Below are 143,560 nucleotides of genomic sequence, written 5' to 3' on the forward strand. Positions count from 1 at the left end.
AAGGTCTCACTAGAGTTCATGCTGATCTTGAATTCATGGCGATTCTTTTGCTCAACCTCCTGGGTGAAGGGAGAATAGGTATGAACCACTATTGGCTCACGTAGCTTTCTTTTCTATGCATGCCTTGTGGCTTCTGGGCCAGGCAGTGGTGGCACATGCCTTTAATCCAAGCACATGGGAGGCAGAGGCAGGCGGATTTCTGAGTTCAAGGCCAGCCTGGTCTACAGAGTGAGTTCCAGGACAGCCAGGGCTACACAGAGAAACCCTGTCTCAAACAAACAAACAAACAAACAAACAACAACAAAAAAGATACTTTTGTAGACTATCAGCAGCCCAGAAGGTGGGAGATACAGGGCGCAGGAGAAAAACATGAGAGTTTCAATATGTTGCTTAGTTTACTTTATGCTGACATTTCTTTTCTGAGTCACCAACCCAGACACACACTACAGCAATCATCACCAGGTTAAGAAGTATAGTGTGCTGACTAATATTTTGTCAACGTGACACAAACTAGAGTCAACTGGGACAAGAAGACCTCAACTGAGTAATTAACCTACATTGGGTTAGCCTGTGGGCATACTAATGGGGGACATTTTTGGATTGATGATTGACCTTTGATTGATGAGGGCTCCGTCCTCGGTGGGTGGGACCTCTCTGGGTGGATGGCCTTTGGTTATTTAAGAAAGCTAGCCCTACTCAAGCCTTGGAAAGCGAGTCAGTGGGCAGCGTTCCTCTATGGCTCTGCTTCAGTTCTTGCCTGCGGGCTCCTGCCTGAATTTCCACCCCGACTTTCCACACTGGGGCGATGATGTGGAAGCATAATCAAGCAAATCCTTTCCTCCTCAAGTGGCTTTTTGTTATTTCTAAGATTTATTTATTTATTTTATGCATATGAATACCCACCATTACTCTCTTCCGACACACCAGAAGAGGACACCGGACCCCATTACAGATGGTTGTGAGCTATCATGTGGTTGCTGGGAATTGAACTTAGGACTTCTGGAAGAGCAATCAGTGCTCTTAACCTCTAAGTCATCTCTCCAGCCCCTCAAGTTGCTTTTGATTAGTGTTTTATCCCAGCAACAGAGACACAAAACAAGACACGTGGGCAGAACTAGGGCTCTCTGACCTGAATACACTCAGATTTTTTTTCTACTCATTGTAGAGAAACTCTAATTAAGGTTGAAGTCTACCATTGATCAGATAGCCTCTGGGTTCAGAGAGTAATGGAAGACTCCCTTCATTAGTGGGGCTTCTTTTTCTCTGACTTTGGGGAAATCTAGGCCCTCACACATGTCTCTACCTGATTAAATTTCAGGATCAATTGCCTTTTTCCTGATAAGAACATGTTCAGCTAGGACCTGAGATTCCTGAAATACTTCCCCATGCTAATGAGACATTTTGGTACCCTAAGCCTTCAGCCAATGACCTTTGCCCATCCTGGATGTTCTTATCCTGAGTCCCCCCAAAACTTTATAAGCCTTGAATCACCCTATATAAAGTTGATCAGTCCCCTTTTATCTGGTTCCAATGTGGTTATTCCGAATCTGTATTCACAGGGCTTCTGAGCACCCCTCCCAATCATCTCTTCTCCCTTCCCCCTAGTGAACCTTATTGGCCAGTGATCCACAAGGGCAGGGAGACCTAGAACTCATATCACTTCTTTCTTTGCTATAGAAACTTGGAATTTCACAGTCCACAAAAGATGGAGACAAAAAGGAAGAGGCACTGAAGAGAACAACCAGCAGGAATCCAGAGACAACAGTGAGAAATGAGTGTTAAGGAGAAACCAACATCTTTAAAACATCTAAAAAATGTTCAAAAGCAAAGGTTTAGATTTAGTCAACAAGAAAAAGAGACTAAAATGTCACATTTGCCTGCTGTCTTCATACACCTGCACCCCACCCCCATCTGTCTCCCTTTCCCCAAGCCTTTTTGATACAGAACATTTCAGCTGTGTATAAGGACAGCCATCTTACAAAGCCACAAGCATTGTGGTGTCTATTTGGCTTAGGAGGATGGTATGTTATTATTATTATTATTATTATTTTGATTCCTCTAATTAAATAGGAAGTTACTTCTAATGCCTTATTGCTGTGGAGTGATGTTGCCCATCTTCTAGGGGCTGCCTGAGATAATATTCTAGGATCAGAATTTGAATTCAGCTCCTACTGCTATCCTCACAATGGCGGTAGCTCATGTCCTGGACTTCCTAGGACCACTTTGTGTTCTTGTTTATGTATATACTTTATTTTCTATGGCCTTTAAAAAACCTGTACCTTACTGCTAATATTTGCTGGTTTTCTTAGCTTTCCCTCTTCTGTTGTATATGAATGTAGCTGATAGTCATGTAAATGCTGGTTTGTTAAGCTTGACAGTGAAGAAAGCTTAGTTCATTCTTCTTTATTACAGAGTTGCCTCCTACTCAAGTGTATCTTACACGAAGGCACTGTGATTCTTGCAAATACTGCTATTCTTCTGTTATTTCTTTTCTGACATACCCTTCCCTTCCTCCTTCCTCCCTTCTTCCTTCTTTCCTTCTTCCCTTCCTTCTTCCCTTCTTCCTTCCTCCCTTCCTCCTTCCCTTCTTCCTTCTCCTTTTTTTCCTCCTTCCCTCCCTTTCTCCCTCCCTCCTTCCCTTCCTTATATATAAGAAACCCCTCTCTCCCCTCATCTAGTTAGCTCACAAGGGAACCACCTAAGGTAGCTTTGTCCAGTGATGGCCTTTCTTTTAGAGACATGCTTTTGTAATTCCCTAGCTTTGATGTTTGTGTTTCCTATTTTGCTCCCATTCCTTGCTGCTGGAGCTGATCTTCCTCAGAGGCTCTCACCCTCGTAACTTTATTTCCCAGAGGCAAGTACGTGCTCTCTACCTGGCTGTATTATGAAACACCCGGGTTTGCCTGACCCACCCCTCCTCAGCTGCACCACCCAGGACATTTAAAAGATGCAGTGGGCCTGGCTGGAGGTTAGTAGAGCTGTGCTGGCTCCACGTGAACTTCAGCCAACATGGAAGTCCCAAGGCCAGGCTCTAGAGCTTTATCTCCGAACCTCCTTGAGGTAAGTTTTCACTGGATTTCTTTTTTTCTGCTGGTTTTTGTGATGCCACTTTTGTGGCCTTTACTTTTTTTATGCTTGCCACATAAGTCTGGGGTGTTTCAGTGTAGGGTTGCCCAAATGAGGGTAAGCAGCAGCAGGCTCACTTTTGTTTGTAAAACCTACTTTATACTGTACGCCTTGATGAAAATACTTCCTAGGAATTACCTTTACTTCTTGGTTGGCCAAAAAAATGAACAGGGAGCTTGAAGGCAAGTGAAGATGAAATAACATGCTTAATTCGTGACATACATGCACCTTCCTTATGTCTTATATGCCTTACAGCCAATCTTTCTAACACAGTTTGAGTCTCATGAGTGATATCAGCTATTATTTAATACATTGTCAACATGTATTCAATTGGCAATTGGAAGACAGACAGATCTCAAATAGAACGTAGCTCCGTGAGCTCTGGGTGTTTGTATATTTGTTTCTCTGCTGTGTTCCTCGATCTGGGATCTGCTCATAGAGATACAGGTGACCTATCACTCAGTTCATTGATGACTGGCTGATTGAACAAACAATGCAAAACCAAACCAAACCAAACCCCCAAATGTTTTGAAGTGATTAGTGTATTTGTGGCAGGAGTTGTTTGACAAACTTACATACTTTGTGAGTTGCCATGAAGTCCATTCTTCCTAACAGAGCTCTGGGAAACCTGAGTCAGAGAGTTACATCGTTGTGTGCACAGACTGGGCAGCTATTTTATGTCCTAAATATTTTTTCTTAAAGGAGGCACGTGGTTTATTCACATTTGTTCTCTTTGTCTCTTGGTTATAAGGTAAGAAAAGGACTCTGGCGTATAAAGACTATGAGTCTATTTCATTGATTAGCTTTTCCTATGTGAATTACAGGCTATGTTTTAGGAATATCTGGGGAGCAGGTATGCAGTCACTGAACCCCAGAGCTCAGCCTGGAGGTTGTTAGTACGTCAGGCCCTCGGGTGGGTGGGTAGGCTTGTTCCTACAACTTACAGGAAGTGCCAATCACAGTTTCACTTGAGTTCCATTTCTTTAAATTTTATATTTGTTATTCTTTTCTTTATTTTCACCCGTTTGGGCTAGCAGTAAAAATAGGGTGTTGAAGATGAAGAGCTGAGATCCTGGTGGAAGACTCAGCCTTCATCTCCCTCTTCTTCCATATCTGCTTAGCTTGGAGCACACACTTCCTCTGTTGTTCCTCCAGCAATAAAACTCAAGTAGACACCAAATGCAGACTTGGCAGAGGACTCTCCCCAGGAGGGAGCATAACCTTCCTTGGATGGTGTCAGGAGCCTCGGTCGCAGTGATGTGAGCAGTTGTGCTGTGTCTGCAGGAGGAAGACCAGAAGTTCTGTGTGAGGCTTTTAGCCAGTATATACTGGGCTATAAAATGCATGTTACTCAGCCCTAATACTTTTATGTTGTAGCTGAAGTGTTGTGGGATTTCATTTTATAAGAACTTAACTTCAACACATAAATTTTTCTCAGGTCAACTAGACTTGGACCTTTTCCCCCCTCTTGTAACTCATTCAGAGTTCATTCCAGGTGATCTTTTCTAAAACTAGTCAATTAGAGAAGGCACTCTGGAACAGAGGGAAAACGCACACAATTGCACGTAAGGATCCAGCTCTAACTGGCTTTTTATCTGGAATAAGCCAAAATCCTCAGCTTCATTTTGTTGCTTAAGTGAAGGAATCTCTCGGCATGAACTGTGACACAGTATTCGAGATCTCAGGCTCTGTTTGGGTGGGAGACTATAGGCCTGCCATTCCCACTTTATGAATAATAGAAAACTAAGTATTTGAATGAACCCTACTATCTATCCAGTAAGTGTTAGATAAATCTGAGTATAATTTAATTTAATCTAGCCAAACCACTTAGTTTCTAGAGGAGTGACTTCAGTCATATAACTTGGCATATTGTTACTGTCATCCATGATCTTGGTCATGTTTCAGTGGTAGTGAGAGGCATAGGAGTCATATGTTTCCAGAACATGTTCTCTCTCTCTCTCTCTCTCTCTCTCTCTCTCTCTCTCTCTCTCTGTCTGGCATTCCCTATTGTAATAGCCCTGTATATCTTGTGGCAGAATTGGTAGTTGTCATACTTAGACACGTGTTGGTTGCATTTGGGGTTCAACACAGACAGCAGCCCTTAAAGAAAAAGAGGGTGCTCACAATTTCTCCTTACGACTTTGCTTTTCAAGTCATGACAGTTGTTCAATTAGTGAAGGAAGTTGAGTGGGGGAGGTCTCTTTAAGCAACCAAAACAAGGAGGGCTAGTCCACCCTCCACATGGGAGTCTGATGGACAAGTGAACTACCCTAGGTGTCTGCTCTGCAAACAGCCTGCTTAGGAAGGGAGTTGCCCCAGCAGAAGCCTTGTGTTTCTTCCCAGTGGCTGGGCTCCCTCTGACTCCACTCTTCCTGTGAACACTAGGTAGTTCTTCAGTCCTAGTCTTTCCCACACTGGTTAGCAGTATGGGTTTAGAGGTGGACAGAACTGACTTTGTACCGATTACTAATGTATCATTACTTAACCTCCCCCATCCTTAGTCACCGTTCTGGTAAGATGGGAAGGAACCCACAGAATTGTGGGAATTCAATGACACAAACTATGCAAAGTTCTCAGGTAAGTGCTTACCATATAGTGTGAGTTCAACCCACAGTGGCAATTGTCACCTCTTCCTTCTTCCCTCAACCCATTTCCTTCTAGCAGGTTCACCCTCCTACAGTCTGGCTCTGCTGCTCAGCTCTGCCTCATCTCCAAAGAGGAATCATGCAAATGTGGTGAAAAGCCATTTTCCTGTTTGTAAGACAGGAATAATCGTACTACCTTAGAAGGTTATGGGGTTCATGTCATTTAACACCAGCGGCTCATTTTAATTAAAAACCTTAGTCAATATGAGTACTTGGTAAATGAATGGAAACTCACACGTGTTTTCCAGGTTTATGAATGAATGGTCCTGGTATTTGTTTCCCGTCTTTGCTTTTCATCTGGCAGTTTCTGCCGCAGGACAGTTTGGTAGGTGGTGCAGACAGTTTTTAGTAGTAGGTGGACCTAGGTAGAAGCTCTGTGGAGACCAGTGTTGTCAGAAGGGAAACTGGCTGGTTGTACTTTCTGAGAGTCCTGGCGCACAAGTGGGGATTCATTCTTGTATTTTATCCCAACTAAGAAGCACTCTCAATGTTTCACAATAATATAGTATTCAGGGTTAAGATACATTTCCATTCTACTCAAGGCAAAAGAATTCCCCATGGCTCTCCATAAACCCTGCTCATCATTCCTCTTGTTGCTTTATAGCGGTAGCTCACCTTCCTCCTCTGGACAGTCTCTGAAGCCGAGTCTATTGCTACCCTCACCCCCTTTTACAGATGAGGAGGCGAAGCATCAGGAGGTTAGATGATTTCCACAGACACAATAAATGGTAGATCCACTAAAAAGGGATTTGAAACGTAGCCCCAAAGTCCATCCCTTTGACCTTTGTTCTAAACATGAACATAGGAAATACAGGCCATTGGGGCTACCTTCTAAATAAATTTAATCACCCTTTGCTAAAAAGGAATGAAATCTGAGCAAATTTGATTTAGTATTTGCAGAGAGTTAACTTTACAAGGACCCACACTCCTGCTCAAATGTGTCCCCCTTCCTGATACTTTGGCTTGCCTCAGCAGTAAAACTGGGAACCTCTCACACACTGGATTCAGCTCACTTACTGCTGAGTTCAGGGTTGGTCAGAGCTATGTGAGGGATGCTGCTGTGGCTGAGCTATGTGAGGGATGCTACTGTGGCAGGGGGTGCGACAGAGACTCTGAGTCTCCACCCCCTCTTTAACACGCATGGTCTTGTTTTTATTTACTCACCTGCCAGGATTTTAAACAGGATTTACATCTAAGAAGTCTCTGCCTTTACAAAAATTTTCAGAATTTCCTTCCTAGATCTTTCAGAATCTCTGACCTAGAGAAGGGATGGACAAGAACTTCTGGGGTAACTCTTATTAAACACAATTCCTGGTCAGCTCTTGGTGTGAGATTGGCAGCATGCTACAAGAAAACTTAGTCTTCCAGTCAGTACCCAGCACGGGAGTCACACATTTATGAACCACCAGCGTTACAGAGAACATCAATATGGAACAATGCCTGGGAAAGCATGGATTGAAGTACTAGTCACCAGGGTGCCTGATGGCGCGCTCTGTGAAGTTTATAAGGTTATGTGCTAAAATAAAAAGGATTGTGTACATTCATAAGCCCTTGTTTTTATATTTTCACTTTTGTCAAGAGTGCACAGTTCAGATTTTTTTGTCCACGAGTGATATATAGTCTGTTACATGTGATTTCAGTGAAATTTTGAGGTATCTTGACTTTTCTATTAAGGAACAACGGTCTTGCTTTGGACAGCAATGCCTGTTCAGGTGACCCTGCTATGTGCAGATCTCCTGTAGTCAGTCTACTTCACCTCCAATGCAAATACATGCCAACACTGATTTCACAGAGTGACAGAGATTCTGCGGGGCCAAACCTCAGTCACACTCCATCATCTGCTAGGCTCATCTGTGTGTTTCCTTGTATCTTCTGGATTGACAGACTTGGGGCCATTTTGCAAGACTCCTCGTCTGTATCATTTAACCAGCATTGATATTTCGTTCCTTATTCTCCAAACCCCAAGTCGTATCTCACCACCTTGGTCTTCCACCAGCCTGGTCGGCTTAGTCAGAATTTATCTGAATCCCTTTTGGTAATTTTCCATCAACTGACCCTCACTCCACTCCCTCCCCCTCAGCTGCACTGTGCATGTTGAACCCACTCAGTCTCTGTCCTCCAGTGTCACGTATCTATGGTAACGGCTTTGAAAGTATTTTCCTATTCATATTTAACAAATTATTCTTTGGGACTGGGGAGAGAACACAGAAGTTAGGCTCACTGGCCACTTTCCCAGAGGACTTGGGTTCAATACCCCACACCCACCTACAAGGCAGCTCACAACTGTCTAAAACCTCATTCCTATGAGACCTGACATCTTCTTCTGACCTCTGTGAACACTGTGCCCAGGGGGTACACGGACATATGTGCAGGCAAATCACATAACATTAAAATAAAACGGAAAAGCACCGACCACTCTGCACATGTGACGGTCAGAGGTCAGGGAATCTCTCCTTCCACCAGGGATGTTCTGGGGACTGAACTGAGTTTTTCAAGCTGGACAAGCAGGAGGGTTTTTTTTTTGTTTGTTCTGTTTTTTTTTTTTTTTTTTTTTTGGGGCTAAGCCATCTTGCCAGGTGTAAAATTACATTTCAATATGTATCTAGTACCAATGAGATCATTTTTTTTTTTAAACAGGGGATAATGGCAAAGCAGGTGGCATGCAATGTATGGGAAGGGTGCTGCTGGCATTTACTTCTAAGAATGCTGCCCCCCTCTCCTGAAACCAGCTTGTGAAAGTCTAGCTCTTAGATTAGACTTTTGGAAGGAGTGGGTCAAGAGAGATGAAGATGGATGGATTCAAGTGGCACTGGTTTAAATTTCTTCTCCTTGTTTCATCAAATCGGTGCTAATTGGCTTCATTTAATTCACTCAACAAATATATCCAGTCTTCTGTTAGGTACCCAGCATTGTTCTTTGTTTTGTGAAATATAAAAAACAGCACCCGTGGTGCTGCCAGCAAGACTGGCTGACCTGGCCTGTTCCCAGCCTGGCAGACTCTCTGACCCGGAGCTCTGAAATCTCTCTACCCAGCTCAATAAGTTCCCATGGCAGGTCGTTGCCATGCCAGCTCCATGCTTCCAAATTCCCGTGGTTAGTTGAGGTGCAATTCTCGAAAACCCACACTTTGCCGCTGAACTGCCTGGTTTTGTGTGTCAACTTGACACAAGCTGGAGTTATCACAGAGAAAGGAGCTTCAATTGAGGAAATGCCTCCATGAGATCCAGCTGTGGGGCATTTTCTCAATTAGTGATCAAGGGGTGGAGGATGGGGGGATTGTGGGTGGTGTCATCCCTGGGCTGGTGGTCTTGGATTCTATAAGGAAACAAGTTGAGCAAGCCAATGGAAGCAAGCCAATAAGAAACATCCCTCCATGGCCTCTGCATCAGCTCCTATTTCCTGACCTGCTTGAGATCCAGTCCTGACTTCCTTTGGTGATGAACAGCAGTGTGGAAATGTAAGCTGAATGTAAACTCATTTCCTCCCCAACTTGCTTCTTGGTCATGATGTTTATGCAGGAATAGAAATCCTGACTAAGACAGCCATCTTACCTTTCTCTCTGGAACCCAGTTGAGTCACCCAAGTGAAGGAAAACACCACACAAACTTAGTTTAGAATCAACAGGCAACACAATCGCTGGGGGAAGCAATTAGAATGCTAGTTTGTAAGCCGTTCTAAGTTATAGTCTCTGGTAGTGGATCCCAACAGATCAGCCACCTGAACTGGCGGCCTCTGCCACCTACATTTTGGCCTCCATGCTTCTCTCTCCCATCCACAAAAGAAGTATCTTTCTCCTGCTTTCCCTCTTCCTCTCTCTGACCTGGAAGTCCTACCTACTCGCCCAGTGATTGGTTCCTTGAAATCTTTATTCATTAGGTGAAGGTTCACATGAAGTCACCGGAGTCCCAGGCAGCCCCTCTTAGGGAAGCAGAATTAGCATCAAAATACAAATAGCACTAGGGCTACCCACAATAGTTCTTTGTTTGTTTGTTTGTTTGTTTGTTTGTTTTAAGACACAGTCTTATTATTTAGCTAGCCAAGGCTGGTCTTGAACTCACTGTGTGACTCACTGAGTCATATGGTGACTGTTTATCACCATACTGAGTTTATGGCTTTTGAGGCAAGATCTTGTTATACATACATGATGGCTTCCATCTCTTTATTTCCCTGCCTCTGTCTCCAGAGTACTGGGATTGCAGGCATGCCCTGTTCTGCTTTGCAACCAGAAATTCTCTTTTGATTCCAGACAAGTTTTCACTCTATAGTCTAGGTGGGACTTTGGAGACATGGTGGTCTGACTGCCAAGCACTCTTTTCCGGCTAAAACCAGAGACACCCTGGTGTCTCCAGGGTGGAAGCTAATCAGGCAGTGCCACGGGTCAGCTCAGCAGGGAAGACCTCCCTGAGGAGTTAGGATTTTAGCGGTAATGAGCAAACAGTAGGTGTCAGGATTACTGGAGCAACAAGAAAGCCAGTTTATCTGGACAGAGCCACAAGAACGAAGACTAAACAGTGTCTTAGAGACTCTTTAAGTATCTGCAAGTTCGGTTTTTATTTTACAAGTGTATGGCATGCTTGTGTGTACACTTGTGGAGGTCAGAGGTAGAAGTCAAGTCAGGTGTTGTCCTTGATGTCATTCCGGTTCATTTTACTGAGGCCTAAGCTCTCACTTGAACCCAGAGCTTGCCAATTTGCAGATTCAGCTAACTAACTAGCCAGCTAGTTCACCATAAACTCTGCTTCCTGAGTGCTGCCATTACAGGTAGGCCCTCTGGTGTTCATATGTGCTGGGGACCAGAACTCACTCCTCCCACTTGGGGAGCAAGTACTTTACTCATGAAGCCATCTCTCCATCTTTAAGACTTGGTATTTTAAATATTGTATAGATTTGATCAAAAGTCTGAAACATTCTAGATTTTTTTTATTGGCTCCTGTGTTAAGGATAGAATTAAGGGAAGGAAAAAAATAAAGTTGTTAGCTAGAAGGTTGGATTTTTATTTTATAGAAACCTTATTTTCTATTTTGGAATACACATGCCATTGTGAGCGACTAATATATATAGAGATTTGTCATGATCAAATTTTCCTGTTAATAATGATTTATCATTGTAATACACATGGTGGTCCATGCAGGAAATAATTTTTTCAACATTTAAACAGATTTGTCACTTTTCTACCAATAGAAAATATTTATTAGACTCCTGTTTGCTTTTCTATTCCCAAATCTGGTCCTACTTTTAAAATAAAAAACTTCCTTGATATTTAATTACCCCAGAAGAAAGTGATATGCCACAAAGAGATCAAATCTATAGAAAGAGATCAACAACCCGTAGGGGTTGTCTGTCTGCTGAGAGAATAGCCTCTCCTTGAGTGTCAACTTAGGTTCACAAAAGTTCAACCTGGAAGAGCATTGGATGAGAAACAAGCAAGCAAGCAAGCAAGCAAGCAAGCAAACAAACAACAGCAATGCCCCCATAGTTTCCTTTCTCTCATAAATATGAAACCCAACTTCCAAACTGGTCCCACTCCCCAGGACAATCTTAAATGTCACCGCACTGCTGGTATTTGCCTAAGATGACTCTGAAGACAGCACACTGTGACCACACTGAATGCATCTTTTTTCTGTAACTGGTGGCTGGGATAGTGGAGGGTATTTCTTCAGAAGCTGGCGAGCAGACTGTTGCTATGCATACCGTTGGTAAGAGACTTGGTGTATTTTTAGGCTTGCAGAGAGCCTTACAGAAAGAACCCTTTCACAAATACATCCCAACTCAGGATGTGATAATGCTGAAGAGGTCCTACTGATGGGAGCTTGGGGCACCCGCCCTTCACCTCCCAGAGGTCCAATCATTGCCCGTGCTGAGGAAAGCAGGGATTCCCTGGCTCACTTTGTTCATAGCCTGCGGCTGTGAGAAGGAAAACAGCCAAGGAATGGTCTAGTGAATTATCAAATCACTCTATCCCTGGCTTCAGGGAAACTGAATCCTGGTGCCATTTTTTCACTTTTTGACCATGGATTTGGGTATGACTTTACTCCTGTTGCATATACAGAAGGATGCTGAGTCTTTTATCCTTCCCTTCTGCTCCCAAAGTTCTTTAATGGTTATTTTTACTCTACAGTTATCCAGGCTTGTCTGTTGAGCACAAATGCAATGCTCAAAGTTTGGAGGAACATCTCTGTAAGATCTAGGAAAGATTCTTTTCCGGTCTTCTTAATTATGTTTCTGAGATACCAAAAATACCTCAAACTTTTGCCCAAGCTGGCTTTACAGTCAGTGTTGCTGGCATAGACTTTTCCTAAGTTCTCCATAGCTTTTTGTGTGGCCCCTTACCCTGTGGCCTTGTAGAATTCCATTGCTCACATCATTCCTTAAAACTCTCTGTGGGGCCCTTTATCCTTCTGAGGGAACTCTGGACATCCTTCTCCCAGATCCCTTCCTTCCTCCACCTGTAGTCATATACAACAGATTTGTAAATAAAGTGATGCTTTTTGGTCTTGTTGAACCAGAAAATACTATAGCATTCCACCATTAGCGTAGTTGCTTGATTAAACACATCTACAGTGAACTTTGAAAGAATGGCTTAGAAGGAATCACAGGGCTTAGCTGTCTCCCTTTGCTTATCAGTGTGGACTGTGCTTGGAAGCCCCATTTATAGAGTAAGTGATGGTAGAGTGTGCATGCTGGAGAGCCCCAGTCTCTCCACAGTCCTTCAACCCTCACCCGTCTGTTTTCCTGGAAGGCAACAGAAGCATTGCAGGTCCCAGAATTTCCGGGTTTGCAAGACCAAGATTGCCAGCTGGTCCATTTTGTATCTTTTCCTGACCCTTGGGAGGCAGGGTCCAGGTGTGGATTGTGGGTTGAAGAGGGTGGGGGTACAGGGAAAGGCATGTGGGAATGTGGGGGTGGGGTCATCTAATCTCCGTTTTCATAAACTTAAGGATTTATTTACCTCCCTCTAGCCTATGCAGAGGATGGCGAGGCAGACTCTGGGAGTCATAGGCGCAGCAGAGCTTAGCCACAGTGTCATGAGACTAGGTTTGAGCGATTAGCTTCGGGAAAGGATTGAAAAGGCCTATGCTAAGTGCTGTTTCCTTCCGTGACAATGTTAAACACTTCAGGACATTCAGCCCGAAATGGAGACTTGCAAGCATGTTTCCCTTCCCCATGACTGGCGGGAAAGCACTCCCTCACGGGGGTGGCGTAGGGGTGCTGGTGTGTGTGTGCTCTTGTCTTTCTCACTTTTTTGGTCCATATGAAAGGCCCAGGTAGAGTTCCTTGCCTGTCTGTTTTTTTGTTTTTGTTTCTTTTTTTCTGAGAACAAGCTGAACTGTTTGCCCACCTTGGGAGTGGGGTGTGGGAGATGGGGGTGGATGGGGGGGGGGGATTCTGAGATAGGCAGGTGAGAAAAGGGAAGATTGCTTCCCTCGCCTGGCCCATAAGACAAAGTAGGGCAGACAGAACGTAACCACGGAGGCTTTCTGTAGGACTCCTAACAGCGTGGCTCAGATTTAAAGACAAAGCCATACATCAAACAGTTGAGGAAGAGGAAGGGATCCTTCATGATTTGAAGTCAGAGACCAGATTTTTGGCCATCAAAATAGACCTTAGCCACTAGGGAGGCAGCGGCTACACCCGTGGGGTGTAGTAGAAAGTTTGAATTTTCCAAACCTTTCTGCCTTTTTTTCTTTATCTTTCTGTTTACCTTTCTTACTTTGTTTATTTTCTTATTATTTTTTTTAAAGTGCCTGAAATGTACTTGGAAACTTAACTGCTGAGGACACAAATTTGAAGCCTGAGCTGGAGCTCACAGCCTAGAGGAGCATTTACATGGCGTGTGTGTGTGTGTGTGTGTGTCTATGTGTGTCTGTGTGTCTCTCTGTGTGTATATATGTGTATGTGTGTGTGTGTGTGTGTGTGTCTCTGTGTGTCTGTGTGTCTGTGTGTGTGTCTCTCTGGGTGTGTATGTGTGTATCTGTGTGTGTGTGTCTGTGTGTATGCTTGTGTGTGTCTGAGTGTGAGTGTGTGTCTGTATATGTCTGTGTATATGTGTCTGTGTGTATGTGTGTGTCTGTGTGTATGCTTATGTGTGTCTGTGTGTGAGTGTGTCTGTGTATGTCTGTGTATATGTGTCTGTGTGTATATGTGTGTCTGTGTGTATGCTTGTGTGTGTCTGAGTGTGAGTGTGTATCTGTGTATGTCTGTGTATATGTGTCTGTGTGTATGTGTGTGTATGCTTGTGTGTGTCTGTGTGTGAGTGTGTGTCTGTGTATGTCTGTGTATATGTGTCTGTGTGTATATGTTTGTGTGTCTGTGTGTATGCTTGTGTGTGTCTGTGTGTGAGTGTGTGTCTGTGTATGTCTGTGTATATGTGTCTGTGTGTATGTGTGTATCTGTGTGTGTGTGTCTGTGTGTATGCTTGTGTGTGTCTGTGTGTGAGTGTGTGTCTGTGTGTGTCTGTGTATGTTTGTGTGTATGTGTGTGTATGTTTGTGTGTGTCTGTGTGTGTGTGCTGTTATGATCTGAGGAGACTTAGGTAACTAGCCTTCAGTTTTATATTCTGTGACTGTGGGTAACACTAGCTTCTCCAGGGGTGGCATCAAATGTACAGGGAACTAAATGAGGAACCACTTACCATTTGCTTCCACAGAGAGCTACTGGAGGGTGAAAGCTTTGAGTCTATGCTGGTCTCCCATCTTGTAGTCGTTTGAACCTCATCTTAGAACCCAGCCATCTTTCTTCATTCTATGAAGGCTTGGACGCCAGGCTCTAGGTTCACACTCTGTCCAGAGATCATTATTTCCAGCACAATCTACACCTGGTAAGGCTCTTTTCCCAGATCATGAATTCTCAAAGCCCTTCTAGACCCCCCCCCCTTTGCTTCCAACCTTGACCACCTTCTCCCAGCTAACTCTCCCACTGACTTGTGTGTTGGAGTGATATTTTTGTATACCGTGTGAAGATGTGTCTCTGTCCTTCCTTCGCCCGCCTAAGGCATCTTCTGATTGGCTAATAAAAAGCCTATGGCCTATTGCAAAAGGCAGGACAGTAAAGTGGGACTTTCGGGCAGAAAGACAACTCTGGAAAAGAGTCAGGTATGGCAAATTCCCCACCCAGACTTGGAGGAAGTTGGATGTATGAAACCGAGGACTGGTAACTAACCAGCCACGTGGCACATATAGCATAGAATAAATGGGTTAATATAAGCTCAGGGCTCATAGGGGAGCAAGCCTAGCTTAAGGCCTAGGTATTTACTCATAAATATAAACCTCTGTATCATTACTCAGGAACAAGAGCGAGCATAAAAACGCCGGGCGGGTTACACTCGTGCTTTTCACCCCGTGACTTCTTCGATATCTTCTGTGTCAGCCCACGCCAACCCCTCCTCTCCACACCAGCTTCACTACCTGCCTCATCCTCTGCTGCCTTCTTAACAGAAGAACAGTTTCCTCTTCCCTTCCCTCGGCTATTCCCAGCTATAGCAGAATCCACCCCACTTCTTGTTTCTGACTTTTAGCCCCTTTTGTTGATCTGTTGCAGCCGAAGGAAGCCACTCAACCATGTCTGTTTTTAAAATATTTCTTTTTGTTGAAATTATAATCACATCGCTCCCTTCCCTTCCCTCTCTCTAGCCTTTCTTCTGTACCTTCTCTCTCTCTCTCTCTCTCTCTCTCTCTCTCTCTCTCTCAAGTTCATAGCTTCTTTGTCTTTAGTTGTTATATACATGCAGTCCTAAGTATGTAAACACAACCTGCTTGGTCTACTGTTGCTTGTATGTATGATCTCAGAGCTCACCTCAGTTCCCTGTTTCCAGCCTTACAACCTATCTGTTGTGTGTAGCTTTGTTACCCCATCTAAGCTCCAGGACCGGGCTGTGTTACCATCCCCCACCCAGCTTCCCTTGAATCCACCGATAAGACACAGATACACAGCTGTTCAATTTTAACTTGCCTTTTGATCCAATTATTGGGCGCTACTATCTCCCTCTTAGAAAAAGCATGCCCTTATGAATATTCTTATCTCTGCACCTCCCACCTGCCCTAAACTTTAGTTGCTAAGTTACATCTAGTCCCTGCTAAATGCCCCTGACCACCTGCTATAGGAATGGCCTGTATGTTTCTAGATCTCACATGGCTGGTCAACTTATCTCCATCAGAAGCATGGCCAACTCATCTCTCCTCTCTTCCCTTGCATTTGTCCCTTGCTTCCAGGGACCTGGAAGTCCTTTATGTCTCTCCGCTTGCCTACAGAGACTCAGAAGTCCCCCTTATCCCTTCCAGCAATTGGCCCATCGCTTCTTTACTAACAGAGCAAGAACCAATTGGGGAACAGGACCTTAGCATCAGAACCACCTCCATACCTATCCCTCAACACTGTCTAGATAAGCTTGCTTTCTCTCTGTCTCTGTCTCTCCCTCCTCCCTCCCCCTCCTCCTTCTCCTCCTCCTCCTTCTTCCTCTCTCTCTCTCTCTCTCTCTCTCTCTCTCTCTCTCTCTCTCTCTGTCTCTCTCTGTGCTATGCTTCCAATGCAGGGCCTTGCTCACATCAGTCCAGGTCTCTGACACCGAACTAAAACCCTTCGTCAAGGCCTTCATCATTGTTTTGACAGTTTTCCTTTCTTTGTCTTCTGAAGCGCTGCTCTGGCGTGGAGATATAGCCAGGCTCTGTGCTTTCTTCCCAGCACCGTCATCCCTAACTCACCAGCCCCATTCAAAATCTCTCATGTTTCTTTCCTAGCTGCCAGGGGTCCCAGAAGAAAATGCATGCTTCCTCTTTTCCAAGACTCGGCCTGCATGCTTGATCATCGCTGTTGCTTTCTCTTCACATTCTCTTGAACTCGGACAGACCAATCAGGTCTTCCCTCCCTGTTCATTGGCTCATTCCTTGCATTTGAAGTACTGCCCGATGACACACTAGGCCTGGGCTTCTTTGCCATTGTCCTTAACCATTGCACAACTGCAACCAACCACTTTCTGTGGCTCCCCTTCTCGATGGATTTTTACAGAGGCCTACCCATTCTCCTGGTTTCTTGTTGTTACCAACCTTGACAATATGGTGCTCGGCACAAAGTGCCCCCACCAACTTGACATACACGGGCTCATCACATTTGGATGCAAATGCACAGAGATGGGCGTGGTGCTTGTCTAAGGCTTTGGCAGTTTTGCATATGCCTTGTGCTAGGCCATTGTGGATAAGGGCGGTCTTCAGCACCTCTTATAGAGCAGTGTTGACATCCATTACACCCACAGCAGCTATGCCTTCCTTGGCCATGGTGGTGAATATTGGTGGTGCTGAAATTTGAACGCCCGAACCTCTTCCTCTGCTCAACAGGGACTGGGGACAGCTGCTCTTCCTTATTAACCTTCAGTCTCCCGTCTGTTAATCTTAGGAAGCTTAGCTCCTGTGCCTTCTCCCTGTGTGCTGTCTGGTTGTTTTCTTCACATCACTATGATAGTTTTACATCGTTATCATTATTGTTATTATTATTTTACTTTCTGCCATTACATTCTTGTTTATCATTTAAGCTCACACTAAAGTTGGATTTCTAACCAGACTCTCTTGAGGTCATTAGGGCTCATCTTTCATGACCTTCCCTTTGCCTTTGACATTGCCCACTGTTCTTGTGAAATTTTATTGTCTTCTGATAATCTCTCCTAGCTGCCCTCATGAGTCTTTGGGTGCTCTGACTCAGTTCCCATTAACATACTGTCAAACAGCGTTGGCGGGGTACCCCAAATGTCCATCTAGCTCAGCCATTTTCATTTCCCACACCCTCTCTTTAGCTGATTAAACCCATGCCATGATTTTACCTTGGATGGACAGATTAATATATTGATAATTCTTCAGCCTGGCTACGGAGTCAGGCTCTGTTAGACAATAGCTTCATGGGCAGAGTGTAGTCGTGTGGGCTTACGTGTACATCTAAACTGTGATGGGCCCACTTCTGCCCTTCCTTGGTTTTAATGTTAGAAGTCAATTATTCCCAGGGAGAAAGAAACCAACATTTCTATGGAATTCTCTCTCTTTTATTATGAGTATTAAGTGATCATCAAAAGTTACCTGTTAGCAATACAAGTACTTTCTTGTCTTGGGTTTTCCCACAAGTTCTGATGGCCAAATAACTAAAATCAGTAGGTCAGAGCCACCGTAAGTGCCAGGCTCAACACAAGTTAAAAAACTAGAGATGAAGAGTCACAGGCAGCAGAAGACCTGGGCCTTGACAGATTTCCTTCATGTCTATGGAATGGGGGAGGGGGGCTGGGGGGGGCTGGGGAGGGACCTCTCTAGATTCTTTTATGTGTGTTTCTGAAATCCTTGGAATATAACTTTGCAGGTGAAATTCGAAGCTGTCTGATCAAAGTGTCTAACCTCATCTGTTTTGTTTTAAACTTGGGGCTGGAGGAGGCAAAACAAAACCAAGAAAAACAATGAATATGCCCCGGAAATCAAATCCAACAGCGTACGTTTCTGGTCAGCAGGGGGCGCACTGTTCCTTTACTCTGGGAAGATTTTTTTCACCTAGGCAACAAGTCTTCTTTAATAATGACTACATCCTAGCAACAGGAGGAAAAAATAATGAAAAAAAAATCAATACATTTTCTCCCTCGTGGTTGCTATTTTTTAAAATAGCTATTTTTGCCAGTATAATTGAGGCGTGTTGCCATAGGACGGGATCCTTGGTTGTCTTTTTGTTGTTTCTCTGTTCTGTCCAGTCTCTTTCTGATTGGGGGTGGCAGGGGGTGGCTTGGGTGGTGGGATGGAAGGCTGTGAGGGTGTTAAAAGCTGTAATGGGGGCTGGGGCTGTGGCACAGGTCAGCATCTCCTGACATAGAAACAAAGACTCTGATTTTCGTTAAAATGGTCAAATCAGCCAGACTGGGTTGCTGTCTGTGACGACCTTTTGTTTGAGTGAATTGATTCAAGGAGACAGAAATGGGAACATGATGTTCTCAGAGGCGGCTGGAAGGATCCTGTCTAGAAGGCCGTGGGTAGCAGCGGATTGAGAACGGGAGAAAAGGGGCCCTCTCTTACCTGGATGCTACTTTGATTTTGAAGAAAACATTATACTCTGTATAATACTTTATGCATTCCGTATTTTTATAAAGAGGAAGAGATGCAATGGATTTGAAAATCAAGCCAGTATATTTCTACATAGCAGTTCATACAAGAGACCTAGCTTGGCTCATTAATATCTGGGCATGTTGGCAGTGCATATGTGTACCATGTGTTCATGCACAGCTATGTACATTTGTTTATATCTACTTAGCAAACATATATGCATATATGTAGACCCAAACCAATAATACAGAGGCACCAAAATGAAGAGAATTCTTTTTCAAAGGATTATACTTTCAGAATAATTGCTCCACTCTCTTACAGAGAACAATAATAGCTCACAGGCAGAAATATTAAAGATTAAAAAAAATTCTTTACTTCCTAGAATTCTTATTTGATTCAGAGAAATTTATGCCGTTTATTTCACAAGCACGTTTTCATCAAGAAAGAATTAGAAATTATGCCTCCAGTAAATCTTTTAATATACAGCCATTCTTATTCAATAATGTGTGTGATTGGATACCCTGTCAGGAATCTTCCCCTCACCCCACTGTGAAAATATTGTATGAACATTTTAAGAGAAAAGGAAATCTAGTTTAGCACTAAGAAACCCTACATCTTCTTCACCAAAGCCCTGAAATGGCTGACTTTTTTCCATAGTAATTTGTTTTGTTTTTCTAAAAGATAGTAGGGGTGTGTTAATTTGAAATTGACAGCAACAGTGTCATTGTCATCATCATGAACAACAACATCATCAACAACAAGAGCATCAACAGCAACACAGCAACGATGGATTTAAAGGGCACGGAGTGGGATTAGATCTTGCCTGTTAATGCAGAGATTCACAAGGCGCTAGTGAGGTCAAGCAGCAAATTCCCCTGTGGCTCGACCGTTACGCATTCCTGTTGTCAGAGATACATCACTAATTAATCCTACATAACCTTCCATCTCACAAACTGTTGCCCTTCAGATCAGAGGCACTAAAACAGTCTCCATCAAGCTCCCTGGCCTATTTCTACTTCCATATGATCTTTGGAAAATCCCTGCAGAAGGCTTATGCTTAGTTTACCTGTTTCAGGAAACCTGTTTTCAGACTAGACCCAAACTGGCATTCATTGAAAATCCTGGAGACCGGGGCTCAGCAATGGAATCCTGGCTCCCTCCTTGCCAGTCATGAGCACTGAGGCAACCCCTTGCCCTTCTCAGCCTTTATCCACTCACAGCAGAGAAGAGTCTGCTCCCTGACTTCCATCTTGTCATGACATGATCTCCTAAGTACGAAGTGCTCAGTGTAGAGCAAGACTCTCAGCACTGTAAATACTTCAGGACACGGAGCACTTTACCTTCCTGGTCACGGTAGCTCCACATGTGAAACAGCAAAGAGGAGGCAGAATTGAGGGCTAGAGGTGATTGTGAAGATGGAGGAAGGAAGAAAATGAAAAGTCCTCATGTCCCCAAAGTTACATTGTTGGATGTATTGGGTTTTCCCTCCAGACAAGATGCTACACACATCCCTGTGTGTCCTTGTACACAGTCTTGTACAAAGTCTCACGTGAGTGAGAACTACATCAGAAGTACAAATATGGTGGCCATCGGAGCAATCGATAGTGGATTAGATTGATTGCCGACAGTATCTCTAGTAAGATGAGAGTCAGGGCAGAACACTGAGCAAAACAGCTCGAGTTCAGATGGAAGAAAGGAAAACTTGGAAGATGGTGATAGGAGAGAGGAGGGAGGCAAACATTACACACATACATACACACATACACATAATACATACATCCCACACACACATCCCACACATACATACATGCCACACACACCACACATATACACATACACATACAAACACATATATGACATAACACATACACACGACATATAACAAACACACAGTTTTGTGGCCTCATCAGTTAAGGGTACTTGATGTTTTTGTAGAGGCCCTGGATCCAGTTCTCAGCGCCCACACAGCTCACAACCAACTGTAACAAACTTCAGTTCCAGAGGATCCCACTTATGCATGTGGTACACAGACATATGAACAGGCACACACACACACACACACACACACACACACACACACACACACACACATACGCGCACGCGCGCACGCGCTTGTACCTATACACATACACAAGGGACCATCTTTAAAACAACACACAAAAATACATGTATATGTGCATAACTTATGTGTGACTCATGCTTGTACATCAGAAAGAACATAAAAAAAATCCCCAATTATCTTTGGATGAGATTTTCAATATTGCAACCTGAAATAAATTTCATATTTTAAGTAGCGATGATATTAAAAGCCAGAATAATGCAACCTAAACTTGCCAACCTAACATTTTTATTTTGGAAAGTAATTTCTCTAAGATGCTTTATGTAGTACTTTGCCCTTCTTAAACAGAATGTTCTGAGCACAAGTTGACCTTTTCTTCATAGCTCACTTTAGACATCCATCATCTTGCTGTGTGATAGTCCAGCCGTGCCCTCAGGAGTGTCTGGGGTGCACACGCAGGGCTGCAGGCCAAAGCTAAATGGCTCCAGACAGCAGCACTTAAGAGCTTTGTGTTTCCACCTGTCATTCCCCTGCCTCTGTTAGTGTGTCCCGACTGCTTCGTTCTTTGTGTTTCCACCTGTCATTCCCCTGCCTCTGTCAGTGTGCCCCGACTTCTTCGTTTTGTGTATACCTGTGGAACGAGTGATGCCAACCACCCCCAAGGTACAAAGACTCAGGAACAGCCAGTCCTGTTTGGTGGGTTCTCCCACCCCCAGGTATGACCCAAAAGTGACCCAAAAGAACTCAGGCACTTCCTGCCCACCTGGACCAGGAAGGGACTGAAATTTAGTTACAAGCCTGACTTCCTGGACATGGGGAAAACCCAGCGAGTCATACAGCATGGACCAGCCTGTCCCTGGTTCCCAGACCTCCTCCTCCTCCTCAAAGACGCGTAAAGCTGAGTCACCAGGAAGCTCTGATTAAGTCCTGATCTACAGATGGTCCTGAGCTCTGGGCACTGCTCTCCGTGACTCACCAAGTTCACTGCTTCGCTCCTGTTGCTTTTCTGTCTTTTGAGTGGGATTAATTTTGTCCCTACCCAAATTGGCTATTTCCCGAGCTACTTTTCCTGGTCTCCAGGAACCAGCTATCCTAGAGACAGAGTATGCCATAGTTAGAATTTGTTGTTTATTTCCCACACATGAAGGTACTACTTCCCTGGGCTGCAGAGCCGCCTGCTCACATGGTCGTGGGCACTCCCAAGGGCAGAGGCAGGGCCAGGTGTAACATGTGTCCAACAGCCAGGGCTGCAGGCCAGCAACCATGAAAACAGCAGGGCTGGTTTGACTTTGTACCCAGAGTCCCAGCTTATGCTCTGAGGTCTTGCACAGACAGGATAGACCTGGTTCTCAAGGATTCAGGATTCTCAACACCAGAAAATGATGGCTTTGGCTTTGGAAGACACGGTGAGAATGTACTCTGTCTGAGCACAGCCCCCCAACCCTCTTAATGTATCTGTCAGAAGTCCAGGTGCACAGAGTTGTGTGCCAGGCACCGAAATACAGATTGAATCACCTTTTCAGAAACAAGTGGGCTGCGTTCACAGACATCAGCAGGAGCCTCCAGTGGCTTCTTCAGCAATCAGTTGCCACTAAATTACCAACAGCAGATGCTGCAATACAATCTTTATATAGAAAGTCCTTACTCACTAAGTGTGTAATGGTTGTTAAGTCATCAATAATGAGATCCCAGAGGCTGTGAGAGTCGAAACAGCTTCCTGTCTCTCCCTCCCTGGACCAATGCTCTCTCTTGGGTTTTACCAAGTAAGCTTTGTAGGGGCAGCTGTCTTGGATGGTAGGTACACACTCAGGTAAGGGAGTAAGAAATAAAGTAAGTAAAAAAAAACTTGCTACATTTAATTTAAAAGGTGATGCTATCCTTTGTATAAATACACTGAAATGTATAGTAAAATTCATGATAGGATGTGTATAAGTGTATTAACATCAACTTTTCAGATGAAAGAAGCAGTAGGTTTTAAAGTAACTAAGTGTTTAGAGGTATGATTTATAGACAGCCAAGTCTTAACATTTGAGAATATAGTTTAATAAATTTTCTAAACGTATATGTGTTTGTAACCACTACCAAATAAAGGGCCAAATATTTGCATATCTACCAAAACTTGCTTCACGTCTCCTTTAGCCTGTCACATTTCCCTTAGCCTGTCACATTTCCCGTAACCCCTGCTGACTACTGATTTGCTTTTTCATGTTACTTTGAATTTTCCCCGTTGCTTAGATGAAATTATGATCTTCTATAGTGAGGATTTCCTAAAGAAATAAATGACCATATGTTTGTTTTCTTGTTGTTGTTGTTTTGTTTTGTTTTAATGTAAAGCTATGTTAGAAACACAGGTGAGGGGACTGGAGAGATTGCTCAGAAGTTCAAAGCCCATGCTGTTCTTCAGGAGGCCTTCGGGTCAGTTCCCAGTGCTCACGTTAGGCCACTCACAGCTAGCTGATATTCTAGCTCCAGGGGATCTGATGCCCTCCTCTGGCCTCTGAGGGAACCTTTATGAACATGTGCACATAAGCACACACTCACACATCTGCATGCACACACACACACACACACACACACACACACACACACGCCAAAATAAAAATGAGTCTTCAAAAATACAGATGGGCTTTTTATTTTCTTGATTTGCTCTGACTCTCAACCCTGTCCGTCCCAAACACATACTCCAGCCATGTGGCTGACCAGCCTTGACCCTTAGACCAGCCTTGTCTCCGAAGGTCAAAGCTCCCACCTTCTTCATGAGTCAGTGGCCTCTAAAGATTATCCTAACCATCTTGCAAACTGAAAATGGAGACATAGATCAACTTTTAGATTGTATATAAACACACCATTAGGGTATTGGTGCCAATTTAAGATAAGTATTGAGTCACTCCTCTTCCTTCGAGTCTGTCTCAAACACCTTCTCATCCTACAGCCAACAGTTGGGCAGAATGAAAGCTTCAGCAGAAACCCAAATGCATCGAAGCGTTTGCCTTCTGCGGAGAGTTCTGTAGCACAGGATAGGAAGAGAACGTTGCCGAATGAGATAGGGTCTTCAAGTTAGCTCAGGATGCTGGAGACTCAGCACATCAGGAGCTTCCCTACCTGCAAAGGTTAAGATGATCCGAGGCTTGGTAGTGGGTACACAAAGTCCTTCTAGCCGAGCCAAAACAAACTGTCAGATATTTGTTGAATATCACCTGCCTACCTAACATCTAAGATACAAAGTCCGTCTTTGTACTCAAACCCTGTGTGTGCCTGAGATGGTGTAGCTTAGCAACCCCAGTCAGAACACACACTCTGATCCAGCAAACGTTTCCCACTGAAGAGAAGGATTTCATACGCTCTGAGTACCTGTTTCCAGACGTTACGTGTATTGTTTTTCCTTAATTGTCTTCATTTTGTGAACAAGAAGTCAAGTCCTTGAGGAGTCAAGTAAAGCCCATGTAGGTAGGCACTGGCAAACCTGGAACTGAAGGCTCCCATGCTGTCATGGTGTCATGCCTGTTTGCTCTGCAAATAATTGCAGCCTTGTCCTTTAGTCAGTCGGGTGTTAATGCCATGGTAGGACTGTGGGGCTGAAGGCATTTGAAAAGAGTTTTTTATGAATGTTTGTAAGATTTAACAAAATCTTCTATACTTGTTTCTTCCAGCGTGAGATAAAGTAGAACTGGCTGAGTTTTCTTTACTTGTTATTGAGAAATCACCATCAGTATGGAAAGGGGGAGGGGTCAAATTGTATGTCCAACGCCTCCCTGCTATTTAAGGCAATCTGTTAGATGGATGTTTGTAAGATTGGCTCCCTGAACCTCTGCATTAATATGATTAATTAGTACACTTCGTAGTGATGGTTTTCCTGGCAGTTGAAAATGGAAGACAGAGGGAAGATATTGAATGCTAAGCCCTGAACTATTTTACTTAATTACTTCATCCCTTTTATGAACATGCTTGCTTTTCCATTTGGAAACCAGCACAGAAAGGTTAAGTAATTTGTTCAAGGTCACACAGCTAGTAATTGCTCCAGGTCATCGGAGTGGCATTTGGCAACAAGCTTGGGTGATCCCAAAACTGTCATCTAGTGCTCCGGATGTCTCCCGAATCCATCTGGGCTCTCGAGGGTTGCACTTTTAATGGATTCAAGTAACACGAATATATTTAACACTTTGTTCAAAGAGCTTGGAAAAAAATATGGACAATCCTGAATAGCAACAAAATCAAGTAGTATTAGAAATAAATGGGCCATATGGAAAGGTCTGTGTAGAAAGAGGTGAAAACTGGAGCCAGTTAACAAGGTAGGGGAAGGAGTGGTCAGAGATGGTCCATCGTGTTCTCTCTCCATGGCTGCCTAGGAAGGGGAGGCATGCTGCTGCTTTGATGGGCATTTGGCAGAGTCACAGAACATGGGTCAGTGCTACAGAAAGATGAGGTGATTTCATCACTTGGCTGGAGTGTGGCTTCTAAAAACATTTCTAAAGAGAAGTGACAGGAAGGGTGGGAGGAAGAGAGGAAGGGATAGGATCTTAAAGTGTGTGTGTGTGTGGTGTGTGTGTGTGTGTGTGTGTGTGTGTGTGTGTGTGTGTGTGGTGTGTGTGTGTGTGTGTGTGTGTATGTGTGTGTGTGTGTGTGTGTGTGTGTGTGTGTGTGTGTTGCAGTGCTGGGGATTGAATTCAGGGCCTTTTACATGCAAACACTCCACCACTGAGCTACATGTCCAGCCTCTTCTTATGTTTTACTTTGAGAAGAAGTCTCAGTAAGCTGCTAAGGCTGGCCTAGAACCCATACTGTATTCCAGTGGGGCCTTCAACTCATCATCTTCCTGCTGCTGCCCACAGAGCAGCTGACATTCTAAGCCTGATTCACTAAAAGGCCTGGCTACCCCTACATTGAAAATGATTAATTAGGAATAAGTGTATTCACATAAGTGCTGACAGGTTAGACAAGAAATCATTTCCACAGAGGCCCAGTCTGCCTACATCAGGGATTTCCAATGGCCCATGTAGAACACAATTCTAATAAGGTCTCATCATGTGGGTCAAGGAGCTGCGTGTGCAGCACACAGGACATCTTTTCTGCCCAAGTGTGCTTGGTCAGCGCCTTTCGGGCACTCCTGGCAAAGCAATCTAAATGAGAGCGCATGTTACTCCTAGACAGAAGCCTGAAGGTGCTTTGCAGGTGCTTGAAGGTTCAATGAGTTTTATGGCATATAAGCAACTATTTCTTAGATACTTGCCATAGCTTGGGCTGTTAGCATGGAATGTGGTTATTTTTAATTTGGAAGTAAAATATGGATACTTTTATTTAAATGCCTTGCATGTTGAGCCTGTCTTCCTCCATTGCTTTTGGTTTGGGGCCAGGACATCATGTCAGGATTGCCTTTTAGAGTCCTTTAAAATGGAATAAAGTAGAAAAGAACGACTGCTCCCTACCTGGAGGGACTTGGCCATTCACAGTCACTTCCATAAGTCATAGCTTTGTCATGGTGTTTATTTGTCATCTCACTGCATGGTTGAAGACACAGAGGTGAAAGTGAAGGTTAAAATGGAAACTAGATGGGTGGCAGCCAGTCTTCTGAGACAGATGTCAAACCTGTTGAAAGAGACAGAAAAGATCACCATAGAATGATTAAGGATAGACTCACCAAGAAGTTACAATAATTGCTAATGTAGCTGGTACTGGGGCATTCAGCCTTATGATGCAAACATTAAGTATCACCTAGAGAGAGGCCTCAGTACACTAACACCCCATTTCAATAATCAGGCCATTGTCAAAAATTCATTTTAATATTGAAGACATTAATGATAAGGAATGGCCAGCATGCACATCTGGAGGGAAATATTTAGACAACTGGAAACGCTAGTGCATGGCTTGGGGGTTGGTTAAATGGTTAAATGTGCTGTGTTTCGAATATAGGAAGAAGAGCAGTAGATGCTGTGTTGTGACTCAGTGGGAGACATGGGTAGAATAACAGGGGGACCAGCCAGAGACAGACCTAGAGTTCATAGCCATCATAAGAGAGTTGCACGTTGTTTGGAGTACACATAGTTCAGCCTCCCATGTCTTCAGCTAGTCTCTAGGCAACACATTGAACACACGCATGCCCCACCCCATCAGCCTTTTACACAGTAGACGATCCCTAACTCGTCCATAAGAGACTATTTGGAAACAAACATTTTCAGCTCTTCCAATTGCTCTTTCTATCATCCTAGGAGCTGGCTCTTCTTCTTCTTCTTCTTCTTCTTCTTCTTCTTCTTCTTCTTCTTCTTCTTCTTCTTCTTCTTCTTCTTTTCTTTATTAGGTATTTTCCTCGTTTACATTTCCAATGCTATCCCAAAAGTCCCCCATACCCACCCCCCAATCCCCTACCCACCCACTCCCCCTTTTTGGCCCTGGCATTCCCCTGTACTGGGACATATAAAGTTTGCAAGTCCAAAGGGCCTCTCTTTCCAGTGATGGCCTACTAGGCCATCTTTTGATAAATATGCAGCTAGAGACAAGAGCTCCGGGGTACTGGTTAGTTCATATTGTTTTCCACATATAGGGTTGCAGTTCCCTTTAGGAGCTGGCTCTTCTTAGTAATTTCCCCATACCTTTTCTGTGTTTTCTATAGCTCTTATAAAACTACACTTCCACCACCAACATAGAAGAAGTAGGACACTCCCCTAGGATGCCTTCTTCCTTCTCCATTCTTTACTCCAGCCTCTCACCTTGTTTAGTCCTGCTGAGGTCTCTGCAGGAGCCACTAGATAATTTTCTGTGCTGTGCTGCTGCATCACATGTCTCTTCGCCCCGTGTCTCTCTGGTGACCACTGTGTTCTATTGTGATTTAGAGAAAAATATTGCATCTACCCTTAACATATTTAGTTTTATTCGATTTAACCCATTACGACATGGGATCCCGTGGGAAGCCAATCTCATTATCTTTTCTGGATCTTCTGTTCCTTGTACTCGTTTGCCAGGGCAACAAAAGTATTTTCAAATGCTCACCTGAAATCATTGTGACAAGTCTCCACTATTGTGACAAATACTTGAGAAAACTGTCTTGTTCTGGCTCACAGTTTTGGGGAATTCAGGTAAGTGATTGATTGGTCTCATTGGGTTTAATACTGTGGCCACTCATATCTTGGTAGCCACATATTTCGGAGCAAAATTATTCACTTTGTGGTCAGGAGGCAAGAGTGGCAGGGAGGGAGGAAGGGAGGGATGGGAGAGAGAGAGAGAGAGAGAGAGAGAGAGAGAGAGAGAGAGAGAGAGAGAGATGCTTATCCATGTTCTCTTTCAGAACATGACTATAATGACGTAAATACTTCTAGGCCCCATTTCTTAGAAGTTCCTCCCAGGACTCTTGCTCTGAGGACCACACCTTCAACACATGAGCATTTGAGGGACACTTAAAATTCAAAGTGTAGTAGTTTGTTAAAATTTATTTATTTATTTATTTATTTGGTTTGGCAAAGGACACTGTCAATAGGACAAAACAGGAACTAACCGATTGGAAAAAGATCTTTACCAATCTCACATCTGATAGAGGGCTAATATCCAATATATACAAAGAACTTGACAAGTTAGACTCCAGAGAACCAAATAACCCTATTAAAAGATGAGGAACAGAGCTAATCAGAGAATTCTCAACTGAGGAAACTCAAATGGCAGGGAAGCACCTAAAGAAATGTGCAACATCCTTAGTCATCAGGGGAATGCAAATCAAAACAACCCTGAAATTTCACCTCACACCAGTCAGAATAGCTAAGATAAAAAATTCAGGTGACAGCAGATGCTGGCAAGGATGTGGAGAAAGAGGAACACTCCTCCATTGTTGGTGGGATTGCAAGCTTGTACAACCACTCTGGAAATCAGTTTGGTGGTTCCTCAGAAAACTGGACATAGAACTACCTGAGGACCCAGCTATACAACTCCTGGGCATATACTCAGAAGATGCTCCAACATGTAATAAGGACACATGCTCCACTCTGTTCATAGCAGCCTTATTTATAATAGCCAGAAGCTGGAAAGAACCCAGATGTCCCTCAACAGAAGAATGAATACAGAAAATGTGGGTACATTTACACAATGGAGTACTTCTCAGTTATTAAAAAATTCATGAAATTCACAGGCAAATGGATGGGACTTGAAAATATCATCCTGAGTGAGGTAACTCAGTCACAAAAGAACACACATAGTATGTACTCACTGATAAGTGGATATTAGCCCAAAAGTTCAGGATACCCATGACTCAATTCACAGTCCATATGAAGCCTAAGAAGAAGGAAGACCAAAACATGGCTGCTTCATTGCTTCTTAGAAGGGTGAACAAAATACTTACAGGAAGAAATATGGAGACTAAGTGTGGAGCAGAGACTGAAGAAAAGGCCATCCAGAGACTGCTCCACCTGGGGATCTATTCCATATACAGCTACCAAACCCAGATGTTATTGTGGATGCTGGGAAGTGCTTGCTGATGGAAGCCTGATATGGCTGTCTCCAGAGAGGCTCTGCCAGAGCCTGACAAATACAGAGGCAGATGCTTGCAGCCAACCATTGGACTGAGCATGGGGGTCCCTGATGGAGGAGTTGGAGAAGGGACTGAAGGAGTTGAGGAGGTTTGCAGCCCCATGGAGGGAGCAACATTGTCAACAGGACAGATCCCTGGAGCTCCCAGGGACTGGACCACCAACCAAAGAATACACATGGAGGGACCCATGGTGCTGGCCACATATGTATGTGGCAGAGGATGGCCTTGTTGGACATCAGTGGGAGGAGAGGCCCTTGGGCCTGTGGGTGTTCGACGCCCTGATGTAGGGGAATGCCAGGGTGGGAAGATGAGAGTGGGTGAGTGGGTGGGGGAGCACCCTCATAGAGACATAGGGAGGGGGAATGGAATAAGGGGTCCCCAAAGGGGAGACCGGGAAAGGGGAAAACATTTGAGAAAAAAAAGTTTTTTGAAAACACAGAGGGCAAAGTAAAGTATGAGAGCAAAGCAGAGGCCATTTTTCTTTTCTCTGCATGTTAGAGTTCCTGAGACAGAAAATATCAAGTGGATTAAACTGGAAAAGTGTTCGGAGTCTCTTCCAGTTGACAGAAGCCCACTTTTGCTACCCTCTGAAATGTGCGTGGGTTAACTGGGCTGTGCTCTTGGTCACCCAGTGCTATCATGCTGATCATGTTAATACCAAGAAAGGTATTTTGATTGCTGCAATCCAAGGATACTATGCCTTTGACAAATTTATAACGCACAGTCTTAAAACTTGTCATGAATGGAAATGAGGTATCCAGAGACATCTAGTTCAGGATTTGGACTCAGAGGTAAAGTACTTACCTAGCCCGCATGAGTCTCTGGGTTCCATCCTCATCACCTCTGAGCTGTCTAATTCACAGGCAAGCTGGTTCATGCTGTAGGCTCTCTAGATGATAGTTTTCCCCACTTATGATCCTGTTCTTGAGATCACTGAAGATTCAGGTTGTGAAATGCACTTGAGACATAACTTCTAGCCAGCTTTAAAAATTAGGATGCTCTTTTTTTATCTTCTGTGCCTCCTCAAAGGTCATTGCACTTTAAGAAGTCCTTGCTTTTATTTATTGACCTGGGAATGTAATTTAATTTTAGGCAGCTTGTTGTCTTGAAGTTGCTTTATAGAAATCTTGACTGAATTATTCCTGATCATTTTTTTACATCTTAACCCAAATATTAGCACTAGAAAGAAAGGAGACAAGGATTTTTTTATATTAAGATTTCATAAATTACTGTTAGTTTCTGATAAGAATACAAAGTACTTTTAGATATTGATTTTTGTCATATTTATGCATGCATGTGTACATTATATACATATATATTACATACATACATACATACATACATACATACATGTGTGTGTGTTTGTGTGTGTGTGTGTGAGGGTGCATTCCTGCTACAGCACCCATGTGGGAGTCAGAGGACAACCTCTGGCATCCTTTTACCTTGTTTAAGGCAGTTTCCCTTGTTGACAGCAGTGCTCTATACCTCAGGCTAGTTAGATTCTACCTCTGCCTCCCATCCCATCCTCTCACCCTGGGGAGTACAGATATGCACGGCTCTGTCCAGCTTTTACATGAGCAACTGGGATACAAACTTAGGTTGTCAGGCCCATGCAAGAAGTGCTTTTACCTGCTGAACCATCTTCCAGCCCCATCAAGTAATATTTGTAACCACAGCACTTTTTTTAAATGACTGCTTTCAGGTCACTCAAGGCTTAAGCGAGCTTGTGAAATGGAAGCTGTGTCGCTGCACTGCTGTCTCTCCCTAGCGGAGAACTCACACAGTCACCAGCTCATCTTAACATCTTGAACCCTTTGAGCACCTTCTTCCACTGAGCCATATGTTCTTTTATGGCTCCATCTCAGATCTCATGAATTTGGAGTCTACTCAACCTCTGTTACCCCCCACTCCCACCTTGGGGTGGGGTACTCCCTCTTTGGGGTATCCAGGTACCATTTAGCTCCTGGGCTGGATGGGAGGGAGCTGGAGAGGTGGGTTAGGCAGGATCCAGAATCTCAGGGTTAGGCATGAGTGCTAACCTGACCACCAGGCTATGTGATTTCCTCGAGGGTGGCAGAGGCAGGACAGGCAGACCCAGAGCAGGAAGAAAGCAGCCCTACTACTCCTGCAGGTCATGGGAGGAGCTTTTCAAGGTTTGGACATGCTCTGACCTCACTCTTGCTCCAGACCAGCCCTTCTGGTCTCCCAGTCTTCTAACCCCACAATCATTCAGATACCCTTGTGGCTGAGGATACCATTATTCTTGTTTAACTAAGAGTCTTTGTTTTCATGAGTCAGATTCAGAGCTGGGATTTCCTCTAGCGAGTAAGTCCATCTGTTCCTTGGGAGTTGGTTGGTTGTTGATTGAATTGTCAGCGTATTAATCCAAAAGTCAATCAAGAATTCTTTCAGCGGGGTAACAACAGTTTTAACAAATGTCTGCATATCTGAAGTCCTAACATAAACTCTTCATTTTATCTCACCCCACAAATTTCTTTCCACTGCTTTTTGTGAAAACTTATTTTTCCACCCCATGCTATAGTCTCAAGCTTATGTCCTCTTTAATCCACACTCCATGTTGCTGTGTAAAGCATGAGTGACAGGGACTTGAGGAGTGTGTACTCCGTGTCTCAATTGGTATTTCTGTTGAAAAGGTTTGTTACCAAACCCACTCTGTCACTGCTGTGTCTGCATATAGACAGATGGTGTCTGCATGAAGAAGGCAAGGTCTCCCGTTGTGCTGGCTAGTTTTATGTCAGCTTGCACAAGCTGGAGTCCCAGGAGAGGAGGATGCCTCAGTTGTGAGAATGCTTTCATAAGGTTGGGCTATGGCAAGCCTATAGAATAGAATAGAATATCTTCTTAATTAGTGATTGATACGGGAGGGTCTAGTCCACTGTAGGTGGGGCTACTCCAAGGCTGGTGGTCCTGCTGCTATATATTAAAAAAAATCAGGCTGAGCAAGCCAGTAAGCAGCACCCCTCAATGGCCTCTGACACAGCTCCTGCTTTCAGGTTCCTGCTTTGACTGAGTTCCTGTCCTGATTTATGTCAGTGACAGACTATGATGCAGAACTGTAAGCCTAAAAACCCTGTCTTCCCAACTTGCTCTTTGGTCATCCCATTTCATCAGGGCAATATTACCTTCAATTAGGATAGACCTACTCAAGTTGCCCTAAGCTAAAAGGATCATTTAGTGAAAAAAAAATATAGGGGAATGTCACAGACCATATATAACCAAAGGAACTCAGGTGATGCCTGAGTGGGGGGGCTGAGCATTTGCACAGTGCCCCTGGGCTTCTTGTCTCCACTGTCTGTCAAACTCCAAAGTTCAGCATTCTTTACGTTAGTGAAACACAACCATCTAAAGCCCTCAAGTTAGTTTGGTACGATTACTTTAAATTTATCCCCAAAGTGATCTCTTTAGCTTGGTCTATGGTTGATTGCCTCTGGCATCTCAAGCCTGTGCTTGGTCCATTCATCCGGATTCACAGAGGAAAAGTTGACTTGAGACTAACAGACAATGGATGATAGCTTTCCTGCGGGAGTGCGAAGGTACAGCCCATCTTAGAACCTTAATGATTAGCATACCATCTGTCTCTAATTTCCTCACAGTCATTTCTCAGCTTTTGCCTTTTAATTTTTTAAGATTCCCTCAAAACTTAGGCATAGATTTTTATTACAATATTTTATGTTTAATTTGTAAAACTGAGTTTTATTTTATGTGTAGGGTGTTTTGCCCACAGGCATGACCACGTAGCATGTGTGTAGCTGGGGTCCTTGAAGTCCGGAAGAGGGTATTGGATCCTTTAAAGCTAGAATTGCAGATTGTTGTAAGCTGCTATGTGGGTGCTGAGAAGTGAACCCAGACCTTCTGCAAGAGCAGCTAATGTTGTTAATACCTGGGTGATATTTCTAGCCCTTTATTTTTGCTTTGTTTCTGTGTGTGTGTGTGTGTGTGTGTGTGTGTGTGTGTGTGTGTATGTGTGTGTGTACCAACCTTTGGGAGTGGGCGTCTCCTTCCACTGTTGGTTCTGGGAACTGAGCTCATGTTGCTAAGGTTATTAGACAGGCGCTTTTACCTGACGAATCAACACAGGTCCTCAATCCAATATTTAAACCATGGTTTAGGACTTAAGTGCAATCCACTATTATGCCCTATACTTTCCCCTTTCTACCGAAAAGAAGTGAGTGAAGACATTCTTGGTACCTCTGAAGTCTCTCAGATGCCTTCTAATGATGTGATTTCTCGAAGGCGCCTCTCAGATCTTCCTGAAGGACACGCTTGAGAAACAGTATGACTTGCTCCTTGTATAGCTTTGTGGCTGCGTTTAAACTCCACCAACACAAAGGAACACAGACAGAATCCCTCCTTCCAGTCTTTGGACCAATCGGCTTGCTACTTTTCTCCCTTTCTTTCCTTTCTTATGGGAGGTTAGCTATTTCCATCACTCTTTCCTCAGAAGCCATGTCATTGGCCCTGAGGGTGGGTGAGCAGGAGAGCAGGAGAGAGCTTTGTCACTCAGGAAACAAGGCCATGCACCTCACATGGGCAGCGCAATCAAGCTGGCTGTGGTGGCATGAGCACAGTAGAGTGAGTCCCAAGGGCATGAGAGCAGGAGCAATGCCCCTGCCCTTTGAGCAAAGTTGGAGAGCTGGTCCTGGTGGCCCAGGTGCAGGAAAGCTGGCAGGCTGACCAACTCAGCTTCCACCCAAGTCCAGATCCAGGGCTTGACTTGGTCCCTCTTAACATCTACCCCATCTATGAACTGCTGGAGTGTGTGAAGGGGCAGGCCCTGCAGATCCAAAGCTGCAGGATCTCCATGACACAGAGCAACAACAGGATGTCAGAGAAGAGTCCCAGTGAAGATCCAGTATTGATCGTGTAGCAGAAGCCAGAGGCCTCAATCCAGACCAAAGTCTCATTGCAATGAACATTTGCAAGTATAGCTGTTTGGGCAAGAGGCTGTACTGTGTAACACATCATGACACAGTGTAGCTTCTATGGCAAGGTGGTTTTTGTTTGTCTTTTTCTTTTCTTTACTTTTTCGGGGGAGGTTGCAAGGGTGGAGGGTGGGTATGAAAGGATGGGGAGACAAGTGGGATTGGGGTGCATGATGCGAAATTCATGAAGAATCAATAAGATGTTTTAAATAAAAGAAGGAGGAGGAGGAGGAGAAGCAGCAGCAGCAGCAGCAGCCACCATGTCCTTCTGGTGTGTGTCTGCAGTGGGCCAGTACCTTCCTTTTCTTCTCCTGCTTCTACATTCTTGTTTCTGTATAATCTGACTTTATTCTTTCTTTCTTTCTTTCTTTCTTTCTTTCTTTCTTTCTTTCTTTCTTTCTTTCTTTCTTTCTTTTTGTGAGTAAGGGATGTATTGTTCTCTAGACTGAAGTGATCTGTTGGGAGACAGTTAAACCTAGTGTATAATTTTAGCTCAATAGAATCCCTCTATTTGAGCTTTCCTTACACTTGGTTGTCCTTCCTTGTATCACTGGATCAGTTTTGACCCTCTCCACCTGGAATCATCACCGCCTTCCCATTAACAATCCCATTTCACGGGGATTATTATACTAGGGTGTTTTCTGTGAGACCAAAACATTGCTCTCCAGCTTTTCGTGTACCCAAGTAGGCAGACAGCATCCTAAATACCTGCCTCTTGTACTTGATTTTAACACGAAATCAACTCTTCACAGCCTGTCATTGGGCCATTAGACCCTACCATCTTTGGTTTATGTTGAGATCTCAAGATAGTTATGATCCTATATTTATTCACTTCCTTTACTGTCTTCTGGAAATTCAGTTAAGGGCACAGCTTCAGAGGCCAAATAGACCTCTATTATACTAGGCAAGTGTTTGGAGTTCTCTAAGCCTCCGTTGACTTGGCAGTAAAATGGGGACCAGGACACTTATCACTAAAAAGAACTGATATGAAGATTAAATAAGAGAGCGGTTGGTGAGTGTGGATTGCACGCTTCACAGTCACTAAGCCCAGGGCCCACTCCCTGTCTGATGACTTTTGCTTGACTCTTAAGCTTTTGAACTCGGAACCCACATCCCATAGTCTATTAAGCAAACAAGTCTTGTGATTTCTTGACTCATATCATGCTTAGATATGATCTCCCTGTTGTAGATTAAAATTGAAAATAAACTGCAAGAGAACTCAAGTAAGCAGTTCGAGCATATATTAGCAGCAAGGAGCACCTGCAAAGGTGACAAGACTAAACTATAAACCAGCGGGGGAGGGCTTCATGGGGAATATGCCCATATGGCCAAAGAGTATGAAAGAGGGGGGAGGGGGAGGAGGGCACCTTTATTTTCTTCAAACAGGACAGTCAGGGTTGCTTTGTGAGAGATGAAACTTAATCCACAAGACAGACCACTGAAGGTAATTAAACTGGAGGAAAATATTGTATTCTGTCCCCTGGTGCTATTACTTACATATCATGATTTTGATTTCTAATTCCATACATGCAGATGACTCCTATTTCTCTTGATTTGAACATAGGAAGGTAAATGTGGGCTCACAGTGCTTTTATTGGACGCTACGTTGTGCTCACTCAGAAGCCTTGAAATTATGGAGAACAGATCCAAGGCGAGATGTTCCAGTGCCAGTGTTTTCAAGGACAGAGGGTGTGGCCTTTCACCGAGTTTACTTACAGAACCCATAACGGAGATATAATTTATGAAATGCCTGGTAAATGTAGTGATTCTTTGTACAGATGAATCCTCCACCTCTTAAGGCTTGGTGTAGGCTTCGATTTAGGTCTCCAATGCAGGTCCAGCGATTTGCGGAGCCCTTTATGGAAACACACCATTTGGAATGGTCTTGGCGAGAACTGAAGTAAGACTTGGAAGTTACCCCAATGGACTTGATGTTGTAGACATGGTAAGGCAGGGAACAGTTTGAAGGAAGCTCTTGTTTCTTTTTCTGCCAGGTTTGTGCTAACAAATGTGTCTTCAACTTTTGAGCTATCCATCCTGTAAAGATGTCTAGGGATCAGGAAGAGAGAAAAAGTGAAAGAGGTCATGCAGATTGATCAAGGAAAAGTCCCTAGGGAGTAGAAAGCTCCAATCACTCTGGCTCTATGCACTTGGCAATAGTAACAACACGACCACATTAGAACATAGTGGATGGGAAAACATTTCCTAAAGCAATATTCAAACAAAAGTTATTATTGTCATATTGTAAAGATGGTGGATGTCTTCTCTCCCACACAAAGAAAACAGTATATGTTTTAGCCATGAAAAGACTTCTGAAAATAATAAGGGGAAGAGAATTAGAGGCAATTTCAAGGGTATTTGTGAGCCATACAATTATGATTGGGTTTTCTTGAAGTCAGTGTGTGTGTGTGTGTGTGTGTGTGTGTGTGTGTGTGTGTGTGTGTGAGGGTTTAGCAAAATATTAGTTGAGAGTCAAGGGAAACTAATTTATGGTCATAAATGTCAATTGAGAGTTACCGTCTAGGATGAACTTGGAAGGGTGGATTCCAGAGGAGGTGGGAAAGATCAGATGTTCACAACTGTGGTAAAAACACCAGTGTGGACTTTGGTGGAGAGGACGCGGTAAATGTGAAAGCTATGAAAGACCTGAAACTGGATGGATTTGGTGCTTTGTGGAAGGATGGAGAATGGAGTCTGGAATGCCATGGAGACTGTGCAGAATGTGAAGGAAAGAGTAGGTACCTGGGGGGTGATGGGGAGACCAATTTGGCACATTGCATCTGGTGTAAGCCCATTCATTGCTGAGAACCTCTGTTAGTGTGGACATCTGGGTGGAGATCCAGCCTTGGAAATAATCCAAGGGTACATGAAACTCAGAGCAGTATAAGAAGGGCAGAAAAGCACAGAGCAATCTCATCTCCTAAGGAGAGAGCTCTGGTACAATAAACCAGAGAGGAGACCAAGAGGCTCCCAAAATCAGTGGAGGAGAACGTTCTAGGAAGGGAAAGTTTTCATCAGCACGATGGCCCACAGTGCTCTTTTCTGCAGTGTTAGTTCCTGTATCTCTAGTGTCTGACACCGGCTGTAGATAGTCAGTAAATTCCCTGTACTGTATACTGAAGAAAAGCAAAAAGCATGGCTGACCACAAGTTTATGTAAGACAAGCATTCATGCCTGAAGAGGCTGTTTATCGGCAGAACCAACACTCAGAGTGAAGAGACTCAAGCCACTGAAAGCTCTGATATTGTTTCAAAAGAAATTGGGGTGGAAAAAGGAAAACCAAGAGATGTCAGCTTAGAGTTAAGGGATGGTTTTCAAATAAGCTTGCGAGCTGCAAGGGAAGAGCCTGTAAGGGGAGGTGGCTTGAAAGAGAAAGCAGATCCAGTAGCAAAGCTATCGAGGTATTCTGATGCCAGAACCGGCTAGAGAGCTGGTGTGTGCATGGTAGCTGTCAGGATGTACAAACCCAGTACAAAAGCATAAAGAAAGTGAGGGGTGGAACGCTGACGTGATTGCTCCCTTGTGATCTCTGTTCTCACTATGAGAGAGAGAGAGAGAGAGAGAGAGAGAGAGAGAGAGAGAGAGAGAGAGAGAGAGAGAGGTGTTATGTAAGGGGCTTGAGAATGGGGAAGGATTAAGAAAGCTGTCTAGCAGATGTCAGAAATAGCTGTGGCTTCATGGCCAGCAAAATCTGAAACTGAGCTTCAGTTTGAAGCATGTGTAGGAAATGCGCTGTGGTAGAACTGGCAACTGCTGCCATTCCCATGAACAGGGAGATGCATACGTTGGTGCCAGAACTGTTTCTTCCTTTTTCTCCCTTTAGCTTCCTCTCTTTCCCACGTCTCTATCCCGCATAACCAGAGTGTCTTCTCCAAGCAACCCACAGATTCCTACTGACATCCTCTTTTGTGATAGCCATTCATACCATCAGTATAAAAACTTGATTTTGCAAAATGGACGAAGTTTAGACCCTGGGCTGAGTGCAGTTCAGCGAGGTACCGGACAGGGATCTTTAAGGAACTGGAGTTGGCACACATCCGGGGCATGTAGATAAGTTTCCAGTGAAAGGTGCTTGGAATGAAGCAGCTGTAGATGTTTGGTTGTAAGACCAAGAGCTGAAAATCTAAATCAGGAGAGAATAACGAAGAGTTAAGAACTTAAGCACAAATTGAAATGCTTCCTGATATTATGGACTTTTGTGTGGATTAAATGTCTCTTTTTAAAGCAACAGCCTTGTGGTCAAAGTAATTGGAAATATATATATATATATATATATATATATATATATATATATATATATATATATATATATATTTACAGGCACACACACACATATATACATACGTGTATATATATATGTGTGTGTGTGTATATATATATATATAATAGTATATGTAATCTTTTCAGGGGAGGGAGTGTATAATGCTTGTGTATGTATGTATGTATATATGATGTGTGTGTTCATGTGCCTACCGTGTGTAGAGATCAGAGGACAACCTCAGGTGTCAGTCCTTGTCTTCTGCTTTACTTAAGGCATGCATGGCCTTCCTGCTGTTTGCCACTGCTTACCTGAGGCTAGCTGACCCAGGAGCTTCTGTCTCTGCCTCTCTTCTTGCAGTGGGATCGTTGGGATTCCTGATGCAATGCTGCTGTTTGACTTTATGTGGAGTTGGGGGATTTGAACTTAGGTCCTGGCAAACAGTTTATCCAAGCCTTCTCCCCAGGCTGAGTTTTATGTTTTCCACACAATAACATTATTAGGTGAATTCTGTTGCTACCGACAGGCTCATTTTTGACATGAATTAGCTGAGACTCTGTGCCACAGAACTGTGATGATAAAACTTGTAGATGCTGAAGTTAAAGTGGATTATTAGATAGCCCTGCCTTGAAGGCTCTTGTTCTCTTTCCTATACAGACATGTGTAAGAGGAGAGAACTTGTTTTCCAGTTATTCAGCTTGACGAACAACAAACTCATTGTAGATCTCACCCCTGTGAGATCACTCTAATTAGGGAATAAACTCCACCAGTTAAATGAGGGATTCGACAGCTTTTCTTGGTTGTCAGCTTGCCTACATCTGGAGTTAAACACTGTGAGGGACTCTTAAGTCATTTGGGGTGGGAGCACCTCCCTTTAATTGAAATCTTTTGAGGTGGGAAGATCTACCTTCAATCTGGGCCACCACACCTTCTGCAGGCATCATATATAAAGGACATGAAAGAAGGAAGCTTTTCCTCGTTGCCTGCATGCCTTCTGCATTCCTGATGTCAAGTTCAATGCTTCACTGAAATTAGAGCTTACTTCTTTGGAATCAGGAGCATACGGTAGACCAGTTGAGACATCCAACATCATGGCCTGAATAACTATTGGATTCTTGAACTTTCAATTGGTAGACTGCCATTGTTGTAAGCCATTCTAATAAATCATATGTGTGTGTTTAAAAATTATATATATTATAAATCATATATAAATATATTTACATTTTATAAATAATATATGTTTATATATGAATTTTCCATGTATAAATATAAAAATCACACACACACACACACACACACACACACACACACACACATTTCTATTAGTTCTATTCCTCTAGAGAACCAGCTAATACAAGGACTTAAGATGAAAATTGGGTGAGAAACATTTTCTAAGCTTCTTATACCTGGAGGTTAAAACTCTACGTCTTGTCTTACTTATACACCATAGTTTGCCAAATATAAGAATTTTGGTCTATTTGAGTGTGAGATTTTAGAAGTTTTTATAGTGCTGAGGTGAGATGTTGGTGGTATGGATGCAGCATTTTGTCTGAAGAAATTAAAAAAAAAAAAAAAAACCCAAAACCCTAACATTGAACTTACATTTTAAAATAATGGTTTGTCTCTTAGCCCCCTAACACCACCACCCCAAACACGGTTTCTAGTTCCTCATGAGCAGTACAGAGATCTCTGGTCAGTAGTCTTGTGTTTCTGAAGGGATCTGATGGAAAGCCAACACCCAAGTTTGTCACTGTCCCCAGGACTGCCCCTTTCATTTTTTTGTTAGTCACCTGGCCCTGAATTAATTTGAAAATATCACTCTGGTCAAGTTCAACAATGTCCTTTACAGACTGGGAACTAGGGCTGGGCGAGGGCTCCTGCCCAAGGTTTCACCACAGCACACATTGTATAAGAGCATCTACGAAGACTTCCAGATGAAGGGGCACACTTGACGGCTGTGTCCCACTCTACGCATGCGCACACGCTACAGCTGCTCATAAGCTCCTCCCTATTGTCGATTTGCCCTTCCCTGTCTGCGCTGCCTCTGCTCACATGCTCCCGGCGTACCTATTTCCTCAAACTGGCTGTATCCGAAAGTGATGCAGATGCCGGTTTGTCCATATCGCCTCCCCGAGGTTGGGTACTCATAGCCATGAACTGGGGGAAACTTGGGAACAGAGTGTATCAGCCAGAACCCCTGCGTTCTGTTCCATACCAGCAGACCTACCAGAGAAAAATATTTGATTTAGATTTAAAAACAAAAACAAAAACGATCTCTTTTTAAAATACAGTTCAAAGCTGTAATACCGAAGCCTACTTACATGTTAGGCTAATGCTTTCTTAGGCCCTTGAGAATTATTATGCTTGTTTTTCAAGGATTTCAATAACAACTCAGTTATTATTGTGAAGAGCTAAGAGAAATTCTATGTCCAAACTAGTTTGGCAAATTCGCTAAATTGGAATTTGATCTTGTGAAACATACCGTGAGCATGCGGTCACCTGGGTAGCTTCAGCTAGAGTCTTCAGTGCTAAGTTAGTGTCACAGGACGGCAAAAGCCAGTTAAATGAGGCAAGATCGAACAAGGGAGGATGCTGGCGGCGCTTTGTTTTAAGGGACAGCAGCTCATTTCATTGGAGAAGGGTAACCCAATTTCTACAGATGTGATTTAAAAGAGACAAAGGGGGGAAAATACCAGGTAGGCACGCAAAAGCATTCTTGGTGAGCATTTTTTTTTTTTAAATCTCTGGAGACTACTAAAATGAAAGCCACGGAGGAAGCAAGTAGATTTTCACCACCTTTGTCCAGCACGTTCTGTGTTTATCAGTGTATGGCGGGTTAGGAGACTTTCTTGTTCATATATGAACAAGCCAGCAAACCTATTCAAATGCCAGTTGACTGTTGCCTTTTAGAGTCACCATGAACAATACGTGTGTTGGAAACTGTGGGAGGGTCTGTCTCCTAACAGGTCTCATGACCTCGCTGTCACCACCTCTTGGGTGTCAGGGACCTGTGGACCAAATCCTTGCTGTAACTAACAGGTTGGAGGAGGAAGGATGAGAGGCACTTGGAGTGAGGGTAGAAAATATTGCCTGGGTAAATGCCCCTGGGCTCCATGTTAGCAAGGCTACCATACGGGCAGCAGTGAGATCAACAGCTTTCAATGCTGACAATGTTTGACAGGCATTACACATGACTTACGTTTGGGGAGGTGTAAGGAGTAGACTGAGTCTCATACTGTAGCCCAGGCTAGCCTCATACTCATGGCAGTGCCCCAGCCTCAGCCTCTGCAGTACTGGAATTATTGGTGTTTGTGACCATGCCTGGTTATACACTGTATTTTTAATCAGATATTGCAAATTGGCTGCCCTAGGGCCTAATGCACCTCGATGATATATTAGGTTTGCCGTGTATTGCTAAACATGAATTTATTCACTGACAAATGTTAAATTCCAGAGTATTTTCTAAAAAGCACTACTTTTCAGTATCTCCTGAAAAATTGCATCCATACAATTCATGGTGCTGGATGCCCTTGTTAGACATTCGATGTTACCTGTTAGTTCAGCTCATGTCACATGCTGACCTTATGTGGCTTCCTTTGAAGGTATTTGGGTTTCAAGCTTCCTGGAGAATACTTATTGTCATAGAAGTTATTTGTAAGGTATTAAGTTGGAAGCATTGGAAAATACAATAGTTTTATAATCTACTGAGTATTAGCATTATAGATTTTTGTTTAGCTACATTTTTACATTTTCTATAACACATATACTTATGTATAGTTTGCAAATGAAAAATAACAAATATTGCTATGTTAAGAATTACTGTATGAAGTAATAATTTGTGACCAAGTATATATTGGATGACTATAAAGAAAAACTTTAAATCTCTCTCTCTCTCTGTGTGTGTGTGTGTGTGTGTCTGTGTGTGTGTGTGTGAGTGTGTGTGTGTGTGTGTATGTGTATATATGTATAGCTGATATTTGAACAGGCCGTACTTGGGTGCTTGCTTTAAAGACCACTTTTTTAAACATTAAAAAATAAATTAGGATTTCTGAAAAGGGCATTGACATGTCAAGTCATATAATTATTTTGTAGTGTGTTATATAAAACTCATATCTCAGTAAATGAGAATAAGCCATAAAAACAAAAACTGTCTTTTTAATATGAAATTGAGGATATTAAAGAAGAAAGGTTTAAGAAAATGTTGATTCCCAATAGGAAAGAGAACCCAAGAGCTGTCCATGTACCTTTGGCATGTCCATACTGTCTGCTGTAATTCACAGATCCAGGGACACCATCGTTGTATATTAGATAGGCTGTGTCATTCTGCAAGAATACATAAGGGTTATAATGGCACAGATCTTCCATTTTCCATGACTTTCACTATTTCTATCAACTGCAGCCTGCAGTGCAGAGCTTTCTAATATACACAGGAACATGAATTCTGTGACATGCAAGATGGAGGGGGAGAAGAAATCCATTTTCAACCATGACAGTTTTATGTGTATGTGTGTATATGCATATTTGTGGTGTCTGCGTGTGTGTGTGTGCATGTGTGTGTGTGTGTGATCTAGAGAACAACCCGGGGTATTTTGGCTGCAGAGAACTAGCTAAATGGAGTCGGCTGACTTGCCAGCCAACCTCAGGGATCCACTTGACCCTTCCTCAGCTCGGGGACTACAGGCATGGGCCACATCTCCTGGGCCTCAAATTCAGCAACTCTTTCCTGAATGGCAAGTGCTTTCCTGAGCAAGCTATCACCTCAGCTCCTGAACCTGTGACAGGAGCCCAAGTGACAGACAGAAGCCCAAGTGACAGACAGGAGCCCACGTGACTGACAGGAGCGCACGTGATCTGTGTGTGAGGCTGAGCTCTGTTTTCCTTGGTTGTTTTGGAAGCAGGTTTCTGATGAAGCAACCAGGGTATGATAAAGCGTGCTCAATTATTTGCTCAGGAAATGAAGTTGGAATAAGCACCAAAGGCTACACCTGGGTTTTTTCCACTGATGTCACAGGCGCAGTGCAGAAGCGGCCTGTCTGGATTTCATTTTCTCTGCCTGTGTTCTGCCTCTCTGCCTTCCCATAGCTTTGATTTAGTGAGGACTCCTTATTGCCTGCTCCCTTCCTCTCTCCTGTGAGAGAGAGCAGGTTTTTTCCTCCAAACCATCAGCGCCACATCACCTTCTGACAGTGATATTTTCCTACTCAGAAACAGTGGTGAAATGTAATGTGTGATATTAGCTTTCTGCTGGTAAGATTCTCCAAACACATTGTTTAATCTCTAAGTCAGAGAAAAGCTATTATTTTTTATAGTGTCTCTTTGTAATTTGGGGGAGCTTTTATTTGTTTTGGGAAGGGAGTTCCCATTCCCTCCATGATGCGGTGACTTTTATTGAAACCAATGATGTTGATATTGAAAAAAAATCTCAGTGACATAATAAAAGAGGCAAGGGCAGTGCATTTCTGAAACAAACAAACAAACAAAGCAAAATAAGCAGACCCTTGAAGGTAATTATTTGAGGTAATCTAAAAAAAAAAAACACTTAAAAATCATAGCAGGGTTTTGGCATTCCTAGGAAAAAAAGCAGTTTTATTACGCCCCCCCCCCTTTTTACAAAAACAGTCAGGTATAGATAATATATTCTTCTTCTGAGAATTCTGACAGTTACCCTGTGCTGACATCGACTGTGGTAACAAGGCCGTGTGTATGCCTTTTGGGTGCCTCGTGGTAGGATGACCTGGTGAGGAGATTTAGTCTTACAATAGATGACATCTATTATTACAACCGTGAGTGTAGCAGACAGCTATGGCAGAGATGGTACTGATAAATAGAGTTGGCAGGATAGACTGGTGGCCTATAGCTGTAAGTAGATCATGAGTTCAAGACTAGCTGACTAGACTAGGCTCATAGAATGTGTGTGTCTCTGGGGGTGCATTTGACTGACTGTGAGCGGATGAAGGTCGGAAGCTGATGTGGGGGTGTGGTCTTCCACTGCGGGCCCCATCTTAGTTGAAATATGTTCTCCCATTGAACCTGGAGTTCACTGGTACAGCCAAGCCGGCTGCCATTAAGACGCAGAGATCTGTTTTTCTCAACTCCACAGTGCTGTTGTCGCAGGAATGGCACCCCACATTTGGCTTTGGGGTCCTTATGCTTGCCCAGCAAGCACTTGACACACTGAGTCACCCCCTGGGACCCAGAGATATCCCTTGAACCCGTATGTCAACCACTATCTTGATTATTGGATGTTGGATTATTCTTTGACCTTAGTCTAGCAGGAGCTATAGTAAGGCAAGGGTAAGCCACTGCAAAGTAATTTGATTATTAAGGAGTATAGAGGGTCCTTATTTGCAAAGGTAAAAGAATAAAAACAATTCAAGTGTAACCAGGCTGTTGGACTCAGTCACCTTGACATTTGTGATGCAAAAATTAGTAAGTTGGTCTGATCTTACATCCCACTATCATTAGATGATCAATACCAGGTCAAAGGTGAGAGACCTCTGTCACCGTCACTGAGGGCAGATGGTTCTCTCATCCAGTCACACCACCGAGTGTACGCTCACGTAGTCACGTCTACCCGCTGTTTACTCTGTTGCTTTCTTCTTTTGAGCCAATCAGGCATGGAAAACAGCCCCTTTCCTGACCTTCTCCTTCCGAGAACCAAGTGCCCAGAGCACCCTGGGTGCCTGGGTTTCACCCAGACAGCTGATGCTTTTACACTGTCATTAGGCAGCCTCTAAAGCTCCTCTTTATTTCTCTCACACTCTTTAATTCCTTGATTCCTTTAGTTTTAGGGTGAAGGTGGGCAAGATTTTAGTCTGTAACCCAGACAGATTCACACAGATCCCAGGCAGGCCTTGAACTCACAGTCATCCCCCTGCTTTAATCACAGGGTTAGGATTATAGGTGTGAATCACACCTGACCCTTGCACCATCTTTGTTTTGCTAGGTTATACCTTTTCTATCACAGGCCCTGGGCTGCCTTTGCATGTCCCAGGTCATCCCTGGGATCTGCCAATCTGAGAATCAATTTCACATCTCTTCCAACTAAAGTGGCCTGGCAATGTTATTTTTTTTTTTTTTTTCTCTTCTCTGCTCCAGGAGTCCCAGCCACAGAGACGAGAACAATGCAAGGGTTTATTTTCTCAGTAATGGCTTCTGTTCCAGGTTGCCATCACCGACCTTGGAAACAGAAGCGGCTCAATCAGTTTTCATTTTACATAATAGCCTGGTTATTCAAAAACGGGGTTGTTGTCGAGACTAAATCACGTTGAAAAACACCTGAAACAGTGCTTTGCACATCCCTTGTATTCAAACAGCCTACAGAGTCATTTTAACGTGGAACTTTGCTTCAAGCTTGCTTTTAATGGCAGGTGGGTAAAATAAATGTCTCTGCACACAGTGACAGCTCCCGGGTGAATATTCAGGTAGATTTGTGCACTAGCAATGGAAGCTAAAGCAGTCTTGTGCTGAGCATTACAGTATTTAACAGGCAAAACCCCAGCAATGAATCTAGCATCTTATAGAAATAGTATAGTATAGGAAGAGTCATTTTAAATATGTCCATCACTGTCAGGGAATGCATTCATGGGGTGAAACTGTGTGCCAAATATGGCTTGGTTTTACTGTTTGGGAAGCAGTCACTGTAAAACAGGCAGATCCCAGAATATTGCAGGGCTGGTCACCCTGAGGCAGGTCTTCATTCAGTTCATTACCTAACATCTAGGTAACGGGCTTTGTCATCCCTTGGGTGAGCCAGGTTTGGTCCCCTCAAGCTAAGGCCTGAGCTGTCTGCCTACACTTCTGAAAATAGTTAATTAAAAGGAAAACCCAGAGGAACTTTTGCTTGACTCATCAACACCATGATTCAAACAATCTATAACTTAAGACATAATGCTTGCAGACCTGTATTGCCCGGCAACAGGAGAGGGCTCTTAACCTCATTTCTCTTAGACGCATGAGTGCTGAGTGAGTTGGCAGAGGTCTGACAGCCTGAAAACTTCCAAACTGGGGAAGTTCACAACTTCCCCAGTGTTGCCGTAGCACGTGGGGCCAAATTGTGAGAAACTGTTTTGTTTTGTTTTAACCAAAGGTAGTTAGCGCGTCAAGGACTTCTAGTTCCTGAACCTTCATGGTTTTCTCTGTGTCATCATCTATTCTGGGATAAAAGATGGAAGCCATCTTGGCCAAGTGTACTAGCTAGCCCAGTTCTGGTCTCTGCACACCCTTTTTGTAAAAAGAGTTGCCTTGCTGGGCTGCTTTTACTTGGTTCATGTGTTCCTGTGCACAGCACAGGGGTTATTCTTTGTTTTAATAAAGTGAGCCAACGATTTGACATTGGTGTGGCTTATGATGATGTGTTTCTTAAAGCCTTGGTCAGGTTGATTAAGTGGTCCTAGCCTAGTTCTGAGCGAGCTTATCGCAAGTTTCTGGGGTTAGGTAAGATTATGTATATGTATATGTATATGTATATGTATATGTATATGTATATGTATATGTATATGTATATGTATATGTATATGTACACATACACCAAACATCCTTTTTTGATCTATGGTCTCCACAAATGGTTGACTGTCACCTACCGTGGAATTATGTGTGTCATACAGATGCTGTAAGGTCCTCCCCAGAGCACTCCTGGTGCTGTTAATCAGGTAGAGGCTCTTGTTCCAGGTTTGTCTTGTGGAGTCCAGGTACAGGTACTGCAGCCCCGCCTCTTCACTTGCCTTGCTAGTCCTTTTGGGTAACTTATAAAAGATAAACCTAACAGAGCAAAAAGTTATGATCTGTTATCATTTATTGACCGCTCTTCTGACGACACTTTCTGTTAAACACTTATATATCCGTTGGTGTTTCACGGGAGGCCTGTAAGGAAAGGGAAGGCTCGAGGCTTCTGCCTATCCCTCCATCTCTTCTTTTTGCCTTTCTCTAGTGAGGACAAGCTTGGTATGGGTGGCATATATTCTACAACATCAGCTGGCCTAGGGGCTGGAGCCCATGAGATGAAAGCCCATGTGTCCTGGGAGTGATTCTCTCTGTTGTCCCCATCACCCCAGTGGCCACAGGGAAGAGAAGGTCACAGGCTAGGTTAGCATTGGGGAACTTTGGATTCTCTCCTTCCACAGTGCTTGGCCTGGTCTCTTTGGGTCTACTCAGGTGGGTATGAGATCTGGGCGTGGGCTTAGGCAGAGGTGGAGGCATTCTTGAGGCTTGGTCCTCAGCAACATTCTTCAGTTGTTTCCCAGAATGCTCTGGACTAAGGACTTGCTCCGTAAGTCTTTGAAGCAGGTCTTTTCTCTCTGCATCTATTGTTTTCTACTTGTTATTTGAATATTTCCCAGTGAAAACAAGTGGTTGGACCTACATAGACTTCAGCCAGCCTTGGATCACCCAGTCCAGGCCTTCTTATGTGCTGTAGGCCCATTGTGGTCAAACTAATTTTTACTGAGTTGGCCTGTGTCCTGTAAGATATCTGTCCCTTCACTTTTAGTATCCCATTGTTGTGATGCTCAAAATTGTCTCTAGACTTTGTCAAAAGTTCTCCAAGGGCAAATTCCCCCTAATTTAAAAAACTGTTGGTCTAGGCAAATATATTATAATAGCTTGAAACCCTGTAATTAACCCCAAGAGCCTCTGTAAGCCAAACATAATACATACATCATTACAATGCAATGGTCTTCCCAAGAACATTACCCTCTCTTTGCCAAGTTCTCTACAGACTTACACTTGTGTTCCAGTGTCCTGCCTTCTTACTCCCAAGGCCAGGTCCTGACACACGGCAGGGACTATGCTCACTTTGTGACAGCTCAGCAACTTCTCTGCTAAGCAGCTATGCTTGCCTTATGACACGTATTTCTAAGTAATATACCCATTCAGTTGTGACTAAAATAAAATAAAATAAAATAAATAAAAAAATGCTATCAATCCCAATTTGCCCCCCCCCCCCACTTTCCACTGCCACCTCTTATTTGGGTCTTCACATCTTGTCTATGATACTATGAACTCCGTTCACTCTATGGTTCTGGGCTATTTTTCTCCCATCTGCCTTTTGCATTACTGGCATGCACAGCAGAATATGTCACCATCTTGTTCCAAGTCCTTCAGCAGTTCCCTTTCAAACATCAGGTTCAAATCCCAAGGCACAGCCCAGGAAGTCCTTCATGACCTATGCCCCCCATTGTGGTTTGTCTGCAGACACCTCTGCACACGACACCACTTCAAATGACAAACTCGACAGGCTGCTCCTGGATTCTGCAATTTCTTTGACCCTCTATTGGCTGGAACTCCCATGGCATCTCCTCACTATTTTTAAAAACAATTTAATAATTATTCTTAAAACTTAGCTCAAAATTACTTCTTCGAGGAAGCCTTCCGGGTTGTGTACTCCCCAATGTCCTATGTCTATCCCACAAATCTGAGCCCCTCGACAGAAGGAACTATGTGTTTTTTATACGTGTGTCTTTAAAACTTGGGGCAGGGCCTAGTCAGAACCTATAAACGCTGAAAGACTGAACTGATCTTTAGCCTGAACGTCACACTATGACGTCAACCACCACGGCAGACTCGAACTCCAGAGCTGAAGCACAGCAATGTGGCCACAGCTCCTAGGAGGGTCTCACCACAGAGACTTAGTGTAGTTCATCTCTTTGACACTGTGCTAGAGACCAATAACCTCCTGTCTACTGCCTGGGTTGCCTCGTGAACGAAGGTTAGCCAAACAATGCTGGGCACCATCAAGCGCTTCTTCTTGTCCCCATCAGAAGAAAGATACAGCTCGGCTTTAGAAAAGGTCACAAGCTTTGCCAGCCTTGTGTCTCAGGTACATGCAATGAAAGGACATTGCCAGCTGACAGTTATCAGCTCTGTCCCTTTCTGCCTCCCAGCCCTGTCCTCCCAAGAGTACTGACCGACTCAGGCTCCAGAAAGCTGCTTGGCACTTTCTCAGGGCTATTTCACACACTTGGCAGCCAGCTCTCAGGGCTATCTCACACATTCGGCAGCCAGCTCTCAGGGCTATCTCACACACTTGGCAGCCAGCTCTCAGGGCTATCTCACACACTCGGCAGACAGCTCCACCTGGGAATTGAGCCTGTTTACGCACTTTAATCTCGTTCTTTTAAGTTAATTAATGCATCTATTCATTTATTTAACACACTATCTGTTACAAGCCAGGCTAGCCTAGAACTCATGTCATTGCTGAGGATGTTCTTGAACTCTGCCCCCCCCCCCCCAGGCCACGTGCTGAGATTACACATGTGTGCCATCCTGCCCAGTTTATGTGTCACTAGAGACTGAGCCTTGAACTTCATGCATGCTAAGCAAGCATCCTGCCAATCCAGCCATATCCCCAGCCCCAGTCTCTTTCATTTTAAAGGGAGGAAGCCTGGTGGAGGTTTTCCTTAGGGTCACCAGAGACAGTCCCAGACTTTCTATTTGCACATTTAAATCACCCATTTCTTTTACCTACCAGTCCACAGCTTCACCATATTCATTTCTGCATGAGATTTCTGGTGTCCCCAGGACCCCAGAGAGGGCAAAGAAGAGCAAAGAAAGAACTGTTCTTAGAGGCTTTGCTGTCATTTTCTATCTGTGGCCTTCATTCCATGCAGGGGACTGTGGAGTCAGAGTGTCAGGTCTTTCTCAGGCCGCGTTGGCTCCCTTGCGGGTCGGTTCACTTTTGCTGTTCACTGTTTGGGCACAAACAGAAGAGGCTGAGTCCCATGTCATCTGATGGGTTCTGTCACAACATTCCAGTGTGACTCTGGGAGCCTTTGTGCTCAGTTGTCGACTAGCTTGCAAAAGTCATAGAAAAATCTGGAGGGAAAGGGGTATTTACTCAGCTACCCATGTAGTTAACTCTTTGATGTGAGTTCAATAATGTGAAGCGCTCGAGAAAAGGAATTCCTGACAAACAGATGTTGAGTAAGGTGTGTTCCGTGTTTCTTTTCTCTTCTAGTTGACTATCCGTACGTGTAAATGCATGTAATTCATACATTAGCTAGAAACAACAAAGCCTTTGCCTTCTTAATAATTAGGATCTGTCCTATAGTAGCCTATGTAATAGGTTAATAACCTATAATAACCCCTGTCTTTAAGGGAATAACTTCTAACCACTATTCTGAAGGTTGCTTCAAACTAAGAGCAAATTCAATTGAGTTTCAGCAAAAATGTTGACATTATCTTCCACACACCCCTGGTTCTGACCACTCAGCGAGGCATTTGGCTTTGAAAGGCCTTTGTGTCTCACTGTCCACTATGCAATCAGGGCAGTATTGATCGCCTACTCTTCGGGGTTAAATAAAACCCTTTACCAACCACTCTTCGCTTCACACCATTCCGTCTCATTCTTGAAATCGAACCTGAAGTTAAAGGCTGAGGGAAAAATGGCCCATTACCATGACAACTACGGAAAGGTGAGAGGAGGGAAAGGTAGATAGATACACATACATCTGCAAGTATTTTTTTCACTTTTCTCGAATCTACACTCAGCTGTCATGCTTAGTCACTTCATGCCTGGGAATCACGGTGGCTCTGCTCTGTCTCTCCATGATTATAGACTCAGATTGGAGTCATCTTGGAGACCCAGACCAAACCAGAGCCCTGAAGATCAGGTCACTTCTATGGACTAGCCTTGCTGGTATTCTTCAGGACTCTCATTTGTAGGAAAGGAAGGGCTTGTGGCTCTGTTTCTCCTAAGACAGAGGACCAAGGAGTGCTATGACCCACTGACAAAACTCACCTTATCTGTGTTACCCACAAAAGAGCAGAATTCTGGGCTTTATCTCAAATGATCAGAATCGGGCTCCCTCCAGCTGGGGTCAGGAATCCAGTGTGTGTGTGTGTGTGTGTGTGTGTGTGTGTGTGTGTGTACAATAGCATGTGTATGTGTGTGAGTGAGGTCTGAAGTTCATATTGGGTGTTTTCCTCAATCATTCTGTCTTAATTGTTTGAGGTAAGGATTTCCACTGGCCTGGCGTTCACTATCTTGGTTGGGCTGGCTGGCCCATCAGCCCTAGAAATCCTCTTATAGGTGCTTGCCACCATGGCCAGCCTTTTAAATGTGGCTTCTGGGGGACTGAACTCGGATCCCCATGCTTGGGTGGCAAGTACTTTATAAACTGAGCTATTTTCCAGGCTCCCAGAACTTATACTTTAAACAAGTTTGTTGGCAGTGCAGGTTCATCCTAAAATTTCAACCCACTGCCCTGAGAACAGCTTGAATGATGTTCTAATCCAGCAGACCAGCAGCTTTCTACCAGAGAGCTGCCAGAATCAAGTAAATCAACAAACGTTCTTCCTGCCTTTCCTGCATTTTGATTTATAGGTTATAATAGTGCTCAGAAAAACAATTTCAATTGCTGTGAACAATAAAAATATTCCTTGCATGAAGTTTAATTTATTTTAAAATGAAAAAAGTATCATTCACTTCTTTTAAGAAAGGTACAATATTGGGCACGTCATGTGCTGGCTTTGTCGAATCATTTTGAGAACATAAGCAGCTCGTTTTCACTTCTGGAACCTAACGGCAGCTTTGTGATCAGGGCAGAGGATAATTTCTGCGCTTTCCTCTTTGCCGTGCACACATTGCAGTGCTGGGCTCGTGACATTTTAGTAAATGACCCTTAAGTGTTAGCCATCCTTACCTTCCTGCGAGTGGGACTGAAGGACATCTGTGTTTAGGTTTCATTTGCTAAATCCAATTTCATTGCAAGGTCCGGAAAGACACTTTTAATAAACTTTCTTTTTTGGTGTAGCTGACTCTATCATGTGGGCTGTCTGTCAACAACACTCCTTATGTAACCGCTTCGCTGTCAAACACTGTAACCGGCTGTTGAGTTTACAGGGATTCCAGCATGGCCCCAACTCCTACATGCCAACTTGTCCTTTTTTTTTTTTCTTTTTCTTTTTTCTTTTTACTAAAACCAATGAAGTGACATTATAGAGAGAAGCCTGAGGTTTGCTGACTAAGGAATCTGAAAACAGGACAGAATAGTTTTCATGATGCCCCTTGCTTCTGAAGCCATGCTGTGTATACTCCAGGGTCATTTGCTAAAATGTCACAAGCCCAGCACTGTGATGTGTGGAGGGCAAGGGGGAAAGCACAGAAATTATCCTCTGCCCTGATCACAAAGCTGCCGTTAGGTTCCAGAAGTGAAAACGAGCTGCTTATGTTCACAGCCTAAGGATTTGTAAAATCAGTAGAAATTGCTTTCTTCTCCATGTGACCAAGTAAACCGGGAAGAGCTCCTGGCTTGGAAATAGACTGACCTTGTGTTTCTGGAAGATTTGAATCCTGCTTATTTAGAGGGCAACTCTTCCTCTCTCTGCCTTTCTCACATCCTTGTATGTTTTCATCATTCATGTATTCCAGCTCCTGGTGTCTGCATTAGCACTGGGCTCCTCTTACAAATATTGTATTTTATTTTTAATTGTGTGTGTCTGTTGTGTGCACACAGGTGCAGTGTGCTCAGAGGGCAGAGGCTTGGATCCCCCTGTAGCTGGAGGTGACAGGTAGTTATGGCCAACCAGACACGGGCGCTGGAAACCAGCTCAGCTCCTCTGCCAAAGCAAGAAGAGCTCCATCTGCAGAGCCACTCTCCAGCCCCAGCTTTGAGTCTTTATTTGGCTTTTTGCATTCTCTAGAGAATCAATCTGTTACGTAGTCCACCTCTCAAAAATAACCAATCCTTTTTTAAAAATTGTGTTCAACAGATTCTTATCTGATTAATAACCCATTAGTAGAATTTTTCTTTTTATTCATATGTCTATATGAAGGATGCATGCACATGTGTAGAGGTGTGTGTGTGCGCACACTCATGTGCACATGTGCACTCGTGTGTGCAAGTGGAGGGGATTGGACTCCAGCCATTGTGCTTGGGTGTGAAGCACTTCTGAGCCATCTTCTTAGCTTCCTAACTTTATCCACCCCCCCCCGCATTAATTTTTCAAATATTTGCTTGTTATTTGCCTCATGCCCAATCATCTATCCCTGTCAAGATATCTTTCTACTGGTGTGTGCTTTCCACTTGTGGCTGTAGTTTATGTTCCTTGCAAATTTAATCTGTGAAATGGTTTAAAAGACAAAGATAAAGTTGGCGGGTTTTCCAGCTTCTGCAGCTGCTGACTTGGTCTGTGAGGGCTCCCGTGAGTCAGGCTGCTGGCTTTATTTATGCTTTTGAAGTATGAGTTACATCCCATAAGATGTATCTGTTTAAGCACAGCTTTCTTTCTGAGCAGATTTTGCAAGTCTTCTGATAGACCGAGAGGAATCTAGAACGTGACACACTGAAGAAAAAGCTGATATGTGCCTGTTGTATGAGCAAAGGCAGGGGCTTTGAATTGTTGGAAAAAAAAAGGGAGGCAAGACGGGCAAATGTAGAACAAAGACTTGCTCACAAGGGGTGTGGCTAAGGAAAGTGTCACCAGGGGAAGAGGTAATCACTTGTATCAGGCTGGTTCCAGTCATCCTCCACGATGCTTTGGAATGCCAGTTCCTTCTGGAAGCCTTCCTTAATCTGGCTTTGGTGTCCCTACCACATGTCCCCAGAGCTCACTCTACTGTTTGAGTAGAATGATCAATGCAGTCGAGGGATTAATGTTTAGCATAATTAGTTAACACAATGTGTCACTACTGACTTGTTTCTTTTTTGAGTCTTCTCCTAAGAAGTGGTGGGGAAACTCTTGTAGGCTAAATCTGGCTCACTGGCTGTTTTTATAAATAAAGTTTTATTTGTACACAGATGTACCCACTGGTCTATGTATTGTATTTAGTTTCTCTGGTGCAATAATGACAGAAGTGAGTTGTTGGAACACAGCCTGAGAAGCCCAGAGTACCGACTATTTGATTTTTCACAGGAGGACGTTTAATCGAAACACTGCTCCAAAAGCAGAGTACTGTCTGCCTTGTCTACCCTTCCATCTCTGAGCATCTCAGAGCACTGTCTGCCTTGTCTACCCTTCCATCTCTGAGCATGGCAAACTGCTTTGTCAATGCCACAGTGCTAAGTCAATGTTGCTCTATGACTTCGTGGAGTAGATGAAGTGAATTTACAAACTTCTGTTTGGAGTAATAAGGAACTTGGAAGGATGAGCCTGGAAAGGTGGCTCAGTGGTTAAGAGCTCTTGTTGATCTGGTTAAGAGGGGACCTGGGGTCAGTTGGCTCACAGTGCTCTGGAACTCCAGCGGTAAAGGATCTGATGCTTTCTTCTGACCTCTGTGCCAGGCATGTAAGTGGTGAACACACAGGCACACGCGCACGCGCACACGTACACGCACACGCACGCGCGCGCACACACACACACACATGCATGCTCAGGCAAAACATTTGTATGCACAAAATAAAAACGCAGAACGGATTAAGCCTAAGGAGAGACATCAGCACAAGAGGGTGTACAGTATTAGGGAGGCGCCATCACAAGTCATTTCATCCCTGTGTTTGAAAGTCTTCGAGGCAGCTGGAGTGAAGAGAAGCAGGCAGCCTGCATCCCAGGCTGGCTTCTGTGTGGTTCTTATGTCACTCCTGGCTGCAGTGGTCTTATCAGGTGGAAGTCATTGTTCACCTTAAATGGTTAATGCCTGCAGCTGAAGGCATAATGCTTATCTGTTCCAGAGAGGGCTGCCTTTCTCCTCATGCTGACAGCATAAACACACCCATGTCAACACAGGCCATCTGAGTTTAGAATTCCCACTGTTAAAAGGGATGGTATCAGAAGAGACAGCTTGGGGTTATTAAGTTTCTGCCTAAGACAGTCCAGTCTCAGTCCCCAGTCTGTGCCATGTGTGACTTTGGGCAGCTTCTTTCACACTAATGAGCCTGTCCGTGTTAAACTACTGATTTCTCTCTTTCTTTCTTTCTTTCTTTCTTTCTTTCTTTTTTTTTTTTGGCTAGCTCACAGAGCTATTGTGAGGAGTAGGAAAGATGATGTCAGTCCCAGTGGGTAGAAAATTAGATGACAGAACGCTATGTAACTGAGTGTCTGGTAGTGGCCAATCCCCTTCCTCTGTCAGAGTCAGTGTTTTCTTTCCCTCACTTGTGAGAAGACCCAGAGGAGATTGACAGGTAGACTGAAGGGACTGTGACAAAGGGTTAAATATTTGGCAACACATGGCTCTCATTTTGACTTTCTATCCCCTAACAGTGTGTCCTGAGAAGGCAACCTGACTGGCTGGGATGCCTTCCTTATTCAATAATGACTGTAAAATGTACTTCGTAAAGCTCTTGTGAAGACTTGAAGGAAACCATACTTGTGAATCTCCTGACACGCATCAGGCCCTCAATGCATGGTTATTGATCTTGTGTTATTTCCAAGCTTAGCCACTGAGCAGCAGACCCTTCCAGTGTGTACAGCCCAGCAGCATCTCCTTCCAGGCACTTGCCTGTATCAATTCTGTACGTGAGCTTTCCCATCCTTATTCTAGAAGCCCCTGGGTCCCTTCTTCCTGGATTCCTATCCTGGGGCTTTGGGGAAGAGGCTGGCAGGGTAGTTAGTTCCTCCCTTGGTTCTTCTCATGACGAGTGAAAGGTAAAAATAGCTGAGTACCTACAGTTGGAGTCTCAGTGAGCTAACAGGTCATCCTTTCTTTTCACCATGGATGCAACGAGAATTTATTCTTCTCTTGCAGTATGCCTTGAAACATCCTTTAGGATCAACTTAAAACAGAGTGTACATCTCTTTTCTGAGTGTTAAACCACTCTGCAGAATCACACAACAACAGTACAGCCTCCTTGTGTATTTTGTAGATCCCATGCAACAAAGCAAACATAATGCAGACTCTGTCTCTGTCTCTCTCTCTCACACACACACACTCAGACACACATTTACATATATACATACTCAAGCACATACTCACATACACACCACACACATACTCATGCACATACACTCAGATACACATATATACACACATTCACACATACTACACACACATATTCATACACACACACACACACTGTCACACACACATTCACACACACACATTCACACATACACTACACACATACTCACACACGCTGTCACATACACTGTCACACACTCACAAGCACATTCACACACCCACGCTCATACATACATTCACACACCACCGTCACTGGCTGCTTCTAACATTGTCTCTTCTTATTCTAACAATATCACTTATTCTTCTTATCATTATTATGTACTAAGTCTACCAAGGCGACACTAACATTGATCATATAAGTACTTGTCTTTCTAATATTACGTCATCGTTCCTTCTCCTCTGTGAAGATTTTATATTTACAGATGCCAAAGAAAACATTCAAGGAGGGAGAAATCTGGGTAGAGAAGATAAAGACTCTCCTTGGCAGATTTCAAGGAAAGAAAGAAACAGAGAGGAAAGAAGGGAGAGAGGAAGGAGAGAGGGGGAAGAGGAGAAGAGACAGATAGAGACTGAGTTCTTTATCTAGAATTCTTACTTGCCACACTATAACTGAATTATTTTATTTAGATGCAAAATGGCTCTCTTGTCAAAGGTAGAGATGGTCCTTATATTAGTTCTAAGACCCGAGAGAAAACGCTAGTTGCTGTAAATTGATAAAAATCTCTTCTTGCTTTGCCTAAGATTATCCCAGTAGTTTTCCTGCCATTAAATCTATTCCTATAAAGATGCAAACCGACATGCATGCTACACCAACCTTTACTTTTAAACATTGGACAGAGCTGAAGTTAACAACAACAGCAGCAGCCTCAATCAAAGTGTCTTCCTTTGCCGACAGGGTAAAGAGGTTCAGGGACTGAAGTATACAGCATAGTAGAAAGACCACAGAAGATGGAGCGCTGGAAGAAGCTATTAAATAGGACTCCATGGGAAGGAAACCGGTGTGCGTATTAGACGGTTCTGCTGTTATGAATCTTGCCAGACGATTGCAATTTCAGATAACATCTAACAAGAGAGGGTTCCTGTTGGCTCCACAAGGGTTTCTCTCTCTTTTATTGTCTGAAAATGATTTGAACTTCTAAGGTCTGTAAGCCAACCTCAACTTTTTCCCCTTCAAAGAATTCTTATTTCAAAAGGATCTACCTCTCTTTTGTGTATATGAGGGGTTTGTTTTCTTGCAGTTTTGTGCACCATGCATGTGCCTGGTGCTTGCAGAGATTGGAAGAGGTCACCAGATCCTCTGGAATTAGAGTTAAGATAATTGTGAACCACCATAAATGTGGGTGCTGGAAACCGAACCTGGGTTTTTTGAAAGAGCAGAAAGTGCTCATAACTGCTCACTCGTCTCTCCTACCCTGACTAAAAACTGCTATAAGGAAAACCTAGACGCATGTGGGGAGCACTTCCTGCACACTTCCATCTTCTTGACACTTATGAAGAACTTGAAGCTTGTTAGGGTGTCTTAGAACTCAAAACGATGTCCCCTGTAGACCTAAAAATGACCTAACTTTCCTGAAATAGTCTGCCAGTGAAAAGCCTTGTGTCTTGGACAAAACATTGGCGGTGTACAGGGCACCACTGAATGCTGGGCCAGATGTGGAAAGGACCTGCTCTAGCTTACACAATCTGGCAAAGACTGTTGTGTGAGCCCAGTCTTAATGCTTGGTGACTACAGTGCCCTGAGTTCAAAGAGAAGAGCCATGTTTTAGGGAAAGGACTGGTGGGAACTAATGAAGACGGCATTCCAGGAAGAGGGGATGGGTGTTGACTGGCAGATAAAATCACAGGAACTTGAAGTCAGTTCCTAGTTGTATAGCTAGAGAAATGAACCTGTTTCTGCCTTCTTGCAAATCTAGAAAGTACAAAGAATTCCCTGGGTGTCTGGTCCATGTCGGTACTAACATGTAAATGTTAACGTTTTAAAAATGCATGGTGGAATGTGCAGCGAGCAGGGTACATAGTGCTCAGGCAAAGGAGAATATTCACTTCATATAAATAGTTTTCCTCAATGTGCCTATTCAACTAGGAGTCACTCAAACCTCAGTTCATATCAATGAGGATTTGTTTTATCTGTAGATGTGAACGGCTCAACTGTGCCACGTGACTGGTGTGCACCCATGTGACACCGTCTCACCACTGTCGTTATCAATGGGAGAAGCAGAGCTTAGCAGTAATGGAATTGGTGTCAAAGCACTGCAGCTACCACATCTGGTCAAATTGGCTGCCAGACAGCGGTGCTGGCTGACTCTGGTTACCTCAGGGCGGCTGTTCTCCCGAGCAGCTCCTTGCAACCTCACAAGTACACGTGATAGGTGCTGTCATTATCCCATTTTATAGATGGAAAATGGAAAGAATGAAAAAACAAAAACAAAAGCACAAACCCCAGTGCTTGCCCAGGTGCCCTGGCAGGCTCTGACTCCAAGGCACTGTTCTTATCCCCCATGTTACTGCCTCCCTGATTCCAGAAGGTCACATACTCAGAATGACAAATCATCTCTTTCATGCTGTCTCAGGGTTGATGATAATACCCAAGAGAATCAGACTGAGCAAAGCCAGACTAACTGTTTGGGCCCCAAGTTGCACAGTGAAATGGTTCTTAATATTTCATGGGCTGTCAACTCTTTCGTAATGGAATAAAATCTGTGTGTGTGCCCTGGGGAAGCCCACACCTGCTCTCGCTAACACATAAAGATTTAGTCACATCTTCATGAAATACATGGCTCTGCCTAATAAGCATCTACTGGGTACCCAGGAGTTTTCACTGACTTGAGACTTAGAAGCTCTGAAGCTGTTACGACAACCGAACCCCCTGTAGTGCAGCTAGAAAGAATACCATTTACAAACTCATTGTAGACATGGACATTGAGACGAGCGAGTCCTTTGAAATCTCAGAGGTCTTGCTAACATTATTTGTAGACAGTTCACAAGTCTGAATCCCTCTACATTTCAAAACCCATCCAAGAAACGAGGTTTGTCTTATACAGAGCCTGGTCAGAGTATTACTGCGGGACACGGTCTCTCCATTTGTGGCTTTGCTTCTTAAGTCATACAAGCCTGAGGAAGGACCTCGCGAGGTATGGATATCAGTGAGGACGGAAATTCAAATCAGGCCGTCGTTACGTGAGGGGAGACAGTGGGAAGCAGACCCTCTCTGAACAGATATCCCTTGATCTTACCCACCTGGGCTCTGGATTGGAGTGGACCTTCATTATTTATCTCTATCCATAAGGACTCTTTCACGCAAAATTGGGCAAGTGATTGCTATTTATCCGCGATGATTATAAATAACATTGAGCACATGTTTGCCAGGCACCCGACTGGCTGCTTTATGCTTTTCCTTTGTACTTCTTGCATTGATTCTAAGAGGGGACATTGTAATTATTATTCTAATCATATAGGTGTATAAATTTACATCCATTTGGAATTAGTTGAACAAAGACCCTCACCAGGGCTGCCCATCCTCTCCAAATGATGTCCTTTATACACACTAAATAGTTGCCATGGCTGTAGATCTCTACCAGCATTGTACATGGTGGGGTTCCAACACTGACTTCCTGTTCTTTGGCTACAGAGCTGGCAGAGACCGGCCTTAGTTCTTATGCAGGCTATTATCTACCGACTCTTTCAGGTATTCCATGCTGGATTTGGTGCTCCCACTTCAGGTTCAATGGCTGTGGTTGTTTGAATGAGATGTCCCCCATTATCTTGTGCATTGACTATTAGTCCCAGTGGCTGGTGCTGGCGGGGGGAGTCTATGGAGGCGTGGGCATGCTGGAGGAAGTATGTCAGTGGAGGCAGGCTTTGAGAGTTTAAAGACTCATGCCATTTTGAATTCACTCTCTCCGTTTCATGCTTGCTGTTCAAGATGTGAGCCCTCAGCCTCCTCCTCCTCCTCTCCCTCCTCCTCGTCTTCCTTCTGTTGCTCTGCCTTTGCTTGCCATCATGGACTCTTACCCTTTGGAACCAAGTCAACTATGTCGTCTATGAGTTTCCTTGGTCATAGGTTTTTAATCACAGCAATAGAGAAATAACTAATGTGGCTGGTTAGGTCCTTCTGAGTCTAACTCATTTCTCAGTAAACTCAGCCAGTTCAAGCTCGCATAGGTGTCCAGCTTCCTGAGACAAGGCCTCCCTGTGTAACCCCTGCTGGACTTGAATTAATGATCAGCCTTTCTTAGCTGAGATTATACACAAGCCCTCTGACACCTGGCTGAGGATCTTAACAGCACTGACCTCTCTTGCTCACGTGCCTTGAAAGATTGTGGGCCTAGGATCGCTATAGTCTACGTGGATGCTGTTGTATTATCAATGTAAACACTTTGTGTCATGGCCTCTCTCTTTACCCTCTATACTACATTCTGTCTTTCTGGGATTCTCCCCCTTCTTGTTAATTGATTAATTTTCTGATGTGTGTGTGTGTGTGTGTGTGTGTGTGTGTGTGTGTGCACATGCACACTATCATGTGTGATGGTCAGAGGACCAGTTGTGGGAGTTGGTTCTCTCCTTTCACCACATGAGTCCTTAGAGGCCACCATAATTGGTGGCAGGTATTTTTATTTGCTGAGCCATCTCACCAACCATGGGCCTCTTTCTCTGGCCAGCCTATGCCTGTGATCTTGGGTTTTGATCATCAGAAGGCCTACCTTCCTGTTCCTGTTTTCTCAGGAAAGGGACTTTTTTTTTTTTTTGATGGCATCAGGACTGAACCCACTCTTCCTGTCTTGGAATCTTTCAAGTGTTTTCATTAGCCATTGTGTGTCATCAGGCAAGCAGAGGAGGTGGTTAGTAGCACTATCCATTCATTCATGACACATTTATCAAGCTCCTATTTAAGATTCAGGCAATGCACTGAGTGCTGGAGTTGCCATGGTGACCAACACAACTTTCTCCTGCTTCTCCTAGTTTATTGCTTCAGAATGAATCACACACGAGGAGGTACTTGCAATACAATTTGATAAAGATTCCAAGGCAATAGCAAATATCTTGACAGTACATCAGAGGAGCCACCTACTCCATGTTTGAAAGGCTAAGACAGATTACCTGCAGGAGGTAACACTGGAGACATGACAGATGCCTGGGAGAAAATAAGGCAGGTGAAGAGGTTGGTAGTCAGGGAGTGAGAAGGAAAGGGAAGTTTGAAAGGAAAGATGCAAGGCCTGAGGCAGAGAAAGTCTCTGACCCACAATGGGTTCAGAATGGCAGCATCAGAGCTGAGGTGAGAACAGACAAGCCACTAGAGATGGTATGTGAACTACAGGCTCGGGGGTTATGTCTGCATGTCTGCTGGGTACCTGGTGTTCTCACAGGCCAGGCTACTACGGTTTGAATATGTGATAGCAGAAGATGGAGTTGAGGAGTGGCGTGCTCCCATAAGATAGATATGATTTATATGCTCAGAGACTTTTGGTCCTGGCCCATCACCATCCAAGCTATCACAGGGGCTCAAGCATCCAAGTCCCTCCCTCCCACTGGTAGACTCCCCAAAGCTCAGCACACTTTGGTGTTAACAAGTCAATATCCTTAACCAACGTTGTTTCTGCTGCAGCTACATTCAACTGCCTGGCAAGGCCACTGTTGCTGCTAGAAACAAAGATGGCGCTTGCAGAGTCCCCAGCCACCTGACACAATGCTGGTGGTTATCCCCATAGATGCAAATGTCACTGAAGCTCAGTGACATTCAATCTCTTGTCACAAGCCACCAGGCTAAGAGTGGCAAGTAGAATTGGGTCTGGACTGATCCCAAAGCTATGCTAGCAATACAACAGGTTCTCCTTTTCTGCCACCATTGCAGTCTTTTAAAGAACCTTGATATCTCTTATTTCATATCTCACAGTAAGTCCTATTTCTTACTGACATCCTCTTTTCCACATGAATGTTTCTTTAACATGGTCTTGTGTATCTCAGGCTGACCTTGACCTGCCTAAGTGGCCTATAATGACCTTGAACTTCTGATCCTGCTGCTACCACTTCCCAAGCGCTACAGCTGCAGGCGTGCACCACCACGCCCAGTCTATGTGGTGCTATGGATGAATGGAACCTAGCACTGTCTTCCCACTGAGCTACATCCCCAGGGCCTTATTGATCCTTGTTTTGAAGATGTTCCCAAAGGTTGGATCAAAGGCTTTGGGGTGCATCTCTAAGAGTCTCTCTTCTAGATAGGCCTGGCTCAATCCAGACATGCTGAACCATTGCATATGTCAATGAACAAGAGCTTGCCCCAGCTGTAAGACAAAATGTAAGACAGCCTCCCATGCCTCATATTCTTTAAATAACAATAATTTTTAATGTTGGTTAATGCCTTTAAGTTCTCCTCAGAGGAAATGGTGACTTCTCACATAGAGACTTTTAGGTAATCCCTAGCATTCTAAATGAGAGCAGCAGGAGAGGTTTCCTGGCATTCTACCCAGACGTATGTGCACTGTGTGCGCATTGTGTGTGCACTGTACATTGTTTGTGCACTGTGTGTGCATTGTGTGTGCACTGTAGATTGTTTGTGCACTGTGTGTGCATTGTGTGTGCACTGTACATTGTTTTCTGCTTGCTTCCATTTTTACTACCTTCATAACCACCTTAATGTTCAATATCCATGCTAAACAGCTATTCAGTTTTACGGCTCTTTGCTCCTCTCAAACACCTAGCAATAAGTCTGGTGGATGCTGTCAGCTGTAGAAATGGAGTGTTCACTTGCTAAGGCTCCAGCTCCAGACACTGGTCTTAATGAATAAATCACCATCCTCTCATTAAATGTCTCTCCCTGCAGTCAGATGGCCCTGGCTCTGCATTGCTGAGAGTATTCTGACCCTATCACCAATTACCCATCTCCTCCCTGGCAGCAAACTAAAAAGGCAATTTTCAAATTGTTTCCATTATCACAGAGCATTTTTCTCAGAAACATCACTTTTTAAAAAATGGATATGGGAGCATGGAAATATTTCCAGTTAATACAGTCATGGAATTTTCTAGAAGAAAGTTGGTTTCCATGGTGGCCGCTATATAGTTTGGAGTTAACAGACTGGCACATGTATCTAACTTTGCCTTTACAAATCAAGGCAAGAAAGGCAAGCCACTCCATCTTTGTCCATGATCTGCAAGATATCAATCCCCACAGCTGCTGCAGGGACAGGTCATGTGTTACGGACGGGATGTAGCTTTGGCATAGGAGGTTCAAAAATTATGATCAGGAGAGGTTGGAGATAGGCTCAGGGGTTAAGAGCATATACTGCTCTTGCAGATGACCTCACTTTAATTCCTCAAACCCACATTAGGTGACTCAGAACTGCCTGTAACTCCAGCTCAAGGGACCTCACACGTCTGGATTCCATGGGCACTTGCATCTGACTGTCTGTCCTCGGGGTAATCATATACCGGAAAGAAAAGAAGCCTCTTTTCCCCATGGAAGACCAGTGTCCAAAGTTCAGGCGTGATACTGCTTTCCTAAGTGTTCCGGATCTCACCTGTTATAGTTGTCTCATAAAATGAAAATCGAGAAAGACTGCAGCTGGCATGCTTAACTTCACCTAGCCTTCCTCAACCAGTCGGTTATATTTTCATTACAGAATGATGAAGTGGAATTTGTCCGAACTGGCTATGGGAAAGACATGGTCAAAGTTCTCCATATTCAGAGAGATGGAAAATACCACAGCATCAAAGAGGTGGCAACTTCGGTCCAGTTGACTCTGAGGTCCAAGAAGGATTACCTACACGGTGATAATTCCGACATCATCCCTACAGACACCATCAAGAACACTGTGCACGTCCTGGCGAAGCTCAGAGGGGTATAATCACTCTTAGATGCTTGCTACTTCCTGATGCAAATTCAATGCGAGCTCGCGTGGGGGTGGAACTTGCTTTTTTTAAGCTCTCATTTCCTTTTAACCTATTTTTGCATGTATGCCGTTTTTAAACTTTTCCTTTTTACCATAAATTTTTCAGGCTTACAGAAAAGCTTGCTCCGTATTATTCCTTTAATTTACTTCATTAGTTAGGAGGAACAGCTCCTGGGTAATTAACTTGGTACCTTACATTGGAATAATAGGCAAGCCAAGGTCACGGGAGGATTTCAGACCAAACTTAATACATTTCTCGTGGCTTTCTTGACTCTCTATTGCTTTTAGAGCATGCATTTGTAGCGGAGAAGGCTGTTGTTGCACCACTGAACAGAACATTGATTATAAGATACTCTACTTATAGGCAAAATCTATTGTCAAATTCTTTGTCTTGTGTTTGAGTTTTTTCTTTGCTGTAACACAAAACCCCATATTCCAGGATGTGGGGGCACAACTTAGGGTGGGAAGGGAATTGATTTTGGGTCATGATTTGAGGCTCTCAGCCTTCCTAATGCTGTGACCTTTAACACAGATCCTCATGCTGTGGTGACCCCCAACCATAAAATTATTTCGTTGCTACTTCATAACTGTAATTTTGCAACGGTTATGAATCTCAAGGTAAATATCTGATGAGTGAGTGCTAAAGGGGTGGAAGCCCACGGGTGGAGAATTGCTGCTCTCCTCCATCATGGTTGGGAAGTGGTTAGTCACATTGGCACTCAGGGTAAGCAGTTAGTCCTGTAGTCTGTAGTCAGGAAGCAGAGAGATGAAGCCGGAGCTTAGCTTGCTTTCATCTTTTCTGTATTCTCTGATCCCAGGAGATGGGATGGGCACACCCACACTCAGGGTGGGTCTTCCCACTATGGAAATGATCAGACAGACACACCTAACGGTTGTCGTCTTCTTTGTGAATACTGCAGCCTATTTGTTAGGCTCATGAAAGGACCCAGTATTACAAGCACGCTGAGAAAAGATTCAGGAATACAGTTCCTTTGTGTTTATCCACTGACACTTCCTTTCATGCAAAGCAGGTTTCTGAGGTGGCTTCTCAGTTAAGAGACTGGCTGCTCTTCCAGAGGACCTGGGTCCCACTTCCTACACCAACATGGTGGTTCACAACTACCTGTAACACTAGTTCCAGGGTATCCAACACCCTCCCCTGGTTACCATGGCACCACCAGACATGAACATAGTGCACAGACATGCATGCAGGCAAGACACCCATATATGTAAAATAAAAATAATAAAAATAAATAAAAGTAATAACAGGATAGAGTCTCCTCGGTGAAAGAAATCTAGGAACCAATCCAGGAACAGTTGAGAAAAACCAGGATGGGGCAATTTTATCTCCTTAGATCCTAATTTTGTGTTTCTCTCCTTGGGAGAAACAACTCAACAGGAAAGAGATCCAGTAGTTACTCTTGGCTGGGTTTAGTGGCGATTTCCTCTCACCGCAGCCCTCGGGGGCTGATGCAGGAGGACTGCCAGGAGCTGGATGTTTGCCTGGCCTAAACTTTGAGGCTTATCTTAAACAACCACAACACAACAACAAAAAAAATACTTTAAGCCAGAAACAGAAGTTTATAATCCTAGGTGTAGACAGAAGGGTCATGAGTTCAAGGTCAGACAGGGGTGTGCTGTCAGTGAGCCCCAAACTCAAAACAAACAAAACAAGCAAACAAGCTGAGTCTTTTAAATAAGATGTCTTTGATCACAAGTATTTCTCTCTTTCCTTCTTTACAGATCAGAAACATCGAGACCTTTGCAATGAACATCTGTGAGCACTTCCTCTCTTCTTTTAACCATGTCACTCGAGCCCACGTCTACGTGGAAGAGGTCCCCTGGAAACGATTTGAAAAGGTTTCATCATTTATGTACTAGTTTAATAAAAGAAATTGCTAGCGTGGTTTGTGCTGGACTGTGATTGGCCACAAGCTCTGTCCTCCTTTTCAGAATGGGATCAAACACGTCCATGCATTCATCCACACCCCGACGGGAACGCACTTCTGTGAGGTGGAGCAGATGAGAAACGGTAAGAAACAAGGTTCTCCGCCCTATTCTTCAAGAGTCGGCAGGTGTCTTTTGTTGATGTTTTGTTTTGTTTTGTTTGTTTTGTTCTTGTTGGTTTTGGCCCTAAGCAATTCTTTTTCTTAACATGGAGGAAAACTTTAAAGAATTTGTAAATCTTTTACATCTGAGACGAGACTATACACTGTGATTTGGATTTTACATTACAAGCTTATCTACTTTTGACTGAAAGATAACAAATGTGGTAATTCTTTCTGTTACAAAATCTGGAGTTTGAGTCCTGGAAATTGTCTATTACTCAGTTTTGAAGCAAAACACTGGAAATGATAAGAATACAAATGTCTATATTTTGTAACCAATGTTTTTGGTACAGTGTCATGATCCTGTACCAATGATCCAGTAACCAATATATGAAATTACTAATGTTTCCCTGATATCTTATTTGCATAATAAAATACTAATAGTATTATAATCTCTTTAAAATGCATCTCATTTAAAATAGCAATGACCATTATATTATTCCATATAGCAAGAGATTTACAATTTAAAACTATGAAACATTATTATAACATAGACCTTATTATTTGATCAGATAATTAAACTGATTAAATAAGGCTCCTAAAGCTGGTGTCCCATTGATTTGTTGAGGTCATGAGACGCAGAATTAAATAATCTGTTCAGATTTGGAGCAAGGAACTTTGAAGCCTAGAGGCAGAGATGGCGGCAACACTTCTATCTGCATAAGAGACTCTTTAACTTTCCTATTTCTAGTTCCTTTCTTCCTTCTTTAGCCGTTAATCTTTCTATTTGAATTAAATCTAGATCTAGTTAAGGCTGTCTCAGCATTTGAATAAAATATGATATTATAAAATATAAAACTATTATTATAGAAGAAATCAAAAAGTCGTATTGAACCAAGAGGACAATTTTGATCACCAAATGCCTACTCACGGGATTGGACTCCCCCACTGAGCTGTTCTCTAAGATGGCACAGACTTATTCTCCATCTTGTCTTCCCTCCCTGCCATCTTGTCTTCCCTCAATCTCAGCCTCTTTTCTCCCTTCCTTCTTTCCCTATGTACGATTTTAGAGACAAAAAAGGGGAACATTTTTTTTTTAACTCACAGGCAACATTCTCCTACTTAATCTACACTAACTACTGTCATGAAATTAGAGTCTAAGCCAGCTCTGATTAACTCTGCATATAATTTTAAAGTTTTTTAGTAGTCATTTTAGGAAACCAAAGAGAAATGAGGAAAAATATTTTTAATAATAGATTTAGCTGAATCCAAAAATGTTATTTATGGAATAAATGCTAAGTCATTTTCATTTTTAAAAGTCAAGTCTCTAACATGTAGCTATGCTGTATTTTCAGTACAGCTTCAGCCATGTTAGCCATGTTTCAATGTTGGCTAACGGCAGATGGCTGGAGGCCACCATATTGGTCAGCATAGCTCCCAATCCATGTTTACAGATGTTTGGAAACTTAGTACATTCTCAGTCCCATTCTTCAACCCCCTTTCAAAGACTAGAAATGACTGGATATCCACCTGAGGAGAGCTGATGAGAATCAAATCCACCTATGGAAAGTTCTGGTGTCATTCACTGACGCTCTATCCACTGAGCAAGCAGACTTTGCTACCACAAAAGATGGTAGGTGAGGAGAGGCACAGAAATCTCCCTAATCTCAGAGAACCTATGGTAGATTTCATAATTGGACACAGATCTCGAACAAAGTTATTGCAACATGATGGGTTAGAGACCACAATGGAGGGATTAAGAGGCATCATAACAGAACAGAGATGATCCAAAACGCAACTCTTCCCAGGGTAGCTGTAATTATTGCTTAGCTTGACAATAGAAAAACAGAGGTCTGTAATTGTCAAGTGAGTGAGTGAGTGAGTGTGTGTGTGTGTATGAGTGTATTTGTGTGTGTGTGTGTGTGTGTGTGTGTGTGTGTGTGAGAGAGAGAGAGAGAGAGAGAGAGAGAGAGAGAGAGAGAGAGAGGATGTATAAATCTGTAAGATCTTCATCAGACACTCATTTTGAATGTTTGTTTCTCAGCTGCTCACTATGTTGGGCATCTCTGGCATGTTTCAGGGTTGGGAGCTAGCTGGCAGAAGGGGTTGACTAACTCTTGGTTCTGATCCTGCTCTCCAGTTCCTAGTCTGCTTCCCTACGCACGAATTTGCCTCATGTTCCCTCCACCACAGGCTTCTCTGCTATGCTCTCCCTACCATCATGGGTGGAAATCCCACAAAACACTGAGCCCAAATAAAGCTTTCCTCCCTTAAGCTGTGGATATGCTCTGTTCAAGTTGTGACCAAAGTGTGGAGAACAGGCTGGAAAGGCAGAGAGGAGTGAGTGAGATACCGGGGGATTTGCTGCAGAGATGAAGGGAGGGATGAACAAGGTGAGAGAGGTAGAGATGCACAGACTGGCAGCTTGTTGGAGATACTTTGTGCAGCCTTTGAGATGTGTAATCAGCACACGAGGGGTTGAAGAGAGCTGGAAGGTGAAGGGGAAGGACTTGGCGGGAGGAGGACTGGGAGCTAGAGAGAATATACATGTGAGTAAAGTTTGGAAGCTAAAGATGGCGAATTTTGAAATGTGGATGGAGATAGGCTTGGGGATCATCAACAAATGAACAATAAGTGAATGAAGCTCCAGGGATGGAAAAGGAAGGGGAACTATTTCCATAAAACAGGAATAACATATAAAATCTATTGGCCAGGCTCTGCAAAGAGACAAAACTGATAGAATAAATATGTATATTTCAGAAGGTAATGTAGTAGATTGGCTTACATGATATAGTCCTGGTGGTCCAACAATTGAAGCCTGTAGTTAGTCGCCTAGTCTGTAAGGTTGGATGTCTCAGCAGTCCAACCTGGCTCGGAAGGCCTGGAGCATTCCTGCTGGTCTTCAGTCTGTGTTGGAAGCCCCTAGAGCATGCTTCTGATGCCAGAGGAGAATGTGTCACTTACAGGATGGCTGCACTTGTCCGCAGAGTAAAGGCAAGCAGGCAAAAAGCAGACGCTTCCATCTTCGATGCCCTTTTATCTGGGCTGCCTCCAGGATGCACTGCCCATAATTAGGGTGTGTCTTCCTGCTTCAAATAATCTGATCAAGAAAGTCTCTCACAGGAATGCTTAGGGGCTTGGGTTGTAGTTGTGTCCAGATCCAGTCTAGTTGATAACCAAGACAGTCATCATGTGGCAGGAGAAAAGGGAAGATAAAGCGATAAGGCCCTGGGGAACATTCTTTTTTTTTTTTTAAATATTTTTATTAGGTTTTTTCCTCATTTACATTTCCAATGGTATCCCAAAAGCCCCCTATACCCCCCCCACTTCCCTACCCACCTACTCCCACTTTTTGGCCCTGGCATTCCCCTGTACTGGGGCATATAAAGTTTGTAAGTCCAAAGGGCCTCTCTTTCCAGTGATGGCTGACTAGCCCATCTTTTGATACATATGCAGCTAGAGTCCAGAGCTCCAGGGTACTGGTTAGTTCATAATGTTGTTCCACCTATAGGGTTGCAGATCCCTTTAGCTCCTTGGGTACTTTCTCTAGCTCCTCCATTGGGGGCCCTGTGATCCATCCAATAGCTGACTGTGAGCATCCACTTCTGTGTTTGCTAGGCCCCGGCATAGTCTCACAAGAGACAGTTATATCAGGGTCCTTTCAGCAAAATCTTTAGTTCAAGACCTCGGCAGAAGACTGGTCAGAGAGACAGAAGAAGGAGATATCTAGAAAAAGTGTTATCAGGGAAATAGAAGAAAAATATGTTTTTATTGGGACAGCAAGAAGCAAAGAGACCCATATGTGATGGCTCAGCACAAGGACATCTTCCTATAAACCTAGTTCGGGGGAGCAGGAGTAAGAGGTGATATATATCAGTTGTGGGAAGTTAGATAGAATCCTAGGCCACCTTACCTTGCTACTTCTTATTTTGGGGTTCACCTTGATCATAAATTGCCATGGGCAAGTAGGAGGTGTAAAGACACTGAAGAAAAAAAGAGGGCAAGACCCCTGAGACACAAGTACCAGGTCATAGATGGCCCATAGCATTTCCCCTGGGGAGGTTCCCACAGTCACACCTGACTGCAGGAGGCCACAAAATGTTGCCTCACTGAGTGTCCAAGCAGAAGTGGAAGTTGATTTGCTATCTGCCACAGAAGATTAAGAAATCTTGGTTAAAAGAGGGCTAGGGAGGAACTCCAGAGTTGGCAGACACCCTTGGTGATTTCCACCAAGATATTTTCAGGCAGGGGAGTGGATGCGGACAGACGTTACAGTGGTTAAGTCCAGGACACTGCTGATGATCAAAGAAAACAGAGCTCTCTTCCTGCCTGCCTGCCAGGAGGTAGCATTTACCTGAGGTCTCATCACTAGGCCGGCACTGCTGAGCAGAAAGATCAGCCCCACAGCAGCTCAAGCCTTTTGTCTCTGCAGATGGCTGCAAAGCTTCTGGGTACACACAGACCTGTGGCAGCTGCCCAGGAGTTCCAGTCAACTGATCTGAAGCTCAGGCCACTCTGATAGCCTGCAGGGCTGGCAGGGAAGGGGTAAGAGTATTGATGTGTAGTGAGTGAATTCAGGTTCCCATGTGCACTGGATGCAAAAGTGTGTGTACACAGGGCTCTGCATGTGAAACCATTTCTACTCGGCCCCTCTTTTGAGAGTACAGGCGTTCATTCTCTTTGTGGCAAAGTCTAATTCCTAATTTGCTTATTATCTAAGTGCTAAACTGGAAGGAATTGATATGATTTTGTGATATCATCATCTTCATAAGCAATGGAGATTGGAGAGATGACTCAGTGGGCCAGAGCTCCAGCCGTGAAGACACTGAGGACTTGGGTTTGGACCCATTGCATGGATGCTTGTGCACGAAACCTCAATACTTTGAGGAAAAGACATTTTGATCCCAAGAGCTTTCTGGTCTACCAGTCTAGTAAGAACAGTGAGCCCCCAGAAAGGCATTGTCTCAAGACAATAAGGAGGAGAATATTAGAAGACACTTGGCATCCTGTGTTGGCCACTGCACACATGCACGGAGGTGCACACACTCATACACTCACATGCACACACAACACATGCGCCAACAAACAAAACAAAGAAAAAAAAGGAAAAAAGAAAAAAAGAAAAAAATGCCCTTGTATTAATCCATACATTCCAACATTTACTGTGAAGTCTGGTGTTATAAGCCCCTGTGGTTTGTTGGGGGCCAATAGAATGGTGAGACTCCTGTCCTTCTCCCACACGTAGTCACCCATGTGAGTCCCCAGGGGTCCTTCCCAAGAGAATGGCTGAGTTTCACTTGGTGGACTCAACTCCTTCCTGTTTCCCTGAACCAAAAGTCTGGGAAAGCTGCTGAGTCTTGGATGACATAGGTCCTGATGTTGCTTTAAAACTCATTATATTGTTCCTTCTTGGAGAGCTCATTATGTTGAAGTTTTGAGTATTTAAAAGTCTGCTATTTCCTTGAGAGAATCAGGAATGAGAAATTTGTTCAGTCCTAAGGTCAAAGACTGCTCTGCTGTTGGTAACTTCCCATGCCCTGATAGGAGAACTAGGCTCTCTGCATATAAGATACAGCATCAGCTGCTAGTGCAAGTGCCATTGGATCTTCAAGATAAAGGCATTCTCTCCTGAGGCTCTGCTAGACCAGGAGTTTAGCTGAGCTTGTGTACCACTATGATGCCTGAATCACTAATGTGAACTAAATTAGCTCCCAAGCCTTTGAGCTATTTGAATTAAAATTCACAATTATTAAAGCATCCAATGGCTCCCATTCTGACTCTAACCACAAAACAAACAAAGCAAACACAGCAACAAAAGTATACCAGCTAACACAAAGCTAGATAGAAAAGCAGAAGGCGAAAGAGGGGTTGCAGATAAGAGATACTGTATTAGATATTAGAAAAAGAAAGCTCCCCACCCCACCCCACCCCCGCCCCGCTTACTGATAGGAAGGCTACTGAGAGGCAGAGATAAGAAAGGACGTGATGTGACCAAGCCCAGGGCCAGGGCAGGTAGATTTAAGGGTGACAAGCTAGGCAAACAGAAGTAAGGGGGTGTGTGTGAAGAGAGATCTGAGAGGTGATAATCACTTCTAAGACAGCTGTTTTCATCCTTTGACATGGGGACTGCAGCTCTTTGGTTCTTTTTTTTTTTTCCATTTTTTATTAGGTATTTAGCTCATTTACATTTTCAATGCTATCCCAAAAGTCCCCCATACCCACCCACCCCCACTCCCTTACCCACCCACTCCCCCTTTTTGGCCCTGGCGTTCCCCTGTACTGGGGCATATAAAGTTTGCATGTCCAATGGGCCTCTCTTTCCAGTGATGGCCGACTAGGCCATCTTTTGATACATATGCAGCTAGAGTCAAGAGCTCCGTGGTACTGGTTAGTTCATAATGTTGTTCCACCTATAGGGTTGCAGATCCCTTTAGCTCCTTGGGTACTTTCTCTAGCTCCTCCATTGGGAGCCCTGTGATCCATCCATTAGCTGACTATGAGCATCCACTTCTGTGTTTGCTAGGCCCTGGCATAGTCTCACAAGAGACAGCTACATCTGGGTCCTTTCGATAAAATCTTGCTAGTGTATGCAATGGTGTCAGCGTTTGGATGCTGATTATGGGGTGGATCCCTGGATATGGCAGTCTCTACATGGTCCATCCTTTCATCTCAGCTCCAAACTTTGTCTCTGTAACTCCTTCCAAGGGTGTTTTGTTCCCACTTCTAAGGAGGGGCATAGTGTTCACACTTCGGTCTTCATTCTTCTTGAGTTTCATGTGTTTAGGAAATTGTATCTTATATCTTGGGTATCCTAGGTTTTGGGCTAATATCCACTTATCAGTGAGTACATATTGTGTGAGTTCCTTTGTGAATGTGTTACCTCACTCAGGATGATGCCCTCCAGGTCCATCCATTTGGCTAGGAATTTCATAAATTCATTCTTTTTAATAGCTGAGTAGTACTCCATTGTGTAGATGTACCACATTAGCTCTTTGGTTCTTAAGAGAAGTTCTTGACTGACACAAGGTTCTAAAATCACCTTGCTCTGTGCCTAGTTGAGGTAAAGCCAAGTTAGTCCTCTGCCTGGTGGCATCATCTCTTTCACTCCCAGAATCGCACAGCCTGGACTTTGAAGGTCCCTGGAGGCACAGGATGGATCCACAGAGACAAACCTAATTCAGTGGTTCTCAACCTTCCTAAGGAATCTACCCTTCCATGCAGTTTGTCGTGTTGTGATGACCCAAACCACAAGATTATTTTTGTTCTTGCTTCATAACTGTAATTTTGCTACTCAGATGACTCCTAATGTAAATATCTGTGTTGTCCGATGGTCTTAGGTGACCCCTGTAAAAGGCTAAAAGGTTTGTTTGACCCTCCCCAGGAGTCGTGACCCACTGGTTGAGAACCTCTGACTTAGTCGATTTTTTTTGCCTCTATCCTTTACAAGTTTGCAGTTTGATAGTAGAATGATTTAATATGGTTTTAAAATATCCTCCTTTTAGCTATTTTCGTCCACTTTTTGGAGGCGTTAACTATGGAAGCAATTATCCTCTTCATGACTGTTCTTCCCCCCCACCTCAGCTCAGTGAAGCTTTTTTGTGCTTTTTTGACACCTGATGCGTAGGTAAGGCTCTGGGCTTGTTTCCTAGTAATTTGAAGTGAGTTTCTTTCCCCTCGAGAGCTAAACGGTAGATGCACGCTTCTCTGAGAGATCAACCACAGTCTGCCGAGTGTGTAGGAGGACACCAGGAGCTGAAGAGATTATACTCTAGTGATGTAAAATGTGAAAAACCTTCCTGTTGCACTAACCCTCGACCATGGAGGTGCTGAGGGAGGTGTGGTGCGGACTTCCGGGGCAAGGTCACAGGCTGATTGAGCGCTTTCATGTCATGGTACCCAGATGACACTGCTTCTGGTTGAATTACTTCTTTTGGATCTAAACTGGGATCTTTTTAGAGAGAGAGAGTGTGTGTGTGTGGTGGCATATTTTTAGTTGATGGCCCCATGCATTTGAAAGCCTCAGGTTTTTACCAGTGCTCAGCAGGCTGGGGCGCTGCCAACAGAGAAGATAAAATAAGCACTCTGATTTCATCCAGTCGGTCTGATGTGTGCCAAGGAGGAAAAAAAAAATGCTTTCAACATTCAAAGAGGATGGTTTTTGTTGGTTTTGTTCCGAGTGAGGAGGGCATCAGAGTAGTTGGCTTCCACTCGGACAAAACTGGCAGTAGTTGACTGTCCCTGGGAACAGAAGGCACTTACGCTGTGGGAATCCGGTGCCAAAGCACATTTGAAAGTGGAAGGCCTCTCTCCTGTTTCCAGCGTGCAGCGAGAGTGAATCATCTCAAGATGGCCAGCCAGGGTCGATATGTGTCACTCCAGGGCTGGAGGACCGCAGGATGAAGGCCTTTGGTTTCAGAGTCCGTTGAGCCTGTGGGGCACAGGAAGCATCCGACAGGTGGTTAGTGTGGCTGTGGGAAAGCCAGTTGCAGCAAGGTCACCCTGGAGACGTTCACAGTGCATCTTGGACACAGCGGCTATTCTATGAAACCCTCATGTGTGTTACCCTAGAAACACATCAACTCCAAAAAAACCAGGCATGGCTACCATCTCCATCCCAAAGATGAGAAAATCAAGATAGGAAGAGGGGAAGTGACTCCTCCAGAGGCACTGTTTCCATGGAAACGGAGAGTGCTGTGGTAGGAAGGGCATTGGGACTTGATCTGAGGGAACTCTGAATGCCAAAGCTGGGGATTCTAGGTACACAACACTACACAACAGTGTCTTGATGAGTAAGATTACGGGAGGAGCCAAAGCTTGGTGAGCAAAGTAGATGCTGGGGACCAAAGTCACATAGATGCACTGGAGAAGATGGAGACAGAGCCTTCAGCCTCTCTTCTCTTCACCTTCTCATTCGCCTTTGAGGGGTTCTATTTGTTTTAGTTCTGGTTTAGGGCTGTTTTCTGTTTCATTTGGAGGGGCGGGGGTTTTGTTTTCCAGAAGGAGATATCGGTGAAAGCATTTTAGATCCCATAACTTTGTGTGTAATGCAATGATTGGAGTTACTTTTTCCTAGCAACTCATAGGAAAATTGTCCTCTTAAAGATTTGCTTTTATCCTTTTAAAATCATGTTTCTGTGTTAAGCACATGCACATGAGGTGCTCACAGAGTCCAGAGGCTTCAAACCCTGCAGGGGCTGCAGTTACAGGTGCTTGTGAGCCACCCACGTGGGTGTTGGGAACCGAACTTGTGTCCTCTGCAAGGACAGTGACTGATCTTAGTTGCCGAGCCATCTCGGCAGGCCCTGTAAAATTTTAAAGGAATACCATACTTTCGAGATGCACAGGGGCCATTTCAGAAAATGATGCTTCACTATTCAGTGGATGGAGGAGATGCTTTTCAAAGGCTGAGTCCCGAACGCTCGCTGTGGATGGGAGACGGCATCCCTCTACTCTCCTGGGAAGCCCTTTTGAAGTACTGAAAAGAGACAAAGAGCTTCAGGGAGGAGAAACGTTGCACAGATGGAGAATGATCTAAAAGAGGGGCAGAAAATCACGGAATCGCGTGGTGTGAGGCTGAATTTAAACCTCACCTCCGCCCATGTCTAACTGTGAGGACGGGTGCAGAAATGAAAGTCTCCTGCACAGAGATACTTACTCTGGAGTCCGCTGAGGACTAAGTAAGAAAATGTCTTGGAGAGCTATCAGCCAAAAGCACACTTACAAACTGGATGGTGTCAGCCAAAGTTGCAGCCCATTTCCTCTCCTTTGCTACCTAGAGTGTGAGAAACTGACAGACGGTGAGGGGGACGTCAGCTCTCTAGGCAAGACAGGGACTCCACTGTGATGTTGTTGCCCCTTGACATAAATCACCCTTATACTTCTCCACTCAACTTCTCCTGTTGTGGGCTCTGCTGTTCTCTTGGGTTTGAAACCCACTGCCATTACCTATGGGTGATGTGGAGCTAGTGTCTTTATCCCTTTAGAATCTAGGCTGAGCATGTACTTGTGGTGGCAGAGCACCTACCTAGCATGCAGAAGAACTTGGGTCGCTCTGTACCTGAAACAGAAGGAAAAAGCACAAAATATAAAGTTAGACAAACTGGGCCAGATGAAGGCGTTCAGGGGCTGCTGGCACCTTCCTCCTGGTCTTTCGTCAAGTACAGCATCCAGTGAGAACTTCTGAAAGTTAAGTTTTTCCATCGTGCCAGTTTATCTGAGGACGTTCTCTACAGAGCCCTTTATTTAATCAGAACATACCGAATCAGCAGATCTACCGCTAACCTCTGGCCATCGCATTCTCTGATGGTAGCTTCAGAAATGTCAAAATGTAGGTAGTGCTTATCTGGCTCTGGAGTGAGTCACAGCAACTGAGGCCACACAGGTGGCAAGGCACACCATGGGACTTTAAGAGTTTCGTGGTGCCTTCTCACCCTTCTTGCTATAAAACCCCAAATGTAGCCCAGGCTGGCTTCTATGTAGCCCAGGCTGGCTTCTAATTTTCAGTGTTTGTCCTGTCTTACCCTCCCAAGCATTGATATCATAAAGGTGGACTTCTATGCCTGGCCCTTGGGTTTTAATTGTGGACTGTGAATTATATTCTCCTTTTACTAAGACCATATAGTGATGTCCAAGAACTCTGACTTTTGACTTTTCAACTAGACAGGCCACGAAGGATAGGATTTGTCATGAGCCTGTCCTTGATTTGGTTAAATGTATCAGTGCCGACCCCAGAGAACTCAGGGTAAGTTGTGAAGGGAAAGGAGTCAAAGGTTTCCTCCTGGAGTCGTTTGCCAAGAGCAAGCTCAGGTCTGGATCTTCTTCTCTCCTCATGTCTTGTTTTCTCCAGTCTGTGGTCTGAGTCTGTGCCTTCCTGTCTTGTCAGTCTGTCTGTCCCACCCCTAACAAGGGGCTTTTACTCCGTTTTATTAAACAGAGTGTAACATAGAATGGATGGCATGGGGAAGGAACAAGGGTTGCTTTTAAGAAATCTTTGATGTTGGTTTATAGGGAATGACACTCTAACGAGCTCCATTGACCCAGACACAATGTTACCAAGCAGTATGGGCACACTGCCTTCAGTATGTGCGGCTGACGGTTATTTCATAAGAATGCTTCTGCTGTGTTTGCTGTTTATAGCAAGTGATTGTCACTCTCTCTCTCTCTCTCTCTCTCTCTCTCTCTCTCACACACACACACACATCTATCTATCTATCTATCTATCTATCTATCTATCTATCTATCTATCTATCTATCTATCTAATCTATATCTATATCTATATATCTGGGTTAGGGGCATGGACCTAATTTCAGATTAAAGCTATATATTAGGTTAGGTTGTAGAATCGTAGAACTCAATTTCATGGGAAATCCAAGGCAAGTAGATTGCCTTGATCCGTGGCCCACTCTGTCTGCTCCCAGACAGGCCCATGCCACCACTCACTAATGAGGATGTCTGATCTTGGTTGAACTTATGATACCCACCAGGGCATCAAGATGTCCTCAGGGTACAGTGGAGACTGGCGTCACCAGCCCCTGTAGATCAACCAGAGGCCACACTGCAGGAAAGGGACCTCAGAGTCAGAGAGAAGGCACTCTCCGGTGGATCCCATCGCTCATATCAGACTGCTAATTGAATGACTGGCATCTTGCATTACATACGATGGCTTGCCTGAGACACCTTTGCAGGTACTAGGAGGAAGTTGTCTCAGCATAGATCAATATATTCTTGACCCTTCTATTGAGGGGGCAGAGAGTCTGGCAATCCATAGAGAAGGGACGCCCCCCCCCCGCCCCCAGCACCACCACCAGAGACAAGTGATTGGTGAAGACACGGTTCTGCTTATACTCACTCAGTGCTACCCTTCTGTCTGGCACAGGACCTCCCGTCATTCACTCTGGAATCAAAGACCTCAAGGTCTTGAAAACAACCCAGTCTGGGTTTGAAGGGTTCCTCAAGGACCAGTTCACTACCCTCCCTGAGGTGAAGGACCGATGCTTTGCCACTCAAGTGTACTGCAAGTGGCGCTACCAGAGACGGGACGTGGACTTCGAGGCTATCTGGTATGGTTGGCGAGCAACTGCTAGGACCTAAAACTGGGCAGGTTAAAGGGACCCTAGAGCAAAGAGGAAACTGTCAACTCAAATTCCTAGTTCTTTGGGACTGCCCCCTGGTGTGTGTGAGTGTGTGTGTGCGCACTTGTATGCACATGCATGTGGAGGCCGAACAACTCCAGATGGTGTTTCTCATGAGTTCTCCCCCTTGATTTTTGGGACCAGCCTCTTACTGGGACCTGCGACTTGTTGATTCAACTAGGCTAGCTGGCTAAGCCAGGATCTGCCTGTGTTCTCAGTGGTGGGGTTAAACAGGCAATATTATGTGCAGCTTTTAATGTGGGTGCTGGAGATGGAACTTAGGCCCCCATTCTCACATGGCAAAGCTATCTTCCCAGCCCCTCCTTTTAAATTATATCAGTGACTCTCAGACATACATGCACAATAGAATTACTCAAAATATTGTTAAAATATAGATCACACTGCGCTCACTCCTGGGCCTGACATGTTGGTGTTATGAGAATCATCATACTGACGCTGCCAGGCAGGGGAGAGCTTCCGCCTCCCAGGAAAGGCAAAGGCCTCAGCTTAACTTGCAAGCTCAGATCCACCATCTCCAGATGCGGGGTGATCACCACACTGCCTCAGCTGTACTGAAGGTTCTGTGGTTTTCGTCACACATGGTGTTTGACTTAAGCCCCTGAGAAGGAAGCTCAAGGATGCAGCCATGAGCAGGGAGAGGGTGTGTGTCTGGGAGTCACTCTTCCCTGTCTGCGTACATGGAAGAAGATTAATGCTGAAATGCTATTTGGGTCAACTATCACTATGCGAAGAGGTAGCTCCTTAGTGTTTGTTTAATGCCGTGTTGGTGTATGTGTGTGTGTGTGTGTGTGTGTGTGTGTGTGTGTGTGTGTGTGTGTGTGTGTGTTTGAGAGTGAGAGCAGTGGGAAGGGATATGAAATGGATTCTGCTTGTTTTCAGTTTAGCATTACAGAATAAGGATCCTTCCTTAAAATGATCCATAAGATGGCTTTCTGGGCATTCCTACTTTTTAGCTTTATAATGCATTCCTAACAAATCAGATGAGCTTCCCCTATCTCCACCTTTGTGTCCTAGGGGCGCTGTCCGGGACATTGTCCTGCAGAAATTTGCTGGGCCCTATGACAAAGGTGAATACTCACCTTCCGTGCAGAAGACCCTCTATGATATACAAGTGCTGTCCCTGAGCCAGCTTCCTGAGGTATGCTTTGTCACTTGTATTGGGAGGACGGTGAGGAGCTGTGTCTCCTGTCAGCTCTGAGGAAGAGTTGAGTGCTAAAATAGGAGAGTGGAAGACACTTGAGAAATGACATCTGTTGTTGTTCAAAAGCTTGTTATAGCAAGTGAGAAGACAGCAGAACATGGGAAAATCTGTTCAACCTAAAAACACAGGCCGCTGCCACAGTGCTGCAGTTTTGATGGAAACTCCTTTGAGTTCCTTCAACCTACCGCAGACTTAAACTTCAATTTCAGACCACTTCTATGCCTTGACAGAGAGATAACTAGACACAGGTTGTATGTTTCAAGGTATAAATGATAGGTGTAGAGAAATTCAATCCATTGTCCTATCCTTCCTTCCATCCATCCACCTACCCACCCATCCATCTACTCATTTATCCACCCATCCATCCACCCATTTATCATCTATTGTGTCACTGGCAGGACCCAAGGGATACAAAGATAATGTAGACATGGTCTCTACCCTCAAATATTTCATCATTATGTGAACAAAGAAAACAAGTAAAAAATTTAAAAGATCAACTAATAGGTTATTATGTGAATATGGGGACAGTCTCACTGAGGTGTAAGAGGTGCCACCGGCTAGATTTTCTAGGAGAGGAGTGTGCTGAGTCTTCAGGAACGATAGGGGTAATCTGGGTTTATACTCAAGCGCTAGGGGACAGGATAAATGTGGAAACGGGAGACAAGCATGACACAGACATTTACTGTTAAGGGCCAGCCACATGCGACATGCTAAGAGGGAAGCACTTTCCCATGTGCAGGCATAAGGTAGAAATGGGTCAAGAGGACATTTGTAGGCTACCTTAGAGTCTATGCTTTATTCTGAGTCTCTGGGGGCCACTTAGTATAGCAAAGTATAGCATGGTAAGATTTGCATTCTAGAGTGATCACAGATAGCAATATGATAAAAAAATCACAATGGAACACAGGCTAGGAGACTTGCAGGATGATGTTACAGAGGTGTGGCCAAGACAGCATGGGCCAAGGCTATGTTGAATTAAGAGAAGCATTGCCTGGACCAGCCTGACCTCTCCTTGGTTAGCACTGTAGCATCTTCTTCCTCTGCCTGTGCCTACCTCCACTGGGTAGAGCTGGTAAAACGAAGCTGATAAACCCTTCAGGTGCCTATAGCTGCCCAAGAATTTTTCACCCAATAGTCTGGAGACTCTTTTCAGAACCTGGGCGGATGTCTACTAGAAACCTGTTCTGTGGGTGAAGGCTCATTTCATGAGGCAGCACATTCTTAGGTCTACAAGTGGACTGGAGAAATGAATTTGGCTTGGCACACAAAGAGAGTATCTGTCTACATGATCCAAGGGAGAAGATGGGCTCGCTCAATGGCTGGGTTGGCTTTTCCCATGATGTCATGCCCCAGCACAGTATCACAAAGAGCCAGAATTTTAAATTACAATGTGACCTTAAAGATTTAACACGAGTACTTTTGTCCATTAGAAAAGTAGAGTATAGTTCACTAAATCTTTATGTCATGTATATGAGTCTATAATTTTACACTTATTCCAGGACTTATGAATGTTAGGGACCATACTATGTGGAGGGATGGAGTGGAGAAGATGTTAGACTGTTGACTGGCCAGTTTCTGAAGGCCAACTGGGTGTGGAGGGGATCTCCTAGATTCCCACCTCAAGGAGCCTGAGGTATCCAGAGAAGGTTTAATATTGAAGGGAGAGGAATGGATCTGCTATCAATTTCATAGGAAGACTAGTGTGGATGAACAGAGGGAGCAATTGGCAGCAGAGGATCATGGGAGTGTACCTTAAGATACAATCATGGTCACAGGAAGTGGTCGGGATGGATGAGTTAGATGGAGGAAGGGAGAGAGTCTCAGGTGCTCAGATTAACCCATGCTGTTGTGGATTCCAGATAGAAGACATGGAAATCAGCCTTCCGAACATTCACTACTTTAACATCGACATGTCCAAAATGGGACTGATCAACAAGGAAGAGGTAAGAGACTTTAGAAACAATGAAAGCTCATTCATGCACCATCATCCTCCAGTCTCCTCGTCAACCTGGGACAACTGTAGCAGCTGCTGGCTAGGGATAATATTTATAGTCAGCACTGAGTGGAACCCTCCTTGGCTCTGGGTCTTTCAGTGCCCGAGGCTGAGTACTCCAGAAGTGGATGAGAGATCACAAAGGAGGCATGCTAGCTTCGGGGAGGAACAAAGAGAAGAACAGAGTGTGCCCAAGGAAACAGCTCTAAGATCTCCTTGGGAAAGTGCCACCGAAGGTCGCAGCTGCGTTGTTCTTCCATCATGAGGCAATGGGAAAGGAAGGCTGTATTTTCATTTTCCTTTATCATGCCCACCTTTTGATTAAACACTCAATTCAGCAGCACACAATACATTTGGGAGACATGAAAGTGTGTTTGTGCTCCTGATGACAAGAACGAGAAATGTCTGCTTTCAAAGGGAACCTTTGTCTCAGGAAACACACAGCCCCAACTTCCTTTTAGCTGTGACAATCAAACTGTCTGACTAGGCAGCCTGGAGACCTGATTGGTGGCCTCTATGGTCACGTTCTGGGAAATCAGAACTGACCCTGCCCCAGGGACATTTTCAGCGATAAGCCTTTTGACCCCTCTGCAGCACCATTTTGGGTAACTGCTTTTAGTGTCTATTTGAATGTTTCTGTGGGTGGAGACCACACTCTCCGATGCATAAGCTTAACCGAAGAGTCTCTAGAAACTTAGAGCTGCTGACCAGGAGTCTCTCAACAACCCCCTCCCCCCCGCCCCAGTACCTGATCTCTCTTTTGCAAACAGTGCTGGTGGGCTCCACTGGCTCAGAACCATCAGCCATATGTGGGTGTTGGCCCTGGTGCTGGACAATGAGCACCAGGCATGCATAACTTGTAGGAGGTGATCTAGGGCCCTGGCTGGTGGAAGAGGGAAAGTTTGGCCCCTTGCTCACTGAGCTGACAGGACAGGCAACACTAGTTACCTCAGAGGAAGGAGAGGAAGGCAGTGTGCTGCCTTTGTGAATGAGGACGGAAGCCTTTGGGGGATGAGTTCTCACTGAACGGCAGGAGATAGATCTGAAAGTAATCTTAGTGATGTCCGCAAGAGGCAAAACAAATGAGCTAGAAACAGAAAAAAGACCAACCAGACTAACGCTCAGCTCGCGGCACAATCTCGAGGGTTTCTGAGGTGTCTACAGAGCCTTAGGCTTGCATCATCCCCTCCAGAGCTAGGTGGATGCATTATTGCTGCAGAGGGGGTGGGATGTGGAGGCTGGGGTGGGCATGGGAGGGATAGGGATGAGGGGGACCGGGAGGAGTAGGCTGTGGTTGGGTGTTGTAGAGAGCAAAATAAAATGCTGCAGAGAAAGTTCCTTCGTAGATTAAAGCCCTGGCCTGGAAATCAGTAGCCCTGAGCTCTTTCAAGAATCTCTCTCTCTCTCTCTCTCTCTCTCTCTCTCTCTCTCTCTCTCTCTCTCTCTCTCTCTCTCTCACACACACACACACACACACACACACACACACACATCCTTATCCATGAATAAAGTGTCCTCACACACATGTACCACGTGAAGGCAACATAAGAGAAGCAGGAAGCTGAGGCACAGTGACAACAGCTGGGTAGCAACCATGACAGGGTGGGAAGAAGGACTCTAAAACACAGCAGTCTAGACAGTCCACACTGTGCTCACAGCCCTGTGGACCTCAAATGCTCTGAGGGGTGTGGCTGAATTCTAGCTATGGACAGTGACTGATGTCCAGAATGAATTATCAGAGAAGGTCAGATTTACTCACCGAATTTTACAAAGCAGGATCGTATAATGCATTTTGAGACATCCATATCGTAAGGACTAACAAACAAGATGCTTCTTGGCAACTGGAGGGATGGAGTGGTCACTTAGCCACTTGCTTTGCCAGCATAGGGACCCGAGCTTGGGTCCTCAGCCTCCAATGGAAACAGCCAAGCACTGTGACATGTGTCAGGAGTCACAGCACGGAGAAAGTGGAGACTGTAGGACCCTTGGAGCTCACGGGCCAGCCAGTCTAGCAGAACTGATGAGCAGAGGGCAGGGAGATAGTTCCATAGGAAAAAGCACTGATATATAAGTTTGATGATCTGAGTGAGAACCCCGAAACCCACATAAAGGTCACAGAAAGATGCTACTTTATAAAGTTACCTTCTGATTTCCCCTAGAGTGACGTGACACACGCAACACCCTTCTCAGTTCCCTGCCCCCCCCCACGTCTCTCTCTCTCTCTCTCTCTCTCTCACACACACACACACACACACACACACGTCACACACACACACACACACACACATCTCTCTCTCTCTCTCTCTCTCTCTCACACACACACACACACACACACACACACACACAGAGGTCACACACACACACATCCACACATAGATACAATAACCCCAAACCCCATACAGAACACTTAAAATTTCTATACTTTCTGAGAAAGCAGCTCATCGACCAACTATAGCAAGGAAGCTCCGGCCCTGCTAGACTCGAAGCCACTGTCCTGCAGAGAAGTGTTCTTCCTTGACAATTTGACATCCTCGCTTTAACATTGGCTCATTGTAAGGAGACCGCTCTCTCTGACGTCACCCTGTGCTTCCTCTCCAGGTTTTGCTGCCTCTCGACAATCCCTACGGCAAAATAACAGGGACAGTCAAGAGGAAGCTGCCTTCCAGGCTGTGACGTCATGGCTCCAGCCGGTTGCGATGCTGGGGAATACTGTATGCTTGCCTGCAAAAATTTCAACTCAGGATATTGATTGCTTTGTTCTGTATGAAGTAATTGCTTTGTTGTTATTGTTGTTCCTAGTTCAACAGGGAACTTGTAGTGGTATGTATGTGGAGTCCCATGTTAGCAGGCCCAACCTGCTCCACGGCCATGGGCAGTTTCCTTAAAAATTACTGGGCCATGTTAGGAGAATCACAGTGATAGTTCTCCTTGCTGTTCTTGTGTTCTCTGCCTTTGAATCCGTCTTTAGAATCCAATTGTCATAAGGACATAATCGTAAAGTACTGGCTGCCGCCACATTGATTAATCTGAACACAGAAGCAAACACTGTCATCATCCTAGGGATATGTCTGGGTCTAACTGAAAACAGAATAAAACCATGTGAAAAAAAAAGTCACCATAATGTTTTTTAAAAACTCTGGCACTCTGACTAGCACTCACATGGAGGAAGGCGGGTGGGCATGAAACTCCAATCCTAGCTCAGGAGTTATTGGTGTTTGATTGAGGCTGGAAGAGGGAAAGTCAGCTTCATTTAGGGGTGTGACACCTGGTATGTCAATCATACTGAAGGACACCAGGTTGCATGCCTAGAAGTGGTCCGATAAACCCAAACTGGCCTCAGTGGGAAAGAGAAAGAACATGAAGTTGGGTGAGTGAGAAAGACTTGGGATAAACTGGGATGGGAAGTGAATATTATGAAACTTATTGTATAAAATTCTCAAATAATTAATAAAAACATTATTTTAAATGTTTAAAAGATACTTTTAAGTTCCTCTATCAGCACAAATAAAGATAAGAGCATGAAAACAAACAAACAAACAAAAACAAAACAAACTCCTTTGGCATTTGCAACTGACAATTTATTTCTAGCCTAATAATGATTTTATGACCTGATTGTGTTGCTTTTATGATTTTTACAACTCTTGCAGAATACTTAGTACCTATTGGGACATTAAAATAAGTATACATTGCTTTCCCTTGAGAAATGCGCATCCATCCCTCTGGTATAAAGAGTTACGTTTGCTAAGTGTTCAGCCAGTCGACAGTTAGCTGGGTGAATATGGACTTGGAAAGGAGGCTCTAGCCCACCTCTCTGAAATACGATGGGCACAAGGACTCTGGGCAGCAGGACGCAGGGATGAGATTTACTTTGGCTATGTACTTTCCTAACTCTTCCAAGTATGAAAACCTATTGCTTTCATGATCAGAGGAATTTAAGCATAACTGATGACTTCAAATGGGTTCAGAGTGGAGAGGCAATTAGCTTTATATCAATCACAGACATTACTCATGTACATGTTATTCTATAAAGTTTAAAACAGACGACTTTAGAAAGCCACGGTTAAGACCTGTGCATATGAACAACCCAGTAACTTTTCTGTGCTTTGAAATGCTCTTTCTTTTTAACATACTGATTTTATCATGTGCATGAATGTTTTGTCTGAATGTATGCCTGTGCACTATGTGTGTACTTGGTGCCCACAGAAGCCAGAAAAGAGCATTGATCCATGGGATTGGAGTCTCAGACAGCTGTGAGTTGCCATGGAATTGAATTCTGATTCCCTGGGAGAGCTGCTAGTGTTCCTCACACTGAGCCATCTCTCCAGCCATTCCTTTATTTTTAAAACAATAAAGTCTACATTGTTTTAGAAATGTCTCTATGAAGCTCTTAGTATTGTTGAGAAATTGCTCCATTTCACTTTATTCTACTTTGGTCTCAGGTGCGTTGGCAGTAGACTTCCATTGCTATAAAGAACTACTTGAAGTAATTAACTTTAAAAGAAAAGGGGTTTATTTTGGCTCAAGCTTTTAGAGATCTCTGTTGACCATTCTGCATTGGGCCTCTTGCAAGGGTGGCACATCCTATGGAGAGGACACACACAGAGGAACTTAACACCACAGCTCAGAAACGGAGACATAGAGGACAATTCTGGGGTCCTTGAATAGTGTACCCTAGTGACCTATAAGAATGACTCACAGAGCCCCAGCTCTTCAAGGCTCCACTGTCTCTCAGTTATACCATTCTGGAGGCCAAATACCTTTGGGAACACTCATCCAAGTCATAGCAAGGGTGTGGCCGATGGACAGGAAAACTCATTAAAATCCTGGCTGCACCTTATACACAGCACAACAGTTCTCAACCTTCGGAGGTCAAACGACCCTTTCACAGGGGTTGTATATCAGATATCCTCCATATCAGATATTTACATCACGGTTCATAACAGTAGCAAAATCACAGTTATGAAGTAGCAGCAGAATAACTCTATGGTTGGGGGTCACCACAACATGAGGAACTGTATTCAAGGGCTGAAAGATCAGGAAGGCTGAGAGCTGCTATATGTAGTACATGTCCAGCCTCTTTCCATTGCTGTGAGACCCGAGCGTAAAGTTACATGCACCTGTGTGCATCAGGTGAGAGGTGAGAGGCCTGAAGACTGGTAACTTACAAGATTCTCTGTACCTGCTTAGAAGGGGCACGAGAGAAGAAAGATCACAGGGCTGGACAAGGAAAATGCCACAACAATGCTCATGTTACAAAGCTCGTGAAACTCCCTGGACTTTCATAACCAAATGTGGCATGTAATTTTAAATTCACACTCACCCCTTGCTCTGTGCCGCAGCCCCTGCACTAGCTATACTTGTTATGCTCGAAGATCAACCACTGCCAAGGCCAGCCATCTCACCCCGCCCCGACAGCTAGATTCTCGAAGTCCCTTCTGGCTCACTCAACTTTTCCTTTCAATGCTGGGAGCTGCAATCACTCTACACCGATCAACCAATCCTCTAACCACCACCCAGGCTATGCCCTTTCTCTTGCCCACCTGATTCGTGGTGGATAGAAAACACCAGACAGCCTTAATATTTTAAAATCAGCCATATAACACAACCGTTGGGCGCAGAATCTATAACTCTAAACTCATCAGCTATCTTGTTAGAATTCCGCTGGTGGTGGAGACTGCCACTGGTTCAGTTGCCCTCAGGCCTTACATGCTTCATGTTTCTCCTTCCAAAGCCTGACCGAAACACCCCCTCTCTATTTCTTTTCCTCCTCTTCCTCCTGGGACCTGGAAAACCCACCATTTTTTCTTTCACCCAGCGATTAGCTTCTGCTGTCTTTATTGACATAATCTAGAAACAATTAGGGAACCAGATTTTAGTATCAGCTCCTCCCCCTACAACCAGATTACTGGGGATTCAGTATCAGAAGCCCATGACAGGGCAGAACAACCCTGTTTCAAACACACAGGCATTCCCCTTCCCTCGGATGCAATGCTGTGGCGACTGAGATGGATAGCAAAGGAGTCCTGGGCATTCTACCCCAGATGTGTGACCATGAAGTCCACAGACTGTCCTGTTTGGGGAGGGATATTTTCTTAGAGTTAGGATACATTATTGAAAACCAGCCTGTAGTTTTGGCTACTCATTTTGGCTATAACCAAAGGGCCTGAACTGTAAACATCTGTGAAGTCCTTTGTACCTCAATGCTGATAGTTTGCTCTGGGAGCCTACAGGGGTAATCCTGTAAGCAAATGAAAGGATGGACCATCTAGAGACTACCATATCCGGGGATCCATCCCATAATCAGCCTCCAAACGCTGACACCATTGCATACACTAGCAAGATTTTGCTGAAAGGACCCTGATATAGCTGTCTCTGGTGAGACTATGCCGGGGCCTTGGCAAACACAGAAATGGATGCTCACAGTCAGCTATTGGATGGATCACAGGGCCCCCAATGGAGGAGCTATAGAAAGTACCCAAGGAGCTAAAGGGATCTGCAACCCTATAGGTGGAACAACAATATGAACTAACCAGTACACCCCAGAGCTCGTGTCTCTAGCTGCATATGTAGCAGAAGACGGCCTAGTCGGCCATCACTGGAAAGAGGCACATTGGACAAGCAAACTTTATATGCCTCAGTACAGGGGAACGCCAGGGCCAAGAAGTGGGAGTGGATGGGTAGGGGAGTGGGGGGGAGGGTATGGGGGACTTTTGGGATAGCACTGGAAATGTAAATGAAGAAAATACCTAATTTAAAAAGAAGTCCTCTCACCTGGAGCTTGTGGTTGTAGCAGTCCAGATTCTGGTAGAGGCGTCTTCTATTCCAACTAAATCTCATCCCATCGTGAAAGACTTGGACCTGTACATCTCTTTCTTTTCCTTCCTGGAATAAGCTCACATTATTCTTCATTTTTTAAAAAAACCTGGTTTCCCTTTTTATCTACCCTGTATTAAATGAATTGCCTTTTTTGAGATAGTGTTTTACGTATCTGCCATTGAAATAGAATTCAACTTTTGCCAATTGCTTCCATGTTTTAAGTGTAGAACTTTGAACTTTTCCAATCCTTTCAATGCTTTTGTTGTGGGAAGAACACTTGGCTGTGTGACATTCGCCCTGGTAAGTGGCCTTTGCAAACCTTTGCCTCCATGCCTGTCCTTAGGAGGAAGCCGAACACTGTTCCAAAGCCACAGATTTCAAATGTTCCCACCAGACACACTCCAGCTCCTAAACTCCATCAGTTTTAAGACTCTACCTCTTGTGTGTCTCATGGCCTAGTTCTGGTCTCTCATGGAGCTCTGTGGCCTCCTTTCTTCCATTTGCCTTAGCTTCGTTTCAGATTTTCCCATGAGTTGTTTGAAAGTTTCATACAACCTTTTAAAAAAGCATAACACTGTTGATAGCCAGGCCAATCCAGGGCTTTCCCGGAGGCTCTGATACTTGGAGAGGGAGCATAGTTCCTTTTCTAAAAAACAGGAATACACTGGAAAAGGCCAACAATAGCCTGAGGCCCGAGCCGTGGGAGACCTACAGCTCCAGAACCTGAGAATCCAACCCTTTGCACCCTAAAGGGCTGTGGCTATCAGGCCCAAGGCCACTGCGTGCTTGGCCTGTGATGCATCTGTAATATCCTGTGTTCCCTTTGTACAACACTGCTTGCTTAGCTTCCTGGTGACTTCATCCCATCGTAGTTAGCTTCCTGCTGATGTTGTCCCATTTTCTTCTGGAACTAGTGCATAAGATCTTCGTAAGCTTGCTTGGCTTTAGGCATAGCTTATCCAAGACCTCCTGGTCCCAGGTTTCTGTCTTCTTTATCTTCCTATCATGCCCCGCCCCCTTAAGACTGTCCCTGAAGGTGACTGTACTGAACCATGTCTTATCGCCCCCAACTAACTCCCAACTCATCACCCTTTCCCTTCCCACCATGTCTTTTTTTTTTTTTTTTAATCCTTAAAAACCAAACGTGTACCACTCAAATATTCTTAGATGTGAGGTCTTCCAGTGTGGTATGGTTGACTCACCAGGGGCTGCACTCTTAGGAAAAATGTATCTCTCCCTCTCTCAGCAGCTAATCCTTGCCCACAGCTCCATGGCTATGCATTGGAAGTGTGTGCCCATATCACCCACCTTTCCATTCAGGGATTTGTCTGGCTTCAGCTTGTACAGGTGTTAGGACTACTGTGTTGTACTCAGGGGATATTGCTTCCCAACCTGAAGTTACACCAGAGTCTTACCTTCCTTCTGCCCTCTCTTCCCTCTGAGGGATCCTTGAGCCTTAGAAGTGGAGTGCAGTGTACATGTTCCTCTTGGGCCTGAGAACTCTGCAGTCTCTTGCTCTCTACCCTGTAGCTCAAGGCTGGTCATTATATTACAATCTCTGCAAACAGAAGCTTCTCAGAGAAGGGGTGGGAGATTCCTTCATCTCTGGGGGTAATGACAAGAGATAAGGAGTCAGTTTACTCTTCTGTCCATTTGGCAGCTCAATAGTAGAAGGTTTTCCCCTAGGGCCTATGACCTGTCTGGCTATAGGTGCTTAGCTATGGCTCTCATCCTATAGAGTAGGACTTAAGTTCAATCCAAAAGTTGTTCGATGCTCCAGGATGCTCAAGCCACTATTGCAGCTGTTGGCATGTCTTTTCAGATCAGTCATTAGTGTATCTTACAGGGCTCGTAGCTGTGTGACTAGAGATTCCCTTTCCCTTCTGGGAGCTTACACAGCTCCTTCCAGCACCATGAAAGCTAGCCAATAGGGATGAAGCTTCCAGGCCAGTACACCTTGGTTTGTGTCATCTTCCATGACTCAAATATGTAGTGTCTTCAACAATAGAGTCAAGTTCTGAAGAGTCATTAAGTCAATAGAAATAAATACCTTGCAATGTTTGGGGAGGAATCTATGCTATGGTGCTGAGGCTGGCTAGTTTTCTGTCAACTTGACACAAGCAAAAATCATTTGAGAGGAGGGAACCTCAGTTAAGAAAATGCCTCCATAAAATCTGGCTGCAGGCAAGCCTGTAGGGTATTTTCTTAGTCAGTGATTGGTGGGGGAGGGCCCAGACCATTGTGGGAAGTGCCCTTCCTGAGATGGTGGTCTAGGGCTCTATAGAAAGCGGGCTGAGCAAGCCATGAGGAGCAAGCTGGTAAGCAGCACTCCTCCATGGCCTCTCCATCAGCTCCTGCCTACAGGTTCCGGCCTTGTTTGTGCTTCTGTCCTGCTTCCTTTCATGATGAACTGTGATGTGGAAGCATAAGCTGAATAAACTCTTTCCTCCCTAAGTTTCATCATGGCAATAGAAACCATAACTAAGACAGAACCTCACTGACCAGCAACTCTAAAAGAAGCCAGTTATACCCAGCACTGAACTCTTATATCTTATGTATCCTCTGTCCAGTAAGTGAGTTGTTGCCTGTTATAGGTTAGCTGCATATTCTCTCTCTCTCTCTCTCTCTCTCTCTCTCTCTCTCTCTCTCTCTCTTTCTCTCTCTCTGTGTGTGTAGGTGTATGTATGCATATGTGTATGCATATTTTAAACTGTATGTGTACATGTCTGTGTCCATGTATGCGTGTATCAGTGTGTTCTATCTTCCTTCTCTTCAGCATCTCTCCCCATAGCCTTTGTCCAGACTGGCTCTCAGGAATGCTTGAGCGTTTCTTGAAGCCTACTCAGACTTTTCCCCGGGGGGAGGGGGAAATACAGGTTCATGTCTCTGTAAGGACATGAACTTAGTTCCATTGAGGAACTAATTTCCACTCTATCCTTAAAGCATAAGGGGATCTAATAGAAATTTACTGCTACATCCACTCCAGTAGTGACTTGCATGACAGGCCTAGAAAGCCTGGAAGCAGTCTCGAGGCAAAGAGTTTCACGGAAACTTAGTCTCCTGGAACCGTGGCACCCTGTATAACGAATGCACCAATAAAGTCCTTGCTTTAGTCGGGTGTATGGATCTGTGTGCTTTCCCTCAATATTGTTTTCTTATAAGAGTCTTTAAGGATTGATTTTGACATATAGCTAAGTTAGATTAGCCTCCATCAGTGTCCTAGGAAGTCCTTGAGCTGACCCTGAGCTTGGAATTCAATAAGAATGTTACCTATTCAGTAACATTCAAATTTACCTCTAGTAGAGACAGTGAAAGTAATCAGGCATTACAGTTTACTTGAGTAGAGCTAGAAATCTCAGGGCTAGTCTGCATAGTAATTACTTAGGACAATAGCCTAGTCACACCCATACACAGGAATTTACAATGGCCTAGGAAAAAGGTAGGTTCTGGTTTTGGGAGGAACTGTATGTAGTATTATTTATGAAAGGGCTAGTAGATGGATTTCCCCTGGTGCAGGTTTTTCACTAGGCCCAGAGGAATAGCATAATCAGGCATTTACTAAAGGACCCCTGGTGGTGAGTTTGAGCATTCACCTGGCCCCTGTATTTAGCTGATCTTACTTAGGGGTTGTTCCTATTCTCAGTTGTAAACATGGCCTGGCTCCCTCTAACTTTTTATGTATGCATTTTCTTTGTTTTTTGTCGATGTAGCTTGGCGGATGTATTCGCCTAGCTTTCTTATTTTTCTTCTGTATTAAAAGTCTAGTGTTTGCTTGGAAAAAATACATTCGGATACACACCCTCTGTGTGTCCATGTCTGTTTGTCACCCATGTGTGCCAACTCCTTGCTCGCCTGTAACTGGAACACCGAGTTTTCCTGCAGACTGAGGACCCGACTGAGGTCCGTCTGCAGCAATTTACTGCATGAGGAATGCAAGCACCCAAACCTGCAGGTAAGCATCCTGCTCTCCATCTTTTATGAGAAAGAGAGTCAACACATGAAGAGCAGAAGCGGGGGCTCCCTGCTGGATTAGCTTCTGGGGTTGCCTAACAAATCACCATGAACATGGTGGCATAAAACAGGATATTTATTTCATCTCAATTAGTTTCATGGCCAGTTGTCCAAAGTCAATGTTTTAGCCTGGTTGTGCACCCCCTGCAAAGGCCCTAGCAAAAAAGTTTCTGTTCTTGTCTCCTTTAGAGGTCCTTGTCTCCTAGCTGCATCACCTCCATTTCTACTTCCTGAGTCATACTGATTCCTTTTTCTCTGTCAGGTCTCCCTGTATGACTCTTATAAAGACATTTGTCATTGGGTTTGGGGTCCATTCAGACATTCAGTGTGACCTCTCGGTCTAAGATTCATAAGTTAATGGAATCTATAACAGCTATTTTCCCACATAGGTTCCAGCAATTAGGATGCTTTTAGGGTTAGTAACCCACTACAGTAAGTAAGTAAGACGATGGCAGCTCTGCTGAAATATGTGGCTTGTTAGATGCACACATGCTATAGTCCCCATCAGATCTGGAGAAGGGCCATCGCCCTTTCCATGACCAGGCATCACACAGACCCACATACACTCATGAGGAGCTTGGACTTCGGGTCCAGATGGTGCCAAGTCTCAGGATAGGCTCTCCAAGTCCCTACCTGTGTGACCCTAATCACGTTTCACTCTCAGCTTTGGAGCTGTCATGGCTGAGATGGGACTGATGACTCTACTTATTTCCCAGGACACAGTGTGACAGCGTCATCAGTGGTGGTACCTAAGTTATAATGCCTTTGATTCCTGCAGCTGGATCTCTGTGTCCCTGGAAGAAAGGACATTTTATTTGCTTAAGAACCACAGAGATAGGCTGCCCCAGACTGACTGACGGCTCAGGGACAGTGCCAAAGCTCAGGCTCATCCACTTGTGTTCTGCCATCTTATCCTCAGAGGTGATAAGGCTCCATGACCACGAGACGTACAATAAAGTGACTGCTAAAGAGGATGGGAATATGCTACCCATGTGAGTCCAAAGAACTCCCTCCCTCCACGGCTGGAAGTTTTGGTCCATGGTGGCTGATTATCAAGTCCCTCTGCCGAAGATGTCTTTGGCAGAAGGAAGTGGTCTCATCCAAGTTTGTATGTATTCCCTGGGAGCGTTTCGCAGTCAATATCTAGTCACACATTAGCTCAGAGGAATGGGATCTGGCTTTCCATATCCAACCTTCTGGCAATAGATACTAATATTGACTGGGACTTCGATATGGCGGCTAATACGAACTTGGTGGCACGTTAAATACACTAAGCTCTTTTTATTTAAAAGGGGGCAGTGATTCATCTTGACTAAAATGGATACTCGTTTCCCACCCATAAGGACTCAGCTGGCACAATCCAGGGACTTCCAGAATCCTATGGAGGGTCTCACTTAAAGGTAATGAGGCCATCTGTAAGTGGCCATATATGACCCTACAGCTCTGTTAACTAGGGAGCCATCACAATGCTCCCAGTACAGTAGTGATGGAAGGACCCCTTGGAGGTGCAGCTGTACTCCAATCTGGAGTTGGTACCTTTTGATAATAGGATACTGTCCCGAAGACAAGGATGGTCTCTAACCACTTGACTTATGTGTAGTTTTGTTCCAAGTAGACAGAAAATTTGGGTTTGGTAGCCTGAGGCGACAATGGGAAGGATCTACTGCCCTCCCCTTCTATTACCTGGCTTGGAAAATGGTGCCTCTCAGCCTCAACGTTAGGCTGTGTGGCACATTCCCAGGGTGACACTTGACAAGAGGACACAACAGCAGTGGTTCAGACAGGATCATTCAATCAACAAATTTGCCACTTTTCAGAAATACAGCTGTTCCTAGCATTCTTCAGAAAGAGCCATAATCAAACCAAATTCTTAGAACTCTTATTGGCGGGTGTGTGTGTGTGTGGGGGCGGGGAGATGCTGCACATGTAGGGTATCACTGAGTGGCAACTGCCTGGTGGAGACTGTGGATGGACGCAGAGTCCAGACCTCTCCATCCTTAGAGCATAATATGAGGGTGGAAACAAACCTGATGTGATTTTTAGATAATGGGGAAAACCTCAGAGATTTGTACAAACTGGACTTGTAGACAGGTCAGAAGTGAGCCAGAGGCCAGAAACCAGACCCCTGACTTTTATCTCAGTGTTCCCTCTCCATTGGGGATCTGTAGCTCTGGGAGCTTGCCCTGTCAGCTGTGGGTGGGTTAAGGCTGTGGTCATGACCTCTACACTCTGCATCAACACCGCAGAAGGCTAACAGCACAGACGTTCTGGTGGCCGGGAGAACCTCGGCACTAACAACACACTATTGCAGTCTTCCCAAACAGACAATTGAGCAGAGCACTGACAACCAATTAAATATGCTCAGATTAAATATTTTATTCAGATTTTTAACTTTTGGCTGTTTGTTGTTGACCCAAACCCACCTACATTGCAATCAGAAAGGCACCACAAAGCCTCTCTTTTATGAATTTCACAAATGCCTTTAAATGCCCCCTTTGAGTCAACTCATCGGGCTTCAAATTAACTCCTCTAGATTCTGGAACCCAGTACAAATTCATGTGTAGTTTTCTTCTCAATGTTTCCTTTAAGTGACCATAATATATTTAAAAGGATCCGTGCTGCTTTATTTCATTTGTTTTGGTTTCTGTGCTCTTACGATGATAAAAACATCTAAAGCTATCCAATAGCCTAAAGGAAGTAACTGCTTCAGTTTTTAGCAGCGTCCATGTGCTTCAAGAGGCAGCAGAATCGGGACAATGCCCTTGTTAATCGTGGGATGGTACCAGACTTGACGCGAGGGGAATTCTTCGCAATAAACCCACATTTGAGCACACTTTTGGGTGTGACTCCAATGACTACCTAGGCATAGCCTTTCAGCCCACAATGCTCTCCCAGCCTTGCCTGTCTGCCACTGTTGCGGACGAGGTCAGCCTATGATCTTACTCTGCAGAAGAGAGGCACATTTTCTAACTGGAAAAGGTTTGGCATTTCCTGACTCCTCCTTTGAAAATGGTAAAAAATATCCCCACTTCATAGGTGTCGAGTTTAGCTTGTGGGTAACCAAAGACTTCTGTGTCCTTACTTGCAGGCTGCTCCATCATTGGACATCACTACTGGTCTGTACACGACTCTCCCTCCAGGGTTCACTGAGGCAAATTGTTATAATCACCAAATGGACTTGGATTTCATTATCTTTTGCTGTCACACTGCCACAACTGGCCAGAACTGGTACCAGGTTAGCGATTGCCCATGGAGCTCCTGTATAGAACATACAAGCTGCTCATTATGTGCACAATATACTTCCTTCTTCTTCCTGGGGCTTCTCTTCCCTGTCTCAAAGCAGAAGGAACAAGATTTTCCTAAGAAGCATTTATGTCCTGAAGTAGTCAGCTCTTTGAACATTTAACTTCACCCCCACATCATTACCGAGAAGCAGCTCATGGCTCTGGGCCCAGACCTGACCCCTGCAGCTCCCATTTGCAAGGACTGTCGAAGGCAAATGAATCACTCACTACCAGTAAGTACTTTCTTCCTTTGGCTTCCAAATCTGGCAGTGGCTGGGCAACAGTGGGTCATTAGACTTTTGAAAATTAAATTCCCCAAAAAGACAAATTTTACTAATGCAGTAAAGAGATGATTTGTGGTCCTGACAACATATACTAAACTCCAAGGACAAAAAATTTTTAATATTCATTTGGTTATTTGTTAAAATCAAGATGAAGAGTGTGCCAGAAATTGACCTTTCTCTCCACATCGATGTCCATTAGCTATCTGCTACCAAAAATAAATCTCGTGAGGGATTGGAGGGAGAAAAGGGCAGGGACTGTGTAATTATATTTTAATTGAAATTTCTTTTAAAATAATGCTCAGGCTTGCTGCAGGCTCTGGTGCAGTACGGCAGCCTGTTTCTTTTCAATTACATTGACTTGTAATCTCTAATTCCAGAATTATCTTAATCTAAATAGTCTCTCTCTCTCTCTCTCTCTCTCTCCTCTCTCTCTCTGTATGCATATATATTTATGTATGTATGTATGTATGTATGTATGTATGTATGTATGTATGTATTCTTAAAATAGTGTGGGGTACAGTTTGTGTCTAAAACTCAAGTGCCACAGACAGTAGTAACTACAAATTGTTCCCAAATAGTCTTTACTCCTCATATGCCTTAAAAGGAAAGCAAATCCTGAGATTTAAGAAAGCTTGAGCAAGAAACAGGTTCTAGAAACAGGTATTGCGGCAGCCTGAGGATGCTATCGGATGCCTTCTGACCACGAGGGGCTGTTTTCATAACCACAGAGAGAGAGAGGACCCAGTTGCTCCAATTTGGTGTTACACTTTGTTAGTGGTCTTAACCTTCAGCTGGGATTGGCTCAGGCTCAGTAGCCCAGTTACTAGGGTGTTCTAGGCTTAGGTTACAATGTTAACAGTTAGGGTGCAGTATATTTGAGAGAGAGAGAGAGAGAGAGAGAGAGAGAGAGAGAGAGAGAGAGAGAGAGACAGAGACAGAGACAGACAGAGACAGAGACAGAGAGAGACAGAGACAGAGAGAGACAGACAGACAGAGACAGAGACACAGAGACAGAGACAGAGACTACCTGTGGTCAGATTTTATTGCTCATGCAAGCTGGCTTAGGGCAACTTTGTTTCAGTTTGTTAACAGAATAACGAGGCTTGGGCTCTTAACTAGCTAGGTTCCTCGGTTCCCAGTAAAGGAATATTTCTATATTGCTAGTGTCTCCCACAGCTTCCGAATGGCAATGAGGCTGGTTCTGGTTAGGTGCAAGATGAAGCATCAGAAATGTCCTAAAGGAGGACGTTCTAGTCCCCTCTTCCTTTGTTCTCTCACTGGTTAAAATTCATGAGGTGATGCCAAGGTCTGACAGCGATTTTGTGCTGTACAATGGCGGAGCAAAAAGATAGGAGGAGCTATGCGCCATCCTCACCAAGGGCGTGCTGTCATCTGCTTTCCTTCCTTGGATATTTAGATAGGGACAACGTAGGCCTGGATCTTGTCAGGATAACTGGAAATGAGGGTGAGGTGGGCAGTTTCTGTTCCATCATGGGTGCTCGTTTCCAAGTATCACTGAGCTAAGCTGATGAGGTTTGGGGTATCCCTTGAACGATCACTTGAGCCTTATGAGCTCAAACGCCAATGGAATTTCACAGCTGCAGATTTCTTTACACAAACTTGATAATGAAGTTCTTCCTTCTGCCATCCTTTTCCTGACCAGGTCTCCACAGGTTCGGGCTGTTGACTTAGTTGCCTCTGTCACTTCTCATTGCTGTGTTCTGTCTACTGTGTCTGTGCCCTAGTTGGGAACTTGCCCTAAGTGGGTGGAAAATATCCCTTTGATAATCACTTTTCCTATTTATAGTTCTAGATACCCCAGAAACTCCTCAGCTGATGTAATTTGAATATTATTTTCTGTTTGAGAGAGGATACCCTGCAACCCAGGCTAGCCTGGCACTCAGTCTACCAGCCCAGGCTGGCTCGAACTCCTGCTGCACCTGCCTCCGCCTTCCAGTGTTAGGGTTCCATATGCTTGCCACCATCCCTGGATTGTGTGGTATTGAGAAGCAGATTTAGGGACCGGTGTGTGCTAGGCAGGCAGACAGGCAGGAAGGCACTCTACCAATTGAACGACCTTGCTAGCCTGGAACGCATCTGTGAATTTTTAATGATTCCAGTTTCTAGGTCTTTTCCCTCTCGTCTTTAGGTGTTATGGTCTCACAAAGAGCTGGAGAGCTGCTCTTCCGGAGTCCAGGGCTTTGTTTCCCAGCACCCACACGCTGGCTCACCTAAGTCTGTAACTCTAGTTCCAGGTGACCTGATGCCCTTTTTTGTCTTCTATGCAAACCAAAGATGACATGATACCCAGACATACATGTAGACAAAACATTCATACACATAAAATATAATAATAAAAAGTACAATTAGACTTTCTATTATTCAGAAAATGATCCCAATAGAGTTACAGGGTACTCTCTAAATCAGGGAGAGGCAAATCCAGAGGCCCATGGACCTCCTGCTGAGCTTTGTGGCAAAAAATTATGATGTTGATAGGCAAGTTAAAAAAAAAAATCCTACCAAAAACTGATTGCTGGACTACAAGAAAAAATGAGATCTGCTGGGGTGATTTAATTTATATGAGGCTCAAATTATATAGTTTATTTTTATTTTTATTTAAAATTTTAAAATTTATCATCATCATTCTTTGTGTGTGTGTGTGTGTGTGTGTGTGTGTGTGTATACCCAGGGCTTGAACTCACACCCTCAGGATTGGCAGCAAGCACCTTTACCCACTGAGCCATCTCATTCACTCTAAAGGTTTCTTTTGAAGGCTTAGCCTTCTCCCTGTGTTTTGAAGGCGATGTTAATCTTTAATCCTCAAAGAAGGGACCAAATGAGAAGAAACTAAAGACATACTTGGTGAACTGAAATGATGTTTTATTGCAATCACCAATCACCAACTTGATGAGACATGGCCATACATCACTCATAAGTGTCTCTTGGAACAGAGATGGAGCAAACCTACTTCTTCAAGTTCTGAAAGATAGGTACTCAAACCAGGGACCAAACACAGCAGTGGACAGCCAAAAAAACAATTACAGCATCATGGAGGGCTATATATATATATAAACAATATAAAATATATAAAAATACTCTGTGCTATCAACAAAGCTCTGGGACCAGCTATTAGCTCTTGGCAAAATGCTTCAAAAAGAAATTATTATAAATATAAATCATAAAAAATCAAAGTAACAAAAACAAAACAAAACAGTGCTTTCTTCAGCAATAGGGAACTGACGTAAGCAGGAAATATTCTTACCCCGGTGACAGTGAGTTGATCACGATAGATATCTCCAGTGCAAAACAAGTCTCTCTCCTCAGAGAGAGTTCTGCTCCTGAAGAGGGGGTCTAGTGCGTGCTCGATTCAAACACAGCGCAGCACATCCCTGTGAAACCTTAACAAGGTCAAGTGGAGAACCCTCTACAAAAAAGGGTATTGGCAGTTCCATCCAAAGAACATATGTCTAGGAGCAGAGCGACGACTCCAGGGAGAGGGCAGTCCTCCTCCCTCCTCCCTCCTTTCTTCCTCCTTCCTTTCTTCCTCCCTCCTCCCTTCCTCCCCTCCCCAGAGAGCTTTGTTCATTCTCATTTCTAAGTCTGTAGCCCAAGGACACACATTCCACTTCTACCCTTTTTTAAGGGAGTTGATGGAAACCACTCTATGATGAAACAAAGAAAGTTCTTGTAATACCAAAGCCCCTGAGGGGAGGGGTACCAAAGCATCCATGACAACTTGGTTTGACAAGGACAACTATCTTACATCCGCTCTGTTTTTGCTCCTCCAGGCTGAGTCAGGCCAGCTGATGGATTGCCTAGTCTATCCAATAGGATAACACTTTGTTGGATCGAAATTCCTTACGTACGCACATCTATGTATTCCGTTTGCAGAGTTTCACAACATGAAACTAAATTACAACCCAGTGTGTTTTGACTGAGACCTCAGTTTGATTTTACTATGAAGAGTTGTTCTTTAAATGCTTGGTCTGAAGAGGTTTTACATGATATTCATAGATTTTCAGAGCAGGCCCCAGTTTTAGCTGAAGTCCTGTCAACACGTCATTTCTCGTCATCAAGAGCAGGGATTTTCCATCAATTTCCTAGAAGGGAAACAGAGGGGAAAGCCAGTGTGTGAGTAAGCCCAGGCACTCTGGGGGAATGGAGGAGATAAAGGGAAGGCTGAAGTCACACCACTTGCCCCTCGACTAAAACTACTGTCGTGGTGTCAAAATGCAATCTTCTATCGTATCTTCCATTTTCTCTTTCCGTTTTGAGATTAAAGCACAACTTGTAGCCGATATTGTTTTCAAGACCCTATTACAAATCTTAAGAAACTCAGGGGCAAGTTTAAAACAGTGCTACCCATCTCAGGGAGCAGAGGTTGCTTCCGAAAGAGATACAGACATGCTCCAACCATAACATACATGAAAAGTTGCTAGAATTCCCTATATACTTTATGTGTCAAAACCACTGTATAAATTACAACAGGCAGAGATTATCATTCTTAGTTTACAGACCAAAAAAAAAAAAAAAAAAAAAAAAGGATACAGCAAGAAGTCTACTGGCCTGAGACAAAAAGAATCAGGAAAGAGGGACGTGAGACCCAAACTCTTGTCTGTCCACATCCTTTGTATACTTTCCTGCTGTCTCCCTCTCTCCCGGCTCCTCTCTCTACTGTTTTTGGGGATGTTGGGGGGGAAGCACGCTAGGTCAGCACTCTACCCCCAAACCCTTCTCCTAGCCCACTCCTACTTAATGCACAATTAAAGATTGTTATCAAGTCTTGTGTCTGACTGGGAGGTTTCTGGAACTCTTGCCAATTGTAATATCAGGGAATAATAACCGTGGCCCATCCAGTGGGAGAGTCTTTCTTCTGGTTACACCTCTTTCTGAACACCGCACTCTGCAAGCTGAGGCTCCTTACCATGCTTCCTCTGACCAGATCAAGGGTGTGAGCACCAGGACCCGGCCAGCTGCCCGTCCCTTTCCGCCGGTGCTTTAGACTCTACCAGGCAGGTCCGTCTGGCATTGTAGGGACTACAAAGGATGAGAATAAAGTGGGCTTCTGGGAAAGAGATGAAGGCTGTAAACGGAGAGGGGGCTTTGAATTTACAGAGCGGAAGCTTCGTGCTGTCTGTGGACCTGCCTTTATTATTGTTGGCTTGTGGAAGTCTCATGTCTCTTAAGGCAGAGATGGTCCTTAGGAGGCAGGGGTCAGATGTGCTTAAGTTTTGTTCATCGTTTTGCCTGAGTACTGGACTGATCTGGGCTGAAGACGCAAGGACCCTGAAGTGGCTACTTAAAACTGCGACCCTGTTTACTCCTGCGCCTAGGGAGGCCATTGCTCCTAACTCTCACTGACCTTGTCAGGCTGTGGAGAGGATGTGTTGGTTTCCAAGAGTGTGGAGAAATTGCACCAGGTCGAGGGTGGAGAACCTCCCACTCTGCAGCCCTTTCTTCTGTCTCCTGGGAGATGTGGGGACTCGGGGTTCCCAGGTTTCCATGCTCCCCGCTACATGTGCTCCTTCAGCTGAGTGACACCTGCCTGTCATTGTCCCCTACCTTGCTCTCCATACCTCAGGGGACATGTCCGTCACTGTCACCACACCAGAAGAGGGAACTGCTACTTGTGGCCCTACAGTGCTTTTCATTTGGGGGAACGTTTACTCTTTTCTTTATTTTCCAGCTACTAAACCATCTGCTGACGTGTGCGAGACAGCCACCGCGCAGGACAAAGCAGCTACTTCAGGGCAGAGTTGAGCATTACACACAGACCCAGGAATTGACTCTAATACTAAAGCTGGTACCTCACGCTGCAGTTGGTGGCTATGACTGCCCATCAATGAGATGTGCAAACGTTCCAGCCACCTGTTAACTATTTTGAGGTGAACTTACTTGAGAAGAGTTGTTGTCCCTACTGAATCCCAGGAGCAGAGCAGAAGGTGATACGCGATGGCAGCAGAACCCAGGACACTGTGTTCCCAAGGTGGAACCCAAGACTGTGTTCTCAAGGTGGAATCCACGACACTGTATTCCCACAGTGGAATCCAGGACACTGTGCGACCATAGAATTCTAAAGTTTGGTGGCCTCAGCGTTCATTTCCGCCTCTGCTCTGGATAAGGTGCGCTCGACTGGGAACCCCTGTGGAGCTAAACCTTACCTGCTAACTAAGACACATCCCTCTATCTTTCAAACAGGCCCCTCTGTTTTCAGACCCTGTTTTCAGTTCTACACACGCAGACTTCCTTCACTAACTGAAAGTAAATCGTGGACAGAAGAAACCAGGGACAGTCAAGCATCCCTCTGTGACTCGGCGTTCCTGCCGAGTGTGTCTGTGAGGTCTAGATTTTACTTGAGAAAAAATGGAAAGTCATGTTTTATGTTCCAATTTGATGCCTTCTCTGCTGTCCCGCAGGCATTACGGCTCACAGAGGAAGTGTATTGGAAGCATCCATCTGGATACGTCACTGTGTAAGTGTTGAAACGCATTGGCATCAACTCCCACACTTTCCCCTTGACTCCCAACTCTCACAGCTCAGACACGGAATGTAGTACCAGGTGCTTGTGAGCTTTGGGTCAGGCAGTCGGCCATCTGAATCCAATCCCCAGCAGCAGGGGATTCTGTTCAGTCTGAGCTACGTATTCACATGCATTTTGCATACGTACGCAGAGTGCACCCAGCAGCCTGATACCCTCATCTGTGGGTACTAAGCACTTATGCTCTTTTCTGAATACGGTACCTAGCAACATGTGAGCAACCTTGGGCCACCAGTTGCACATACGAGCCCCACTCCAAAGCAAGGGACATTTATCCTCCCCTTTGTAAATGAGAGGCACCGATAGAAAGCAGTGTGATCTGAGCCCAGGTCCGATCTCAGCTTCCTTTCTGCATCACTGCCAGGGGGGATGTATTCCCACTCGGGGAGAGAAAATTCACCAAGACTAAAATTTTCAAGAACTGCATAAAACATGCTCCTCATCAAAATCGCACATACGGGGAAGTCCCTTGGTTAGAACAGCTAATAATCTGTTATTTAACTTCCATAACAGACTGAAGTTGCAAATGAAGCCCACATTTTGCCAAGCAGCCATGACTGTACTATGGCATCATCCATAGCTTTCCTGAGGAGGAGGAACTCGCCCCATCCCGGCAGCTCATTGCTACAGACTGAAGGGGTGAAATGCCACCAGTCGACTCCAGCTCAGAGGGACAAACAATCAACCCAAGATTTTGTACATGATTAAAGCCAGAACAAAGAGACAATTCATTCACAGGCTGGGATTTCCGAGTTTCTAGGCAAGCATCTGCTGGCTTCACGGTGTTACAGGGTTCCTGTCTTCATGGTTAAGCAAACACCACATTCCTGTTGGGTCAGAAAGTTAAAATGTTTCTCTAATTTGAAAGTTCCAACAAGTACTGACTCATTCCAGCAAGGCATAGAGAAGACAGGACTGAACTCCCGGTGGAGACAAGGGGGTCCCGGACTTACAAATCAAGGAGACAGAGTGGTCACTACTTCACTGGGTAATAGGCAGGGCCTAATACGAATCTCTTTAAGCCTGGTTTCCTCACCTGTTAGATGAGGAGAGCAGCAACCTGATTGCACCTGGCTGGATTCAGAGACCATCTACTGAGTATCGAACACATGACATGCAGATAAACCCTTAACCCAGTACTTCTCACTGTCTCTGTCAGCATTAATCTACGGTGGAGGACATGCCTCAATTTGGACTTGATCATGATATGAACCATGGGAAACTCTTGGGGAGAGAGAGAGAAGACACAAAAAGAGGTTCAGGGAAAGGACAGGAACAGTCAAAAGGAGGAGGCCTCTGTGTGGGAAACAGCAAGGGCAGAGCACCGCGAGTCTGCTTTTCACTGTGGCGTGGGATCCAGCCCCCACACCCTGACTGAGGGAAGAAAGCTCAGTTTTGAGAAGAGTCTGGAAGGTCAGCTCTGCTCCTCACAGGTTCTCTGTGTTAACATCTGACCCACGACTCCCCTCCACAGTGGAGAGAGCTTTGAGCTAACCAGCCCTCTGTCTATGCCATTCCCCCTCAGATTTCTACTGTTTCCAACAGGCATCAAGACACACAAATCTCATTTGCAATTCCTGGTGAAGAAGACAATGGCAGGTCCTTACCAACCACGTGAAGGATTGTGACGAAATAGCCGTTCGTTCTCTATTTTCTTTGGTCCTCGAATGTTCTCTACAACTCTCTTTGTGACAACTCTCTTACCATTCACTGTCTTGCTACAAGTGGTGACCAGTCTGAACTTTCCCATTCCTTGGCTTATATATGGTACAAATGTTTCAGGGTCATCAGAATAAGACCTGGATTCATGGGACACAAACGTAGAAAATCCTGTGTCCATGATGGGGGTGACAGTAAAGAATGGGGAAGAGGCTCTTCTGGACCCAGTAATGGGACCTGAGAACAAACAGTCTCCTGAGAAAAGGTCTTCATCTTCAGTGACCTTCTGGAAGGTGTGGCGTGGCCTCCGAGAGCATATTTTTTCTTCCCAATCGGTTTCATCTCTGCTGTCGTTAACTCTGATGGTCTCCCCTTTGTCATGGCCATCACCTCTGATTTCCCCTTTGTTTCGGTTCCATCGGGACCTGTCGTAATCCTTTCGCTTCTTGGCATCAGATAAGATGTGATAGGCTTCTGCTACTTGTTTGAATTTCTCCTCAGCTGCTTCCTTGTCTCCTGGGTTCTTGTCTGGGTGTACCTGCAGAGCCAGCTGATGGAAAGCTCTCTTGATATCTGAGGACGACGCATTCCGTGGCACCCCTAGTACTTTGTAATAGTTCACCATGTTTCTTTAAACAGCCTTGTCCCACTGAGATGCAGGGTTGAGATTTTGAAGAATTTCCATACAACTTCAGAAAGGAAGATGGTCACTTATTCAAGTTTACAGTTTTGAATTTCCTCACATGGTTTTTGGGGTGAAGCCTCTTCTGGTGGAGAAATTCCTCTTCAGCGAATTGAACCTTCACACGCTACCACACCCCTGTCCTGCCTTTGGTCACTGTGGGCTGTGACTATGAGGTCATCACTTTAGCATCTCCCAGACTCTCAGCTGAGGTTCTGCCTGCCTTGTTTCCATAGTGGTGGGGAATCGGAGGTGGCCACTATAAAAACTGGAAAGACCTTCTCTGTTTCAAAGACAAACATGCACACAATCAACAAACACCCAGTGTCTTGTCAACAGAGAGAAGCCATTTGTGTAGCTTAAAAAGCATTTGCCTTGTTTGTTTTTAACAGCCACAAGCCAGCAGACCCAACATCCAGTTTGGGTTACTAAGGGAGCAGATGTTTTTAGTGCCCTCTTCTGTGTCACTGGGACTTGCCTTTGTGGTATTTAAAATGATTTTATTTTACTTTTTTATGTGTCTGTGTGTTTTGCCTGCATGTATGTCTGTGTATTGCTTGTGTGCAGTGCTGGGTGCCATTTGCCTGCAGTCTCTGCAGCGGCTACAAGAGGGTATCGGATCGCCTGGAACTGGAGTACGCACAGTTGTGAGCCATCATGTGGGTACAGAGACTTGAACCTGGGTCCTCTGGAAGAGCAGCCAGTGTTCTTTATTGCTGAGCCAGCTTTTTAGCCCCTGCCCTTTGTCATTTATCATTCCCACTGTCACGATGGGGATGATGGGTTGGGGGTTGTCATAATATTTTAAATCATATATACATTTCTGATGAAAGAAAAAAATCCGTTCATCAAGCAAGAAAACTGGATCAGAGATGACTCTAGGTATGATTGTCAATGGACACATTGTTAATGAACACATTGTTAATGGGAACGGCCACCCACTGAAGCTGGGCTGACTGTACTCGGAGCCAGGGAGCCGAGCCAAAGCATGTAGTCCTGAGCATGGATCCCATGTGGTCATCAAAGAACACATTGTTAATGGAAGTTGACTCCTCATTCAGTACATACTAATCTATCTATCAGTGTGAACCTTTTGATCTCGGAATTTAAACTAAACTAAGTAGCAATATCAAAACCACAAATATTTTTTTAAAGGCAATGGCATTGGGCCTAGCAAGACAAGGGCATTCACTAACTGCCTTGACCTCTTCCTTGTTGCTATAGCAAAATGCCCCACATGTACGATTGTGTACTGCTTGTGTGCAGTGCTGTGTACCATTTGCATGCAGTCTCTGCAGAGGCTACAAGAGGCTACGAGGAGAAAGGGCTTACTCTGGCCCCTGTTCAAGGTGTCTATCATGGTGGCTGAGTCAAGGCAGTAGACCTTGAAGCAGATGACCACATGGGATCCAAGGTCAGGGCTACATGCTTTGGCTCGGCTCCCTGGTTCCATGTACAGACAGCTCGGCTTCATTGAGTGGCTCTTCCCATGTCAGTTAATACGGGAGGGGCAGAGGGGAGAGGGAGGGAGAGAGGGGAGGGGTTGGAGGTGTACCTCTTGCAGGTAGACTATGTTGCCACCTGCTTGAGGCCTTCTTGTTCTTCCTTCTCCCATTAGCATCAGTGACCAGAGGATATTGAGAACTGCCGCCATGAATGACATAGGCTCTCTCCCCTGGACTTGTGAATAGAGTGAAGCAAACCGTTTCTATCGCTCTCCTCAGACTGTTGCTCTGAGGAAGAGGCAACTATGCGCTCCGCCATGCTCTCACCTGTTTGCCACAGTGGTCTCCTTACACTGAGAACCTACTCCTGACATGCCAGCAGCTCAACAAGCCCCTCCCTGTCTTCTCTCCCTCTTACAAGTCTACCTTTCATTTCAGTGCTCTGTTCTGCAGTGTTACAAGACCCTTCAATCCTATGTGAGGCCCATGGTTGACAGGGGAGCCATTCTTCCACTAGTCCTTACAACACAGCCTGCAGACTAACAGACTTCTTGTTCCCATGCCACGAGCACCCAAGCCAGGGGAGCCTGTGATTTTGTGTCTTTGATTCACTGCTGCTGACAATAACGGAACAAAACCCCAAACATGACACAGCCCACTGTCACAACCATAGCAGGGTAGGTCCAACATCGAGGCAGAATTTATCTTTCCCCATCTCCCTTTCCATTCTCCTTGATGGTCATTTTTAACTATTACTACTATTGTCCTGTTTCTAATTAAACCTCTGCCCCCCTTCGATCTAAGTGGAACAAACAAGCAAACAAAAACAGAAAACAAAAAGAGAAACTGGCAGGAATTTCCTAAATGTCTCCCCCAAAACAGAGCGCATTGGGTCCTCCAAGGAAATAATACAAATGGTGGTTCATTAGTCAGGTCTAACTAAACTGGAAATTTGGACTCCAAGAAAATTTGTGGTGTTGATTCAAAAGTCTGGAGACTGGAAAATGTTGAGGTAGAGGGTGGTTGAGATCTGGTCAGCATCTGAAAGCCTGAGAACTGAGAGCTGCTACGGACGTTTGATGGCAGAAGGCCAACACCTCAGGTCACACGGGGGAGATTCCCCTTCCCCCATGTTCTAGTTTCCTTCTTGTTGCTATGAAGCAAGAAGCCTATGAAGGAGGAAGGCTGCTTGCTGACTTGCTGACAGGCTCAGCTCAGATACTTCCCTGGGTACTCCAGGACTACGGGTGCAACAACACTGCCCACATGGGTGAGGCCCCACTAACACAGTTATCAAGGTAGACAGCCCCTCATAGACACGCCCACAGCCCAAGCTAATAAAGATAATTCCTCAGTTGAGACCCTTTCTTTCCAGCTGTCCCCAGGCTATGTCGAGTTGGCAGTTGTGTTAACTAGGATACTCCACCTTTGCTTTCTACTGGAGCCATCATTTGCTGAGATGATGCCCACCCACCCTGGTGCACTGATTCAAATGTGAAACACCCCTGCAGATGCTCCCAGACCATAATCCTGCACTGGCTGTCTGGGCTTCCCTTAGTTTGCTCAAGCTCAGGTAAACTTGATCATCACCTTTGTCTCCAGTGCAGCTTAAAGCGGCCTTGCCTTGATCATTCCGTCGTGTTTTAAAAATAAAATATTTAAAAGTTTTATCAACTAACAACCATTATATATTATGGTTAAGATTACATTAGAAATCTTCATTATAATAAAAATTATATCACAGGCTGGTGAGACCCCAAAACCATGATGACCTTAGCATCATTTATAAAATTCATGTAAAGGTGGGTGGAGAAACTTGACTCCTTCATGTTATCATTTCATCTCCACATATATGCTATGAGATATGTGTTTTACTATACCATATATACATGTAATTAATAATTATAAACAGTAAATAATGTAATTGTTTAATTTTTAAATTAAGTTTTAAATCATATAAACTATGCAATGTTAATCATTTCTAAGTATGTAATAATGGAATTATTCTTACCATGTTGCTCAGTGATGACTACTATTAACTTAAATTTTTTTGTCTTTTTTGTTTGTTTGTTTGTTTCGAGACAGAATTTCTCTGTATAGCCCTGGCGGTCCTGGAACTTACTTTGTAGATCAGGCTGGCCTCGAACTCAGAAATCCGCCTGCCTCTGCCTCCCAAGTGCTTTTTTGTCATTTTAATAAACTTTACATTCATTATAGGTGACTCAGCTCCTGGTGACCATTAATTTGCTTCTGTGTCTATAAGTGTCTACTTCAGATAGCTCATATAACACTTATATGACAATTACTTAGCTTGTTCTCAAAGTTCATCCCTATTGCACTCCTCCTTTTTATGGATGGATAATTGTCCATTTTATGCACACACCACATCTTGTTTATCTATTTCCTTGGTTGTGGCATTTGGGTTGTTTCTGCCTGGTTATTGTGAAGGATGCCTCCATGGCCCTTGCACAAGCGCAGGCAGCTGAGCTTTCCTCTTTATTTTTGAAGAACTGCTGAGTCATGGTAATTATGCCTATTTCTGCTGAGTCATGCTAATTTATGCCTGACTTTCTGCAGAGCCACTGAGCAATTTCCTAGAGTGCTACACCATTTTATATTGATTATCTTCAGGACACAAAGCTCCAGTTTCCACACATTCAGGCTCCTCCACAAGCAGGGTTGAGCTCCCTTCCCTGGGGGAGTTCTGCTTCATTTAACTGTTCACCACTTCCTGTCGTTTTAATCAGTCTAATTCTTTTGGGCACTTCCTGCATATCAGTAAGTCTGGACTTCCTGTCTTAGAAGAGAGCCCACACCCTCCATGACCTTCTGGTATCTGTCTCTCCCTGCATTTGTTTGCCTTCCACTCACTCCTGTGTGACAAAGGCAGGGTCTTCACCCTCCTCCCCACCTGCACCACTGACATTCCACTGGCCAACTTCCCAGACCCCACTGGACATGACCTTTATGAGGTACTTTGAACTTGTTGATGAGTTCATTCTCCATAAAACCCAGCCCTTCAGAGATTTCTAGAAAACTTCTCACCACTAGTGTCCCCCCATTTCTAAGGGTGTCTTCTCAATTGTTTCCCAAAGGTTCCACAACTTCTCAAATAGTACCACCAGCTTAGGTTCAAGTTTTCAAGTGTGTGTGTGTGTGTGTGTGTGTGTGTGTGTGTGTGTGTGTGTGTGGTGTGTGTGTGTGTGTGTGTGTGTGTGTGTGTGTGTGTGTGTGAGAGAGAGAGAGAGAGAGAGAGAGAGAGAGAGAGAGAGAGAGAGAGAGAGGCAGTCCCAGCCATTACCCTCACCGACCCCTCACTGTTGGATCTGAGCTCTCAATACAAGTGTCGTGGAGTTGCCAAGACAACAAGTGTTTCAGGGCCCCATTACTTCTGTGTTAGGTTTTTCCACTGCATGGAAGAGTCTGGGCTTTCTTTAGGAGGTTCTCCTAACAGTGATGGTGTTAGGCAGCTTTATTAATATTTGTTGTTACTATTGCTCTTAGCGTTGTATCCTTCTTCATGGGGATTGTTACAACTATGGAAATCACTGAATAAGCAAATGTTCCACACTCGGCTCTCTTTCTGTTTCTCGCTTGGTTTGTCTCAAACAACTGATGCAGCTGCTTAGCTTAGTCTATGCAAATAAAATAAACTCTATAGAAACAAAAATATTTTAAGTATTTTTCTATTCAGGAACTTTTCCCCTGTACCCATATCTTCGAGGCTTTTCCCTACTTTCTCCTCTATAAGTTTCAGTGTCTCTGGTTTTATGTGGAGTTCCCTAATCCACTTAGATTTGACCTTAGTACAAGGAGATAGGAATGGATCAATTCGCATTCTTCTACATGATAACAACCAGTTGTGCCAGCACCATTTGTTGAAAATGCTGTCTTTCTTCCACTGGATGGTTTTAGCTCCCTTGTCAAAGATCAAATGACCATAGGTGTGTGGGTTCATCTCTGGGTCTTCAATTCTGTTCCATTGGTCTACTTGTCTGTCGCTATACCAGTACCATGCAGTTTTTATCACAATTGCTCTGTAGTACAGCTTTATTTTTCATTACCAATTTTGCCTTCAATGAACTCCCTTTGGCTACTTTCTGTTAGCAATACTTATTTGCTTGAATTTTAACTTTTTTTCTTAATCTTTCCAAACTGAAGAAAATGAGTTGCCACATCCCCATATATTCATTATACTATAGAATATGGTAAGCAATTCAGAGATTCCCCCAACTGTTAAGAAACAGCAAGCATCAGTATACCTTGGATATTTTTACTGCTAGTAGTACAAAATGCTGACTAGGTAAATGAAGTCCCCCTTCTTTTCCACACCCCCCAAAGTGTGAGGTTTTAATTGGCTCAATTTTGAGCTGAATTTTTCACGAAGCTAGAGAAAGTCATGTGTCACTTGAACAATTTTGTACATAAGTTTTTCATAATTTTGTGACATATTTCATAGCTGTAGAACCGGAAGCTCCACAAGAGCAGGGCCTGTCTCATTAGAGAATCATAAGTCTCGAGTCACCACAGTTGCCTGAGTTTCGGCATGGAGCTCCCTGTTGTTCTCATAGGCTTCCCACCTAGCTACCTGCATTTGAGAAGTGTATTTGGCAAAATGCAGCAACTCAAAGCTCTGTTTGTCGTTATTAAGATGGTGCCTTCAGAATTTGTTCAACGTTAGCAGCAAGGAGCCAGGTGAAGGCCAAGTCTAGTCTTCAGCTTTCAAATTATGTCTTATTATGTCAGACAGGCATTTCAAATGAGGAATTGTTCGTTCCTGTGGCTGAGGGAAGGGTAAGAGAGTGAAATTAATTTGCCACTTTGCATTGCATGTTAGTTTGTCATACTCTGAGGGGGAAAATTATCTCAGAGGTACACAATGTTCCAGCAGTAAAATGACTGATGTCACTCGCTCGCTCACTCACTCACTCACAGGAACAGGAACGTGGCACGGTTGGAATCACATGACAGTGACTGAATGTCAACTCTCTGCCTGTGTCTTCCTTCCACACTGTACATGTGAGTCAGAAGGATGGAGACAGAGAAGTGAAATAATTGCACAACCCTTGGGAGGACTACCTCTGTGGCCTGGGATCAACTCCAACTTGAGTGGTGAAGGGCTGTGGAGAATGCACTGTCAAGAGATGACCCTGCTTAACCCAGAACATGTCGCTTACTGCCTTCAGAGTCTAATACAGTGAATCCCACCATAACGTTCTGGGATAGGAGGAGGTATCTTTGCTGAGATCAGGACCCATGTCCATAGGTAGGCAGCTGTTATTTTTTAAATCATCCACTTGGAAAATCACTAATTCTCAAGTCACTTTTGTATCTCATTCTATGCCATGGGATGCCTACTTCAGAAGGACCCATCTCAATATGGTATCTTGGACTCAAAGTAGGAGTGTAGGCAATATTCCATTGTTTAGCTTAACATTAACTGTGTAGACATCTGAGTCCTATCTAAGCAAACATCCTAGGACCACCAAGTGACTATGAAGAAATTAGGAGACAATAAGCCAAGGGTAATGACTCCACTCATGGCTGTTGCTAAGATACTTGGGAAACTAGTCACTTTATCATAGAGTTTGTGGGAGGGTGGTACTGGCACTTGGCCATCCCTGCCTCCCACTTTTCCTAACCAATGCATCCTCCCACAGAACCTTCTTAATGAATCCAGTGATTTGCCATAAAGTCCCCAGAGGTTGAAGAGCAGCAGTCTAATGCCAGAAGCTAGCAGCTGAGCCCAGGGAGGACCACATCCTTAATCAGAATAGCAGTGTGGCCCAACCCACATGTGGTCCTGATGCCTAGACTTCCTCCTTGGTGGTGCTGATGATGTGCTCTGGCTTAAGCATGGCTTTTGCAAACCTTAAGAAAGTCTGATGCAAGTCTTAGCCACAGGGAAACTTAATGGTTCTAACTGCTAAGCGGAAGTGGGGTGGATAGGATGAGAAAAGTCAGCTTCAGGTGCCCAGCCACCTTTGTGGTAAAGCCTTCTGTGGAGGCAGAGTGGACAGAGCAGTACAGAGAGCTACTTCGATTCTTCTAGAAGGGCACTAATCCTATCATGGGCCCCCATCCTTAGGATCTCATCTAAGTCTTTCTCCCAAGAGCCCTTATCCTAGGATGATCCCATGTAGTGTTAGGTCTTCACTAGGGGTCGTATGGAGAACTCAAACATCCAGGCTGTAGGGATTGGCCCTGAAGCAATGTGCTCCCCAAATCACTGGCAACTATGCTGCCCACTCGGGACCTGTTCTTTTCAAGGGTGGCTTAGTGGTTGTTCTCTGTCTTTGCATGGCTCCTGCCAAATGGCAAGGCAAATCTAGCACTGGGGAGACGCTAAAGATGTTTTCCTATGGGTTTTTCGGTTGCTATGACCTAACAATGTACCTGAAAGGGACATGGCTTTGGGCTGAAGATGACCTTCAGTGTTCATATCAGGATATACCCAGTGAGTGCTGACATCAAGGTAACTGCCAGGGAGATGCTAGAAGCAAGACTCAGGTGGAAAAGTCAGGTAATGTGTTAGAGGACATGCCTCCGTCCACATGAATCAGAGCAGGACGTGGCATACCATCATGTGACAAGACCCCCATTTGTAATCCCTTCGACGGGAATGAAACTATTAGAGGAGGAAAAAGAGCTGAATCACGTCCAGAGATGAATTCAAGGCCCACTCCTTGCCCACCAAGCCACACTCCAATGGATAAAGGAACTGAATTTCAGGACGGGCACTGTTTTCTGAGAATTCGTTTATCAAGGTCTAGAGTTGGCAGACTAGATTCAGCGGTGTTGTGAGGGATTTCTCAATGACATGTTCCAATTTACATCTCAGTGTTCCCCATGCCAGAATGAGGTCATCCCTGGGAAGAAAATACCACTGCTGGGCCAAGCTCTGTGCTGGCCAATCTCATTTGCAGGGTTGTGTGCGGAATCTGCAAGGCCCACATAGCATGTTGTGCCCTCACCTGGGGTGTCTGGCAGTAGTCTGCGCATAGATACAACCTGGGAAGGCTCTGGGCATCAGGAACCTGGCCAGAAAAGCTTTTATTTAAGCCCCCCTTTTTTGTAAACCTTTTAAGGTATTATTTAAATTTAATTTCAGAAGAGAGCTACTCAATTACAATGACACAAATGGACATTGTACCATTAAAAACCCAAAATAAAATATGCTCTAGACATAATAGTTTCTACTTTCAAACCTGAGCTATTATTTTCCACTAGAATTTTATTATAAAAATTTCAGACATGAGGAAAATAACTTTCTGTGAATACGTACATCCTTCCTCTTAAATTCTACAATTACTATTTTCTAAACTTACTTCATTATATATATATATATATATATATATATATATATATATATATATATAATGTCATTGTTGAGTATTCTTGTAGTTCTTTTCCTTCTCATATAAAATGTATAGGCTATGAAACATAAAGATATGAGTAATTTGAACAAGCCAGTGTCCATGCAGTGGCTACATATGTAGACACCGACAGTCCACAGTCTGATCAGGAGACAGGGGTGTGTAGCTTTCTTGTCCCAACTGTAGTGGTTTGAATGAGAAGGTATCCCATAGGCTCAGATTTAAATACCTGATCCCTGGTTTGTGGGTCTATTTGGGAGGGTTAGGAGATGTGGTCTTGTTGGAAGTATAACACTGTGGGCAGGCTTTGCAATCTGACTTTCAGGCTCTTCCCAGGTCTTGTTAACTAGCTCTGCTGTGTATGTGTGGTTCAAGATGTGAGCTATCTGCTTGTCCTGCTCCTGCTGTCATGCCTGCCACATGCTGCTATACTTAGTCACCCTCGATAGACCCTTTGGAACCAGCAGTCAAAACAGATTCTTTCTTCTATAAGTTGTCTTGGCCATTGTGTTTTATCACAACAGAAAAGTAATGAATACACTAACCCTAAGTAAGACCACACACACACACACACACACACACACACAGACACACAGACACACAGACACACAGACACACAGACACACACACACACACACACACACACACGCACACACACACAGACACACACACACAGACACACAGACACACACACACGCACACACACACAGACACACACACACAGACACACATACACAGACACACACACAGACACACACACACAGACACACAGACACACACAGACACACACACACACGCAACCACACGTAGCCTTTATCAACACACAGAATGTTGGTGTCACCAGAAGGTTCCCTCATATCCTTCAGAAATCATTCCCATCTCTGCCTATTCATGACCAAGCATTTTTTTTTAATTGGCTATTGATCTGTTTTACCAGTCTGAAAATGTATCATACTCATTTGGCATGAACTCTGGTGCATAATGCTTCTCTCATTCAGTATGTTATTGATATTCATCTAGATGCTGTATATGTCAGGCATTCCTCTGTTTTTATTACTGAGTGTTATTCCATTATGTAGACATCTCGGTTTGTACCCTCATTTTGTATCCAACTGTCAACCCAGGCTTCCTGGAGTTTTGCCGACTGTGGGAAAAGCTGCTGCCGACAGCTTCAGGCACATCTCCTTGTAGAAAGGCGGTCGTTTTCCTTTGGTGAATACCCAGGAGTGAACCTGCTGATCTTGGTAGGTGTGAGTGTTTCTTTCACACTCTAACCAGCAGTGTGGGAGCATCCTGTTTTGCTATACACGCTCATTTGGCACCAACTCTCTTTCTATTTTTAATTCTTCTAGTGGGTGTAGGGTCACTTAAGCTTCTATTTTGGCAAATTTTCCTAGCTAACAAAAAAATAAATATGTATAACAACCAAGTTTGAAGGAAATATTGCTGGAGGAGACTAAACTATGTGGCATTTAAAGGGCTACTTATCTGAATTTGGACTGTGCTAATAAGCTCTGGTGAAGGGATGTGACATGGATAGCCAGACATATTCTTCAGTTTCTAATTCTCTCACCTAGATTATGAGACAATGAAAGGAAACTACAGGCTGTTGCAGTAGAGGAAGAGCTTTGTGTTCTGAAGGGAGGACCATAAGCTCTTCCCTATCCACCTCTAGGAGAGCCACTGCCAGAGAGCTGGCTCAGCCTACTTAATGGAGTCATGCATTACCCAGAGAAGAGATGCCTGCTCTTCCCTGTGTTTAATGTCAACTCCTGGGTCCCAGAGAAAGAAATTGACATTTTTGAACATCAATCCTGTGCCAAGACCTTTGGGGGAAATTTGTATATTTTTCCTTTAAACTGTCAGAGCGACGTCACTGTCAATCAGGTATGAACAATCTCATGTTAAAGACGTGAAACAAAGACTCATAGAACTCCAGTAACCTTCCTCCCGGACAGACAGACACATGTGCAGGTGCACAGAAACCTGAACCTGACTCTGCACCCTAGGCTCTGCCTGGATGAGCACCCACAAAGCAAATCACTAGGGCTGAATCCTCCCTTGGGACCCGGAGCCAGCAGTGGTAGCTGGTCCCGTGTGTCTCACCATTGAGTCTGTCTCCGTCTCTCTTTCCTGCTGTCTACTTCCTCCTGCAATGAAGACTGGTTCTTTCCACTCGTGAGCATGATCAGTCCTTTAGGGGCCTCCACTAGAAATGATCTTAGCCAGCCTCTGTGTAGCTCTGCTCCAGCCGCAGGGCTTTATGCTTGCAGAGAGCGACCACCAGCTGCCAGTCTCCTCCTGCTGCTGCTGCTGTCTAGGTGCCTCTTGGTCCCCTCACTGCTCTCTGGTCTCCCTCTTCATTCCCCTCTCAGTGTGAGGAGTCAGGGAACTGTGTCTCTTCAGTCTGAGTTATCTGTTTTGTTTTGGTTTTTGGTTTTTATTTTTTGGGTTTTTTTTGTTGTTGTTGTTGTTTTTTTTTTTTTTTTTTTTTTTTTTTTTTTGAGACAGAGTTTTTCTGTGTAGCCCTGGCTGTCCTCTACTCTATAGACCCGGGCTGGTCTCAAACTCAGAAACCTGCCTGTCTCTGCCTCCCAAGTGCTGGGATTAAAGGGTGTGCCACCGTGCCCGGCTGAGTTACCTGTTCTTGAAATGCACAGGCTTGCTCCTCAAATCCTGCTGTTCGGAAATAATTGACAACGTCCGTCACGGCCCAGTCTGCAGGATCGGGAGGCCTCCCATTTTCCATGGAACTGCAAAATACAAATCCTGTCAGAGTGTGGCGTGTGTGCAGGTAAGCACAGGCTCACTGCCTTGCGTCCCAGGGCTGGTCTGAGCCAGCTCACCAGGAGCCTGGTGCTCATTTCCCTCAGAGTCCATCCAGGTCTACCCACGGAAGGACTCATGATGTTTCCTCTGTGTCTTGGTTTCTTGTGATCACTACTCCTGTTGGTGCAGCCAATGCTTTCTTAGTGAGGTGTTTGACCTTTAATGAAAGTGATTCCCACAAAGACCTCTTCTCTACTCATTTTTGATAGGCTATAGCTTAATGTGTCTATTGTAATTTCAGTATGAATGTTCATTGTACAATGTGACTCAGAAAGCCATTCCTTTAGACGGCCTCTCTGCTGCATTCTGCCCCCCTCCTTATGACACTCTTTCTACCTGATGAAACCTTACCATTCCTACCTATTTAAGGGTCGCCTCAGTGCTAAGGTACTTCCCGGCACCACAAGGAAAGTACTTAAGTTATAATCTGCTCTGAGATCCAATACTCCATTCAAATTATCATCATAGTACCTGTCATACCAAGGTAAACACTTTTTTCAGGACTCTAGTGAGAGATGTGGATCAAAGATACACATGTGAACCTGGCTGGTTCTCACTGTATTATTCTGAGCGTCAAGCATGTGCTTAAGGAAGTCAGTCAACGTTGTTCAAAATGAATTACAGTGACTAGGGAGACGGAATAAGGCAGCTGTCTGAGAGGCTCAGGTAACCCTTCTCAGTAGTTCAGAGAGCTGGGAAAAATGACAGAAAGAAAAGCAACAGTGCAGCATCTGGGACGATCTTACTTCAGGTGGGTCTGTCTATACCTCACCCAAGGAGTTCCCAGAAGGACCATCTGATCTCATTGTTTCTCTGATTAAATCCTTCAAAGGCCTTCTGATCCTGTGGCAAGTGTCTACAAGCTTAACGGAAGTCCTTCAGGACAAAGACCTCCACCTTTCCAACTAGGAATGCATTTGGGAGCAAAAGACAGAGCAACCCCTGTCTATGTGCCTCCCAGTGTTCTGAGAGGACAATGACCACCAACAGACTGTGCCCGTACAGCTGCAAGATCCTCCAAAAGCTGGGAAGAGCAAAACCTGCACTGTGACAGGCCATACCTAGACCGTTTCATCTGAAGCAAGGTCTGAAAGACCATCAGGGGTTGACTATAAAGACATCAGGTGAGGATTATTCCAAGATCTGTGGTAGGGATGCAGCCAGCCAAGGAGCCATGACAGTCTTGGAGACCACACTGAGGATTTCGGACTTCTTCTAAGAGAAGCAGGAAGTTGGTGAATGGCCTTATGGGAAATGGTTAATGAAGTTGAGGCACATCTAGAAGAGTACTAGAGAGGAGGGAGAAGGGGAGACAGGGCGTGGATGAGAAATGTACGATAGTCATCTCTGCGGGTCAGGATCTCAGACAAGAGCACTGGCTAAGAAGAACAAGGTGCATGCCTTAAAACAGTCAACAATAAAATCAGCACTGCTTGGTGGCGGGTGAGACACAGAGAACACAGGGGTAGACATGCCATGAAACTGAACGATGATGGTGCCTTCAATGGCACCACACCCCTGGGTTTTTGTCACGTTAGGGTTTAATGGCTCTGGACTCAGAGTAGAGGGGGGAGCTGGAGGACATCTGGGAGGCAGAGCCTTGATGGCAAGTGGATACCCTCACCCTCCCACCCCCACCCCTACTCCCATCCCCAGTGTGGTGAGAAGACTGCCGTTCTGGAATTAGGTTGCTCAAATATTTAGTCCAAGTCAAAAAGATCTTTTTTTTTTTTTTTTTTTTTTTTTTTTTTTTTTTTTGCCATTAAGACAAAATGTGTAGATTTGGAGAGATCCCAGAAGGTCTTCACACATCTAAATGGCCAGAATCTAGACATAATGTTTCACTCATAGCAAGAACCTAAACACTCAGTTACAAACAAACAATAACCACTACAACAGAACACCAACCAACCAACCAAGCCAACCGATTTCCATTCTTAGAGAAAAGGGAGCCCGTGGCTTACCAATGGACATGCCATTGCTCATTTCTCAGTGGTCCTTAGTTTACAAACATTTAGAGCCAATGCTTGCTAGTTAGATGGGTTTCCTCTTTAAGTTTAGCCTGAATCATAAGTAATGTTTGCCTATGCCTTCAAGTTTCTATTCCTATGAAAAAACACCATGACCAAAAAGCAACACGGGGGAAAAAGAGTTCATTTGGCTTATATTTCTATGTCACAGTCCATCAAAAGGAAGCCAGGGTAAGACCCAGAGTCCTGATGCTGATCACTAGCTTGATCCTTGTTGCTTGTTTATGTTTTGTCTTGTTCTTTAGACCCTGAGACCACCTGCGTAGGGGTAGCGCCACTTGTAATGAGCCCAACTTCAATCGTTAGTCAAGAAAATGCCCATGGACTTAACAGTAGGAACACTGGCTAAGCTCAATTGTTGTTCCCTCTTCTCAGATAACACCAGCTTGTGTCAAGTTGACAAACAAAGCAACAACAACAACAACAAAACTACCATGTGCTAGCTGGTTGTTGTCAATGTGACACAAGCTAGAGTGAGTAGAGGGGTAGGAGCCTCAGGGAGGAAATGCCTCTGTGAGAGGCTGTAAGACACTTTCTCAATTACTGACTTGTGGATGGCCATGGTGCTGTTTGTATTTTGATGTTAATTCTGCTTTCCCAGGAGGGGTTGTCTGGACCAGGAATGAGCCACTGAGTCACCTACTCAGGTAACTTCTTGTGAACCTTCCCCTAATGAATAAAGGAACCAACCAATCACTGGGCGAGTAGGTGGGACTTCTAGGTTGGACAGAAGAAGAGAGAAGGCAGGGGAGAGATAGGGGTTTTTGAGTGGGGATAGTGACAGGACAAGATGTAGCTACTAGTGTCTCCTGGTTTAGACGGCAAACCCACCAGGATTCGCCACTGGAAGATTTAGATTTAATATGGCTTACAAGATTAGGATTCTAGTTGATGCACCCGGTGATTGAGTTACCATTGCTTCTGAACTAAGTTTGTGTGGTATTTTCCTTCACACAGCAGATCGACTGGCTTCCAGAGAGAAAGGTACAGCAGTAAAGCATGGCCTTGCAAGAAATGCACCCCAAAAGGCTCTGGGAATTTTGAAGCATGGGGCTGGTGTGGTAGCCTCAGCAAGTTGGGTGGAAAGATTTCAGAGATCTGAGTCTCCACAAGATTCCAACAGGCAGGCCATTGCCTGCCAGTGCCTGGCTGGCCAGCCCATCAGTGCCTTGCTGCCAACAGTGTGGACTCAGTTTTTAATACTTCCCTCAACACTGATTGATGAGGAGGGCCTAGTTCATGGGGTGTGGTGCCATCCCTGGGCTGATAGGCCTGGGTTCTATAAGAATGCAAACTAAGCAAGCCATAAGTGGCAAGCCAGTAAGCAGCACTTCTCCACACCCCACGCATCAGCTCCTGCCTCCAGGTTCCTGTCCTGTTTGAGTTCCTGTCCTGACTTCCTTCAAAAATGAACAGCAGTGTGGAAATATAAGTCAAAATAAACCCTTCCTCCCTACCTTGCTGTCTGGCCATGATGTTTGGTCACAGCAATAGAGACCCTAAGTAAGACAGACCATAACAGCCTTGTAGTTTTGAATACAGGACTTCCTACTACTTAAATTACCAGTGATATTACTGAGGGGAGGAACTCATTTTCACAATAATAATAATAACAATAATCAAGCACATTTTTATACCAATGTGATTTTGGGGGTGGGGTGATCTGTATGCTGAGATTTTTTTTCATCACCTTAGCAAAATAAACAAGCATGAGTTGACCCTGAGAAATATCTTCAAGGCTCCACTTTCCTTCCGTCACTTGGTCACCATGGGCCTGAAGAATGCTTCTGCAGGAGCTTGCTACTCTAGCAAATCTTTTAGGTTTTCTAATAGTGTCACTTCTAGCAACAAGCAGAGTCCCACAGAGCAGACTTTTAAGTGCCTGGGAAATACTCAAGTTCACATTTTCTGTGGTTGACTTCAGTTAGCCATCTGTCTTCAAAAAGCATGGTATTGGACTGTGATAACTGTGTGCTGCAGTTTGATTTCAAGACCGAGGCTCTCTGGATTCCTTTTGGATTGCTGTAACACCATCACATCCACGATTCTGAGATGCCTTTGACAATTTGAAATGCTGTAGAAAAAAAAAGGCTGGCAAAAGTGCTGGTGGTGTGGGCAAGTCCTGGGGCAATGAGAACTATCACTTTCTCACTGGCAGGGTGAGGGAATCCACCCAGGGTAAATGGGGTTAGTAACTGTAGTGGCTATTCCTGGTTGTCAACTTGACTATATTTGGAATGAACTACAATCCAGAATTGGAAGGCTCACCAGTGACCCTTATCTGGAGGCTTGGAGATAGAAGTTTCTGATCTGGATCTTGGTATGGAGATCTTGAGTGGCTATGGATTCCAGAAGATTAAATCTCTGAGTTCAAGGTCATCTGGGATTAAAGGTGTGGTGGAACACACCTTTCATCTGGGCTACACCTTCTGCTGGAGACAATATAAGGACATTGGAAGAAGGGAGTCTTGCTCTTGCTCCTTCGCCTGCTTGCTGTGTGAGACTGAGTAACTGCTAGATCCTTGGACTTCCATTCACAGCTGCGACTAAACCATTGTTGGGAATTGGGCTGCCGACTGTAAGTCATCAATAAATTCTTTTACTATATAGAGACTATTCATAAGTTCTGTGACTCTAGAGAACGCTGACTAATACAGTAACTAATCAGTATACATTTATGGTCTGACTAGTTTAAGTTAGCCAAGAAGACTGAGGTAATTTAGAAAAATTTAACAATATGGGACTGCTCATACCCTAAGAGGACAGACCTGTTTAACGCCATGGTTGTTCTTTACCAGCATCAATCGCAGGTTTGTGTAGACACACAAAGACGTGGTACAGGAGATGGACTACAGAGTGTGATATGCTTCTCTTGGGTCACAAAACATCAGTCTTCCACCCCCATCTGAACTGGAAGCCCACTTTTTAAAACCCACTTTTAGGAAATTGAAGCTCAGAACAGGGAAGGAACTCACCCTAAATAGCACTGTAGGTTAGATCACCCCAGAACTAGACTCCAGAGACTCTTTACTGCAAGTCTGTGCTCTTCCTCTGAATTCAGCATTGGACAACTACTGATTGGCAGCTATGCTTTTCCCAATATTGCACTAGGTGCAGGATAAAGAACAGAGAAGGCACAATTCTTGCCCCTGGAGAGTGCCAATTACATGAGGAAAAATAGAAACAGCCAAGTAATGGTAGAACTAAGGGGTTACAAAGTGCTAATTAGGATGCATGCAACAGAAGGCTGGTTAGCTGTCCCACTTGATCAGTTAAAGACTGGTCATTTAAAAAGATATTTGTTGGCCCTTAGGGCATAAAGAATGCAAACAGGCAACCTCAGGAAATAGGAGGCTGGGGTGGGGTACTCCCCAGAATGCACCAGAGACCTGGGAGGTGAGAGACTCCCAGGACTCATAGGGAGGGACCTTTGATGAAATGCCCGACAATAGGGAGAGGGAACTTGTATAGCCCACCTCCAGCAGGAAGACAGGACATCAAGTGAGAGATGGGGTTGCCATCCCACAGTCACAACTCTGACCCATAATTGTTTCTGTCTGAAAGAATTACAGGGATGGAAATGGAGAGGAGCCTGAGGAAAAGAAGGTCCAGCAACAGGCCCAAAGTGAGATCCAGCTCAAGGGGAGGTCCCAAGGCCTCACATTATTGCTGAGGCTATGGAACGCTCACAAAAAGGGACCTATCATGACTGCTCTCCAGAAGACCCAACAAGCAGCTGAAAGAGTCAGATGCAGATATTTGCACCCAACCAATGGACAGAAGCAGCTGACCCCTGTTGTTTAATTAGGGAAGGCTGAAAGAAGCTGAGGAGAAGGGCGATCCTGTAGGAGGACCAGCAGTCTTAATTAATCTGGATCCCCGATATCTCTCAAACACTGGACCACCAAACAGATAGCATACACCAGCTGATATAAGGCCCCCAACACACATACAGTAGAGGACTTCCAGGTTGTGTTCATTCAGAGATGATGTACCTAACCCTCAAGAGACTGGAGGCCTCAGGGAGTTTAGAGGTCAGGTGGGATAGGGGTTGGGGGCATCCACGTGGAGATAGGGGTGGGTTGGGAGGAGGTGTGGGATGTGGAGCAGTCGGAGGGTGGATGAGAGGGGCGGGGAATGGAATATGGAGTGTAAAAAATGAATTACACATAAAATTAACTTTAAAAAACCTTTAAAAAACCAAAACAGGATTGCTTTGCACAATAGACAATAAATAAATAAATAAATAAATAAATAAATAAATAATCAAAATAAAAATAAAGATTTGTTACTCCAAACGCTTAGCTTCTAAGCTTCAAAGAGAGATTGAGTTTGCTGACCCCATCAGGGTCTTCAGCGACAGTTCTGAGGACAGTACTGTATCATTTAAGGTCATCTTAAGGGAATGTGGAGAGGCAGGATTTAAGACCAAATAGTATCTGCAGCTGGGTGAGTTTGGAGGGTGGGTTTGCATGGCCATTTGTTTGCTGGGGTAGTACTGTGTCTGCTTCAAAGACTTTTTTGTTGCCAAGCTGAGATACTCAACTTTCTCCACTATAAATGGACTGTTGTCTTCACATGTTATCACAAGTACACATCAGATTCCAGCAGGAATTTAAATGGCACCGTTCGACACTTCTGAGATGGTGGCTCCATTGTGGCCGGAGTTTTCATTGATGAAACGAGACAGAAGCATGCCATGGTCTCTTTAATACTATTTACTGTCATAGTGGAGTCTTTCCTTGAAAATGTATATAAATTTGTTACATTTATGAGTAACTTATAGGCATGACATCTGAAAATGTATGAATATTATGCTTCATTCAGAATATCAAGGAAGTAAGGGGCAGAGTTTCTCTTCAGTTTTCTTACTTTCTCAAGTCAGTGTTTCCATTACCCTTCTTCTAGCTCATGGGCGTACGGCTAGAAACGCCACATGCCAGTAAAAATTACATCATGACTGAATAACGAACACTAGAAAATCCTTCTCATTTAATGATATAACTCACTTTTAAGAAGAGATAAAGATGCAATAATTTTGATAGTCAGTAAATAAAAACCTGGCACACACACACATATACAACTTTACTGAGATGTTCTTGTGAGCATTTTCATATCTGCACAATCATGATTTTATGAGACCAATGTGCTGCCCACCACACCAAGTGGACGATACACCATACTTTTAAGTGCTAGCAGAAAATGTCTCCATTTCTCTTTCCATGTAGGCTGGCAAAAATAGCAGGGCCTTTCTCAGGATCTAGCTCAGATATAGTTTATGGTGTTTATGATGCATAGACGCTGGGGGTTGGTCAGAGAAGAAAGATTATGATGGCTGAATGATCTTCACTGTCAATCTGCACACTTCTGGGAATGTTGGTGAGGGTATTCCCAGAGAGAAAAGACACACACACACACACACACACACACACAGAGAGAGAGAGAGAGAGAGAGAGAGAGAGAGAGAGAGAGAGAGAGCTCCTCTAGTGAATGCTAATACACTGTTGTTCATTTTGATATTCCCTTAAGTGTGTTACATATCCATCCTACAGCAACTGAATGAGCAATGTGAAGCCATGGGGATGTGGTGTCTTCGTGTCTGGTATTTGATAAAGAAAACTGGTACGGGGAAACCGAGTTGTTGCCACAATTTTAGTTGTCCATTTGAATTAGAAAAACTAGGAATTAGTTTGTGAGAAAAACTAGAAAACTGTGGAGCTAAAGGTTGGAGGGGTCTAGAATGCTCTAAGCAGAGTCTGATGGAGAACCAGAGAGCTGAGAGAACTTCAGACAGTGAGTGCCTGCCCATAAGGTCACAGGGTGAGAACTATAATGGAATCGGATTAGCCGTCTTCAGGTTATATTCTGGCAATGAGTTTGTCTGCATTTTGTCTGTGCCTCGAGACTCTGGGAGCGCAGCAGTTAGTCCATGAGAGGGTATTTTATAGCTGCTTGGCACCAACGCTCAACACTATTGTAAGGCTATGATTTACTAGAAGAGCCACAGTGCAGATTGGGAGCAAAAGGAGAGTGGATCAACTGGAAATACTTTTAAAAAATAGTTTGGCCAGAAAGGGTGTGTGCTCAATGTGAGACCAAAGCATTGTAGTTTGTTAGAGATTGACCACTAAAAAGAAGCTAAGTACTTTGTCCTGGGCATAAGAACGAAGCCTTGAGGACACTTCATGAGAAGGCAAGACTCTGACCCATTTTATGGTTACATTATAGGGTGCAGAAATGTAAGTGCATCCAACAGATTTTCCCTGGAGGAGAGCTATCTCTAGGACATCCTATGTGTACAGTTGATGTAGTGGACAATTTCCCAAGATCCAGCCACTCAGAAGTCACAGCCCAAGAGACCTGGCTGCTTTTTGAGCTTGAGGCTAACTCTGGTTTGGCAGGCATGTGGAATGTAATATTCTAGAATCCCAGAGCCTTCTGGAGAACAGGAAGTGTACAGCTGCATTGGACTCCCTGGGGGCAGCCTGAGAGGGAAATGCACGAGACTATGAGAGCTTCTAAATATCTCCAGTAAACATGAATGTCTGCTGGGAAGATCTGCAGGCAGGGTATGGTACAAATGAGTGGACAGGCCGTAAGGCCTGAACTGGCAAGACTCAGGGTGGGGCTGCCCGCCAGCTCTTTGGATCCTACATCCATCTACCCTGTATAAGCTGTATAAGTTGGATCCTACATCTACCCTGTATAAGCTGTATAAGTTGGATCCTACATCTACCCTGTATAAGCTGTATAAGTTGGATCCTACATCCTTCTACCCTGTATAAGCTGTATAAGTTGGATCCTACATCTACCCTGTATAAGCTGTATAAGTTGGATCCTACACCCTTCTTCCCTGTATAAGCTGTATAAGTTGGATCCTACACCCTTCTTCCCTGTGTAAGCTGTATAAGTTGGATCCTACATCCTTCTTCCCTGTATAAGCTGTATAAGTTGGATCCTACACCCTTCTTCCCTGTGTAAGCTGTATAAGTTGGATCCTACATCCTTCTACCCTGTATAAGCTGTATAAGTTGGATCCTACATCCTTCTTCCCTGTGTAAGCTGTATAAGTTGGATCCTACATCCTTCTTCCCTGTATAAGCTGTATAAGTTGGATCCTACATCCTTCTTCCCTGTATAAGCTGTATAAGTTGGATCCTACATCCTTCTTCCCTGTATAAGCTGTATAAGTTGGATCCTACATCCTTCTTCCCTGTATAAGCTGTATAAGTTGGATCCTACATCCTTCTTCCCTGTATAAGCTGTATAAGTTGGATCCTACACCCTTCTTCCCTGTATAAGCTGTATAAGTTGGATCCTACACCCTTCTTCCCTGTATAAGCTGTATAAGTTGGATCCTACATCTACCCTGTATAAGCTGTATAAGTTGGATCCTACATCTACCCTGTATAAGCTGTATAAGTTGGATCCTACATCCTTCTTCCCTGTATAAGCTACAGGCTTCATATTCTTCCTGCTGGGCTCTAGTCTTCTTTTGGCTTTATTCATCTCTACTCTCATGTCAACTATCTCCTTTTTTAACTAAGAATGATTCCTGGGTAATTGTGTATTGTAAGAACACAATTTTGAAGTTGTGTTCACAGGGGCTCACAGGTAAGGGTTGCAGCCCATCTCAGAGAAGACTTTGGGCTTAAACTTTTGAACAATATTGAAACTGTTAAGAATAAGGGTCTTCTTGGGGTTTGACTAGGTGCATCTTGGGTTATGAGAAGGCTGTGGGCCTCTGGGTGCTGAGGTTTGACATGGAGCACACCACTGAATTAATCCACTGGTGGATCCATAATTTGATGGCAAGATTGGCAGGTGGTTTGTTAAGGGATGGGGCCTAGTGGGAGGAAGTAGGTCACAGAAAGTTAGACCTCGCCCTGCATTCTATCTCTACTCAGCCACCATGAGTTGACCAACTTTGCTGCTGGGTACCATTGCACCCCCATGATGCTGTGTCTACCTTCATGGAGACTGTTGACTCTGACTAAAGCCTCTGAGATCCATGAGCCCAAATAAACTCTTCTTCAAGTTTGCATTTTTCAGATACTTGGCACACAAATCAAAGGCTGGCCAAGGACACTGTGGATAAATATAATCTGTCTGAATTCCACAACTCTTTTATTATTTTTTAACCATTACAGCTCTCTTTCAGTTTATGAGAGAAAAGGAGCCTCGGATCCTGGCTCCTGATTACGGCAATGTATCAGTCATGCTGCGCTTTCCCTAAGACTCTTTCTATACGGTACTTATTTTTACACTCAGAAATGGACTCTAACTTTGTACTGCTTTTATTTTTATGACTTATTTTTAAATCAAATTATGCCACTCTTTGCCCGTGTTTTAAAATAGCCTTTGGCTAAAAGTAATTTAACTCCAATTATAATAAATTAATGTTGATCTCTTTGCTTATAAAAAAAAAAACCTAAGAACTCAGCAACTAAACGGGATTTCACTTTCTCTCCATTCCCCGCCCCCTTCTCGCATCATAGCAGCGAGCAGAGATCTGGATAAAGGCTGACCCAGGAAAAGGAAGGAACGGTTCAAAGGTTCTGGGATATTTTTTTTTCACTTAAAAATATTCAGATAAGTGGGGGTGGGCACATTCAGCTGCACCGTACCCAAGGGATAAGATTTCTGGGAAGCAAATAGCTCATGAGGCTTTCTGTGTGTTCTCAGGTCCAAGGCTGAGAACTCAGAGCGGTGATTTCAAGACAGCTTTGGTTTGGATTGAATCAAATGGACAACAGGCTCAACTCTAGCTTGCCCATGATTTTGCTTGTGCCACTTAAATCCTCCTCTATGTTTTACTTCTAGACATGAAGGGTCTACTCTCTTGATTTAAGTAGCAGTTTAAATGCCCCCTTCTGAATATCGCCAGTAAATGTTTCATTACAGTTATTAATTAATAAAATGTTAATGAGTCTATGATGAGACAGACACTTGATAAACACTGGAACCCAACGGCCTCATGGAAAGGACGCTAGCAAGGCAGTATTTTTGGAATTGGCTGGGTGTGTGTGGTCATGCCTTTTCCAACTGTGAATTACATGAAATACAAATGCAGATCTAAGAAGAAAATCTGTGTTCAACCAGAGATATGCAGCAATGGAAACTACACAACATGTTAATAAAACATGGCAGAAATGTGACACATCCCAATAATGTTATGTTGATGACATGTTAAAGTAACATTTTTGATAGTTAAATACAGCACACCACTGAAATTTGTTTCATTGTTTCACAAATGACCTCTAGAAACTTTTAAATTACCTAAGTAGCTACAGACTTATTGCTTATTATATATATATAGATAGATAGATATAGATATAGATATGTATATATATATACACATATATATGAAAATACCATTATAAAGGGATATATATCCCTTTATTTTTATATTAAATATTTACCAAGTGAATGAGTTTGTGACTGTAACTTAATTTGCATTTTCTTTGTCACTTTCAGTACTGAGTGTAATGGTTTGTATTTGCTTGGCCCAGGAAGCGGCACTTTTAGTAGGTGTGGCCCTGTTGGAGTAGGTGTATCATTGTGGGTGTGGGCTTTAAGACCCTCATTCTAGTTGCCTGGAATCCAGTCTTCCACTAGCAGCCTTCGGGTGAAGACGTTGAACTCTCAGCTCTGCCTGCACCATGCCTGCCTGGATGCTGCCATGTTCCCACCTTGATGATACTGGACTGAACCTCTGAACCTGTAAGCCAGCCCCAATTATATGTTGTCTTTTATAAGAGTTGCCTTGGTCATGGTGTCTGTTCACAGCATTAAAACCCTAACTAAGACACTGAGTATCTCCTCACATGCTAACTAGACACTTAAATATCACCTCCTGTGGAATTTCTTGCCCTTCAGAAAGCGTTCAGTAGAATGAAAGCTTTCAGTAGAATGAAAGCTTTGGTGGTTCCAACATCTTACTGATGCAGATGAAAAAGAAACAAAATAATTTTTAACAAGGATTTGTATTAGAAAACCCAAGGTTTATGGCTCAAGTCTTGGGGATTTTAGTGTGTCTGAATGAAAGACGCAAGCAGGAAGAGCACTCCTTTGTAGTGTTTAAAATTGTCAAGGTATCACATGAAAATGTCTTTATGTGAAACAGTCCCACACATACCAAGTAGTGAATATGCATGATGAAAATGTCTTAGACAGATCAAGTATATGTTTTAGTATGTATCCTTTTGCTACTAGGGCAACAAGCCTGAAAAAGCAAAGACCTAAAGTTGGTGTTTCCATCTTGCTTTGATTCTCTTGTAGCCACAACATAAAACCCAGTTCAACTGTGGGACAAGTTTGCTACAAAATACCTACAACCAAACTCACTGCAGCTCATAGGACCGAGGAAAGGCTTGGCAGCTCAGAGTCTGTCTGGGGTCCAAATGAGCCATCTTGAATTCCAAACAGCTGAGTTCAGATCTCAGATTTGCCATTTTCCCATGTGATTTTCAAATGAAAATCTATTTCACATGGTGACTTCCTGGCCTCTGGTTATTCATTTTTAAATACTGTAATATATTTAAATATCAAAGACTGCATTAATCAAATGAAATGCTATTTGTGAAGACAGCACAAGTCATGACTCACAGTAGATAGGCTTGACTCACAGTAGGTACTGTGAGGCTTTCTTTCTTTCTTTCTTTCTTTCTTTCTTTCTTTCTTTCTTTCTTTTTGTTTTGTTTTTTGTTTTTTCGAGACAGGGTTTCTCTGTATAGCCCTGGCTGTTCTGGAACTCACTTTGTAGACCAGGCTGGCCTCGAACTCAGAAACCTGCCTGCCTCTGCATCCCGAGTACTGGGATTAAAGGCTTGCGCCACCACGCCCAGCTCTGTGAGGCTTTCTAACTTGGAACATAATGACTGTCATTGCAAGTCACTGTATAATTCATTGCACACATATCTTCTTTCGATCCTTACAACCCTCAGTCTCTTCTTTATTGTTAAGAGAATTAAAGCAGGGATAAATTAAGTGAGTGTTACTCTTCTGATATCTAAGAAGCAAAATCAAGATGAACTCCAGTGTTCTGAAGATATGACTTGATTCAAAGTCCTGAGCACAAGCCTTCGATGTCACGCTTGCTGGCCTCTGGCTTCCTAATCTGGGAGGAGTGGGTTGCTTTCCTCCTAAAGGGAGCCCTCGTCTCTTCTTACTTTCTTCATTGGCACAAAATGTTTTTTAAGAGTTAATTTCAGATTTACAGAAAACTAAACAACAGTGCAAATATCTCAGATACCTTCCACCCAGATTCCCCAATTTGTCAGTATTTTACAACATTTGCTTTGTTATGCCTCTTTCTCTCTCTCTTCTATAATATATGAAGCAAGAAGCACAAAAGGGAAGGCAAAGGAATGCTCCAGACTGAAATATGTTTAAAATGTATGGTCCTTTTACTACAGGCTCAAGCAGAAAGGACCAGTACAAGAATGTCAATGAGTCATGTGTGTGTCATGTGTGCATCACGTGTGCACCATGTATGAGTCATGTGAAGTCAGTGTCACACGCTCCTCAGACACAGCATTGCTCAGGATGCCTGACAGGTCCTAACGAGGGATGGTTTTGTGCTTTGGGAAACTTTTGGCAGTATCAGGAGGCATGTTTGATTGCCATGACAGAGGTTAGGTATAATGGAGACCTGACAGCAGAGGCTGTGGATGCTGCCAAACATCTTACGATGCACAGCCACATCCTTAAGACTTCATGTTTCATACTTTTAGAGTTTCTATTAGACCCCAACTGTTCCCTCTCCCACGTTATGGATAGCCACCTGTGGTCATGTGTGTTAAATGAGATGCCTACTTCCAGTCAGGATGGAGTAATGGAGGCCGTGTTTACTCTTCTACTCATAAATGGAACTGAACAAGCAGACAAAATATATAAAATAATATGGCACTCAAAACATTGGTCATAGCCACTAAAAGACCATGACCCTGGAAGAAGGGAAAGAAGAAATGTAAGACCAGTGACTGAGGGCCTGGAAAGGTTTTCAGTGTGCACTCTAGACAGACAGGAGGAGGAAAAGACACATAGAGTCCAACTGGAAAGACCTGCTCAGGGCTTCCCTGAAGTGCTCAGCAGAACTCTCATGGGCATCTTTGTAGGACTGAGGCCGAAAAATCACCCAGAAATACCAGAGGGAGGGGACAAATCACTGGAGTTCATGCATGGACAAAGGTAGTGCCTTCTCTCACCTGACAGAGAAGACGATCTCCTAACTCAGGAGTCCTGGAGCACTACAAAGGAGGGTCTTGTCTCAGTAAAAGGCCAGGCAGCCTTAGAGCAAATGCAGCTCTGGTCCTGGGATAGGACTTAAAGAGATACTTGAAACAGCTTCTAAGAAAACAGTGCCCAAAAATCTATATCATGCAATTACGGGAAATCTCAGGAAAATCCAGCACCCATCAGAGTAACATCCATGCTGCCCACCCTACAATCAAAACCTACCTAACACCGTGTCAGTCCTGCCCAAACCAACCCATGCAGATACTAATGAAAACATCAGCAGGCTTTGTCAATGTAAATGCCACCAGATTTTCTTATTGGGGGTGGTGATGGTGGTAGTGGAAATAGCAAATTCTAAAACAGTAAGGAAATATAAAAAAAAAAAAAAACTACCATGGCAACTAAGAACAAAGTTAGGTAACACTACCTGACTTGAGGCCATAATTACTAAAGCTCTGATTATCAATACGGTGCTACATTGATACACATATATGCAAACAATCAACAGAACAGAACAGTCTACTAACTGACTCACATATAGAATCAATTTATCAAAAGAAAAAGTTGCAGAAGCATTTGAATAAATGGTTCTAAAAAAAGTGGCTATCCATAGGTCAAAACAAACAAACAAACCATCACAAACAGCAAAAACTTCTTTAATTCTCATCCCACATGCCACATAAAACCTAAAAACCTAATTTGAGGGACTGTAGGAATGGCTCAGAGGTTAAGAGTGCTTATTGCTCTCGGAGGAACTGGGTTTGGGTCCCAGCACCCACACTGGGCAGCTCCCCACAGCTTAGAACTCCATCTCTACAGCATCCTACACCTTCTTCAGGCTTCCACTTGTGTACAGACCCGCACAGAGACTCAAACATATACATGAAAGTAAAATAAATCTTTACAAAAGCCCAACATACTTAAACATCATCGTCCTACATCCCGAAACCTAAAGTTACCAAGCTTTTAGAAGAAAGTTATCAAGACTTTGGTCTATGAATCCTTAAATTTGGCACCCAAAGCATTCTCCATAAAAAAATAAATTAATTAATGCAACGACAGCAAAATTAAAAGCCAAAGACATTAAAGAGAGAAGGACAAGAGAAACCATGAACTATGAGAAAGTTTCAAGCCATGGCAAAGAACTTGTACTGAGAATACTCAGAAATTCTATGGCACAAATATGAAGAAAAAAAACCCTAACCCAATAAAATATTATATCCATAGCACATAAAAATTCTACACAACAAATATGAATAAAAGCCAATGAAAAATTTGAAGGACAGTGCACGCCGGAAGCTCTATGGACATCAAATCAGCATCATCGAAGGCAGTTAAGATCAGAGGGCGTTAGGGAAATGAGAACTAAACCCTCGCCAACTATTGCGAATAGGACAAAGATTTCATGAGGAGATGGGATGCCCTGTTGACAGTAATGAGGTTGGGAAAAGGTTTTTAAAAAGTTTAACATACACCTATGGTGTAGCCAAGCACTCTAATTCCTTCCTAAGTACTTTCACAAATGAAACAAAGCACACATTCACATAGAGACATGGACATGAACAATCAAAGAAACTTTATTTGGATAATACTACAAAAATGGAAACACCTCTACTCCCTGGCATCATGTAGCTGGATAAGTAGGTCTATGCCCATCTAACAAAATATCACTCTGTACTACAATGAACCAAGCTGCATACGGTAATGCATGCCTTTAATCCTAGCACTTGGGAGCCAGGGCTGGCAGAGGTGGGCAGATCTCTGTGGGTTCGAAACCAGCCTGGTTTTCATAACAAGTCCCAGGCAAACAAAGGCTACATAGTAAGACCTTGATTCAAAACAACCAACAAAACAAAACAAAGCAAAACACAAAAACAACCAAACAAAAAGCAATGAACCAGTAATACAGTAGTATGCATAAAATTACAGACTATGTTGAGATACCAGCCCCATAAAAGTAGGTGTTTTATATGCATATTATATGTGTATAGTGTCTACTCTTATGCAAAATTCTGGGAAAGTCAAAGTAGTTTACAATGACATATCCATACCCAAGGTTGCCTGGGGATATGGACCCAGGAAAAACATAGGAAGGAGAGACTACTGAGGGTTATGAAGACAGTGGAGATGGGGGGCGGGGGGGATTCATTATCAATGGTAACAGTGGTTTCATGGGTATAAAATCATTAAAGCTTACCAAAATTTAACTTTCAAATACACCTAGTTTGTTATATGCATGCATCATATTTCACCATGTTTTTGCTACTCTTGGGGATTGTTACATCTAGGGCTCCACACTTTGGGGTGAGTGCTCTACCACCGGGCTACCTCCCAATTCCTCTTTTATTTTTGAGACAGGGCCACATGTATATTGCTCAAGCCAGCCTTGAACTCACTCTAGAACCCATGTTGGGCCTTCAACCAACCTCAGTTTCCCAAGAAGCTGGGTTCACAGGGCTTCCTTATTAGGTTTGACTAAAATTGTTCATCTCCAAATTGAAATAAAAAGAATGAAGACGGGTTCATCAGGTACACTAATCATATTACTATGTAGTTAGCAGACACGTGGAGCTCGTGGCTACCATGCTGGACAAGACTAGAGAATATCCCTGTCATTGCTTGTTCTGTAGCTTATCTTTCACAAGTCCCGCCCACGGAGAGCACGTGACTGTCGCCCCGCCCACCGTTGTCTGCCTCTGCTGAAACAGAAAAGTCCGCAGCCGCAACGCCTCAGCAATGCACCCATTCCTGGAATTGTTTTAAAGCGGATTTTATTGAGTTACTTTTAATGTAACGTTTCTGTGAAGCAAAACATACATTCTACTCATAAGCACACAGCACATGGCCCCCTGCTCACTTGTCACGGCTTCTAGGGACAAGACGCTAAACAAAAGGAAAGAAAGGCCAACCACCTGGAACTTTCTTCCTCCCTGGAACCAAGTGGGCTACAGTTTCAATACAGCTCCTCTTGATGGACTCAAAGACTTCCTGCAAGCTACTATTTTCTTATGGTCTACTGTGTATAAGAAAATCCACAGTCTCCTTGTATTTTCCTATTAAAAAGACTCCAACACATAACCCTTAGACAGCAGACGTAACTGGGAGTGTCCGAGTGAGAGGAGATATTCTGAAACCCTTTCCATATGCGCTGAAACATGCCACCTTCAAGGGAAGGTTCAAAAGCCAGGCAGAGAAGTTGTCAATCTCAGCATCGAACGACTGTGAATTTCTTTCCTCACAATGATCACTTCCAGTTTTGAAGGTTGATGTGACATTATTAAAACAAACACAAAGACTGAAAGGTGTTTGGGCGCCCACCTAGCGGCCTATGGACTGGGGAATCTACCGTCTCAGTTTTTGCCTCAAATGAGAATATGGGCTGAATTCCTCAAGACTCTCTGATGCACGGCCTGAAACCATCGTCCTTCCACACACACGCCTGATGTCACCGTTGTCACAGAGCTGAACTACAGAACAGGCAGCTGGAGTTGAGAGGGAAGAGGACAGGTAGCTGGTGGCCAATGTAAATGACTAGACCCCCAAACTGTACCCCAGCAGCCAAGGAGAATGCAAACAGACATTGGGTCCCTGCGTGGTTGGCAGAAGCAGAACTCGGAAGGCCGCCTCACTTACTTTTTGACACCGACAGGGCCATTTCCCTTGTTGTCCATGTCGACAGAGAGCATGGGGCAGCGGGCAGAGTTCCTTTACTTCCGCAACTAATCAATAAGGGAGAAAAGCTTGGGTTTAATTCTTCAAAAGGGAGAGGGGACATACTCCCAACCGGAAACATACAAGTCCACACAGTTCACGCATGCTCGTTTCCGTCTCCAGTCCCCTCCTGCTGGAGAGACAGGACCACAGCTCAGAGGCTGGAGGACAGCTCGCGGTGCTCTCTTTTGCATCGCCTTCACAGTAAGAATGTACAAATAAAACTGAAGCCTCCTCCTAAACAAGGGACTGTGACCTGGCAGGGCTTCCTCCAAATGCCTAGCTCCCTGAAGACATTGCAACCCATAGTCAGAAGTAGAGAAAAACAAGCCTTCATTTCTGGACCCCTCTGTGATTTTTTTTTCTTCATTTTTCAGTTCCCTATCTTTCAACGAAATGCAGAAGGGACTTAATTAAAGCCTTTGTCAGAAAGTATTCCCCTACCTCATATATTATTAGCGAAACTCAATCTGGGAGGTAGCCATGCCAAAGTAAAGCAGAAAGCTAAAAATAAATAAATAAATAAATAAATGCCAACAACAAACAAACAACTAAAACCAACCAACCAACCAACCAACCAAAACAACAACAACAAAACTCCCAGACATTGTATCACAGAAGGGGTGGTGGGGTTCAAGGTGGGGTGTTGAGATGTTAGGATCTGTGTGGGGGCTGGGGACTGGGGGGCAGGCAGCTCATCAGATTTATGTAAAACCATAAAAAACATTTGAGATACAGTAACACCACTGTCTTTTTGTTTATCAGATGACGAATGTATAAAAAATAAAAGCCCTCCCCAACTTATATACAATTAGCAAAAGGGGGAGGGGAACCTGCTTTAAATACAAGAAAGTCAAAACAAAAAGCCTGGCCTGGAAATCTGTTTCCCTGAATTCAGCTAAAGCCATAATTTAAATACATTTCCTCTCAGACCACTTTAGACTTCGACACTCCTTCTCCGGGGATCCCTGTGACACGGCAAGTGCACTGTTCAGTAAATTCAGAAGATGCCGTTACTTTGCCAGAAGTGGATGACTAGCAAACAACATCGCAAGTGTGAGATCAGAGTGCGTGTGCGTGTGCGCACACACACACACACACACACACACACACACACACACAAACTTCCAACTGCCAAGCCTCTAAGATCACTGCTAAAGAAAGCCAATATTTATAATATAGATATTAGCACCCATGCACACAGTCACAGAGTAGACACACACACACACACACACACACACACACACACAGAGAGAGAGAGAGAGAGAGAGAGAGAGAGAGAGAGAGAGCTGCTGCTCCAGCCACATGAAGAATGGCACTTTAGTTGGAAACTATTACACATTCACCATTTTCGATGCATCTCAGAAACAAAACAGAACAACTGAAGCCACGCTCTGCAACAGCGCACCACGCCGTCTTATTATCCTTACTATCATTTATTTCCCTTTTCTTTCATGAAAAGGTAAAAAGCAAACCTACCTAGAAGCAACTAAAACACAGCGTTTTTTTTTTTTTTAAATAGGCTTATCAAGAACAGCCAAAGAAACCCCAATGCTTTCTTTCACAAAGTAGTCGGGCAAGAGAATTCAAATCAGGAGGTACAATTTGACACAGTGAAATAAAACCAGGCTGGCTTGCAGCCAACATGACGTTAGGAATCGCACACAAGCCGCAACTGCCTTCTGGTTGGTTCATGGCTGACTTTTTAAAGCTACAGCGTGCCCTGTTCACTTTGGCTAACTACCTTCAGCGCAATTAGCGGGAGGGGATGATTCCCCACTTCCAAAGAGGCAGAGTTCTCCTTGCACATGCCTTGTACAAGCAAGAAGCTGTTTCCATAGCTGCTTCCTTCCCCTAACCCTTCCCTGTTGCCACACAGGTCTTAATGCTCTTCTGCAGCCATGCCATGTTTCAAACTATTTTGTCTTCTCCCTGAGGGAAAAATAAGAGAAAATCCAGGGCTTACGGGCTGTCCACAGTGAACACTCGGAAACTGAGTCCTGCATTAGTCTTTCTTTTTCCTAACAGAGGCGGGGACAAAGTTCCCGGAGCTGGCTTTTAAGTAATCTCTTTGTGAGGATAAGGAAGGCTCTGGTCAGCTAGCAAATCCCTCACTCCTCATAGGAAGCAGCAACTCTCAGAGAGAATATGAAATAGAAGACCAGAGCTCCCGCAAACATTCACACTCCACCCCAGGAAGCCAATCAAAACCAAACAGAAACAAGCAAACCCTTTTTCTCTACAAAAGAAAAACTTCAAATTTAAGGGTTGTCTTAGTTGCATAAAAAGCTTAACACCTCCCCCCCACCCCACCCCAAGAAAAATTCAGTTAACACTTCTAACCCTGAGCATTTGATCCTGCTTAGGTCACATATAATTAAGGCATGCCAACCTACCGCCATCTTAAGTTCTAATTCAGGAAACTGAGAGTAGAGGAAAGAGACTAGGGTTGAGTTTTCGATTGTTATCTGTTCAATCTTACAGTTAGTTCCTGGATTGGCTGGAAACTGCTACTTGGTTTACATGTGTATGTAGAGGTGGTATTCCTCTCTCTCTCTCTCCCTCTCTCTCTCTCTCTCTCTCTCTCTCTCTCTCTCTGTGTGTGTGTGTGTGTCTTTCTCTGTCTCTCTCTTTCTTTCTCTGTCTCTCTCTCTCTGTGTCTTTCTCTGTCTCTCTCTCTTTCTCTGTCTCTCTCTGTCTCTCTCTCTCTGTCTCTGTCTCTCTCTCTCTCTCTTTGTATGGGGTGGTATTCCTCTGTGTGTGTGTGGAGGGGTGGTATTCCTGAGGTGGGGAGACATTCCCATAAACCTTAACATATTGTATATATGTGGTAGGAAACAGATACCAACATTTCGATGCTTTTAATTCAAGATATCCACTGACCCCAATGCTTGGCACCAACAAAACCCAAGCCAAAACAGTGACAAAACAAATAAACCCCACTCAAAACAACATTCAAGATCCATACTAGGACCCTCAGTTCTCAGCAAGTGGAATGTGTACATTTTAGGCAGAACCTAGGATAAACTGGCTTCCCTTTTCTCTACTAACCCTTAAGGGCATTCAGAGATCAAAGGTTAACAGGTATAGTCTAAATCTAGATCCTGAATGCCAAAATCACTCACACATCTATTTTAGGAATGGCATTAGAAATTTTCAGCTTCCTGAAAGACCATAGCTGAGAAACATTTATTCAAAGTCTCTCTTTTCTGGGCTTTGCCTCTACTGCCTCATTGCAACAAGCAGTTGTAAATTTTTAGGGGTGAATGGTAACTGCTCAGTATTTCTATGTACTATTTTGGGCTGAGGTCCATATGTGGGTGCATTATCATGAATGACCAAAATAGGGTCACGGATCATTGACTGTCAGCAGATCCATACTCTGGGACTTCATGGGAACTCCTAACTCGTTTCCCAATGACAAAAGATAAAAAGGATGGCTTTGCATTGGGAGTCAGGGGACAGTACAGCTGAGAACTGCTCTCAAAGGAGCTCTGGTCACATCCTCCAAGGGAAAGGCTCAAAGAGATGTAGGCATGCCCGAGTTCCTCAGGCACACTGATGGGAGGAAGGCCTCTGGAGTTTCCCCAAGTGCCTTCTCCCTCCCTTCCTGCCTGCTGTGTTCAAAAGTTTGCCTACGTAAATGTGTTTCTGGAAGTGTTACAGGTCTCCAAAATGATGGTTTCACTTACCATCTAGTTTCTAACTTTGGAAATAAACGGACATTTGTGAATGTCAGTGTGGATTCAGCCACTCATCTTTGTACACTCCACAAGCACATTAGCCATTTACTCTTGTCTGAGGGACTTGTATATTAACTATGTTAACATTGTATTTGAGTTACGTGAAGCACGTGAACGTTATATGCTTTGTGATTGCAGAACGTGGTGTGTGTGTGTGTGTGTGTGTGTAGGGGCGCCCAAAAAAGATTTTCTAAGGAAGTACATCCGTACTGAGGTAGCTATGGATACCCTGGCTTCTGGATTCTGGAATAGAGAACCTTTGGGCCCACTTGAAAGTGCCCTTGGATGGGGGAGGGGAGGCCAGCAGGAAGAGCGCACTTTGAGTGGCTTCTATGTTGACCCGCACCCACCTCCAGGAAGCACCGACGGCCCAGGAAAGCCAGGCTGTTCTGTAGGAACCTTCCACCTGGTCCCGTGCTGGACCGAAGTCCCCGAGGGCAGAGCTGCACGCGTCCCGAAGGGCGTCTCCTGGGCAAAGCACGGGCGTCTTCCCCGCCAGCGTCGTCTAAGCAACTGGAGGTGGTGCGTGGGACAGAGGGAAAAGTTTCTTCTGAGATTCTGAGGGAGTACAGGGCGGTCTCAGTGTTGGGTGGGAGTTGCTAGGTGTGTGGCGCAGACCCTAGCACCTACGACCTGCCCTGTCCCGCCAGCTCTGCCCTGCTCCACTCCAGGTGACAAAGTGTTCGCCCGCGGGGTACCGAACTCACGGGGACCGCAGGGCGGGCGTTTGGGGTAAATTGGGTGTTTTGTTTGTTTGTTTGTTTTTGTTCTTATCCTGGTGTTCTCTGGTTCCTTTCATCCTGGAGAGGAGGGCGGGCGTGTTCCCAGGACAGCCTGCGAGCCCATCACTTACCTCCCACCCAGCCGCCGGGTGGCCGCCACGCGCGAAGCCCAGAGCAGCGCGAAGCACGGGGCACGCCGGGAGTTGTAGTCCACCGTGGCGCCGGAGGGTCTCAGAAGCCGGGCGGAGGCAGAGTGGAGAGGCAGAGGCTCTAAGAGGGAAAGGACTGAATCCGCTGGGATTCTGAGGAGGACATTTGCCAATGCCTCAAAACTTCCAGGGAGCAGAAGGGAGGGGCTCCTCCCGGCAAACTCTGTACAGCGGAGGTTTTCGGGTTACCAACATTTTCTGTGGATAACCCCTCTGAAGTTGTAAGTCTAACTTTAGCAATTATGATTACAAGACATTTCCCAGACCAAGTTCCTATTTTGTAGGGCTCAACTTTCTCTTCCCTGGGAACACGTGTATCGCATACTTTGCTTAGAAGCTCCTGTTTTTCTTGTTGGAGAAACTGCATCGCTCCATCCTAGGGTAACTGGACTCTCCATTTACAGACCACTCTATAGCACTCTTTACAAAGCGCTGTTTATTTATTTGCTCCATTCTCTTCCATCCATAAAGCAACATCGGGATTAAAGCAAAGAAAAGCTGAAGATGCGGCTTTGTGTGTAACCTGAGGAGAGGAGCTCGGAGTCACCTGTACGTAGTCACTTCTCTTCATTGTTAGGAGGAGAGAGGGAGAGAGGCCTGGCAACTGCTGCTGTAGACGCTGAGCTAAAAAAGAGCTTTCCTGGAGCATTTCTTAAAACAGCCGGTGAGGTCTGCAGAGATAGCTCGGGCAGTAACATGCTTGCCTGTTAAATGTAAAACTCTCAGGAAGTGTTCTAGATATTAGGCCTATTTTATGAAAAAATGAGCCAGAAAGGACACTTACCAGCAAGGAGAAAAAAGCCAGGTGTAGTGACTTCAGATCTGGGAAGGCAGGGGATCCCTAAGGCTTGCTGGACAGCTAGCCTGGTGTCCTGGGCTAGTTCTAGACCAAAGAGAGACTAGGTAACAAACAAATGGAGATTGTATCTTTAGCCCAGCACTTGAGTTTGCCTCTGGTCTCTATACTCACACAGACGTACGAAGACACTTGCACCAAGGAACACACACCACACACCACTCGCCCATCTGTAATAGTCGGTAAATAGATTAGCAAACAGCTGCTCTGGAGCTAAGCCAGACAGGGTGCCAGTGGACACACAAGCCTCCAACCTCAACTCAGAAGCCATCTTGATAACCACTTGCAAAGGCTATATCAACCACACTTACGGACAGATCCATGCCTGGCAGTAGATTGCCAGTGCTGATACGTTGTGGTTTCCGGTCTTGTGCCCTTGTGCCTTCTCTATGTGTGAATGTGTGTGCCTCTGCATTTATGTTTCTTTGGCTCTTTTGTTGTTGTTGGCTTGTGCGCTTGTTTTGTCTTATTCTGCTTTGTTTTTAATTTCATCATATTTTATTATTATTTTTAGATGCCTGTTTGTTTTCTAATGAGAGAGAAAAAGAAAGGGCATGGATTTGGGTGTGTGGGGAGACTCTGGAAGGAGCTGGGGGAGGGAAACCAAGTATATCTTAGGAAAAAATATCTAATTTTAACAATAAATATATATTTATTTTATATTAATAAAATAAATGAATCGTAAGTGATAGATACATAGGTAGCCACCCGATGCATTAGGAGAGCAAAGTGGGAAAGAAAAGGCAGCAGGAAAGAAATTCAATGGAAGATTCTAAGATAAAATATGATACTGTAGGGTCAAAGGAGGCCAAAGACAGCCAGGGGATGTGGAAGCCACCAAGACCTAGAATCCTGGTGTTGTCACTCCTGAGTTAGGTCTAGGTACAAAAAGTTATTTAACCTCTCCGGATCTCTTTGACCTCAGCATTAAAGTATAAGAAGTTCCAGTTGTGTAACAATAGCTCTGAGTGGCAGTTCAGATTAAAATAGGCAGGAGACACTTAGAATAGTGTGTGGCCTATTCTAAGCACGGAGCTAATGTTACTTACTATTATTACCTACAGAAATTCCTTTTGTGGAAGTATCAAGAAATGAATTGGCGTGGAAGCCGTGTGGGGAGGCTGTGACTGTGTTCTAAGCTACACAGCATCTTAAATTGCAGTGACAGACAGGAAGCAGCCAGGAGAGTCTTCAGAGAGAAGAGGCAGGGCAGGGCAAGCATCTGCATGTGAGGGAAGAAGAGGAGGGAGTCCAAAGCAGTCATCATGTTCTGGATTTAGAATATGCTTGGGGTTGCCATTTCAGACACAGACACAGCCATGGCAATACAAAGTTTTGGAGGAAAATAGCCAGTTTGGCTTGAAACCAAACAGGAGCTTTTCTGGGCATGAATGACCACATAACAGTTGGAAATGCTACTTTGAATATCATGCAGTGATACAGAGTTTTAAGAGTCATTCATAGAGGGGAAGTTGGAAAGCTTGTGTAGAGACAAGAGGAGTGGGCAGGGGGAGCTGAGGTGTCCTGTGATGGTGGCAGGCAAGGGGCTGGTCAAGTGCCAGCCAAAGGCTGCAGGGGTGGAGTCCAGCAGAGACAAGAAAAGAAGGAGCCATGAGGGGGGGGGGGGGCAGGCCAGCAGCACTGTCACACGGAGGGGGAGCCGGCCACACAGAAGAGACCATTGCGCGTATAACCTGCCTGGGGGATTGTTTTGGAAGTTGGTGCGGGTGAGTTTTTTCTTGCTGCTGACTGGAAAAGGATGGAGTTGCTGGAGCTAAGAATGCTGCGCATCTTCCATTGCAGGGGAACTCCTGAACTGGCGCACACCCTGTGTGGCTCCATCGTGCCACAGCCCTGCAGTTCACATAGGGAAATCCCGTGTTGAACCATCCCAGCGCACACTTAAACATAAAGTGCTTTTCACGTGCTTTTAAGATACCTTGGCTTTTCCTGGAGTGTAGCCGCTTGAATGGTGACATCATCCGTGGAATTTGCGGCACCAGTGCAGTTCACCTTGCGGGGCTCCCCATTTTTCCCCAGGTGATCATATCATGTGGACACGAAGATCTACTTCACCAGCATTTATTTCTCCTTCCTAATAGTAATTACCTCCTAAAATGGTTAAATTTGATTGTCCACTGGGCTTGATGTGGGATCAACTAAGGCATGCGTGGGGCAGGTCTGTGAAGGAATATCAAGGAATAGTTAGATGAGGTGAAGAAGCCCTTCCTAGTGCTCATCACCTTCCCCGTTTCTCCCTCCCCCTCAATCTCCACAGCATCTGCTGAGTGCTGCTCTGTGGATTTCTGAAGGCAGAAATAGCCGGGTCACCAGCGTGGCTGGGATAGGGACTAGAAGAATAATCAGAGGAAGGCTAGGGATGACCATGAGGTGGAGACAGACGCTGTGGGGTTCGTAGGCAAGGCAAGGACTTTGCTTTGACTATGAAGTGGGCAGCTGTTGGAGAGATTGGAGCAGATGAATAATACGGCAGAGCTCATTTTTAAAGGAGGATTTTGGCTACACTGTCAAGGATACATCATAGGGAACAAAGCGGGATAGACTAATAAAATCACTGTAGTAATTCAGGCAAGTTGCAGTGGAATCTTGAACCAGAGTAGTAGCACTGAAAAATGAGGGTTACTGTCAAGAGTGTGCACTGTCCTTGCAGAGGATCTAAGTTTGGTTCCCGGTACGCATACCGCCACCACAATTGGATTGCAACCAATTATAATTCAGCTCTAAGGACTCTGCTGCCTCTGTCCCCCAAAGAGGACACACATATGTCCCCTGACACATGACACATATACATAATTTTTAAAAAATACATATTGATTCTGGAGAGATACCTCAGCTGTTAAAAAACACTTGCTGTTCTTCCAGAGGTTCGGTTCCCAGAATGTGTATGGTGCTTCGCCACCATCTGTAAGTCTGGTTCCTGGGGATCTGATGCCTTTTTCTGGCCTCCAAGGGCCCCAAAGCATACATATGGTATACAGACATACATATAGGCAAAACACCGATGTACACAAAAGAAAGCTTAAAAAATGATAGGTTAGATATGAAAGAAAAACCCAGGAATTTCTGAGCACACAGCAAATTCAGGATGGAGGAAAAATGTAGACAAAGGATGTGAGGGCTTTGGAGGAAAGAGACGTTGGGAATGGGCCCAAATCCTGGACTTGTCATGAATTCTGACATGTGTGGATAAATGGAGATAATGAAGTCTTCCTAGAGGAATCAAGAAATGCAGTGGCTTTGAGTTTGTGAGTGTGGGGAATGAGGGTATAGGTTTGGGTTCTGTAGATGGAAAGGAAGAATCAAGTAGACTCTTGGCCCGTATAATATAATAATGTTGAGAGCCTAGGGTGGGAAGCTTGTGGAGCCTTGTTCACTCATGACCTCTGCAGGAGCGAGGCAGA

At 44.2% G+C, this 143,560-nt stretch overlaps 3 protein-coding genes and 3 long non-coding RNA genes across 19 annotated transcripts; 4 read left to right on the forward strand and 2 right to left on the reverse strand.

The window, feature by feature from the left end:
- Nucleotides 1-23,501: 23,501 nt before the first annotated feature.
- On the reverse strand, nt 23,502-70,829 carry Dnase2b (deoxyribonuclease II beta). 6 transcript variants are annotated; one of them, XR_867221.2, is made up of 9 exons: nt 50,057-50,462; nt 47,175-47,352; nt 42,837-42,915; nt 40,660-40,815; nt 38,260-38,457; nt 33,601-36,383; nt 30,196-30,570; nt 26,309-26,468; nt 23,502-24,460 (listed from the first exon to the last, which is right to left on the reverse strand). XR_867221.2 is itself a non-coding variant. In XM_011240172.2 (8 exons), the coding sequence occupies exons 3-8, from the start codon at nt 50,167-50,169 to the stop codon at nt 36,043-36,045; spliced, it is 1,065 nt and encodes a 354-aa protein (XP_011238474.1). In that variant the 5' UTR covers nt 50,170-50,276; nt 69,142-69,521; nt 70,711-70,829; the 3' UTR covers nt 35,142-36,042. The 6 variants fall into 6 exon arrangements, 5 of the variants coding, with proteins under 5 accessions (XP_011238474.1, XP_011238473.1, NP_064341.3 ...); XM_011240172.2 differs by lacking the exons at nt 23,502-24,460; nt 26,309-26,468; nt 30,196-30,570 and adding exons at nt 69,142-69,521; nt 70,711-70,829 and having other exon boundaries at nt 35,142-36,383; nt 50,057-50,276; XM_011240171.2 differs by lacking the exons at nt 23,502-24,460; nt 26,309-26,468; nt 30,196-30,570 and adding exons at nt 69,142-69,521; nt 70,270-70,346 and having other exon boundaries at nt 35,142-36,383; nt 50,057-50,276.
- Nucleotides 50,918-85,252, forward strand: Uox (urate oxidase). Its single transcript, NM_009474.5, has 8 exons — nt 50,918-51,002; nt 64,039-64,257; nt 66,052-66,168; nt 66,262-66,340; nt 78,233-78,416; nt 79,524-79,647; nt 81,570-81,653; nt 84,302-85,252. Exons 1-8 carry the CDS (start codon nt 50,973-50,975, stop codon nt 84,374-84,376), a joined length of 912 nt encoding a protein of 303 aa, NP_033500.1. The 5' UTR covers nt 50,918-50,972; the 3' UTR covers nt 84,377-85,252.
- Nucleotides 85,253-95,700: 10,448 nt separating this feature from the next.
- On the forward strand, nt 95,701-105,484 carry Gm16325 (predicted gene 16325). Its single transcript, NR_045949.1, has 4 exons — nt 95,701-96,047; nt 101,785-102,220; nt 102,515-102,570; nt 103,150-105,484. It is a non-coding gene; the product is annotated as a predicted gene 16325 (long non-coding RNA).
- On the reverse strand, nt 98,958-139,661 carry 4930503B20Rik (RIKEN cDNA 4930503B20 gene). Of its 8 annotated transcripts, XM_011240264.1 has the most exons (5): nt 138,702-138,775; nt 136,353-136,540; nt 134,531-134,616; nt 116,440-116,551; nt 98,958-100,198 (listed from the first exon to the last, which is right to left on the reverse strand). In XM_011240264.1, the coding sequence occupies exons 3-5, from the start codon at nt 134,581-134,583 to the stop codon at nt 100,055-100,057; spliced, it is 309 nt and encodes a 102-aa protein (XP_011238566.1). In that variant the 5' UTR covers nt 134,584-134,616; nt 136,353-136,540; nt 138,702-138,775; the 3' UTR covers nt 98,958-100,054. The 8 variants fall into 8 exon arrangements, with proteins under 8 accessions (XP_011238566.1, XP_030108721.1, NP_001355655.1 ...); XM_030252861.1 differs by lacking the exons at nt 136,353-136,540; nt 138,702-138,775 and adding an exon at nt 139,205-139,661; NM_001368726.1 differs by lacking the exons at nt 134,531-134,616; nt 136,353-136,540 and adding an exon at nt 139,205-139,254 and having other exon boundaries at nt 138,702-138,864.
- Nucleotides 114,955-117,794, forward strand: Gm40169. Its single transcript, XR_867723.2, has 3 exons — nt 114,955-115,042; nt 116,459-116,592; nt 117,460-117,794. It is a non-coding gene; the product is annotated as a predicted gene, 40169 (long non-coding RNA).
- Nucleotides 138,784-142,076, forward strand: Gm36521. Of its 2 annotated transcripts, XR_003954576.1 has the most exons (4): nt 138,784-138,873; nt 139,567-139,663; nt 139,754-139,831; nt 141,942-142,076. It is a non-coding gene; the product is annotated as a predicted gene, 36521 (long non-coding RNA). The 2 variants fall into 2 exon arrangements; XR_376210.3 differs by having other exon boundaries at nt 139,567-139,831.
- Nucleotides 142,077-143,560: the final 1,484 nt, after the last annotated feature.

The sequence above is a fragment of the Mus musculus genome, chromosome 3 (assembly GCF_000001635.26).
Source record: "Mus musculus strain C57BL/6J chromosome 3, GRCm38.p6 C57BL/6J".
NCBI lineage: Eukaryota > Metazoa > Chordata > Mammalia > Rodentia > Muridae > Mus > Mus musculus.

What these genes read in the sequence shown, in the direction of transcription:
- Dnase2b (XM_011240172.2), bottom strand. Translation starts at nt 50,169, where the DNA reads ATGACAGCAAAGCCTCTAAGAACAGTTCTTTCTTTGCTCTTCTTTGCC. An exon ending in TATGGTGAAGCTGTGGACTG is followed by an intron (nt 47,353 to 50,056) that starts GTAGGTAAAAGA and finishes TTGCTCTGTTAG; the next exon opens with GTTTATCTTTTATAAGTTAC. An exon ending in CAGCCAGTTTGAGGAAATAG is followed by an intron (nt 38,458 to 40,659) that starts GTACGCCGGGAG and finishes CTCCTGATTTAG; the next exon opens with ATTTTCAGCTCTTGGTCTTA.
- Uox (NM_009474.5), top strand. Translation starts at nt 50,973, where the DNA reads ATGGCCCATTACCATGACAACTACGGAAAG. An exon ending in ACCATGACAACTACGGAAAG is followed by an intron (nt 51,003 to 64,038) that starts GTGAGAGGAGGG and finishes TTTTCATTACAG; the next exon opens with AATGATGAAGTGGAATTTGT. An exon ending in GGTGGAGCAGATGAGAAACG is followed by an intron (nt 66,341 to 78,232) that starts GTAAGAAACAAG and finishes TGTCTGGCACAG; the next exon opens with GACCTCCCGTCATTCACTCT.
- 4930503B20Rik (NM_029144.5), bottom strand. Translation starts at nt 104,920, where the DNA reads ATGGTGAACTATTACAAAGTACTAGGGGTGCCACGGAATGCGTCGTCC. An exon ending in CACAATCCTTCACGTGGTTG is followed by an intron (nt 100,199 to 104,243) that starts GTAAGGACCTGC and finishes TTTCCCTTCTAG; the next exon opens with GAAATTGATGGAAAATCCCT.